At 41.9% G+C, this 144,179-nt stretch overlaps 2 protein-coding genes across 2 annotated transcripts in view; one reads left to right on the top strand and one right to left on the bottom strand.

Moving 5' to 3' along the window:
* Positions 1–1,640: 1,640 nt before the first annotated feature.
* On the top strand, positions 1,641–95,227 carry LOC307091399 (inactive dipeptidyl peptidase 10-like; the record flags this gene model as incomplete). The annotated part of the gene is made up of 26 exons (XM_079758365.1): positions 1,641–1,700; positions 37,561–37,669; positions 38,717–38,812; positions 47,828–47,922; positions 48,321–48,395; positions 58,787–58,839; positions 59,426–59,507; positions 67,790–67,910; positions 68,868–69,022; positions 69,825–69,922; positions 70,004–70,127; positions 72,444–72,482; positions 72,700–72,807; positions 72,990–73,081; positions 73,164–73,211; positions 73,424–73,545; positions 79,560–79,607; positions 81,900–81,998; positions 84,164–84,233; positions 84,698–84,892; positions 86,484–86,538; positions 86,626–86,725; positions 88,582–88,640; positions 92,088–92,160; positions 93,133–93,206; positions 95,099–95,227. 26 exons carry the CDS (start codon positions 1,641–1,643, stop codon positions 95,225–95,227), a joined length of 2,379 nt encoding a protein of 792 aa, XP_079614491.1.
* Positions 95,228–106,270: 11,043 nt separating this feature from the next.
* The window catches only part of dpp10 (dipeptidyl peptidase like 10), a gene marked incomplete at both ends in the record, with an annotated part of 109,383 nt that continues 71,474 nt past the window's right edge, over positions 106,271–144,179 (bottom strand). The window contains 21 exons of the mRNA XM_079758437.1: positions 106,271–106,408; positions 107,170–107,243; positions 107,828–107,900; positions 109,127–109,185; positions 109,964–110,063; positions 111,073–111,127; positions 111,498–111,692; positions 111,941–112,010; positions 112,137–112,235; positions 114,192–114,236; positions 116,738–116,859; positions 117,239–117,286; positions 117,708–117,799; positions 121,273–121,380; positions 122,852–122,890; positions 123,775–123,898; positions 124,578–124,675; positions 126,223–126,377; positions 135,630–135,750; positions 137,706–137,787; positions 139,142–139,194. Coding sequence (XP_079614563.1) covers positions 106,271–106,408; positions 107,170–107,243; positions 107,828–107,900; positions 109,127–109,185; positions 109,964–110,063; positions 111,073–111,127; positions 111,498–111,692; positions 111,941–112,010; positions 112,137–112,235; positions 114,192–114,236; positions 116,738–116,859; positions 117,239–117,286; positions 117,708–117,799; positions 121,273–121,380; positions 122,852–122,890; positions 123,775–123,898; positions 124,578–124,675; positions 126,223–126,377; positions 135,630–135,750; positions 137,706–137,787; positions 139,142–139,194 — 1,950 coding nt within the window. The remainder of the gene's footprint in view (positions 106,409–107,169; positions 107,244–107,827; positions 107,901–109,126; positions 109,186–109,963; positions 110,064–111,072; positions 111,128–111,497; positions 111,693–111,940; positions 112,011–112,136; positions 112,236–114,191; positions 114,237–116,737; positions 116,860–117,238; positions 117,287–117,707; positions 117,800–121,272; positions 121,381–122,851; positions 122,891–123,774; positions 123,899–124,577; positions 124,676–126,222; positions 126,378–135,629; positions 135,751–137,705; positions 137,788–139,141; positions 139,195–144,179) is intronic.

A 144,179-nucleotide genomic window follows, 5' to 3' on the forward strand; every position in this document is an offset into this window, starting at 1 on the left:
ATGTATTGATTAAGAATGGCTCAATTGATTCTTCTTCAGGGGAAAAAAGGGATCAAACTGCACATCCTCTGATAGACTGTTTTAATCACTCTACCGTTGTACTGTGCTACCGCGAAACCTTGCCATGTGGGTGTGTGCGTGTATTTGTGCTTGCGCGTCTGCGTGTTTGTGCATTTGTATCGCTGGTCTTGGGTTAGATGTTGTGTGCTGCAGCGAGGCCAGCCGGCTTACAGCACACAACGCTCTCCACAGCGACTCCCCCAGACATACTCACCTCTTCCGCCAGTGCCTCACACATTCTCAGCAGACGTTTGGTATTGAACTTTTCCTGGTGACATTTAGAAGTTTGATAAATGAACCGAGACATTGAGATCTCCAACTCCTCTCGAGATCAAAACATTTCTCACTCTCCGTCTCACTCTGTCTCTCTCCAGAACCGCGTGTGCAAGCGCTTTCATGTGGTGCAGGCGGCCAGCCACTGCTCTTCAAAGTGTGGTGTGATGGGAGCAACAGAAGGGAAGCGCTTCATTTATTGATGCCTGGGCTCCCATGGAGGATGGCTGGAGCTATAGCGAGATCCAACACAGATACTGCTCCAACACATCCAGCAATGCCCTTGCAGAGATGGTCTGGATCTCCTCACACACTTACTCCAGCAGAGTGTCCTCCCTGCCCTGAGAGTACAGGAGACGAGGCTGGGCTGGGATGTTGCCATATGTGTATGTTCTGTATCTCACATGCCGGTTGTGTGTTTTTCTTCCCATGGTGTTTTATGTCATGTGTGGTCCACCTGGACACCAACGCCCCTTTTGACAAATGTGTGTACTAGTTCCCGGCGCCACTGCTTTAGACCATGGGGTAACAGTGAGTGCAAATGTTATGAAAGGAAACAGGGATTTGGTCCCAATGACCAGAGGGTTCAATGGGGGGTTCATCTGGTGAGGAGGGAGCCTCTTTCTCCAGATCAACCAGTTAGCAACAGACTACAGCTAAGACGGTTTGTAGCACACACCAGTCTGTCTCTCTGTCTGTCTGTCTGAGTGTTTGTGTGTGTGTGTGTGTGTGTGTGTGTGTGTGTGTGTGTGTGTGTGTGTGTGTGTGTGTGTGTGTGTGTGAGAGAGAGAGAGTGAGAGAGAGAGAGAGAGAGAGAGAGAGAGAGAACATGTTTGATAAGAATTGCCTTGCTGAATAAGTAGTGAGAGGTTGTCTTAATTAACATTTCATTTTTGCATTTACATCGCCATTGAATCCTTAATTAAACTGCGTTGCTCTATATAGGCTAAGCAGCTGTGTTTCTGCATCTCGTGCAGACGATGCAGAATTCGTCTTCATACGACGTTTTCTCACGGATGAATGAATCACCCGCCTGCACTGAAAGAGCCAGCGCACCGGCAGAGCGCGTCTTTACGCATAGCGCGTCAGTGGCTGAGAAACCACGCATGCCATAGCGGTTAAGACGCACTATTGAACCGGTCTAAACGAGTCCCCCGCGACATATGAAGCTGATTCTCGTCTAAACAACTTTGATAGTTGCAGAACATATTCCTCGAGGGCGCGGACTCCAAAGGCACTCTGCGTTTGATCTGGTTTTCCCAGGGCTTCTGGATTCCGTTTGGAGGAGCTTTCCGAGGTGCTGAAAGATGAATCAAAGCGCAGGGGCAGGAGCGGGTCACACACGGCGGTTCTCCGCCGATGAGAAGGTAAGGGGTTGCCTATCATTGCGTCATGTAACACTGGCGTGTTTGTTCTTTGGTGCGCTAGAAAGCGAGATCACGGTTTGCGGTCTTTTCTTATCTGGGATCAAAGTTTTCGCTCTCCCCGGAACTTACACCAAAATAAGAAAAGAGTTCAAGATGTCTTTGAATCTGTAGTGAGAAAGCCACGTGGAAGCAGTCATTTGGATCAGTTTAGTGGCCATGTATGTGTATCATGTCTGATCAATAATTGAATTGCAGCACGTGCAAATGTGCTTCCAGTTTGAGGACTTTCTCTGTGAGTGTATTGGTATCAATGATTCATGGGAGACCGAGGAGAATGCGGCCGAAAATGCAGCCCTTGTGATTCAGTGATTCAGTCTCACTGTCAAACTCTCCCCTTCATTTACTCTATTGTTGCTTTGTTGTTATGGTGTGTTTGAGTGTGTGTGTGTGTGTGTGTGTGTGTGTGTGTGTGTGTGTGTGTGTGTGTACGCGCGCGTGTGTGTCTGTGCGCGTGTGGTCTGTGTGTACCATTTGCAAATGTCCCGAGGCTATTTGCAGGGGTACTGTATCTAAGTCATGCTTTCTCAACGGGGGCGTTCGCAAAACCTAGGGGGGCGCTGGGACCGTGCTTTTTGTTTTCCTTTTTTTGGGGGGGATTTTATACTTTCATGGTTTTCAATTGTTTTTGGTGCAAAATGGGCTCCCTGAAATCAATAGCCTATTTTCATTTATTGGTTTCTAACCCCTCTACCGTCTTAGCTACTTTTTACTGTCTATGCGCAGCGGAACAGTGGTCATACAGCGCGGTTCGGTCCTGCACACGCCAGGACTCCCGTTACATCAGCTATCGTCATGATCACTATCGCTGATAAACATAACCCAAGTTCACGGGTTAACAGCTCAATAGCCAACACAACACAATCAAACATGGGCGATAGCAAAAAAACAACAACTTACTTTGTTTCATAGCCCGTTTTCCTCCTTCTTCTTGCTGTTGTTAGGTTCCAGCTGCTCTGAGCGTAGTCTCCACGGAAAGACCGTTGCGTTTCAAATACAAAATAGGCCTCTCGGGCCGCGGTGCCCGCGTTGCCCGGGCTGCTGTCACGGTGCCCGCAGTTCCAGGGCCATTCATTCATTCATTCATTCATTTATTCATTCATTCACGGGGCACGCGGGAGACGCGGGAGTGCCGTGGCCGCGCTCGCGCTCACAGTGCCCGCGGTTCCCAGGCCGCGGTGCCCACGGTTCCCGGGCCATTCATCTATTCGTTCACGGGGCACAGCGGTAGTGCCCGCGGTGCCCAAGGTCACGGTGCCCGGGCACGACGGGAGACGTGGCGGCCGGGAGTGCCCGCGACGCGGTCACGGTGAATGTATGTTTAATCCAACCATTTCTTCCTCAACTCTTCTTTTTAGGCCAATAGATCTCTCTCTCTCTCTCTCTCTCTCTCTCTCTCTCTCTCTCTCTCTCTCTCTCTCTCTCTCTCTCTCTCTCTCTCTCTCTCTCTCTCTCTCTCTTAGTTTAATTGGGTTTAATTGGGTTTATTGCAGTGATCGACCGTGCTGTTAGCCAATCGGAGGTGATACATTTGCATGTCATGAATATTCATTAATATTTATCACCAAAACTGACTCAGAGGGCATTCATTGCTATTAGTGACCACTGCAAAATATTAGTGACCCCCCCCCCATTTTTATGGGGGGGGGGGGGGGTAAGGTCAGTATGGCGTTTGCTCAAAAAAGGTTGAGAACCACTGATCTAAGTAATAGGTCTCTATCTGCACACTTATAATATACATTTACATTGACCCTAGTCTTGTGATCTCCTAATGCAATTATCCTATGTGGCCTACAGAAATAGGCAGGTCATGACGTTGTCGTGGTCTCCCAACGGGTTTAAGGGACAAAAGAAAGTGCATACATACCTGGAGGCAACTGTGGTGCACCTTTCCATCCCCCCCACCCTCCCTCCAACCACCCCTAAGCTCCGTCACGTGCATCACTCTTTGGACTTCAGTCTATGTCCACAGAAAGCAAAGGTCAATGTTCAGCCATCACCTATTGCATGAATTGTCATCTACTGGGCTGCAGATATAATGGATGTACTATTAACACATCTACTATCAACCAATATGCTATTAACAAGGTACACTTGATCTGCAGGATTTATAATCCTGCCTCATTCCTGTTACTCTCGGGTTGAAGTATGTGAGTCTGTTTGTCCGAGGAAAGATTGACAGAAAATTGAGTTTAATCCCAAACCACCGAGCCTTTCCTGCTTATGTCATCAGCACAGGATTTAAGGCCAAACAAGAGTGTACTTTCATCTCGAATGCAGTGTCTGTCAAATTAATAGCAGCATCATGTCCGATTTACCTCAGTCTCGGTTTTCTTTGAAGCCTAAAATGGTTCTGCTGTTGATCGATAATGAGGAGAGAAAGGGGCTTTGAATGCGACAGTGTGTGTGACGTGATTGAACGAGATGAAACAGCTGCCTTCAGCTGCTCATGGCACCAGTGTGTCTTGTAGAGGTGACCTTTGACCTCTACTATGGTTCATCCCTCGACTCTCCTTCCCGACATACATTGACAGAAGGGTGAAAGTCAAATACGAGTGTGTGCATGCATGTGTGTGAGTGCGTGCTTGCGTGTCTGTGCGCCTAAATACAAATATACGTCACCTGCTGCTTCTCTAACTGTACTCAATTTCAAACTGCTCCTTTGCTCATTTATGTTATTACCTTTGTAAAATGTGTTAGAATATCAAAGGCTGTAGACTGAGCTCCATTCCCCATCATGCTTATCCACATGCACATTGCTTTCAACCATTTTTTATAAATTACCTCGCTTCTGGGAACCAGCTGCATAATGTTTATATAATATCCATAGTGGGTAAAGCACACATACAATTTGTCCACTGTAATACCTGAGCATCCAACAGGGAATGTTGTGGAAGAGGAAGGACAACGCACTAGTGAGGTATCGACTCATTTGGAAGGATGTGTAATATCAGCGCCATCGATTATGACATAACTTCATACAAGGCTACTAAACGACTCTCCACCTTGATAACCATCGATATCTAAAGCGTAACGATCGCTGTTCCAGACTGAATTCCCGGTCGCCAGCGCCGCTGCCTCTAGGAGGGTCTGCGGTGTGAGTAACAAGGGGTTTGATGGTTTGTTCTTGACAGGCCCTCTACTGAGCACCTCTCAGCACAGTGAAACCCTTTAACCAACATAACCACCTACAGATGCTGTCCTCGGGCCCTACGGGCAGAAGCTTCTTACACTGCCTTGCATTTTTTGTAATGAAATGAAAATAATTAAAACTCCCAACATTCAGACACAAAGCTAAACACGAATGGATTATGTTCCCACTGATGAGATGCTGACCTACTGCCTGTGTTTCCCGGCAGCAGCTCGGGTCAGGGTTCTGCATGGAGCTGTGGCTCTGGGGCAGGGGTGGAGTTTGAAATGTGGAGTAATTCTTCATTCCTCTTCATCTCTTGTGTAACAGAGAGGATTGGAAACAATCAGCATGGTTCTGGACCACTCCCAGTCCAAGTCCTCCCTAAACCAACAGGTCTCTCCGCTTCAGTTCAATCTATTCTGTGGTTTTTGCCCTCGTGCTCCGAGGCCCAAGCGTCCCCACATTTGGCGACATTATGTTAATGATTTAAAATTGCTTCATACAAGTTGAGTTCAAACAGCCATGGCAAACAGAAGAATGGGAGGAGATAATTGGGATTTCTGACAACTTGCTGTTACCTCTGCTGGGTGACGAGGCATAAGACCCAAGAGTATACACACACACACACACACACACCCACACACACACACACACACACACGCACACACACACACACACACACACACACACACACACACACACACACACACACACACACACACACACACACACACACACACACACACAGATACAGAAGTACACACAGATAAACACGTACATTGAAGACACTCAAGTATACACTGATGGACACACGCAGTAAAGACACACAAGTACACAATGATGGACACATGCAGTGTCAAGTCAAACCAAAGGAATGACCAAAATAAACCCACAAACCGGAAGGAACCATTGTCCAGTCCATGTTGCGCATGGACTATAAAAAGGGCAAGACACAATACCAAAACACGGAAGTAAATTGGACGGGAGCTTAAAAGAAGTGTAGTGCTCGTCCTTGCCGAAACATGGTAATCCCGTGCAACCAAGGCGTCTACAAACACCAGAGAGGCAGCCGGTAAGAAACCGAGCTCACAAACGAAGACTGTGGACAATTGAATTGAATGTTTGTGCAAGCGCTAGCCCGCTACCGTTAGCCACGGGGCCGGTCGGGAATGCCTGGAATACCCTATAACTACCAGCGCGGTCGATGTTTGGACTTTCATTGAATAATATGATGTTTGTTAAATGGATTGAGTTATGGTACATGATTGTCTAGTGAGCTCATATTTAAAAGGATTATGGTGGGATGTTATTATTTAAATAAGAAGTAAATATTATATATATTTATATTTAGAACTGTAATATTAAGGTTAAAAAATTACATTAAGAATGATTAAAAGTGGGATCATTTATTTTGATTAATTCAAGGGAAAAAGGCAGTCATTTAAAACAATGTTTATTTTTCTGTTTGCATTTAATTTCACATTGTAAAACAACCTTTTTCTGGTTTTATGATTCAAAGATTTTTCACCTGGCTAACAACTGATTAACTTACAACTTACCATCAATTGAGAATTCAATAAAAGAAGATAAAGAGAAAACAGTTTGTAGATTTAATGAAACCCAGTAGGAACTCTGAGTGGATGCACCAATCTCTTTTCAAGTGGAGAATGCACAAAAAAGACAGACACGTATGCATGCAGTAAAGACATACAAGTACACACTGATGGACACATGCAGTACAGATGCAATGACATTTTATCCAAAGCAGCAAACGCTTTTATCCAAAGCGACTATAAATATATTTGTTAGAAGAAAGAGAAACAACAATATATCGCTGTCGGTAAAGATATTCATAGAAACAAGTTTTTTTTATTTACAATTGCTCGGTTAACCCGTTCCCCGTATACAGCACATATAGCTAGGATAAGACGCTACGCAATGCTAAGTACTGTTTTTAAGTGCCAGGAAGTAAAACATACAACATGTGTGCACTTTAGGTGCCAGGACATACAACATGCAATAAGTGTGTAAGAGGGGTGTTTTTAGGAGAGTAAGGGAGGGTAATATGTCAAAAAAAGAAAATCTGAAAATAATATAAATAAAATAATAATTTTCCAAACTAGGATATGGGCATATATCAGTTTCAAATGAACTGAAATGGATGTATTATGACTCAACACATAGCCAGCTAGTGTAGAGAAATTGTTTCCAGATTATTCAAATTATGTAAGACCCATATCGGAGAAAGTTCTGCTTATCAGCAGACATAATTGCGCTGTCCAGAAATTCCTTTATGTTAGATCAAAAGTCCTTCTATCCCTCGTTGATTTAAAGACATTCATCTCAACAATGGTAGGTGTATCACTCTAACTTATTTAATATTAAGATATATTGCCCTGCTTGAGTCTGACTGTCTGGTAATCGCGTCGCTATGGACAGTTAATGAGGTGAGGTGAGCAGGGAAGTGAAAAAAGGATAGAACAAGATATTAAACTACTTTGAGAGAATTACGGAATTAGCGAGAGAAGACACGGATACAGATTCACTTGTCAAATTGAGAAATTTAGTTATTGCTGTTACTCCATTACAATAAATTGAAGCTGCACACAGCCATAGAAAAGCGTATAGCTTTGCTCCGCAACGCTACGCTAGGCTTAAATAGATAAACTGAGCCTCTAACCTCCCTGGTTATGCAGAGTATGTTCAGACTTTCAGAAAGCAAGATCACGGGTCTTGCTTTCTGTGTGTATGTCACGAGTAGACATACACACTTGGCTCCAGGCCTGGGATCAAGAGTTTAGCATGAGCCATGATGGAGAGGTCTGGATCTCTGGAGCTCAATCCGGAGTAGGGAGAGTCTTGTGTAAGTGTTGCCATCGGTCCTACTGTTTGACCAGGACTATAAGTCACACTACACTTTATATCGCCCAGAAACGTCAATTAAAAGAAAACATGAACCTGGAATCTGGGTCAACGGGATCTGCATTGCTAGCGAGCTTAGTGGTGGGGATGGGATGTCTGGGAGATTTTGTTAAAGGCATTGCTACTAGGGTTAGCCAGCCCTCTAGGTAATCACATCGAGGTCAATAAGGCAACCCTGCTCCGGGTTTCAAAACAGCAAGCCAAGATGTTTCTATTGGATGAGGCTGTAAGGAGTCACAGCTAGAGCCCAGCAGTTGGGTGTTCTAGTGAGATTAGAGAATAATACATACATATACAGTGTGTGTGTGTGTGTGTGTGTGTGTGTGTGTGTGTGTATATATATGTGTGTATATATATATGTGTGTGTGTATGTGTGTGTGTGTGTGTATATATATATATATATATATACACACACACACACACACACACACACACACACACACACACACACACACACACACACACACACACACACACACACACACACACACACACACAGTGGGGCAAAAAAGTATTTAGTCAGCCACCAATTGTGCAAGTTCTCCCACTTAAAAAGATGAGAGAGGCCTGTAATTTTCATCATACGTATACCTCAGCTATGAGAGACAAAATGAAAAAAAAAATCTAGAAAATCACTGTCTGATTTTTAAAGAATTTATTTGCAAATTATGGTGGAAAATAAGTATTTGGTCAATAACAAAAGGTCATCTCAATACTTTGTTACATGCCCTTTGTTGGCAATGACAGAGGTCAAACGTTTTCTGTAAGTCTTTAAAAGGTTTTCACACACTGCTGCTGGTATTTTGGCCCATTCCTCCATGCAGATCTCCTCTAGAGCAGTGATGTTTTTGGGCCTTCGCTGGGCAACACAGACTTTCAACTCCCTCCAAAGATTTTCTATGGGGTTGAGATCTGGAGACTGGCTAGGCCACTCCAGGACCTTGAAATGCTTCTTACGAAGCCACTCCTTCGTTGCCCGGGTGGTGTGTTTGGGGTCATTGTCATGCTGAAAGACCCAGCCACGTTTCATCTTCAGTGCCCTTGCTGATGGAAGGAGGTTTTCACTCAAAATCTCACGATACATGGCCCCATTCATTCTTTCCGTCACACGGATCAGACCTGGTCCCTTGGCAGAAAAACAGCCCCAAAGCATGATGTTTCCACCCCCATGCTTCACTGTAGGTATGGTGTTCTTTGGATGCAACTAAGCATTCTTTCTCCTCCAAACACGACGAGTTGAGTTTTTACCAAAAAGTTCTGTTTTGGTTTCATCTGACCATATGACATTCTCCCAATCCTGTTCTGGATCATCCAAATGCTCTCTAGCAAACTTCAAACGGGCCCGGACATGCACTGGCTTTAGCAGGGGGACACGTCTGGCACTGCAGGATTTGAGTCCCTGGCGGCGTAGTGTGTTAGTGATGGTAGCCTTTGTTACTTTGGTCCCAGCTCTCTGGAGGTCATTCACTAGGTCCCCCCGTGTGGTTCTGGGATTTTTGATCACCGTTCTTGTGATCATTTTGACCCCACAGGGTGAGATCTTGCGTGGAGCCCCAGATCGAAGGAGATTATCAGTGGTCTTGTATGTATTCCATTTCCTAATAATTGCTCCCACAGTTGATTTCCTCACACCAAGCTGCTTACCTATTGCAGATTCAGACTTCCCAGCCTGGTGCAGGTCTACAATTGTGTTTCTGGTGTCCTTTGACAGCTCTTTGGTCTTGGCCATAGTGGAGTTTGGAGTGTGACTGTTTGAGGTTGTGGACAGGTGTCTTTTATACTGATAAGGAGTTCAAACAGGTGCCATTAATACAGGAAACGAGTGGAGGACAGAGGAGCCTCTTAAAGAAGAAGTTACAGGTCTGTGACAGCCAGAAATCTTGCTGGTTTGTAGGTGACCAAATACTTATTTTCCACCATAATTTGCAAATAAGTTCTTTTAAAAATCAGACAATGTGATTTTCTAGATTTTTTTTTTTCATTTTGTCTCTCATAGCTGAGGTATACCTATGGTGAAAATTACAGGCCTCTCTCATCTTTTTAAGTGGGAGAACTTGCACAATTGGAGGCTGACTAAATACTTTTTTTCCCCCACTATATATATATATATATATATATATATATATATATATATATGCTGACAATGTACAGGTGCACATAGGTATGGTACACAATGAACTGTGAGTGCATCATTCTTTGTCATACTATTTCTGATTGGCAAACCCATTGGATAGTAGGAGCTCATGGCTTTACAGATTTTTTGGATTGTATACGCATTGCAATGTTTACAAAGGGAAACAACATATTTTCGTTGTGTGTCTAAACCAGTTTTCCTGACTATTGTGTCGAGGGATCCGATCAATGTCTCTGCATGCTGCATCACATCACACTAATAGAGTGCAGTTAGTTACTGGAATAAACGCCAAGGCCTTTCCCGGCATCTGCTAAAACATGGTTTACGTTAAACCAGGGTTTTTCATCTTTGGAGGTTTTTAAAAAATATTTTCTCAGGAAAATTTACCAAATGATTTTACTTCTTCTTACTAGAAAGGTGTTGACAAGGTATGGGAGTTTGACTGTAGCCGTGCAGCAAATATATATATGTGTGTGTGTGTGTGTGTGTGTGTGTGTGTGTGTGTATATGTATGTATATATATATATATATGTGTATGTATGTATGTATGTATGTATGTATGTATATATATATATATATATATATATGTGTGTATGTGTATGTATATATGTATATATGTATATATGTATATATGTATATATGGTGCGATTTGTGAAAAAACCAGGGGGGGGATAATTTTGAGAAACATTTTAAAATGTTTCAAAATGAAGACGGACCCTGTGTATTTTGGTTGTTAATTATTACGATGTAATGGTGAAAATACTTTGGGTGGGGGGGATAATTTTTATCTCCACCGAGGATAAAAATAATTCAGCCGAGGGTAGGACGTGTAAACCAGAGGGGGGGATAATCCCCACCATCCCCACCGGCAAATCGCACCCTGTATATATATATGCCCAATCTGCCCAGATCATGTCTTCTAAATTAAACTGAAAAAAGCTTTACATTTGACCGCCGTGTAACAATGAACATTGTCCCCAATCATCATTTTGTGTCTGCTTGACAGACGTGTCACTTTCAAAGGGTCTGTCACTGTTTCTATTTATATTATCCCATCACACGGCGTGCATTGGTAGCTGAAAATATACCATCGAACACAACACAAAGACACCCTGCATCTAAAAATACCCAAATGACAGGAATATGAGCTGATGTCAACAAGGTTTTGCACAGAAATTATCTTAAACCAATTCCCATTGATCAAGCCTGCCTATTTTAAACTGCTCAAACCTTTTGTGCCAGGCACTGCAGGTGCTTCCGCTGTAAACAACATGCTGGCTTGGTCCAGCCATCTCTCAGGTGTGCACTCAGCCAACCTATTGGCTGATGGAAGCAGTTTTTCAATGAAGGTCGAGAAGTATGAATCTTAAATGTGGAAGTGGACGTCTACCTACAATGAGGATCTAATCCTGGTTCTGGATATCAGCTTGATCCCTGGAATAACATGGCGTATCGGTGCCAGGCAATATCCTCTAGGTGTGGCAAAAAAGTGATAGCAGGACACCACAGATATTAAAGAAATGTAACCATTTATTTCCAGACAAACGCATGGCAGGGAGCTCTATGTCTATACTGTTCATCAGCTAGAGATCACAGCCGTATTGCAACAACAGAAGGTTGACCAAGGAAAATGTGTTATCAGTGGCTTCTTCTCCACTGAGATGCCAAGAGGCCACAGGTTTTTCAGGTTTATAGACTTATGTCTCACGTGAGTCTAGTAGAGGAGAGACCACCGTCTCCACCCTGATGTCAATTCCTTTTTGTTTCACACTTTGATTTCACCCATCAAAAATTGTGGACGTTTTCCAAGACACTCTCCAAATGTGCCTGCTAGTCTCACATCACTGTGTGGACGTGCAGAGTGTATTTTTCAGAACATTATAACACTTAATTGTGATATGAGCCAGACCTCTGCGGGGAGCCAAGTGCTCTTCGAATGCGAGATGAGAGGAACATTTTTGGTGTTTCAGCGGGCTGGACAGCACTTGATGTTGGTGAAGACGGTATGTACAGGAAATATTTGACGCGACAACTGTGTTTTAACATTTATTTGGCATCGTTTGCATACGGGCTGAATAATATCTAATCCCTGAACTACCAAAACTCGGAGAACAAGAGTCATCTCGCCAGTGCTAACAGGTTGTTCTCATCACACTGAACAACTCTCTTCACCGGGGTATAACTGTCTCTTTAAGGTCTCGTTCTCTCGTCTTATCTCCCTCCGAACACATGCCCACTCCTTCTCTCTCGCATTATTGATTAAGTTAAGCTCCGCGCTCGACCACCTCCACCTATGCAGTTTCAACAGACACCATCCAATCCGAGATCTTCAAACCATGGGCGCTACGTCATTTGTCCTTCCCAGCCCCTTCCTTGGAGACCAGCACCACCATCCCCTGGAACGCCATACCTCTTATCTCTCTCTGAGCCTAACCCCTGCTGTGTGTGGCCACTATGGGCATATTGTAATCCCAGTTCCTTGACATTGTCTCTCTGCGACTTATCATTAGAGGGGTCTATAGCTGAAGTCGATGGGGGGGGGGGGGGATAGGGTATCGACAGTTAAGCCCCAAATGACTTCTAAAGGTGGTGCTCTCTGCTTGTGACAAAGCTGCTTCTCATTATGACGTCATCTCCCCAAACGCTGAGCTTCACGCGGGCGTGTATGCATGTGTTAGTGTATGTGAGTTTGGGAATGTGTTTGTCGGAGTGGGGTAGGGTGGGGGGTTTTGAAACCCCCACTCACGCAGATGCCCCAATGGGGGTCCCGCGGGCTTGGTCATTTGAATGCCTTGACTACCTTGGCTCAGGGGCTGTGGTGAAGTGTCATTTCACATCCTGATTCCGTCCCTAGCTCCTCCCCCTGGGCTTTGTTCACCGTCTCCTCCTCAACCTCTACTGCTTCCCCTCGCCGTCCAAGAGCTGAAGAACATCTTGAGGATGTGTTCACTGACTCATGATTCATGGACCAAAGAAGGCCTGCTGTAGAGACACACAGGCACGCACATCCATCCACTCCACAAACAAACATATGCGCGCGCACACACACACACACACACACGTTCAGGTTCAGGTTCAGGTTCAGGAATGTACGCAGGCATGCATATACACACACACACTCATTCCCATGTGTACACAAACATATGTCTGCCCTCAAGAATGTATGTATATGAATGCCATCGTCTTCTTGGAACTATATGTTAAATGTGGGAATTGAAGGTACTATGTCCTCAGATGCACTCCTACACAGTCCGGGCCACTGAGAGGTAGCAGCAATGGAACAAGCTGATGGAGTAATGACTGCCGCTGTGTGACTCTTTCGTCTCAATGTAATTTGAATGAGTGACTCTGTTATTATATTCAAGGACAGGAGGGGTGCAGAGACAATGGGTTGGTCCTGGGAAATATCCAAACTGCAATCCAATGTGGAGGCGGCTGTATGCTATTAACCGTTAAGTAATTCAGCAGAGGCATTTATCCAAAGCAGATTTGTATTTAATCTTTATTTAACCAGATTAAAATACATTTTTCAAGGGTGCCCTAGCCAAGAAGCCAGCATAAAAAATGACATCAAGGTTACAGGGAGACAGAACAAATTACATCACAGAATTACAGTACATTATAAAATCTTGCTCAAGGGGGCCTACAGGTAGACATTGGGTGATTTAACCCAGCTGTTAAGCTCTTGTGGAATGCAAATGTCGTGGAAAGACTCTAAAGTTGGAACAGCCCAGTACATTCCAGTCGATACTGTGCATTTGCTGAATTGCTTACTTGCTTACTTGACTGGATATGCGTATGGCCAGCTCAAAAGATGTTCTTCCCCGTCACGACTCTTGGGTTGTCACCATCAGTGTGATGACACAGAGTGGCCACTAGAGGTCAACCTGGCATTGGACACAGGCTGCTTGTTCCATCATTGCCATAGATTTGTTGGTCATAGTCATGTCAACCGTGGCTTTTGTTTTTAGTTTTCTTTCTGCCATTAATTAGGAAATAATTTGTCATGCAGTCAACATCGAATTAACTAACATTGTTTTTGATAGGGTTAGGCAAAAGAGGAATAAACCAATTATTACTAAATAATACCTGTAAACGATATTAATGATTATATTGCAAATCCTAAAAAGCTGTCTGCTGATTTATTAAACATTATTTAATGATAAATTTTTCTACGTGCTGTTGGGATAGGACCAACATCCCCCACAGTGACCTACCACTGAAGCCAACATGTGATTATAGAATCTGGCATGTTTTGCATCCGACATGACAAGATGGAGCATGCCATTCCTCACAGTAACCCAATCAACTGCTTTCAACCGGAACCCGTCAAAGAAAGACCTGAAGAGAAACCTTTACAGAGCATCAGAAGGCCGTTCCTCTGCTCTTCTCTAGCAGAGGACAAAGCCATCGGAATCAGAAAACCTGGAAGTCTGAAAGGACACAGTTACTATTTGCTCTTCTGAATAAAGCCTTTTTGAAGCTTGCACGCATAAACACACACACACACACACACACACACTGTTATCAAGCAGTCCCATAGATCAGGCCCACATCTCCTGATTTCCCTATGGGAATGGTTAACGAACTGTGTGGCTACTTAAATAAAATGGGTTTCATGACAGTCTCTGAAACACACACACACACACACACACACAGAGACACACACACACACACTGTTGGTCAGCAGGAAGAGGTGAGGCACTTTGACACCTGAGCCAGGAGGATCAGAGCATCGATCCAGCAACTCTCCGGAGACATCAGAGAGTGAGTGGGAAGCAGGGAGAAAGAGACAGATAGACAAAGAGGGAGGGATAAATGAAGGTATAGGAAATGAGTAAGGGGGACATTTTTGGGGGGGAGACAGAGAAATGGAGGGAGAAGGTAGAGAGAGTCAAAGAGCGAGGATTGAGGGAGGAGAGCAGAGAGGTAGGGAGAGGAGCAGAGAGAGAGAGAGTGGAAGGGGGTGTAGAGATGAAGGAATAATTCTGTACATGGAGATAAAATGGATGCTGCCATGCTCCAGGGTCTTTTCCAAGGCTGTGCGTGTGGTTGCGTCTGAAGCCACGGTGCTTGCTTTAGAAACCACGGCGGGTTTAAGGTTTTCCTCAATAGAGCAGGACATGCCTGGACAAGCCAAGGTCCTCCTCGGGCCCCTAAGTAGGCTCTCAGAGGACCTGGGAACAGTAGCCTTCATTATTGTTGCTCCCTCCTCTTCTGTGTCGAGTCAGACGACGAATGGCCAGGGACAGAACAGGAGGGCACGAGGCTGTTCAATTATGCTAATCGTTTAGACCTTGACAATAAAGCTATCCTGATTATTATTCATTGCATGGTTTATGTGGCCGCTTTCAGCAAAACATCATCTTAAGACATGCTCTGGTATTTTAGAAGAAGTGTTATTCTTAATACCTGCTATAATACATAAAAGCAAACATCCCTAGAGCATAAACATTGTATAAGTAAGACACACTGTGTTTTACTCAGAAATAGTATGTTCATTTTGAACAGGACTAGCATTGATCATAAAGTATATATATATATATAGTTGTTGTGCTGGAACCTTTCAAACCTCAGCTCAACACTCCTGATTAAACATGCATGCACACCACCAACAGGTCCTCATCACATGCAGAGAAAGCAAACAGAAAAATATATAGAACATATTCGATTCGCATGCATTCATTTGAAATGAGTAAAAACATAAATTAGGCATACAGTACCCACACCACCGAAGGGCATTCCAGCGCTTTGCCAAAAGAGAAATATTGATATATGTCCGTCCACGACCACGGGCTCTTTCCAGCGGAACGACAAGAGTTTCCCCACCAGTAACTTTCCCCTCTGCTGGTGCTCGACAGTTGAAAAATAGTGTGTTCTTTTTTCTGTTTACTGGTCTCCTCAGACATGTCTGCTCATGCAGGTTTATACGTTAAGTCTTATATCGTAAGAACATGTGCCCTAACATGCAGGCGTCTCAATCTCAAACACATGGAACCGTTTCGATATTACACACAAACCACAGGAGAAATGTGAGAAGCTCAGCCAAGATATGCTAGCATGTATGCTACCAATCAAGGCCTCTTACCTGTGAGGGTTGGGGAAAATATAATTTTTGGCAGTAATTGCTCATCATAAAAGCCGATCGATTAGCAACCTTCTTCCCGAAATCAATGGCTCGTCTTGTGCCTGATCAACATTTGGCAAGAACATTATTTTACAGATGACACCCTCAGTGGTGTAAGAATAATGACGAAGATTGGCCCAACGTCAGATCTCAGAGTATGCTGTGCTGTGGCAGTTATCAAGCGCTCTGGCCTGCTGCCGGGTATTTGGTCCCTGGCTTGGTGCGATGAAAGACTAGTTTGCCACCGTACCCCTGGAGAAGCAAAATATTCTTTGAGCTGGTGATGGTCAAGCTGCCAAGCTTGGACCACCTTAGGCAGGGTCGTCTAGTGTTAGGTTGTTTGGCACCATGCCCTGAGGTTCTGGGTTTAAAGCCCAATATCCGCGATCTACCCTGCAGGCATCCTTGAGCAGGTGTCCCTAACATGACCTGACTGATCCTTAAACTCACCTATGTAATACATTTACCGTAGGGGAAATGGCTGTGGATTAAATGTAACGTAGAGAATGTATTCTGATTTCCAACTGTTCCTCATCCAAGTCTTCAGTCCTCGAGGTCAAGGGAACCTCAGCCCAGTGAAGCTAGATCTGAAGCGTCTAGAGTTCCCATCTGCTGCCACACCTCCCACCATGCTGAGACACCACACCGGGCAGAACCTCTATCTCTCTCTCTCTCTCTGCTCTGGGTGAATATAGTATCCCTCGCTAACTATATACATCTTCTCTTCTCCAGGAGCTGTCTCCATCATTTTCTGCTAGGTGTATTCTCTCTCTCTCTCTCTCTCTCTCCTTTGATGTCCTTCTACTGACTTGCATATGAGGCTGTATTTAATCTACTGGATCTCCCTCAGGTCACAGACCGTGGGTTTACCTTGGCCTGCCCCCCCCCCCCCCCCCCCCCCCCCCCCCCCATCCAATCAACCAGAGGGTTAGCAAGGCTCAGGCAGATATCTCTTGATCTAGCAGGACTATGTCTCATATCTATGGGAATAATGCAGGTCATAATAACGTGGGTCTTCAGCAGTGGCCCTGCTTTATGTTTCAGGGGGGACAGGGTTGACATGCATGTGGCAGACTGATTTGATCTGAGAGGACTCTCCTTCCCAATGAAGAGAGATTACATCAGAAATCCCATTGGCTCTTTGTCATCAGAGGAAATGGTGGGCTGCAACCAGAGTGAGGAGAATACGTCCAGTCTGGTGTCATTGTGCTACTACTACTACTACAGCCAGGTCAAAACATTTCAACTGCAGTATTATTTTATCCCTACATGAATATAGGCCGACACAATAATGGGATATAAAAAAATACTGTGAGTGTGTGTGGATGATGTCTGGTTGAAGCAGCCTCACCTGTTTGATTGGACTCTGGGGCTGGGGGAGACTGCACACCTGTTGCAAGTTGAGTAATCAGTGTGCACCGGTTAAACCAGCCATCTCAACACACACTCAGAGAGAAATCACCTACATGGAAGTGGATCACCTTGGCCATGTTCCTTACCTGAGAAACTTAACTAAAGAATAAAGTGGCTTTGACATCGCCACTCTGCATCCTTTTTGTTTGTCTGAATGGTTTTAAACACTGTGTCAACGTCCACACATTTCTTGGAGCAGGAATGACCACAGTTAGTTTAGCAGCATGGATCAACATAGGGTTCAATAGAAAATAATTATTTATGATTATGTATTTAGCTTTTGTAGTGGTTTTTGTTGGTGGATTTTAATGGTGTTTTCTTTGGTTAGTTAATTGCCATATTACACATCACAACAAAACACAGAGAAAAACATTCTCAATGCTTAATCTAGTAAGTAAATGAAGGGGTTGAATCCAACCAGCAAGATGCACTGAGCTATCGGAGATCGACCCTCACTATGTATAGAGGGGAGATAAGTGCTGATATCCATACTAAAGATAGTATAGTAGTATAATAGCAATATAAGTTCCATGTTGGATTTGGCATCCATGATGGCTCCATCTACCATGTTGGATTCATCTGTCACTCATGGCTCATTATTAAATAGAGGAGGAACGTTGCTGCCCGTGCCATTAGAGACCATTAACATTCAAGGCTCTCGCACAGACAGAGTTCATGTCATTAGAGTCTTACTATTCTGGCTTACCTGCGTTCCATAATGAGCTGTCAATCATATTCCCAGTGCCTTCATATTACAGAAATATATTTAACACTACGATTACTGTCTGTCTGCCTGCCTGCCTGTCTGTCTGTTCACATGTTTTTACATGTATCTAGCCTGTATGTCTGTCTGTCTCTCCGTCCACCCCCATTGCATACTGTCTGAGTAGCAGATGGCTCCAGTAGACCAGATGCTGAGTTGTTGTGTCTGCTCGGACGACTGACGGTGTTAGGACTGAAACTTCCTTCCATAATGATACCTGAGCTGCTCTGCCTCCCCATACGTGCCGGAAGAGAATCTTGCTGTATCAAAATTCCACTGAAACATATTTCCTCCTTCCCTGAGACAGGTGAATGCTTTTCAGCTCCTTGATAAAGGAACTAGCTAGAACTGGGCCCCGTTTCCCGAAAGCATCGTTAGCCTAAGTGGATCGTGAAGTGCGTCGTACGAGCATCGTACAGTTTTTACACCGTTTCCCGAAAGCATCGTTGGTAACGAACATTGTGAAAACGCTCGTAGCTAACAAGGACTCCAAGGACTCGTAGGATGCTAAGAGCAACGTTAGCCTACTATAGCCTCAGTGGCATCACCAGCGGACATTCCGTGTATTGGATGTGATTTATTAAAACACATCCAATACCACGGAATGCCCAGCTGGCGCAATTTCACAACCAAAAACAGTGGTTACCGCCGATATATTACTCATAGACTACTGTTAGATTTAAACAGCAAAGATAGAGACATGTTTGAAGTCAACAACAACATAATTTATTGCAGCAATTTAAAATTCCAAAAATACATGCGCAGCCGAAATGAACCGATCAAACGCCACGTCACAAGGCATATAATAAAATCAAATGATTCCATTGCTCTTGTGTGGAAGGTCGCTTTTGAGCTGCACTTGCTGTCTCTCTCTGATTTTAATTCAACCATCGTGCTTAAAATGTCCTCATATTGATCAATGACAGAAGACATAGGCTACTGTAGACATGAATCATGCTGAGACCAGCGGTTTTCGGATAATTTCTGCAGGCGTTTTTTGTTGCGATTGTTTGCATTAAGCACTGTAGGCGCTTCGGTGAGGTTGTGATGAAGTTCACTATTTATTGGACCCTGTCTAGACAGTAACGAACATCCCTGACCATAGTTAATCGCGTTTGTGGTCTACACTCAGACGTGAGCTCATTATTGCATGCGGGTGTCTTCATTCATAAAAAAATTAAAACATTCGGGAGTGCAATGCCTAGCCTCTGCGTTTGGATGATAATGAATGAATGGAACATTGCATTTTTAATGTCTACAAATATTCTCGACTAAATATGCACGCCAAACAATTGTTACACTTGTTCTTTGGCTCTCAGACCGTAGTCGGGGAGCACAGGGGAGACGTTCCCTCCAGGGCCGATGTCCTTTCGAGGGTAATATCCTTCACTATGACCGGCAGTGGGTCTGTTCATAGGTCGGAAGACACGGGCACTGATTCTTGGCGGCTTGGTACTTTATTCATCAACAGTACACGTCTGCTCCAAAACATAACCGGACTCGTTTTGTTCCTCCCTAGACTGAAACTCGCTCACTCGCTCGTTCACTCATTCGTTGACTCATCCACTAACGTCACTCTCTCACACACCCACACACACACACAGACATTGGGCCTGGGGGCTGACTCCGCCAATGTCGACTTATACCCAAGTACCCAGGCTTCCTGGCCCTCCACGGATTCCTTGCAGGGGCTTACTCCGGAACGTTTGGGAAAGCACGTCAGCCTCACCAGGCCCCAGTCCCTCGACGGGGCCTGGTGCTATGGAGCTCTCCACCTGACCCAGCCAGCCGCGGCTCTACTGCCTCCTGGCTACACGTCAAGCGGACTGCGAGGAAGGTCTGGAAGGAGCGGAGGAGGGTTACCAGGCCTGCTCTGGACCCACGGGCTGCTGCTGCCATCGGTGCAGTGACCCTGGCCCACCCGCCCTGGACCTGCTCTGCTTGAGCCCTACAGCGGAGTGCATCAAGTCACCAGTCCACCGTCTCCCTGCTGCATCCTGGTGTCCTCTCGGGGGCATGGACGATTACGATAAGAAAGAGTCACTTGTAATTCAAACAAGAAGAAAATAAAGGAGAAAATGGAAAACAAATTGGAGTGGAATTTATACATGAGTATATATGTATGTATATCTTTGTATTTATGTGTATATATAGGTGCATTTATGTAAATGTATGTATGTATGTTTGTATGTGGATGTGCATATCAGTCAACAGAACAATGTAGTGATGGAGAAATACCTGCTGACTAAAGTGCTTCAACATTCGAAACCACCGAAGCGCAGGCTTCATAGTCTTTTACATAATGTCTCTTCATTTAATCTGGAGTAACCCCTGAAAGCTTTCATCCCCAAAGAAGAAATCAACACGCTTGCTTTTATCTAATTTTACTGACAGAAGACAGAGAAAAGACAGACTCGTGTGGCAGGCGACGCCTCTTGGCTCTGCAGTAATCAGCGGATCTATTACAACAAAGGATTGGTTTAGGATTAGGAAACCAGCACAGGCATCTGGGTCTTCTCCAGCACGGCTGTTATCCTGGAAGAGAGCTTTCACATGTCAAATGTTGAGCAGAGAATGTTATTCACATGTTAAACCCATGGAAAAGCCTCTCCTGTAATGAGGAAGATCTTTATATAACTAAATGTTGTGATCCATGTAAAAGCAATCAGCCCTTATGAGTAGGAATGTTGTTTTGGAAATGTTGGAGAGGGATCATACAACACATTTTCCTACACAAAACACTGAAATAGAATTTTATTATTCCTTTTCAACATTGTTGTGTACCTGCAACACTGCAATAACGATTTAAGTTTATCTTCCTAAGGTAGCACTGTAAAAACAGCTAGCAGTATATGATCTAAAAAATCCTTTAATTCCACTCTTTCCATGAGTTGAGACTAATTGAAAACACAGAATTTTTTTAGCTATTCTCCAATGGCTCATTTCGAAGACATGAAGGCTGCGCTTTTCACTAATTCAGTAGAAACAGAGCAGTTGAAAGCATTAGGAGTATCAAAGCCATTTATTCTGTGGGGTAATAAACCACGTGATCACAGAGCTAGCGGGCTACACAGAGCGCTCCTCCATAAGGACATGAGTATAGCATTAGCTCTGCACCAGTGTTAACACCTACTCACACTATTGTGCAGTGCAGAGTTTAAAGTTGGAAAAACAACATAAGATGAAAATTGCTTTTTTTCCTCCACACCGTTAGCTTATTTATGCTCTTTACCTCTTTTGAGAAAGTATGTCAACATTATTCTACACGTTCTGTAAGTTTTTGCTATGTGACACATACATCTGCAAGCTGCTCACACACACCTAACCGGAAGCACTACATCGCTTACACCATCCAACCAAATGTTCTAGTATCAAAAAACATCCCTGCAACGTTTTGTGTCCAAGGCTAACATCATGTTTTACATCAAAATATTTTAGAAGTAATAAACACAAAATGAATGTATTCTGCACCGTCTCTTGGAGGTCCCTGCTGTTTGACCATACCCTGGAAGGATTCTTTAAGCTTCAATTGTTTTGTTTCCAATCAATACAGGCAGTACAGGTATGAAGACAGAATGAAAAGCAAACAACCAAAGGAACCCATGAAGGGGGTTTTGTTCAAAAGGTCGGCTACAGCACGCAAAGCCCCGTCTTCCTCTCAGTGTTTACCAGACTGCCAACAGCCTCTACATGCCTATGACCTCCCATCGACGTAGATTAAGATATACTAACATAATATAGACACACAAAGCGCTCTCTTGCATCACCTGAGGGCTGCCGGACCACTGTTTACACAAAGGCCTGTGTAGCAGGTTGATATGGTTCCATTTGCTACGCTTTCTTTTTTTTCTTTGTGGCCCTACACACATTTGGAATAAACCGCCTTCCAATCATTGTTCTTCGATTGGGTTTCCGTCCCAAATGGGCTACTTTTGATCACGGTAGGCTGGAAATATAAGCATTGGGCGGGTACATACAATTCTGGCTGGTTTTGATTATTTATTTATTTTTTACAATCATCAATCAATACCAATAGATGTGAGGTTGACATTTCGATTTGACCCAATAATGTTAGTAGCCTATTGAGGGGTGGGAGATGGGCACATGTCCGATAGTAATCAGGGGCGAGGGAGGGCCATTAGACCTGTCACTCAAACATCTGCGCCAGTTATAAGGAGATTTGGTTCCTCAGTGTATTATGTACATAGTTTTCCTGTGTGTGTGTGTGTGTGTGTGTGTGTGTGTGTGTGTGTGTGTGTGATTTAGAAAGAGAGAGAGCGAAGTTCCTTGTTCCTTATGTTAATTAGGGCCCATACTTTCTTATGCAAGTACATGCATGTGTACACACAAGATGCATGCATACATACATACATAAATACATGCATGCATGTATGCATGCATACATACATACATAAATACATGCATGCATGTATGCATGCATACATACATGCATACAGGCATGCAAACAGACACACACAGATTCATACATCAAAAGACAGACAATATAATTTGACATGTGAAATGCAACACTAACAGTTTTGGAATCCGTGACTGCACATCCTAATAAGGCCAGCAAACGAGTGTGCAACTGTGAACTGTGTAAACTAATTGTCTGTCTCACAAGGTCTCTCCTCTTTACGGGCCAATCTCACCGCTGAGGTTTACAGGGCGGCGCTGCGCCTCACGGCGGTACGATATCACCTGTGCGCTTGATTGCGTTTGGTCAGCGGTGACACAGGAGGCCGGTCGCTAGATTGCGTTCAGACGGCGGCGGCGGAAAAAGCAATCAGAGACACAGATTAACAAACAAGAGTTGGCAAACAAATGACGCAGGCGCCAGACCCTGCCGGAGTCACCTGGTGCGTTGAGGGGTGGGGGGCGGGTCGAAGAGGTGAGTGACAGTAGTTTAATGGAGAAGTCAATCACCCCTTCTCCCTCTTCTTTCTTTTCCCCAATTGATAATTAGGTCGCAGGAAGCTACTGGATTCAGACCCAACCGGTGAATGACATGTAACATAAACATATCCATATTTGTTTGTTTGATAAAACACTATGATGTCTAGTTTGAAACGTAGGTGGCGTAAAGGTACAGCCAAATTGCCGTGCATAATACGCCCAAGCTTTGGAGGTGGTTTGTGACGCTGCCCAAAATAGCAGAGGATTCATGTAGGTAAAGATCAGGATTTGATCCATTTCCACATCCCATATGCTCGGATGACCCTTTTCATCATACTCTCAGAGAGAGAGAGAGAGAGCTCTCATAAATATTAATCCTCTGAACCAGAATCCAGACAGCTGCTGACGTGGCAAATGCCCAGGTGGATTGTGGACGTTAACGAGATAGTGGAGCCCATCTGGTGGTGCAGATCTGCGAGGCATTAGCCTGATGGGCCGGTGCATCAGGTGTGTCTCTGGCCACTGTGGAAACCATTTAAGGCTAGCTAGGGTAAGACAGGCCGAGAATAGGCCTGTGAAGTATATGTGAAGAAGAAGAATAGTAGAGAGAATTCGGTGTGGGCGGAATTTAGTTTTAAGTTTAAGAGGAAGTGCTTGTCAGAAAGATCAGAGGGGGATATGGGTCAACTGGTGGGTACAAAATGAGGTAAGTAGGTAGACAGGATAGTGTAGCGGTGTTCCAAGCCAAGCTGAGAGGTCCTGGGTTCAATCTCCAATGTCCACAACCTACCTGTAGGCATCCTTGAGCAAGATGTTTCACCCTTTAGCTGCTCATTGATGACATGGATCTGAGTTCAGAGGTAGTTTGTTGGAAAGGGTTGACTAAGGCCCCTTTTACACGAGGACGCTTGTGGGTAAAAAACAACAAAATATTTTATCGGAAGTGCCTTTCGTTTAGACGGTGACAGCGTTTTTGGGGCTTAAAAACACAAAAATCTGAAATCACTGCCAAGACGCTGCCAAGACGCAAAACTCTGCTGAGATCTGCTCACGTCGCCTACGCATTTACGTCACATACAGCGCCAGCACAGGGAAATAAACAAACATGTTGGATTATTTCCATGCGTCGGACCGTCAAGCTGCTCTGGCAGCTCTAATAAACTTACAGGAGTCTTTCCACAAAGTGTACAGGATATGTACAGATATTATTAATGAACAGAGAAGGATCTGTAATTATGTTTTGGTTTTTGCAGCGCAGATAAGAGAAGAAGGAAGATTCTACGCATGCGCTCAGACATGGCGGTGTTGTGTGATAGTGTATCACAGCACCACCTAGCCGCCTGACATGCATACCCAATCGAATTCCACACACTTATGCGTCACCGTATGCACGCAGATTTCCTCCCGAAAACGCTTGTCTAAACGCGGAATAAAAAGTGAAGACGCGACGCCACTTTTGCGTCTTCTGTTCAGACGTCATCATGTAAACGTAGCCTAAATTACTAAAAAATATAGTACATGTGAAATCGAGTCTGGGCCCTTTATGTTAAACATAGACTCTGATTGTGGTTGTGGAGGGATTTGAAATCTAGGCCCCCAGAGTGACATTCAACAGATATTGGATATTGGCACTGGTGGTATTAAAAGGTTTTGTGAATGAGAAAGACAGTCTACTAGGTCCAACATTGTCTGCTGCACATCCGACACTGCTCCTCAGAAGGGAACCAATAAGATTTGTCTGGCTACCACAGCCTTTAGTTCACAGAGGTTTTATTTCCCGAAGGCAAAGAGTAAATATGCTGATTTCTATTCCATATGAAAAGATATTTAGCCCTTTTTCAATTTTTTGCTGTAGGTGTAGATAGAACCGTACAGACTCGTTTCAACGGAACACATTCACTCCCCATTCACAATAAGCTGTATAGTATTAGTCACACAATCACATCTAGAACAAACCCTAACCCTAACTACATCATCGTCATTGATGTAGAACTACATGAATTTCTAAATGGTTTTACTTCAACTTTGACATTAACTTCTACATTGATTTCTACATCAAGCTCCACATCAACTTCTTCATCAACTTCTACTTTCATTTCTAAATTGTCTTCTTCCTCAACTTCTACGTTCATTTCTAAATCAAATTCCACATCAAATTCTACATTAATTTATGCATCAATTTATACATCAATCTCTGCATCCAATTCCACATCAAGTTCTACATCCTGTTCTACATCTAGTTATACAAACATTTCTTCATCAACTTCGACAGACTTCTACATCAATCTCTCCATCAAGTTCAGCATCAAGTTTGAGGGATTCTTGACTCTAGTAGTAGTAGTAGTAGTAGAAATAAGAAAATATGCAAGTGGAGTAGCAATAGCAATCACAAAGACAAGGTTAGTAGAAGTTATATTAAAAGATGTAGAGTGCTTCATAGTGATGTCCCAGGAAACAAAGTGCAGCCTAAATTCTACATAAGTGCTAAGAATCAACACCATCACTGCCTGTCTCACGTCGTGTGACCTTCAGTGAGGACCGCTATGAGTGGCAAAAACCAGAGCGTAGATCAGGACTGAGAGCCTGAACAGCAGACAGGCAGAGCGGAGAGGTGGTGTAAATTGAAGTGGGGATAAAGACCATCTTTCCTATTGACCACAAAAATACTATCAATGAAAAGGCTAAATAAGAAATGATGAACTGGTGGAGGCACATGAAATAGAGGCACATGAAATGCAATGACACAAATAGCACTTCCTGTGACGGCCTAACAATGAAGGTGGTTGGCCCTAAGGGGCTGTGATATAAAGCAGCAATCGTAGTAAAATTGAATCAATGAAAAGTAGAAATGGCAGCCCTTGAAATGCACCTGCTACATCTGCCTCTTTTAAGATCAGCTTAAATATAGTCACTCTCAGTAGAGTTGTACAAGGCTCACCTTGGCAAGACGACTATGTTAAAGGTCCCATGGCATGCTTCTTTATGGATGCTTATATATAGGTGTTAGTGGGCCCTTAATACAGTATGTGAAGACGTTCAAGAATTTCAGCCTTGGTGCAGAAATACAGCCAATATTTTAGAGACAGTTCAAGGTGGAGTCTGAGCTTTCTGCTTGCAGAGCAGGATACCTAGTTCTCGTTTTACACCTAGAGCCGTTTCTAGCTACTGGGGAACCATAGGCAGGATAGGGGAACTCATTTTAATGTTAGAAAACCTCATAAAGTGAAAATTTTCCTTTAATGAATTTGTATATGACTAGAATTTGAAGAAGTGACATAACCAACACTTTTTCTAAATATATATATTATTCATACAGCTAAGTAAATCCTAGTCACAAACATAGGTGCTTCTATACACTGTGTTTTCTGTTAATTGTTTTTACTGCATTATCACTTCCAGTGATACTTCCAGTGATAATCACTTTACAGTCTGGATATACACATTTTTGAGTTTTGTCCGTGCCTTGCTCAGGTCACTGTGCAGTGATTAAGTGGAGAACATAAGCACTGATTATATGGCCATACAGTTGACTATTTCAGAGTAGCAGGCAACATGATTAACTAACTCTCAATTGAAGTAATTTTATAAACAGATCTTTAGCACAAAACATATATTAGATTAGATTCAGATTCAGTGGCAATTTGTTTAGATTTTATGATCCATGCATGGGACTATTTATATTTCCATTTGCAGCGGCCATGGGATTTAATTTATGAAGTAGGCGCTGGATGTTTTAATGGAACTGACTATAAGAACTAGTTGTTGTTGATTGTAACTTCAATGTGACAAGTGGATGTTTAAATGTTATCGGGCAACTCTGATGGTAGCAACAGAGTTGTACCTGCAGTGGTTGTATTGGTAAGTGGTAAACTCTCTCTGGGGGGAGGGCAGAATACACATTATATAGAATTTATATTGTAAGTTATTTTTTGACTATGTCAAACGGTTGGGAGTCCAAACCCCAGTTTCCACAGTCTGCCTCTAAGCATCATCGAGCAAGAAGTGGTAAACATTTGCAAAAATGTTAAATACAAGAGGTATGTTTGAATATTATATGCTCCATTCAAGTCACTTTCTCCCCTGAGTACTTTTTTCATATTTATGGTTATTGTGTTTTAATCACAACCTACTGGCCATAATAGGAGCAGTTGATTGGCTACCGACTGCACACAGAGTTGATGAGGGTTGGTTTTGGCCTCTTTGCCTGTTGACGTGCATGCTACAATTGAGCTACAGTCTGGGGTGTGTGTCCGACAATTTGGGCAGGAACAAACAACATTATTGTCCTACATTAACAAAAACAATTTCCTGTATCCTAAGATTTTCTTTGTGATAAAAATCGACTCACGCGCACACAAACACAAATATATTAGCAAACAATGGAAAAGCAATTGATAATACTTTTTCTGGGTTATTCTCTGTGTTAAGCTGTTGTTTGTACTTGCTTTCTGGTCCTTGACGCCACATATCGCTTTCACATTAGAAGCCTCACTGAGATGTGCTTTTATTTGTTGAGATGAAAACAAGATGTGTCGGGGATGTGTCAGGGCTGTGTGTGCAATACTGTTGCATTTTAGATAGTGGCACCCAAATAGAAATGTTTGACTTCTAATCAAAACAAGGAGCTAGCGGATAAAACGGCAGGGCAAATCTATTGACATTCCCCCAACCTCATCTTGGGTCGCTTTGATAGCTCTGCTGGAAGGCAGCTGCACGTAAATCGTGTTATACACATGCATGAATGCCATTATGCCGTAATAAACAGTTGGGGGTTTTCTTGTCTTCTCTGGGCTGCTTACAAACGCATTAAAACTGATGAGCTTAGTTAGCATCGATTTAGTGGATTGATTGCCCCGGAGCAACTGCCTCTGTGTCAACACATCCTCCTGGTCTGGAATCAGCAGTTACACAGTGTCATGAATCGAGTGGGGGAGTTTCAACTTTTTATAGCCTTTGTAGTTTAGTCATTTGCAGGCCTTCCCTCTGTATTTGTCCTGGTTCAGCCTCGTAGTATATCCCTTGTGTTTCTATTTCAAAGCGGGGGGGGGGGATATGTTTGGTAAATCTTGTAAATCTGAACTGAAGTTGAACCAAACTGGCAAAAAAAACAACACAGTTTGCTTGTTTATCCCTTCTTTTTTAATCAAATCGACTTTGTCCGTGACCTCTTGGCCCCTTTCAGCAGCTGGAACGCCGTGCATGAAGTGTTTTCAGTAAGGCAGCATCTCTGTGTATCTCGTCCTGCTGACCAAGGCTGTGCCCTTTTGCTTACCTTGTGTACATGTCGTAAATGTCACATTTCAAATCTGCACTCCCGTCCTGTGTGCTCATGCAGTCACTGACCTTTATATGTATTTCTCTTTCAACACGACTTCTGAGGATCACGTGAGCCCTCAAGGAAAAACTCAAATATGGCATTAAAGACATCCATGTCGGTCTACTTGGATATGACACACTTAAACCCCAATAGTCAAATCTATGTTCACTAAACACATCCTTTGCTGCTGCGGTATGACGCCCACAGAGAGGCAGTCCCTGTTCTCCCAGGCCTCTCTGTCTGAAGGTATGACAGGGTCTGAGTGTGTGTGTGTGTGTGTGTGTGTGTGTGTGTTTGTCTGCATGGATGTGTGTGTGTGTGCGTGTGTGTGTGCGTCTGTTTGTGTACGCGTTTGTGTTTGAATGTGTGTGTGTGTGTCTGTTTGTGCACGTGTCTGTGTGTGTATGTGCGTGTGTCTGCTTCCTTCTTGTCCTTCATCCAGTGAGGGCGAAGGGTGGCATGCTGAGTTCCCGTGCTGCCTCCATTAGGCTCCATTGAGTTCCAGTTTGACACGTGGAGGATGCCCCCCCCCTCCCTCCCTCCCTCCCCTCCCTGCGCAGTCTCCATCATTTAGCCTGTCAAGCCGACGAGCCTCGCGGCTCAATGAAGATTAATTATGATCCCCATGTCGCCACGGCGACCAGGGGTAATGAGATGAGCTGCATGGCGAGGCGGCACATCGCTTTTCTCTGCTGTCACATTTCCACCGTCAACATCTTCCAGACACTCGCAGGCTCCTGCCCGCCTGCTTCTAGCCTGCCGCCGCGCATGATGACGGCAGATGGTTGGAGAGGAGGGACGGGGGAGGAATGGCGGCAAACACACCGCAGCCGGGGGACAGTCTGGCGACGTTGACCTCGTGGGGACATGTCTTCACGGCCCGGTTTTGATGAAAAGCTAGGGAGATGTTGTGTGTGTGTTACTCACCGGGGTGAGGGATTTATGTTGTTGGATGCTTGTAATTTAGTGTGTGGTATCTTCAACCTTATGGAGGGACAAGCCAAGTCTTGCTTGGTCTGGTCTCCATTAATCTGTGACATAGGAGTCCTGCTATGCTGTCGTAGGACTCCCGGGGAGACGGCCCAGAGCCCAGGCACCAGGCATTGAAAGAGGCAGAGCTAGTCTTTGTATCTATTTGAGGGTATGAGGTTTCAGAAGGGCATTTAAATTAGTCTAATTCTACAGTGTCTACACAGAGTTGATTTGAAACCTTTACAGACATTTTTTATCTACTGCTGGTTGAGTTTGTGTTCACCAGTTTCACGCTTAAAGATCACATTTCGTCTGCCATAAGACTTTAGAAATAACTCTAAAGTCTGATTGTAAAACTAGGGGAGGACAATTGCTCAAGAATGCCTACATGTACACTGTAGAACTTTTTCAAGCCCTAAGAGACATGGGATTTGTTTGCAGACCACTCTGACTGATCACAGCTCAAGGTCAGAACGAAACAGTTGCTCAAATGCTGTCAACTTTGATTCATTATTGGCTGCCCGTGGTGACATTTGGAAATACGAGAGCAGATTGTTTGTTATGCTAATGAGTGGAATGTTGCGTTGCTCAAGAACATCTGCCACAGCGGCATCGAGACCACTGCCATTAGCTCTCCAAGGCATGGGGACATAAGTGGATAACTCTACAGTACTGCAGGACATACAATTAAAGGCTCTTGGCAGGCAAATAGCTGTGTAACCATTAAGATAAGATGACCGTAGAGTAGATTTGAAGTCCTTGAAGTTTAACCATTTGTTTCTAATCATGACCAAAGAAGCTTTGGAATGATTTGTTTGCAGCAGACATCTTTATTTATTAGTATTCATATATATATATATATATATATATATATATATATATATATATATATCCTATTTTATATGGAATACCTTTTTACCTGAAATAGATTACAGTGATTTCTGTGGATAACTATTTCCACTCAGCTGTAAAGAAATTCCTTTTTAAAACCTCCACATACATATTGACAGATTATCCATAATATATTTTCAATATTGCCATTTGGGTTTCTTGCATAAACCGTTAATTCAAATGGTGGTATGTTTTAATAAGCGGCCATGGCTGGATGCGTCCCTCAAACCGGCTTTTCTTCCCTCCCTTAATTACAATGGCCGTTGAAAGCAGAAGAATTGGCTGATATCTGTATCACTTTGCTTTTTTTCTACCTGACCTCAATTTTGCCGTGCTCACCTTCGCAGATGAGGCTGGAACTTTCCTTTGCTGGAAAACGGTTCTCTGCTGTAGCTGGACTGTTTCATCACTGGAGACTTTCTTTGCTAAATGTTTGAATGAGGATGTGATTAAGGATAATATGAATCTGGCAGCATTCTGTGAGTCTCGTCCCAATGTAAAGTTTTAATTGGTGAAAGAGGAAGTTCCATTTATGTTATTGGAAGGAAGGTGTGTGTATACAAATAAACAATATAAATAAACCAATAAACCTTATTTAGACATTGGTTTGAGTACGTGCTGTTGTTGGCATCAGTACATTTTAGTAATAGCTAAGTAGGCTACTAGTGTTGTTTTTTCTGCATGACACATCCAAACTATTTGAATGATAGTGATTTCTTATGGCGATGATTCTTGCACCATCCTTCCCATATAAAAACACACACACACACACAGTCACCTAAAGGCACACACACAGTCCCATGCACACACACACACACACACACACACACACACACACACACACACACACACACACACACACACACACACACACAGATTCACATTCACCCACACACACCCCAATACAGTTCACTAGACTCACTGAGGAATAGCCTATGTGGTTCTACTGCCCCCCATATTCAAAAGATCCCTTTGTCCTCTAGAATAATTGCCCTGAACCCCGTCAGAACCTGCAGGACCCAGGCAGAATCAACGGCCTATGCAGAGCCACCTCCCAGCAACCCTGTCCAGCCCCCCACCTCCCTCTTTTATCTCGGTGGGTCCCATGGCCTGCCTCCCCCTCACTGCCCGCCTCCTCCACGCCTCATTACCAGAGACCCGCTGCCTTTGAACAGTGAGGCTTGTGCAAAGGGTCCCTTGCTGGAAAATTTAGTTCCTCCACAAGTTAAAAGGATGGAGGCTGGGTCATTGCTCTGATCATTGCTGTAACAAGCTGGCCGACTATGAAAGACAATGTTGATGTCTGAGAGAGACAGGGGAGTCTGTTTGCATGTTTCTCTGGTAAATGTTTTTTAGAACAGGCTATAATTACGGGAAGGTTATTCCACCGTGACTCTTCATTGAGGGAGTTGTTTATATCCAGGTACATTTAACCTTTGCCATAGCGCCGTCAATAGGGTTCCTAAATGACTGCCTTTTACCACAGATTGCATTATAGTGAGAATAAAAATATTTCAGATTGTTTTGCCTGAATGACAACAATGTGCATATTTATTTTGTCTATGCAGGAACAACAACATTCACACAGAGCAATGTTATTCATGGGAGTACGACACAACTTAAAGTGCGAAATAAGTGTGGATCATCATAATCTTACTCAGACTTGCGTCCTCGAATCTTAAATCTCAAAAAATGCATTATGCTCTGCTGTTTTATACTGCTATTTCTGTTTACTTCTTTCAAAATCCACAAAACTTTAGAGATTAAAACTTTAAACTATCTTTCATAACATTGTACTTCATGAATGTTGTACTTTGCTCAAGGGAAATGTTTCAAATGATGAATTGGGGTCAAAGCAAGCACCATGTTATATAGGATGTTGTGTAAAATCGGTGTGCGTTATGGCAAAGGTAAAGTGTTTAGAGCACTGCTTACCGTCTTCTACTAGCAAATTTTCGCTCTTGCCTCGTTTTATATTTTCCTTCCTGTGATTATTTCTGAAAAGCCTGCAGCAAAGTGAACTTGTTTCCCTCACACCTTGAATCTCACTCCTCAATGTTTGAAAAGTGGGGAATGGAACCCTTACAAATGAAGCTGGATATTCTCATGGAAACACCTCACCGAACCCAAATCCTCCCTTTGAACATAGTATGCACTTTAGAGCGCAGAATGCAACAAACGGCCTAACATTCTCAAGGTTCACCAACTCTGTTACTCTATCCAAACGAGCGTGCCTCTGCGTGCGTTGTCTAATATGAATAACAGTGCTAGTCTGTGGCGTAGCCTCCTCCAGATACCGTACTACTGTACGGTATCTGCCCATGTCCCCAGACAGACCTTGGATGGCTCTTTATCCACCCAAAGGACATCTTCCACTTCGCTCTCTTCTTAATAATCAGTGCCCTGAATAGTCAGTGGACCAACACCATCCCCCTCCTTCTCCTCCTCTGCCCTCGCGCGCCCCTGGACTTCCTCCACATTGAAATGTCAAGTGCAGGTTACCTCTCGGAGCTGCCTGAGACATCATCCTCAAGCCCAAGGAATATGCGTGATACAATATCACCTTGTGCCAAATCAAAATTTAAATCGCCTTCCATGATACACCGGGCCCTCATACGATTACAAAAACCAGGACCTAAAGGGGAAAAAACATGGGAGCTTGTATATTAACACAGGAAACTGAACTGTGCTGAATAGGAATGTACGCGTTGTCATTGCCACCATTGGGCAGATTAGTGTGGTTTAATATCAGTGGGGGGACTAGGTAACACTCGCCATATCCAAGACTCCGGGAGATTACGTCGGGAGGAACGTGTTAAGCTTACATCAATACACATATCCCTCAAGCCAGTGAAGACTGCTGCAATAAATCACAGGCCAGCACCACACTAATGCGACGGCGGCTTTCAGCCTCGGAATGATCCAAAACCAAACCAAGAAGGAGTTTTTGAGTCACAGAACCAGATTGAAACACAAGGCCGGAGGCATACAGGCGGTTGACTATTTCTTATATATCTAACAACATTTATCTACAGCCCTCCCAGTGATCTGATTGGCTAGCCTTACCCCAAGGCCGTGGACAGTGGTAGGGCATAACTGTGTTTCTAAGAATGTTGTGTAAACACATTACGCTGCTAGAAACTTTGTTGTTTTATTCATATTACATTTCAGTTATGTTTTATTTGAGATTTTAAGAGAGAAGCCCTGCTCAGTTGTAAAGCAAAAACTATAAAAAATAGTGAAAACAGGCACATATAGAACAAAGCAATGTGCAATAACGCACTAAAGCCTACACTATAATAATATGAAATACAACTAAGAACAGTAGCTGTCTAACAAGAACACGCCTCAGCCTAATTTCTGTACACATATGATAACCACAGGGTCATACGCATCTCCCCTTCTCATCCTGAAAACCCACAGAAAATAAATCTAGTAACCGTCTTACATTGGTATTCAAATAAACCCTCTTCTCTGGTGTGTGTGTGAAGGAGGGGGTGGGGGAAGGGTTCTTAGGCGATGCCTGGTGACATTTATTAATGTGGTTCGGGGCGTACGGCCGCGAGCTGAGTCAAAAGATAAGATACAGCACAGCGTGGTATTATCATGTGTGGAGAAACAGTGCGGACATGGCTAATCAGATCAGAATACAGCTGCACTGCTGTTGCTGATGTATTGGAACACGTTCCAAAGATTTCTCCTATGCACCTCCTTCCTATTGCTCCTCCACTATACCCTCGAGGAGACGCGTGGTATTGATGTGAGTGGCCGGGAAGGAGGAGAGGTATCCCTGTGAGACCGTCCGGATATCAAGTTCCTGTTTCGCGATGGCCGGGCTGGCCAGCGTTTGATTCCCAAATATGAGCACAGCCCTTATGTTTTACAAACAACTCCAGCCAATCGGATAAAAGGACTACGAGACACTCTTGCTCTCTTTGCTCTTACCAAAGCCAGTTGGAAGTAAAGCCAAAACATATCTTTACATTCAGTCATTCAGTCTACTTTGTATGAAGCTGTTTTGATTGCTCTGTAGATTGCTACCAAGTTCTTGGGCGCCGGCGTTCTATTTTCTATTTTCTTTTCGTCCTTAACAAAGAGTTTCAGAGAGCCAGCGAGTTGCACCACAACAGAACTGCTGTAAAGTGTCCGGTCACTACTTTATATTGGTTTCATTCATTGTTTGTTCACGGGGAAATGTAGACAGTGTACCATATTTGGTATGTCAACATTCATCCACATAGAATCACCCACGCCATATATTTCAACATTAAATTCACCTATTCAAGTCATTAAAATAGCACCTGGAAATCCTGACCCATCTGAAATTCATTCCATCCTGCCTTTCATTTTCGGGCTGATACAATGTCAATTATATAAACCACCGCAAATTGAATAGTATGACCTATTTTCTTCTGCAATTATAGTATGTGGTCACTAAGTATGACATTTTATTCTTAATTAAATAGATGAAATAGTTTATATGTAAACAGTGAAACTGCAACATATCCCCGCCTTGATAGTTCTGTGTTGTTTACTGTGTTTTAAAGTGCCTTTACAAGTTTGTGCATTAATTGATGTGCATAGTTTGTTTAGACTGAACAAGGGATTTTTCTCCAAGATGTTCTTTATAAATAAATATTCACTTGAATAAACTTACTAGAATAAAGGACGGAATGTTGTTTTCGCTTTGGTTCTGAATCCTCTCTTAACCTGTTAAAAAAAAATATATATATATATAATAATCAATAGGCATTTGCCAAACATGCAAAAAGCGGTCGATGAATACATGCCTTTCCAAATATCAAACCGAGAACCAAGCAGACAACCTGGAGGAGTGCTGGGGTGGGTGTTGGACGAAGAGCGGTCCGTGGGGGAGTTCCAAAATGGCGGATGGACGTGTGGCGTTATAGGGCGGCTGCTCTGGTTAATGAGGCTGTAGGGAACAACAGAGAGGCAACAACAAACAACACTGATGAAATGATGTGGATTTTACACTGGAGGAGCCCATTTCTCTGCTGAATCACTTCTCTCTCTGTCGCTCAGTCATTTTAGTCACTCCCTCTTTCTCCATTTCTCTCTCGGCCCCTCTCTCTCTCTCTTATGACAGTTCAGAAATTGCAATAACTAGGTGCCAGAGGGACAAGCGGATGAGAGACAAGTGTTTGGGAACCAAGGGTGGGGGGTGGGGAGCAGAGGAGGCTTGCGGCCCCCCAAGGATGTTTGTCTTTATGTCTCAGTTCCATTTAAAAAGGCTTGGAAAGCAAAACGCTCCCCACATAACATTGTGAATTAAAACCGATGAATTGTTAAACGTTCCTTTGTCTCTATGGGGGGCCGCCTTCCATTCTGACATGCCCCCACCCCGGGATCTAATTATCGGAGTGGCGGCACATTATTTGTGGCACACATACATTGTTTTCAAACGTCCCACCACTCCGACAATTTCTGTTTCCATTGTCGGAGTGGCGGTACTCTACTTTTTTCAAATGTCCTGCCGTTCCGACATGAGATCATTAATATCAATTTCATTACTATTATCATTGTACTTCAATTAATTTATGTGATTACTATCACCAATGACACTCTTCATTGGTGATAGTCGTCGACTCTCATTCGCTGTGGATCTTTGGCCCAAAACATAAGGCCCTTCTCCAGTCTCATTAAAGTTAAATAAGTGCATGCCCCGCCGTTCGTAACACACTTGCAAAATGCAGTCGTCAATTGATGGAATGGGTTATTTCCTACATCATCAAAACCAAAATTTGAAATTCATCAAATAAATTGCACATAAATAATAATGAAATAATTCATTATTATTGAAGTTGGCGCCACTGGCGGTACTAAAAGGTGTCTGCGTGGGGGCATGTCGGAATGGGGGCATGTAACAGTCTCTATGTATGAAAGGAACCACATATCGGGGGAGGGTTTGGAGTCTGTGGTTCTTCTTTTACAGAGTATCAAGTGGATAAGACGAACAGCAGCCTTAACTGGATGATTTGCTTTTGTGTGGGTTCTGTCGGTTCCATCAGGTGGAGCTTGTCTTGTCAAGTTGTGTAAAAAATACATGTAGGCGCCCACTTCATCAGCCCTCCTGCCAACATTCACGGCTCGGTTCAGAGCCGCCATCCACGAGGCAAACACCTTTAGCCATGGTACATTAAAGCCCTCGGACCTCCCGAGCATCACAGCCACACAATACCGTCCACCTCACTGTTCAGCAAAGAGCTCTCATTCAGTGCTGGAGTCATCGCAATCTTTACAAATAGAAATGTTCCCCAATGCCTTTGAACCACCCACCAGGTCGGTAGAATCTTTTACCCTGCAAACACTTCAAAAACACAACTCAAAATAGGGTCTTTTGAGGAGTGAAAGCCCTTGTGAGTTTGTCTGGGAGACATGGTTACGAAGGTCAGAGGAGAGAGAGGTCAAGCGCTCAGCCAGCCCGCAAAGCCTCACTTCCAGCCATCTCCTCATCTCCTGTGAAAGGCCTTCATGGAGCTCAGACACCCAGTTTAGACTTTTACAGTCCTGGGGGTCTGACAGTGTGTCTGTGTGATTGTGTGTCTATGCATGTTTATGTATGAGATAGGAGGGACGGGGTCCTGGAGTTTTGCTGCTGGAGTGGAGAAGCAAGCAGGGTGCCGATAATCCATCTGCCAATGAATCCCTGAGTCTTTCCACCTCTCTTACCTGGCTCCACACAGAGGTCCTCTGCTCTCCTCGGCAACCAGATGCTGTCCGAGCCCCCCTCAGCGCTACTTTTTTTGTCTGCCCACTCTTTTTCTATTGGTCCTTCTTTTTCAGAGCACATTTTTCATCGACTAACATAAATCGTACTCTCTGTTTCTCCTACCCCATGTCTCGCGCTCTCTTTCTCCCATCCCACTCTCTCACCCCCTGTCTTGACTTCCCTCTGTCTCTCCATCTGTCTCTCCCCCTCTTTGTCTCTCTCCCCTTATCTTTCTCTCTACCTCTCCCCCTCCCTCTCTCCCTCTTTCTCACCCACTAACTCTATCTCTCTTGCCTGCCCTCCTTCCTGCCCTTTCTCTCTCTCTTTACCTCTCTCTGTCCCCGTCTCTTGCCCTCCCTCTCCCTCTCTTTCTCCTCTCTCTCCCTCACCCTCTCTCCCCTTCTCCCTCTTTCTCAACCTCTCCCTCCCCTCTCTCTGTCTCTTTGTCACTCTTTCACTCTCTCTCTCTCCCTCTCTATCCCTCCCCCCCTTGCTCTCTCTGTAGGATATAGACCTTGGACTGGATAGGAACTGGAAGGGAATTGGCATCTCCCTGCTTGTGATTGTGCTGGTGTTGTCTGTCATTGGGCTCTCCATTGTTCTCCTATCCAAAGGTAAGGTCTGGCATTAGCCTCTGTTAAACACAGCCAATACAGCGTTAGACACAGAGCCAGAACACGCCGTATGTGGGGGCTGTCTTTTTGCCCCCAGATTCGAAAAACTTGTTTTTTATTTTATTTGTAAGATAAGATAAAATAATACTATAATAATAATACACGAACGCATGCATGAGTGCACACACAGGCACACCTATCCTCTTATGGAAGTATGCAATGACCTTGTGACCAATGGGAATATACCAGTAACCACCATACCTTTGTACATCATTCTTGCTCTCCCCTGCATTCAGTCTTATAGCTACTACCTATCCAACTGGAAAAAAATAATCTATCATTTCATAAAGAAATCCATTTTAGAATTAACTTGAATTTCAGCACAACTACTACAGCTTTGACCATAAACATCTTTCATCGGAAAAAAATGTGACATGAAGGGGAATTCTCGAGTGGTTCAGTGTTTAACTTCTGCTCAAGTATCACAAACAATAAGTAGGCCCCACCGTTCCCAGCACAGACGAAGGGCCGTGACCATAGACTAGGTGGTGAGCCGGGGACATGTGTTTGGCCACTTCTGATCAGGAGCCGGGGGGTTGGCAGTGTACTTAAGCTAGTTAACACGGCCGGGGTCACCGTGTGTTCGCAACCTCACCTACCACCGTCACCACCACTGGCATGACAGCCCCTGTGAGGGAAGCTCTCTGGCCAAGCAGCCATCTGGTAGCGTCAGGCTGCATCAATGGCCTCCATGCAACTAAAGGAAAATGGCCGACCCCCCAACCCAAATGGATGTCGGGGCATCCGATGCCAGAGAAAAAACAGAGGTACAGCCGCTGGCCCCACGACCCGAACCCCGCACGCCCACTACCCAACAACCAGCAGACAGAGGGAGCCTGACACCGGCCAGGGGATAGCTATGGAGGACATTGAAGCCTTATCAGGAAAAATGGATTGCTTATTATTTACCGCAGCTGAGAAAGAATGCTTTCATGCGCTAAACTGAAGTTAGGTTTCCATAATGAAAGTTTTGTTTTGTGATTTCAGATGATGGCTCCAAATCAGTTGGCTCCCAGCTGACCCTTGATGACCTTTTCAACAGACACTTTCAGGTCCACAATCCGGATGCAAAGTGGATCAGCGGTATGTATAAATTTGAAGCATGCAGACTTATGACTTGTACATGACAAGCAACTATACTTAAGGTTTGTTCATTACAAGCATGCATATTCATGTTTTTTCAAGAAAAATACTAAGAATTAATAACTATTAATGAATATAATTGTAATTAACAAGCACAATCATCAATTTTACATGGATAGTATACCAATGTTTGGAACTACTAGCCAAACATTTCTCCCTTCTCCAAGCAAAAAATATTTCCTCCTAGGGAAGCTTTCCGTGCAGATTTCTGTTAAACTTCCAATGGGTGGCGTCATTTTCTTAAATTTCAGAACAGGCAGACTGCAGTGTTTCTTGTTTTCAACAAACTGAAACTCCATCCTCCAAGCCCTGATTCGGCATATCCTTTCTGCATTTTTGAAAGAGGCTTTTTAACGGGCTTGAGGCCAGACTGCTCTGAGAGGTTAAGAATGGAGAACTCCGGAGATCAGGATGGTCGCACAATGCTAGTGGAAAGCTGTTGTTTACAACGTGTGTAGTAAACGCAGAGCTCAGAAAACAAAGACTTGACAGCAGTCAGAGAAGTCTTTGCGTCTCTGAAGTCTCCAGCAAAAGCTGATAGAAAAAAAAGATATTTGTATCAGATGATCCTATTTAATCGCCTTTAAACCTCTCCCAGTAGCAACTGCTCTCTGTATTGCTTTTCATCAATACAGTTTCTGTACGGACAAATCGCTCCTTTCACATATCTAGAACAAAGGACAAATACAAAGTAATATTGACACAGGTGGATACCCATGTCTGTTTAATTTTCACAAAATAGATGAATGTTCAAGAGGCTGTTACTGATTGTTCTTTTTTTTTGTTGAACCCCCTTCTTCGCTGAATATGTGCTTTATTGATATTTTATGCTAAATAGCGAACCAGGGGGCACAAAGCAGTGGGGGTCATGTCAAACTTTGGCAAAACAAATCTAGCTGTAGAGAAGAGGCAAATGATGCATCATTAACACTTTCCTAAAACTTAAATAGAATGGAATTATTCATGAGCAAAGAGACATGTGAGCAATAACTACTTTAAAAATAGATATATTTAGGATCATAACATACTCAATCATATTTCTCTATAGAAATTACAAATAAGAGCCAATAAGACCACCTTTCAAAAAGCAAACCTTGCTAAAAAAAAACATGAAATGAGATATGACTACGCTGCTGCAGAGTCTGAGCATTTTATGACAGATACCTGCCAACAAAAAGTTATTGTATGCATGACTATAGGTTTTCCACATTTCATACACTTTTGCATAATGTACTTTCAAGAAAGAGATATTAAGAGATATTATGTAAGATAGTGGGAGTGGCCTTCCTGCTGTGTACTTTCAATGCTATCTAGGCCGTAGACATATACACCGCATTGAATGCCTCAACCCATTGCTGTGATGAGTCAACATTTATATTTAATTATGCTATATAGTATATCATTTCTTTTTAGTAAACACCCAGTTGAGAAATGTAAATGTTATAGTGCATGAAATCCAGAAAAAGCACAGATGCCCCTTGTGGTGTATATCAGGCCAATGTTGACGTTTGGTCGAAAGGCCAATGCATTGCTATGATCTAGGCCTCAGATAAGCTTACAGTGATGCAATAATATTTCATTGTGTCTCAAACCTGAATCACGTTTTCAAGTTTTTCAATGGGTGCATCTAAAATAGATTCAGTCCTATTACGAAGCGAGCAAAAGAATATTAAGATTTGCTGCGCTTTTTGTGCTTAGGGCTTAAGTCTAACTTTGTGTTCGAGCTTAATACCAGGACTAACCCCTGGCTCAAGACTGCCAGCCTTTAGAACCCCCCCTTCCTACAGTGCCTCTCTAATGGCCACCAAAGCATCCAGTGATATCAGAAAAGCTTTCTTGTATACTTCTCGGATACATGAACATCAGAAGAGAGTGTCCGGTGAACATTTCTTTGTGGAGGGAAGTTCACAAGGCGGTTGGAACTTGGTACTGCTGAGAATAAAGTTTGGTTTTAAAAAAACATGTAAAAGTAAAACTTCCACAAAAGCAGGTCAGAATAAAGCAATGACAGAATATAGAGTGGAAGAAAGAAAGACAGTATATACATTAAAAAATGTAACATCAACTCAGCAGTGTGGGAATACATTGCAACCTGGATGTCTGACACGCATAAAACCAGGTTTTTGACCTCAATATTATGTTCCCCTTTATTTCCTCTTCAGCCTATTGTGATTTGCATGGGATTACAATGATGTGAGCTTCTATAATTAAGACGCTTAAACCTTGACTCTCAAACAATGGAGACTGAGAGCCCCCAAGTAGCTGTAATGTAGCTATACTAAATGTACGATTAATCTCCCATGAATGTAATCTAATTTAAAGAGATCCGCCGAGATATCTGGAAATTAACGATTGACTATGTTACCAAGATTCAGTTGTTTAATTCAAAATTCCTTATTGTGTGTCGAATAGGGGAGCTTGCTTGGGAATTTGCTCTGCATTAACTACGTCCATGGACATGCCGAGCCACAGTAGCATAGCTCCTGTTCATGTGAGGATACAGTACACTGTATGTCACAAACAAACCGGTGCATCGTACTCAGTTTGTGTTCTAAACTGCATTAAGCATGCACTGATCTCAGAGAAGTACTCAAATGCAGATTTCTTTGCATTGCCCCCAAAATGTTGCAGTTAAGGCTTTCAGGGGTCTCAAAGGACAATCAGGGGGGCTCTGCCTCCCCAAGGCCCCTGTATTCCGCTCACTGACCGAGAAGTTCGATGTCCCACTGTTGGATGCAGACAGAATGATCCTGCCCAGAAGGATCTTCACACATCCAAACACACCGTTTTGTATAATTATAGGTTTCTGAGAAGCAAACCTTCTCTCAGACACTGCTGTGAACCGCTGAAAAGAATGTGTCTCTAGACACACTGCCATGAACCGCTCATAAATGTGTCACCACAATTACCTAGAACAACTCCAATCCCACTAAACGTTGGGACTTCGGATAGACGTGCAGATCATGTCTATATCTGGTCCGTCAGTCCCTGACCGACGGACCAGATATAGATTCTGCACATCTATTTGACATCCAAACTAGGTCAACTATTTGGATGTCAAACCATGACCCAATTGGACATCATATTGACGTTCAACATTTCATCTTTGAACTGGGTACATTTTCTGGACGTCATTTGGACGCCTATGACAGGTGCAGGAAACGTATCCATGATCCCACTTCGCAAAGTGACATCGGAGTGACGTCTTTTCTGTGTCATTATTGGACGTAAAATTTCGGTCCACTGAATGGGTTGTTTTGTAACGCCAGGCGACGTCTTTATTCCGACTTGTACCGAACGTCTATGTTGACGTCCATGGGAAATAGGAGTGACGTCTTTTCGACGTCAAATTTAGACTAATTTTAGACGTCTTTTTTATACTACTTCTTAATGTTTCAAGCTGTTTTCTGTACCATGAGTTGTCCTGTAGCTGTAGCATTTCACCTTTGAACTGGGTACATTTTTTGGACGTCATTTGGACGCCTATGGCAGGTGCAGGAAATGTAAACATGATGCAATATTTTTATATTATGTTTTTTTATTTATTTTAAGTAATCAAGTTATTTTTTTTATGCATATATTTATTTTTGCATTTATCTGTATATTTATTTGGAAATGCAGTTTGTGGGAGTAGTTCAGTAAATAATTTCATGGTAGCCTATCTACCTTAATACTAACTAGCCATGCGTGCCGTTGTGGTGGGCATCCGTGTCCGCCACAACGTTGGGCGGTTCGAATCCCATCCCGTACACAAGAAACTTAAACGTATCTTCATCCACGGATGAGGAAGGCACCTGAAGCTTCCCGGCCCACTGCGGCTGCCCACTGCTCCGGGTGTGCCGGTGTGATCTGATCACCGGCTCTCGGATGGGTCAAAAGCAGAGACTGAATTTCCCCAAAAAAGGGGCAATAAAGGATAACCTAAACTATTTCCCGGTCGATATGCTTGAGAGAGTGAGAGAGCGTGCGAGAGCAAGAAAGAGGGCGTGCGAGAGCCACTGATCTCAAATGAACCAGTCGACGACAGCTCTGTATCAAGGGCGTTTTTTAAAGTGAGCCAGTCAGTACATGCACAGATTAGTTTGACTATGCTCCTCAATTGGACAACTGCAATTGTCAGTTCACTTCGGGTCCATTTCATTTCTCTGACGCTCCATTTAAAGAAAAATCACTGTTTCTCATTTTCCAACAGCAACAACCATAAACATATAAATAAAATAAATTAATTATAGAAGTAGTATTAAAAAAGACGTCTAAAATTGGTCAAAATTTGATGTTGAAAAGACGTCCACAAACGACCACATTTTGACTATAAATAGCCCTTACACGGAGGTCCCATAGACGTCAACATAGACGTTCGGTAGATGTTGAAACAAAGACGTCACCTGGCGTTACAAAACAACCCCTTCAGTGGACCGAAATTTGACGACCAATAATGACTTGTGAAAGACGTCACTCCGACGACATATTGCGCAGTGGGATATTGTTTAGTAGTGTAGTATTGTGTACGAATAGTGTGGCACGAATTGTGTGGAGAATTAACAGTTTGGGCTTAAACTAAACTCTAAAAATGACTTTTATTCGCTGTGTGAACAATTGCATGAAACATATGTTACAGTCTTATACCATGGTGCCCGAATAAATTGGCGTAAAAATACCGTTTATAATAATACGTTGGTCACAAATGTGTCCAAAAAAATCATCAACACCATAACCTTCAACAAAGAAACAAAAGGTTAAGCGTAACACAGCTCGTGTCAGAACACGAGCTGTGTTCGAAATCGTTCCCTATCACGGATATAGTGCACTATATAGGGTGCTCGCTATTTTGTAATGGTGTTCAAATTCTCAGTGGTTAATTTCATGCACTATATAGTGCACCTAAAAAACCCAAAATTTTAGTGTACATACGATATACCCTACATGTTACTCCCGTATACCACAATGCAATGCGGTCGTAAACGAAAACGAATACATTTAATGATGGAGTCTCCGGTGTGGGTACCAGATTGTCTCCTGCGCTTACAGATGACGTATCGACACTTGACGTATCAACACATGCATACGGACCAGGAAGAATTGTTTATAAAAGGGGCTCAATCATGGACATAAAAAGAAGGCTCAATCCGTTTTGGTTTTGATTTCATTGAACGCAGCCCGTTCTTTCGCACAAACAAAGCCATTGGAAACACGTCTAAAAGCACTGATTAATGCATATGTAACCCAGTTCCTGTTAGGGACTCTTATTCTGAAGGAGGAGAACGGAAGTGTCTGCGTGTGGGTCGCTGTTTTGACTCTGTGTTGGGAGTTCTGGAAATAAAGTGGATTTAACATAGAAAATGTAACATTCAAAATTAATTTAAAAAAACTTGAACAAGGAAATTTAACGTTCAACATCAATACAACCTCCAGTTTTCCTCGTGGGTGCCCGGTTTGTTTACATGTTGTGGGCGCTTCTGTCAGGGTCACACAAATACCCGGCGCATTCACTGACGCAAATGTCGTTCGAAATGTTCAGCGTAGTGTCCGAATTCTCCTTTGTTCGTTCCCTATATAGTGCACTATATCATGAACACTATATAGGGAAGAGTGAGTGAGTGTATAGGGAATGATTTCAAACACAGCTACGGTGTGCCGGCTTCTGCCTGACACAAAACGGATGCCTTTTTCCCAACGACGTGGCACCTCCGGCGGCCACTTCCGGCGAGCCCCCGGGAGACACCCGACTTAATGAAAGCACGCGGGCGCCATTTGTTTGAACACCTGCTTGGCTGCCTCTGACAACAAACCCTCAACCTTTTCCCTTTCACGGCGCCAAAGTCCACGTGATGCGGGCCGACAGCTGCTCCGAGCCCCAGCGCTCCATCATCTGCGAGCGACATCGTGCTCTGCGGAACACAGCGGTTCTGATTTATGTACGACAGCGGGTGAGCTGGAGGGAAGAGAACACAATGACAGTATCTTCATCGTCTAAGGGCTCTGTTCAGTGGATTGAATGGTGTGGAACAATAAACATACATCATTGACACGAGATTTAGAATACAATAGATTAATAATATAATCATTTTATCATGTTCACATTATATTATAATGGGTAAAGTACAATCACATATGTTGTCAAGATAGACTTGAGGATCTATTCCACATTTGAGATGACGCAGATTGCAATATTTTTTCTTCTTTATCACAATTGATACAGATATATATGATATATATATGATAGAGATATATATATATATATAGATTATTTTTGTTACTCTTATATTGAAACTGTTCCAGCCTGGTGGCCTGACATTGATATGGTGACAATGTATTCATTGACATTTCCATAAAAAGGGGATCTAAAAACGATGCCTCACCTGTCAAACACATAAAAGAACTCCAGTTCCCCTTGGACTGTACCATGGCCCGGGATTAGATTATTAGTTATTGCCATTTCTGCTGTCAGTCTCCATTTCTGACATTTAAAATGTTACCTCATTGGCACAGAATCCCACTAAAATGATTTTTTCTTGTATTTATAAGGACGAAACCTGGCAGGCCTCTTTACATCTGAAAGCACTGCTGACACTAGGTCATTGGTCTTAGCATCTCGTCATCTGAAACCTTCCCTCTATTTTGCTGCTTCCTCACATCCATCTATTGCTTATGTATTTTCAGCAAAGGGACACATGATACCATCTGCCTTGCAAATAGTGATAAAGATGGTTTTGGTTCAGAGAACGAGTCTATCTATCCATGGTACATTCCTCATTTGCTATGCATTTGTTTAACTGGGTTATTCTTTTCTTTATATCATTGCCAAAAAGAAAGACACACTTTATGCCCTGGTTAGCCGCAAGAATGTCCAGGATTGCAATCTGCTGTGTTTTACGTAAACCAGACTGCTCGGACAAACTATCCGGATCCACGATGATGCAGGCAAACAGGGGTATTTGAAGGGGCGGAAGTGAGGAGGAGGTCTTGTCACCCCACCATCTACTTTGGCGGGGCAGTCTACCTGCTACGCAATTACAAATGCAGCAGCCCATCTCCCATGAATCGACGAATCGTACAGTGGTTACGGTCACGTACGCCTATATTAAACCCTGACAAGGGCGATCAAACAATCTTTAATTAATACAATTCTTTTATAGGATGAAGCTCGTTACCTCAGGGAGCTCGGGACACCATCTGGGCTCTGGTCGTCCTCCTCCATCACTACACACTTTGACACTGCGTCTGCTCTGTCCCTACAATAGCTCATATAGGAAGCTGCATCACAGCAGACATCCACGCAAGGCTGCGCACCGCGTCGAGCAATAAGGAAACGCTCCCTCTGTAATCGATGAAGGCTGCTACACTGAGCCCGTCAGACGCAGAGCAAAATGCTGGAATAGAAATGACGTCTATTTCTACCAATGTCAACGTGTCTGTTTGTATGCATAAACTGTGGCTTTTCGTAGAAAGTACGTATGTTAGTATGTCAATTCATTTAATAATGTATAGATTAGTAATTATGGTTGCAAATTGCAGTGAAAAAAATGCCCTAAGGTCAATTCTTTTTTAAAAGATCTTCACTAGGAGTCGCATTCCTGCATACAATCCGCTGTAGTCCGCCGTCACCCGAAGGTGTGGGCTAACGTGATCCCTGCGGTGGCATCATGATGCACCCCCGCCTACGCATATCATATACAAAATGCATCTCCTGCAGAAAAGGCATTGTGCTGTAGTGCAAAATGAGGTTGAAAATATGTGTTAGTAAAGCCACATAGTTTAAGACTTAAAGATATGTTAAATGGCTTAAATCAAGTGATGGGATTTGAGTCTAAATGGAGTGAATAATGTATTATAAAACATTTTATACATTTTAAATGATTGGAAACAAATAAAGTGAATAGTAAAACAAATAGCTAATGTGATCAGGTTTGAATACATTTGCAATAAAATATAGAATAGCTGAGCTGTTCTGTTGGCAATTTCCAGCTCAACTATAGACTAAAAACCAAAAACCCGCCTTGGCTACAGTTGTAGTTTCATTGCGACTTTTATCTTGCGAGCCCACCAGGACCCATTTACTCTCATGTCTGGACAGTCCAAATCTTTGCCAAAATACATATCAACATAATCAGGTATTTGTAAGATGTTGGAAAAATTACAAACATGTTTGTAATTGTCTATAACTTGCTTGATGAGTACTCGTTTACTCAAGTAGGCCTTTTCACCCCTTACTACTAAATACCTTTATTAGCAGGAGCATTTCTCTCTTATCTACAACCCCTGACAATGCCTCTCATCGTGTACATGTGTAAGTACTGTACTATGGAAATGTTTCCAAATGTTTGGTCTGTTTTCCTGTTTTCCTTTTGTCTTACGATTAACATTACCTGTTTTTGATTTGGTCTTTTGTTATTTTATTATTTATTTTTGTTAAGTGTATTTCTGTTCATCTTTTTTAGGGGGGGGGGGGGAATGTAATTGTAATAGAAATACAAAAATAGAGATTGGTAGATTGGTGTGATCTCAACCATCCCCATCTTAACATGGGAAAGACCCTGGAGTTGATGGTATGCTGCAGAAGAAGAGGTGGGAGCCCCGAATGCCTCATCGAGGGGCGCGAGAGTACCAGTCGCTCCTCTAACGAATGCCTTGGGGTGTAGCTCAACAACAGACTGAACTAGAAGGAAGACACTAAGGCCTCTTCAGGCAGCACACCTTTCTTGTGGTTGATATGCTGGGGGGGGAGGGGGGGGTAAGAGTCCCGACCACATGACCACCTTGTCCCTCTTACCCCTCATATATTGTTGTTGTCATTCAATCTACAATCTTTCCTTTCTTTTCTTTTAATTCATTGATTTATTTATTTCCTTCTCTAGTTAGTTCTCTAACTACGCTGATGACGCAAATTGATTTCAATGTTTTTAATTAATGAAGTATTTACTTAGTTATTACTTCTTATTTCATCCTTCCTTTCAGATGAGGAGTTCATCTTTCAGAGCTGGGACGGCAACGTATATAAAGCCAACGCCCAACACAACCAAACCCAACTCCTCCTGAAGAACACAACTTTTGTGAGTGCTTCAGTCATCCAAATAGTCTCTGGAGAATGGCGTGCAACTTTGAAATTGAAAGACTTTGCCCTAAAATTTGGTTCCCGGAAGGCTGAGTAAACACCCGTCAAAGGGCTGAGTGAGTTTGGAACGGCTTCAATTTAGAAATTGCAACGGAGGTTTCTTATCAACAAAACATGTCACCATTGCAGCTACGACAAATGTTATCATTTTATTGGAAGTATGGAAATCTGGGTCTTGTTTTTAGGCTAATTTATAACCTGTGCATGTCAATGTAAATTAGTTAGACATGATATAATGTAAAATCCATGTCGTCCAACATAAGTTGGACGACATGAGTTCCAAGCTTCAAATCTGATTTGCTTTTCTTTTTTTAATTTCCCCATCTCTCCCTCCAGGCTATGTTCAAGGCTTCCCAGTTTGCCCTTTCTCCGGACCTCAACTATGTTCTCCTCGGTTATGATGTACAACAGGTAAGAGAAAGCAGTGCCTGCCGCGACATCACACATGACATCACACCTGTTGTCATCACACATGACATCACACCTGACATCACACCTGTTGTAATCACAAATGAGGCCACACCTGTTGTCATCACACATGACATCACACCTGTTCATCTTTCTTAGAACATGGGTCATTATGATTTTATCAAAAGTAACTTTCAGTGAATTTTGGATAGATTTTGTCTTTAAGCAGCAGGTATGGCTTACGCATCTTGCTCAAGGATGCCCACAGGTGGGTGAACATCCATCAACCTTCAGTTGTATTGTGTGATCCCAATGTTTTCCAATTTTTTATTTCAGTTTATTCTATTTGTTGCAGAGTTTTATCGTCATGGTCACTGTTCTCCTTTCATCTATTTGTCGAAAGCATTGAAATTCATGGCCTTTCTTTTTGACATCTTGATTTCTTGACATCCAGTGCACTGTAGCTGAGAATCAGAAGGTCCTCCTGCTCTGGTATTTGTCAGGTAAACATCAGAAATCAACAGTCATCCTTGAAGGGCTCCTGGAGACTGGTGAATTAGACGGGCCTTTTGAGAGGGGGCTGTTAATTGCAGACCCCCTTGACGTAAGACCTGTCATGAATTCAACTCAAAATGAAATGTAATTGTAGAAACTGATTTTTTTTTTTGTTGCAATAAAAACACAACCAGTCAGTGACAGATAGCTTTTGAGAGGCACTTGAGAGATAAGTATTTAAATGGGTGAATGTCCGTGCAATCTGCTGCTGTCATCCAAAGTTGAAGGAAATCAACCAATTTGTCTGCTTTTAACATTCATATTTTAAGTGTTTCTCTATCTGTTGCTTAATACAGTGCTTTTAATCATGAAAGTTCAACTACTTATTTTAAAGGTCAAAACACTCTAGATAGGTATCATATAAAGGCCTATAGCTAGTCTTTATTGTCGGACCCCTGTAAAAAACACAAACTGCTTCTTTGACCTTTCTTTTTACAATTAACTATGATGTCAGAGGCCCAAGTGTTTTGAATCTCTCTTTATAGCTTGAATTGAACGGTTGTGAGATTGCGATTCAAGGACAGATGTTTCCTCTATCTGAACAGGCGGCAATTGTACGAGAAGCATCCTCCGAGATAGGTGTGCGCTACATTTAAGGCAATAAGCAGGGATCTCTGATAATTTCCCCCTACATCTGACCAGGGAGGTATGAGTCTGTGGTGCCTTTTGTTGAAAAAGATCAGATTGATCCTCAAGTCCACACTGGAGTTATTCTAGTCCAACCCCTACCTGCTCATTAATGAGATGAAATACTGTACAATATTATTCAAAGTTCTATGGAAGTAAATCTGTTTCATCGGATTTTGAAGATAAAAACCCATTGAATTTTAAGCACTGAATATTTATGCATTGAAATAACGTATCTGGATTTTTTGCCTCTGAATTTAACCCTTTAGATTGTCAACAAATCATTTTCACCTTTATTTTTCAATGCTAAAATTTCAAAATCATATATTCAACGATAAAAAAATATGTTTTTCTTATAATGCACGCCGTTTAGTTTTTTTTACTGCAGTATGAAATAAACGATGAACTAATGCCTGAAGGCTATGTGAAGTGTGTGTGATTTCAGTGACTTGGCTGGATTTCCATGCAGGGTAACTGTACGTTCACACCAATAGCTGTAAAAGATGCAAAATCGCAGAATAGCTCAAAACGCAACGCTGTCCAAAATATTTACAGCTCATATCGCTCTTGCGATTTTGCTTTGCCATTTAAAGGAGCCGCGCTTTTTGCCAGCACCCTCATAGTTGAGGCAAGTGCTGCTGCTGATGCCAAAAACACAAGATAGTCATAAGTTTGGTCAATTTAAAAAGAATAATAAGCATAAATACATGAAACACTGAATAACTAATTGATGGAGTAATTGCTTAGATGCTAGATTATAGCTTAGTTGATCGCTATCGTGTGTGTGTGTGTGTGTGTGTCTATGGTATTGTTTATTATGGAAAAGATCCGCTCAACGGGAGCATTTGTGCCAGGCAGACACACGGCAAACGGACAAATCAGAAGTATTTTTTTGTGCGCAATCTCCCTGCTTCTGAAATGCGCGCACATCTCCACCCACCGCTCGTCCGCTGGTTTCCATCAGCATTCCACTGTGCGACCATCCCTTTTGCCTAATGCGGATTGCGTATGTCCTCATACATCGTTGTAATCATATGCTGGATGCTTTATTCTTTCTGTGTTTTTTAGTTAATGATCGGGCTATAATTAGCCCACGCAATCGCGGACAAATACGATGCCCTGCAATAGCCGCAATTATTCTCTCACGCACCATGATGAAGGAACAAATGTGTGGTAGGAACTAGGAACTAAAGTTCTCGCGTATGTTTACTGGGACCCACGCTGGCGAGAGACATCTACATTCCGATTGGCTGGCGGTCATTTACAGCCGAAACGCTTCTAGCTCATTTGCATAGAGTTTAGCTTTTTTCAACTCTCATTTACAGCTTTACAGCTTTAAAGATGAACTGAACTGAAATTTGAAGTTTAGTTAATATAACAGATGTATTGTCTGCCTTCTCATTGGTACAATAACTAAAAGTGGCTGAACTTGCTAAAAGGGATTAATTTGTACGGTGAAAGTGTTAATTATGTCACCGGGCGCCGCCATGTTGGATTTCACCAATCAGCTACGTCACTGGCATGGTAACCTACTCCTACTCTGTGGCTCTAGAAGCCATAGCAGGTAATAAGTCAGGCTCTGAGGCTCGCTGAAATGGCTACGGAAAAGCAAACAACCAGGTATACAGGAGGATCATACTGCATTGCCCCTGGCTGCAGTATTGAATTATATAGGGCCAAGGCAGCTGGGGTAATCATACATTTCCTCAGGCTACCTTTGAATAGGAAACCAGCCCTTAATACATGGCTGACAGCCTTAAAACTGACTAACCCTCCGATAGCCCCTGTCATGTCAATCTCCACAAGCTAGCACTCCGGCCATAAAGTGTATAAACTATTACTCTCCGACTATATCACAGTTCTGTTTCCAAGCTGCTAATTAAACCACAGCGGGTCTGTAAACAGAAGTTCCACAGATGTCTCGAAGTAGTTTCATAGTAAGATGTATCTGTGCAATATCCATCTGTGCAATATCCATCAACATCCACCAGAAAGTAAACCTCCAACATCCACTTAAAGTAAACGTGACACTCGTGAATCCGCCTCGCATCCATGCTCATCCGCGGGTGTATCTCCCAAAGTGCATCCAACATCTCTTTCAGGTCCCGTCCACCCGGAGACGATTTTTTTGGTGAAACCACGTCTTTAATAACCATGTTATTAGGCAGATAATAAACCATGTTCTTTAATAGGTCCATGGTCCCAGGGTGGTTTCAAATAAAACCGGACCTATGCGGTTTCGTGTTAGGATTCTTGTGGACACCTGAAGCGACGTTAGAGTTGCGTTGGAAGTTAGTTATTTTTATTATTATTTTTGTAGCTTTGAATACAGCCCCTTGGTCAATTTAATTACCAGCTGTACGTTAAAAAGTATTTCTACTCAATCTAAAAGGTTAAACAACTGCTATCTCCTCCTCGAGTTGAATGTTTTTATACAGCGGCGCGCAGGCTGGATGCGCGCAGGCTGGATGCTCGAGAACCAGCGCCTTGAATATGTAGGTACTACAGCGTTTGTACAGCTCGATGTGTTTCCGCAATGAGTCTGTCTTTATGGAGATATTCCTGAAACATATCAAAAGGAAAACGGATGGGGAAAGATCGTTTTGTGGTTGCTATTTAGGCGACGCTCCGGCGTCTCCGCTCGGACGTCCCTTAGAGAGAGCATGGCCACTTCCAAAACCTCTCTCACTCCGCACAGCATCCGAAATGCCCTATGCATGGTTATGCAACCTAATCCTACCATTAGATGGTCAAGGTTGACCGGGACCTCTCGGCAGCAGACCGATTCAACGGCAGTGTCCACGCTCTGGCAGCACCCACACGCACAACAGTCACACCCACACGATCCGAAGGTGGAGCCTGAAATTGATCCCTCTCCACCGGGTGGTAGTCGGACACTACAGGCATGTCCCTCACAGGCTCAAACGCGTAACCAGCCGTATTAAAACCACTATTTTCCGCCGTAGACTGTAGAAGACGTTCGCGTGTCTGTATTAACGACCTAGTCCTACCATGCCAGTGACGTCATCGAAAATGTCGGCGCTCTAATGCTAACAGACGCATTTTCTTTTGTTGCTAAAAAAGCTATATTTTGATTTATTAAATATATTTTTTAGCGTCATTTTTTTTTCAAATGGTCATAACTAACACGTTATCGATGTTGATTATTTCAGCTCAGTTCATCTTTAAAGCTATCGCTCAAGCATTTTATCGCTCCTATCCCTTCATCGCTCATGTCTAATAGAAAGTGAATGGACGTTTATCGCTCAAAACGCTTAACAGCTTTTGGTGTGAACGCACAGTAAGGGTAATTGTAGTGGGTAAATGAGCCCAATTTATTAGGGCACCAATTTGGAGTGATCCGAGGTCCCTTTGCCTGCGTTTGGTGTGATGCTGGGGCGATCGGAAGCCCGCCTACCACTGTGGAACGAGAGTGCAGAGCAGCCGACAGTATTGCGCACAGGGTGGCACCATAAGCGGCAGCAGCCTGTAGTTCCGGTGGAAGTGCAGCGGTTGGGTACTCTCTCTCATTGGGTTGTGAATGAGACGATGAAACCATTGGCAGCCAGCCGTTTATTCTGGTTATATTTTCAACAAGGGAAAATCATGGTGAGAGCCCTTAAAATGGCAGCCTCTCCCAGCCGGGGTGCACGTTGACTGACCATTTGCATGAAAATAAACGCATCACAGAAAACACTAAACATTAAACGACCCACTAAATATATATCTGAATGAGCATGGTGGCATACCTGGTTATATTTTCAACAGGGGGAAATCATGGATGAGAACCATTCAAATGGCAGCCTCTCCCAGCCGGGGTACACGTCGTTGACTGAGGAGAGGAGACAGCAACGCAAAATACCAGCCCCGCATTCCGCTAGAGGGAGCTCTAGCACTCCCACCACCACAGCCAGCGCAAGGATCTCGCTGGAAATGGCAAGTGGGAAGCACCAACCCCGCTACAGAAGCACGGCGTGCCTCGGGAAGAAGCGTCCGCCAGCAACCTGCTTTTAATTTGTCACCCTCATATCCGTATCATGCCACTCGGTGTGCTATACTGTGTGCTCTGCACGGCACGCTCGTTGTGCTCTCGTTATGCCACCGCAGTGGTATATCAACCGTTTTGCTCCAGCCCCTTAACGTGCGCCCGGTGTCACAAAACGAATACCCCCAATCCGAGTAATCGATGACGATGCAAAGGTTACGTTTTAAACTCGTGCATGTTTCCGCACGTGAACGACTTCATGCCTGTCTACGCTTCAAACTCGTGCATGTTGCGGAAAATGTGTAACAGCGCGCCCTGGGGTCACACTTTTCGGTGGGTCACAGAATTCAGTGTAACATTCTGTATAACATTCTGTGTAACATTCTGTGTAACACCCGCTCGCTCTCCTAGCATTTAGGATTGATTGCTCTTCCTTGGGTCCCCGATGTTAACGCTGAATTTCGAATTTTGCAGCTAACTTTGTTGAATTTGGGGACGTTGAAAATATTTAAGTTGAATTTTTTAACGTTGAATGTTTGATTCAGAATTTTCAACATTGAAAAATAAAGGAGAAAATTATTATGAGTTAAATTCAGAGGCAAAAATTACAGATACATTATTTCAATGCATAAATATTCAGTGCTTAAAATTCAATGGCATTATATTATCAAAAACCGATGAGACAGATTTACTTCCACAAAGTTTCTTTAATAATGACGAAACAGGTCCCTCAACAAACACACAGACTCACGGGTAAATTAAATCTGTAAATTAACACTCTACAATTACAAATGGGCTTTCTGCGCAAGTCACGGATACTGATATATACATTTTTGGAACGTATGAAATATGCAGATGTTCTTGCGTGCGTGACAAACTGTTGTTTAAGTCACTCTGGTTATGCTCATCCATGCAAAGGCTTTCCCCAATGGTCTGAAACAGAGGCGAATAGAAATAAACTTTTATCTTTTTCATTAGGACCTATTAAGTCATTTTAGCCAGTAAAAGGCCTCAACCTTTTCAACACATGTCTACTACTCATTTAAATGTAAAAATATTACAGCAAAACACACACAGAATACGTAATTATTCAGAGCCTGAAGACAGAGGGTTGTTTCTCTATAAAGGACAGCAGTTCTATCGCACGGTTCCTCTGAGCCATCACACGTTGTGCCATGTGGGGATGATTAAGCAACGTAAGTAAGAAATAGGTCTAGACTGCTTCTTTTAAAACCATACCGTTAGCAGTGATTGGTGGTTCAGGTTGCCGTTCCCTTGCCGGTCCACATCGTCCTGACCTTGAATCAGTCATAGGTATAAGTCAGCTTGCAAAGTACTTGGTGTCATGACGCCATTCAGTGGCTGTCAGTCACTTAGTGTCTGGATGCTGCTGGTTTTAATGATGGATTGGCTAATTGGAAGACACAATGTACAGAGATCTACTGTGGACTCGTTCAGCTGTCCAAGCCGGCCTGTCTTCTACCGACTCTGCCTCATTTAACTCAACATTAATCATTAATGAAAAAGAATGTCAGATGTTGTTGTTGAGGCTCAGCTCTAAACTACTAATATTGCTACTAGCTTCAGACCTGAAGCAGAGAGTGCTTGCCTTGCTGCAGTGCAACCATCATTTGCAGGGGTCATCTCCGGAGACAGAGGGATCACACCGGCATCATTGAACATGGGGTGAGGGGTGGGCATCACAGGGCTGACAGCAGAGGAGACAGCCGGGAAATGGAGGAGGCCGGGGGGAGGTTAGAGGAGGGACTGGTGCTCGTGTCCTCCAGAGATGGTCGGAGCAGATGTGTTCATCATCTCCGTGACAACACTGGTCTATAGAGAGTAATGGCCTGGCCCGCCATCTCCGTCTCCACTTGTCTTATGAATTTATCATCATCGCGCAACCAAGCCAGCTGCGTGCCGTAATGTACTGCAGCCACCGCTGCTGTCGTCTTTCCCGCTCCATTGTGATGTTTCTTCTGCTCTGATCCCCTTCCGCAAAGTCTTGAAGGAATAAAAAAAGGAAAGGTACATTTGCATAATGCCACTGTCTGTGATTTACCGTGAGATTGCTCAATTAGCAAAATATGGTCTTTGCATAAGTTACTCTTCAGCTGTGCGTGATAATGCTCCATATTCTCAGCTCAGCCCATAAAGAAGGGTTTATAAATCAGTGTAATCACTCTTCACACAACCTTGGATACAGGCTGTTGCAACACACACTTCCAATGAAACAACAATTGAAAATGGCTCGCAAATAATCATTTACCTTCTACGGGGTAACCGCACCTTTGGTTGTCTAGAGGCATACTGCAAGTCATCCCTGTTTTGAACTATACATCTGCAACTTGGTATTCTGTCGTTGTTTCATGACCCACATTCAACCATGTATTCCTCTCTCTGCCGAGCTGACAAAACAGGCCTTTTGTACCCTGAAGACACATTAGTGTTCAGCGCTGCTCAGAGTGAAAAAATAACCATGGCACTTCAGCAAGGTAATTTGTCAATGCCAAGAATAAATATTTTCTCGTAAGGTTACCTCTTAAACCTTGACAAACCACACTTTGTTTTCTGCAGACTTTTTCACATGTAAAATCGTTCCGCTATTGCTTCCCTGAACGAGACGTATGATTCAAAAAATGTATTATGCTTTATTGTTGTGCGGTTGCGGCTATTGCTGTGGTTGTTGATGTCCCCACTCTTAACATGTCAACTATGGTAGGCGATTAGCCTCAGTGTAGGTGCTGTATGATCAGAGTACAGTAACACACAGGCCCTGCCTAGCTGCCTGACACATACACCACCAGTGAGAACAGCCCCTCTCTGACAGGCTTGTAAGGGACTCATCCGCAGGCCTCTGCCACCCATCATGGGGTAATTGTCATTGATATTCTTTGAAAGATCAAGTGACAATGCAATTTATTTCTTCTGCGGCGGAGTGGCTCTGTGCAGCGGAGGGGGAGCAGGTCTAAATCTGGATTGAGAGACGAGCAGTGGTCATGTCACGTCCAAAAGCGATTTCGTTGACTTCAGCCGCCAGCTTTGAGTTGGAAAGCGGGCAAAGCGAGGGTGAACCAAAGCTCATTCATCATATCTTTTGTTCATCATATTTCTGTGTTTCAAACGGCGGCGGGGGGAATTTAATGTGGTAGTGTTATGCAAATGCTATGGTTGAGTATTGTGCAGCAGGCTTTGGGTTATAAACCATTATCTCCACAGGCACCACAATAAGAGTTCCCAGAGTGGACACTCATTTGGCGGGATAATATAAACTGACCCTAGGCTTCAAATTCTTCTAGATAAGTAGTGCAACAGAGGATGTGGAGTTAAGGAATAACATAGGAAGAAAGGGAAAATCGTAATCATAACTCACATATTGAGTTTGAATTGACAGATCTTATAAAGATAGGGGACCAGGTCCACGGTTTTGGTGACCTGTCCCCAGAAAGGTTTGATAAAAGAATGTTGTTTTAAATCATAGATTAGGAAGGAAGGTTCTTGCTTGCTCATTCATGTCAATTACAGTTGTTCATTAGTCTCGTGTCTGATCAGCTGTGACGCATATAGCTACGTGGAGGTATATCTATCGAGGTTGTACCATATACCATAAGCAGGCATGGCCGATCATAAAAAACAGGCTATCAGTACAATATAGATTCCCTATTCAGTTAGCTACTTGACTTGTTTAAACACATAGTAATCATTTGGCTTTCACTACATTTGTGAATTTTGTCATCATCACATATTGTGGTGATGACAACATTTTAATAGATAGATAGAAGTTCAAACAAATGCCCTGATTTTAATTTCAGCAGACCTGTCCCCTTAAACTAAGAGCACTCAGTAACTGGTTCAATTTGCTTGCAAGAGTCAGATCTTTCCAAAGTAAAGTAATCTCTCCTGAAATCATAGTAAGCCCTTGTTTGGCTAACTATACCATACCTTGAGATTTGCAGTCTAGTTTACCTCTGGAGTGTGGTTGGACAGACCTTGACCTTGGACAAGGGGGATGAGAAGGTCAAAAAATGAATGCAAATAATTGGTTTATGAATGACCACACGGTGGTTGGCAGGCTAAAGCAGTTGAGCACCTGAGCAGATATTGTCTTCGTAGCTATGGCATGCACTACCTTGTTAGCTTGCGACCGGTGTCAACAGGCTGATGTTGTACGCTATCTGAAGGTCGTTAAGGAACATTTATGTCGCCCAGGGGTTCCTAAACGAACCTGCTATTTGCCCATTGGTCCACCACATCCTCACGTGCAGTTAATTAAGCATATCCCCTAACCATGTCCAGGATGTTGCAGGAATGCATATAGAGTTTGAATCCACTCAGTCTCCTGCTTTGACCTCCTGCTGTGACCTACTCACTGCACCATAAGGTGCAGTGTGTGTGTGTGTGTGTGTGTGTGTGTGTGTGTGTGTGTGTGTGTGTGTGTGTATGTGTGTTTGTGTGTGTGTGTGTGTGTGTGTGTGTCTGAGTGACTGTGTATGTGAGTGAGAGTGTCAGGAGTTCTGGCTTGGCTGTAGATGTTGTGTTGCCCAGGAATGTATTTTCTAACTTCATGGTCTAACTAACTTCATGGTCACCCCCCCCCCCCCCCCCCCCCCCCCGCCCCCCGACACACACACACACACACACACACACACACACACACACACACACACACACACACACACACACACAAATAAACTTTCACTGAACTGAGAACAACATTGCAGTACTTCCGGTTGTATTGTAAACAACACATCATCGACTTTAAGACATTAGACGTTGTCTCTTCTGCAAGTTTGGGAATTACTACTCAATGTTTGCTTCTCACTCTTAAGAGCTTTGGGCAATGGGTCACCATGTTCATTTGTGAAATAGAATAAAAAAAAAGATTTGAATTTAATCTTAAGCTTTTCAGGACATTAGGTTAATAGGGATATTTCTTCTGCAATATATCGAACAGTGATTGGTTGTATAGCCCATGCTCATAATTATTCATAATTATAGTTAATAAGGTCATTAGTTTTACACATTCTGAATCCCCAATGTGGTTGATTAGTATATTTCACCTAACCCATTTCTAAACTATATCTTGTCCTTTTATTAAAAGACTGATTATGGTACTTCTGACGGTTGAGTGTCTCTAGTCAGTAGTAGGCTGCCTACAGCTTTCATTTAATTTCCTCCACAGATGATTCCAGCAATAATTCTCCTGATTTGATTTGATGTCCTCCAGGTGTTCCAGCACTCCTTCCTTGCGTCGTATCTGATCTACAACCTCCACACCAGGTGAGCAACTCCAGTAAGGCCCATGGGCACTTCAGGGTGCAGAGGGCTTCAGAGTGAGACCTAGGGTGGATCACTATGAGTCACAGCCTCAGGAGTCACAGGGCTCAGCCCAAGGATATTACCATGTCTTACGATGGCTTGTGTTTCAAGTTTCTGATGAAAGATCTGATGGTAGGTTAGTAATGTCTTGTGTCAGATGGACATTGGGTCACTACGTTGATCAGAACAGATATGAGGTAGTGTCGTTTTTAGGTCAGAGAAAAGTCTAGTTATAGTTATTGATAATTCATTGACATTGCTTATGCTTTCTTTATATTGTGTGATCTTATGGGTATGGTCTTTTCAGTTAAGAGATTTCCTTGCTTTCCATTATTTAATATGCACCATAATACCTCCTGTCCATCATGAGGTGAGGTTTTGGAAGAGATAAAGTGGGTGTTACAGGTTGTGAAATATTTAAATGTTTTGGGTATGATGGTGGTGGGTTCTGTTAGATTAAAGCTGGCCAAATTGGTGCCTTTGACCTGGGCTGGAGTGAACATGTTATTAATAACAGCTGACAGCTCTCTTATGGTCCTCACCTCAGGGAGGTGCGGGAGTTGAACCCGCCAGAGGTGAGCGACTCCGTTCTGCAGTTTGCATCCTGGGGAGTGAGAGACCAACAGCTGGTGAGTTATAAACCACTACATTCAAATTGAGTGGGCGCTAAACACAAACTGTTTCTTAAAATAGGATGTTTATTGAGGAAGCATACTGTGGAATATTCTCCACAAAAGTTCACAAAACCCCCCCCGCGCAATAATCTAATTTAGCATGTGTGAATACCCACATATTAAATCAGAAATTTTGAATACAACCGAAAATAATCCATCCTGCTCCATTCTCCTGCTTTAGTCGACGCCTTCCTGCAACACCTCAGTATACTGTGTGGCTGACACTTATCACCCGCAACACATTGCGCTAATCTGAACGGCACACAAACAAGCAGCTCCACTTTGAACACAAGGGGATAAGTGCACGGCAGAGTGCGCGTTCTTGACTCTGCGTTGGTTTTTCTTCCACTCATCAGTTTCCTTCCCTCACAGTATGAGTGCAGCAGGAACATGATGTTTAAGTCCAGGCCTTGAATATTGACCTTAATGCCCCCTTTGAGCATCATAACATAGCCTAAAATAATGTATTGTGTGTAAAATATCTGCAGGGTATGTATTATTGTTTTCTTAGGCCAGCCCAAAAAACAAACGGAATATATATATATATATATATATATATGTATATATCCGTCACCAAAGCAGATTATGTGTGGGTGTTTGGTCAAGTTGTAGCCATTGCATTAAGTCAAATGGTCTGACAGCATGTGTTGTGATTTGAAAGTTGTTTATCATGACAAATGATGCATGCATAACAGGTTATTTTGCATATTGAACCTTACTCTACATGGTGGACTAGATTTTATGCAATGTGAGTGTCACTTCAAAATATTCTTGTAGCGTGTACTTAACGAAGCATTACACACAGCCCCCGAGGGATGCCATTGTAAGTGGATTGTTAAAGACAAGTGGCCTCTTTACGGAGCAAGGTTTGTGATGTGTTTTAAGATTACTTTGAGGAATGTTAATGATGGACTAGCACAAGATTAATTTATTAGGGGTCCTATGAATGACGTAGGAACCCAATTGTAATCGTTAGCATTATTAGGGGGTCCTAAAAATGACGTAGGAGCCCTATTGTAATCATTGGTATTATTATTTTTAACCTGACCTTTTGGCTCAAAAAGTAGAAAGAAAAAATAGAAAGTAGAACTCGTAAAATGAGTAAGGGAATCAAAAGATGGGCCAGAATAACACATAGGTGGCACTATAAAAAGGCCTGGAAGTTCAGCATTGCCAAGTACCATTACCACTAGGAAGGTTCAATATGCATGAAACTTGTTATATGCACCATTGGTCATCACAAACAACTTTCTAATCACAACCCATACTGTCAGACCATTTGGACTTAATGCAATGGCTACAAGTTGACAAAACACCCACACATAATCTGCTTTAGTGCCGGAGATGGTGTCAAAGTCATAGCAATAACGCTAAAGACCGCAGAGATATACATTTTAAAGTGAAATATATGAATATCTCCGATATTTAAATAGCTCTAACATTGTGTCAGAAACACTTTTTGTTTGTATTGTGATATAGCGAGTAAAAAGGCACCAAATACAAATAAGCATGTAGTATTCACATCTCCAGGAAAGATATATGGTACCTGTAATGATCTCGATCCTCATGATTACATCACGATAAAAAAAACAAAACATGCTGTAGTTTTACACAGATTAATATTCAAACGAAAGCGTTTAAAACCAGCCTTACCTGCTTGATCATGAATCTCTTCTTGAGTAATGCCTCAGCACTGAGACAATAAGACTCCACATAATCAGTCCATTACTCCACCGCTGTGGACAAGCTATGTGATTAAGCGTTTGATAGCATATTTATCTAATTTACTTGCAATTTATCCCGGGCCCCTGTGGATTGTGTTTACGAGGAGGCCCTACAGCAACCACGCAACACTCTAATGACAGAGTGGCCCTCCGTTATTCATGAGGACTTATTCCACCTTCTTTGCTACTATATCACAACAGATAAACACATTGTACTCGGGAAGCGCCCTGCTTTGAAGACCCGCCTTGGCTTTGTTTATCCATGGAGTGTGCCCAGCTCAGCGTTGGTATAATGTGTCGGCTTGATTTGTTGAATAAATATGTGCAAAAACTTCAAAGAAAATATCACAAATCGTCAAAGAGTGGGAGTTAATGACTCTGCAACTCCTCATGAAAATATAACGCAGGGTTTGGCGGGTTTCACTACCAGAGATAACTACTGGGTATCAGGGTAAGGGTTAGGGTTAGATAACTACTGAGTGTCACGCATGCAAATATTTGACAGGTGATTGGAGCGGTGGGGTGAAAACATTCCTATTGGCTGGGTCCATAGAGCTCCATATGCAGCCTGTCTGTCTGTGTTTCAAAAGCAGCTGGAAGACAAGCAGGAAGCAATCTCTTTAACACTACATAGAAGATTACATTAATTACAAATATATCCCCTAGTATCTCTCTCTCTTTGATTATCCCCCACAAATATTCACATGAATATATCCACATGTATATTCAGTGCATTTGGAGACAAGTCTTGAATTAAGTATTAAATTAGTTCATCATGAATGCAATATGACTTCTAAGATATCCTTGAGTTCAATAGCAATTCACAGCGTTCAAATTATTCCATTCAACTGTCGTTTAAGGTTGTTGCTGTAAGTAAGTCAGTAAGTAAGTCATTTCAGCTTTATTTAAGAGCACCTTTTAAACATGTTTACATGTCTCACATACATCGCAAAAATAATTAAGAAATTGAGGGTTGGGCTGAAGACAGCGAAGGCCTGATTACCTCTAGTGTTGTGGTTGGAGAGAGGGATGGATTTCAAGAAGAGATGTGAGGATGGGACAGGTGGAGAAATGGAATGAGACAGGAGATCAGAGCTGTAACTGGGGGCAAGGTCATGCAGTGCCTTATATGTCACCAACACGTTCTTGAAGTCTATACTGAACTTCACAAGAAGCCAATGGAGGGATGCAAGAACAGGTGGAATGTGGGACGAACAGCTAGTTCTAGTTAAAAGCCTGGTGGGTGTATTTTGAACCAACTGTAAGCGATTGAGAGCAGCTTGACTGAGGCCAATATGATCTCCAACCTAAACCACACACTGGGTTGTTTGTTTAGGTCGTCCAAAATGTCAAACATTTCTAGCAATGCATGCATTTTAATTTGAAGTCAAAGTCAGTGAAGCAATAGGATGTTTAGTTTTTTAGTTAAAGTGATGTTTTCTATCGTTGCCATGGTGATGCATATAAACTAGTGATGGATTCAATGATTATTTTCTTTGATTCAGTTTGCGTCGGTCAGTTTGCCAAGAAGAGTCGTTCAGAATCATTGTTCGTTCGTTCGTTCGTTCAGTCGAGTTTCCGGTAGCGGTGAATCGAGTCATGGAATGCACGGTTCTCATCTGAGTCAGTCAGACTCAGCGCCTCCCTCGTTCTCATTCTCAAACGATCGTGGATGTCGGTCATCGATCAACACAATATTACAACTTTAACCAAACGCAGCGGGATGGGGGGTGTAGTTGATTATTGGATGTTTAACATATCAGCAACATAATAAACTTGATTTAGCAATGATGGTGGGGGTCCCGGGTGGAGAACGAACCATGAAAGAACGAGACAGATAGACGAGACATTCAAATATTTGAATAATCTGGCATGACACAGAGTACACAAGTACAAAGATAGCATGCATTTTCCATTTAACTGATATTGAATCGTATTATCGTACGCTCGCTCACTAAGCCTCTTCACTCTTCACCACTCACAGTCAGTGAACGAACAGTGAGTCAGCGAGTCAGCGACTAGTGGGTCTGGGAGGAGTCGAGTCTGAGAACGAACGAGACGAACGAGACGGACGAGAGAGAGAAGAATCAGTTTGGTTCGTTCTTGTTAAAGACTTGGTCAATCGAACTGATTCAGTCGCGAACAACCAATCACTAATATAAATGCTGCTATCCCTGAAATCGAGCAGCTGGCTTGTTGTTTGAATCATTCTTTGTGTGTCAGGTTAATCATTTCAGCTGGTATGTTATGTGTTCTTTTAAGTAACTCATTTCGCCCTATTTTAGCGATCTGAAACGCAAGTATGAAACGCGAAACACAAGTAGCTTTGTGGGCGGATCTCTGGCGCTGTTGCTTTTATACAGGCGTATAAATGGCTCTTGCGCCCGACGCAAATCTAAAATGGGTTGGTCTGGAGTAGCTTAATTACCCGTAGGTGTGGTTTGGAAGTAACATGCAATAAACCAATGAGAGTTCCATCTCCCATCTCCTTTTGGACTTGACGAGTTGATTTTTTGACAGTGCGTTTGCAGTCGTGGCTGAGACAGATGCATGACCACATGAATTTCAAACTTCAAATGGCTTTGTTTATGGCCAAATAGAAGGCCTAATGCACACATTCAACTGTGGAATTGTGTTAATAATATGCATGTGTCCCCCCATTAATATACATTGCCATGGACTGTATTATGCATTACGTGTTCAGTTTGCATGTGTTTAAACAGATGGGTGCACACGTATTGTTGAACTGCGTGCCAAACATTTTCACCCGCATTCATTCAACTTTTAAACACTCACTCGCGGTAAAACCATGTTTTCTCACGATCAAATACTAAAAATCCCTAAAAAAAAGATGTCTGTGTCGAGAAAATATGTGTTTGCTATACGGTGTTTGCTGATGCATTGTTTTAAAAGTACAAATTATTTCCGCTGTATCAGCTGTTCTTTCCCAAATAATTTAACCAACGTTATAATTTACACTAAAACGAGATTTTGTTTTGGAAGGCTGGGATATACTTTGCTCGAGTTTATTATTGTTATTATTATTACTTTAACGCATGGCAATAGCCTACTACAGTGTTCATTCATGCAGCCCCCCCAGGAAAAATGTTTCTTCAATCCACATGCTATTTCTATGCAGTTTCACACATATGAACAATCTTTGACATCATAATATTTAAATTAGGCCATTCGTTTGCATGTTTGTTCTGTTTGTGCTACATTACACTTACGTGTGTAAGCTTATGTTGCAGTTCCGACCATGAATGGCACGTCAAAATGGCGCTATCCGCTAGTGCATTTAGACCAGGTATTTGCCGGTCAGTGGCGCGATTGCTTTTTGGATCACTAAATTAGCACCAAGTATCATTTGCGCCGGAAAACCCCTCTGCTTTTCCCCCGACACGCCTCTCCAGGGCACAAGTGTGGTGGCGTTTGCTGCGGGGGGAAATCAGCTTTAAGCTGCGTGCAAACTAGCAACGATACATGCGTCATTGTAGAAGGTAGATTGCGCTTGGTAAAAGATAGGGCCAACGATGTTCTTTCAACAGAAACGTAGATGTTTTGCACCACAAAAAACGTAGTGACCCAGGGATGACATTTGTTCTTCTTCTTTAGGACAGATCAGGACGATGTGTATTTGCATCAATAAAGTAAAAGGAGACGAAAAGTATTTTAAGAGACAATTCTAATGGAAACTTATGGTAGACCTACAGGAAGTGAGGCAAATACACCATTCATGGAGCACAGAAGTACTTGGGAGTGAGCGAGAGAGACGTCTTTTCTGTTTTATATGAATCAGGGCGTTACGGCCGGAGGTTATGTAATTAGTATGTGACTGAGGGGTCAGGAACACTATGGAGTGAGCTAGAGACCTGGGGTCTCTTTTATATCAAAGAGGGCTTCAAGGAAAAGTATGATTGAACGTTTTGGGGCTCATGCCCTCTAGGAAGTATCTCAAAGAGCCTCAGAAAAGGCTCCATCTCGGAACCTCTCACCCCACTGCTGAGATTTTAAGGTAAATTCTTCCCAGACGATTCCCCACCACACCGATCCGACACGCAAATACACACCTTCATCTCATTAAAAAAAAGTAATGAGCGAAAGGCACAGGGACATTTTTATATCTCATCAGTGGCATGGCGCGGGCCGCATTAGCGTTGGGGTCAAGGTTGGGGTTACACCGTCCACTTTTTGCAGACTCAGGATTTCCAGAGCGATCCCACAGCGCCCCGGGGTTAACAGGTCTAATAGCCATGTTCTGATCTCTTCAAATTAATTTAGATTCCGTCCTTTTAATGTTTTTCAATGGCGCATTTGATGATGATTTTTGAAACACTTCATGTAGGGCAAGAGCCCCCAAAAGAATATCGTATTCCCTTGAGGCCCTCTTTCATATATAAGAGACCAAATGTCTCTATCTTACTCCCAAGTCATTCTGTGTCCCAACATACAGTAAGTGTTTGTTTCACCTATTGTATTTCTGCAACCCCCGTGTAGATCATTTTAGTAGCCTATTACAATGTCTACCTTTTACTTTATGAATTGCATTCATGTTTCGAAAACACTGAAACTGGCGTTTCTTGCTCATGCTGTCCCTAACCGTGGCTGGTACCACCACAACTTGATCACTTGACATTTCTGTTACTTATTTTTTCATATTATTTTTCAATAATTTTTTACCTATTTTTATTTATTTTTAAATATCTATTTACTTTATATTTTATTGTTGCTGCTATGTGTGTGTTGAGGTACCAAGAATAATACTCTTTACTCTTGCGTACTTGTACAATTAGAATGTAGTAAAAGCAATTCTGATTCTGATCCTGACTCTGATCTGCTTTGGTAAGGGTTTTCAGCGGAGGCAAAGCAAACATAGAATTCGAGGTTGCCCCATGAAAACACGTCGGCCTAGTCCGTCTCAAAGAAGAAGAAGAAATAACTATAATAATAAATGTAAATGAATCCCTGGGTCCCTCGAAAATCTAAAATGATATTATTGAAACAACATCCAACAGCAGTATTAATGTGTAATGATTATCTTGTTAAACTAAATTTATTTATAATACAATACTTTTTTTCAGTGTGTGCAAACATACGCTTCCGTTGGGCCTCACGAAAACATGTCTTCTTAATCTGTCCCAAAGAAGAATATCTAAGTATATAAATCACAGGATCTCTTGAAATGTTTTATTTGAAAGAACATCATCACATGCATGAAATAGCACAGAACACAACAGAGGATTCAGATGATTACATAACGCAAAAACTTTGGATCAACCAACATGCAAGCTGAGTGGGATAGCAGCGTCCATATGAATCACCATGGCAACGGTAGAAACCGTTGCATCCACTTACATTCTCTTCTGATTAATTATTGATTGAAGATTATGGATTAAAATGCGCATATATCGCTAGAAATCTTATCAAAACACATTTTTCACTGAGAATAAAATAAATGTCCTCCATTTTGTTTTGGCAGACAGAACCTTGACATACATACATACGTGACACATTGCTGTTTCTTTGGAACAGTCGATATGGGACGATCCATACGATTAACCCTATTCTGTAGTTCAGGTTGGAGAAGGCTGCTGAGGCACTTGAAGAGCGAATAACAAGAATCTAAATGGGAGTAAATTAATTCATACGAGACAGGATTATCCAGATTTTAGCAAGATTACGAATTTGAAGTAAACTGGACTGGATAAACTTAGTTGTGATTGTGTGTGTGTGTGTGTGTGTGTGTGTGTGTGTGTGTGTGTGTGTGTGTGTGTGTGTGTTTGCATGTGCATATGTGCGACCCGGCTTGTGTTCACTGGGGGAGGCCACACACAGAGCCGATTGTTTGAGTTCTCTGTTGTTGCTGAGGTCCTTTGGAAGCTGCAGTGCAGGAATGATCTATATGTATCAGTCGTTGTCTTGGCAAAGCTTCACAAGATTTTGCTTCAAGGACAGATAAAACCTCTAAATGCAAAAAAAAACACCATAGTTGGAGAAAATGAACCCATTTAATAGCTGCATTCACCGGTCTCCACTCTATCAGAGTGACGCCAGAACACAGTTTCAGTCTTAACAAAGTGTCCCCCCCTCTACATAATGTAATTGTATTCAGAAAGATGTTGACCTAAATGCCAGTTCTCTGGATCATTTCCAAAATGTTCAAACTCTTTGTGTTTGTGTTGGTCAACAGTGAGGACCGTTACTGAGTTACTGAGTCCGCCCCACTTTTGAGTAGTTCCAGGCCATATGCGAAAACATAGTGGGGCTAAATGATACAACAGAGCACAAAATAGTTAAAAACCTACAACAGACTTCCCATAACAGGGCAGAAACACAGCTACACATTACCACAATCACCACCAGCCCACAATACAATGTTTTTGAAATGACTGACAAGTGCTGGTTGAGGTGCTTCAAATCACAATTCTACCAGCACTTTTACAGTGGTTTTAAACTGGGAACATCGTGCTGACAACCCTAATACCTGTTGACACATTCTTGGTTCATCCTCAGGTTTACATATTTGAAAACAACATTTACTACCAAGCGGACGTCCAGAGCAGCTCTTGGAGACTGACATCCTCTGGACAGGAAGGGGCTGTCTTCAACGGCATCTCTGATTGGCTGTATGAAGGTAAGGACTGATTGCATCATCAAAGGAATTGAGTTGGAATGCACTCAGAAGACACCTCCAACTATTGAGGCCAAAATCAAAACCTTACTCATGTTTACTTGATTTCCTATCCCACATTATTATTGAACAATTTTAAAATGTGTTTTGACAAAAAAGAATAATCTATCGTAGCATATTCTTTCAGGTCAGAAATGGTGGAAGATTCGATAATGTCCCTTCTGGTCTAAAGAGTAGGCAGAGTAGGCAACTTCAAATAAACCACATTTAGATATTCCGGGAAATATTCAAATAGCAGAGAGGAAAAGTGCTTTCTTGTAATACGCTGAATTTTACACTGCATGAGTCCATAAACCACAACCGAACTACTGAAGAAAAAACTGTTGGCCTCAACAATGAACAAACATTCGAGAACTGATGAGGTTAATTGTGTTTAATTTCTACTTTAAAAAAAATAACCAACCAATGCGCATTAAGTGCCATTGTGTGAGGTTTTAAAATTCAATCAGCCAGAAGCAAACAAGACGCAAGTCATAAAACAAACCATCAGATTCAGTTTAATGTTCCGAACAACCATTGCAGTAAACACCAATGGTTGTTAATGATCAGTGATTTTTAATGAATTGAAGAGATAAAACACAACTTAAAAGTTAGCAACCTTTTCAACTCCATTAACGTAATTAAACCAAACCATATACAATAATTTACGACAGAAAATATTGAACTGTTTTCAACAGTGTTTATCCCGACACCAGCTCAGATTGTTTTCCCTACAATGACTTCCCATTAAACTGAAAGACAAATCTGAAAACAAAACGTAGGCAGCAAAAAACTCCAGAACAATTTAACTGCTTGAAAGTGAACATTTCTCTTTTCACCCCCCCCCCCCCCCCCCCCGCATTCCCTTTGTTCCAACTGACTACTCCTCTAACCCGCGTGCCGCCATTTTGTCCTCACTAGAGCAAGTTATCCACACCCAGGTGGCTCACTGGTGGTCCCCTGATGGCTCTTGGCTGGCCTACCTCTCCATCAACGACAGCCTGGTGCCTACCATGCTGTTGCCCCACTTCACTGAAGGCCGTTACCCCAGGGGGAAGAAGTACCCCTATCCCAAGGTCCCAGCTCCTCCACCCTGTGAACTATTAGTTAACACTAATGTAGTCTGCTATGGCTGTAACTAGTTCTTCTACTCAAAGAACTGCTTACTGTTCATGTCTTTTGGATCTCCTCCATTATTGTAAAGGTGCATAAACCAAAGTGTTTACCCATGTGGCCACTGTAGACCGGAACAATCTCAATATAACTTGTTAGTTGCTGTCAATCCATTAGAAGTGCCTGCAATAACATTAAATAACCCACACTGTGGGATAAAAATTTATAATTTATCCTTTGCTGTTGTTATTTAGAGAGTGATCTCTTATCAATGGTAGAAGTCCAAATAATTTATAGCTAACCAAGCATTTATTTATCTTTAACCAATCAGGTGACTTGTTCCGGTCTATTAGCATATATAAGCATAGCAACAGTAGAAATGCTATGAGAGACAAAGTACGTGAAGTAAACACACACACACACAGAAAAAAGCGTGTGTCAGACTGTTGTTTTTAAGTGATGCTTGCCGATGTGTCGTATCATCTCTGGACTAATGAGCAGAGTGTTTGGGGGAGGCTTAACAAGAGAAGCACAATGACTGGCCCGCGGGGCTTCCACCACTTCACACACTGTCACTGTGTTCTTGGCTTGAATTATAATGTCATTACAGAGCCTTGATTTATCTCCTGGCCTAGCCTACCACCGCAGCTTACCAAAAACGAACAAAACCTTACATTGTGGAATATTTCTCATAACCACTGCATGGATATCTGGGGGCAGATGGGAGTGGAGTTACTAAAAGGGTCTTGGTTTGGAACGCTTCAGATGGGGCAGATCAACCCAACTGTCAAACTCTACGTCATCGCTCTGGACGGAGGGGCTCAGACCGCCCAGCTGCGACCGCCCCACAGTTTTGAGGAAAGGTATTTCAAGACATTTCCGGGAGAGGGGTGACCTTTACTCACTTATTCATACCAACTTTGTGTTTGTTTTTTTTACGCTAGAGAACACTATATCACCATGGTGACCTGGCTCACGCGACAGCGAGTGGCTGTGCGCTGGGTAAACCGAGCGCAGAACACGTCCATCCTGACCCTGTGTGATGTCATCACAGCACACTGCGTCAAGGTGAGGAGATGCAACTGGAAACTTTACTTTGGAAATGTAACCCAACATCTCCTAACATTGGAGATGGAAGCTTTTTTTGCTTTAAAGGTGCTAACCTCTGGTCAGTTTCTGCAGTTATAACTTCCCTCCCGACCTGACTCCCCAGATGGTTCGTCACACAGAAACATCTGGCAAGTCGTCCTCGGAAAATGTTTGGACAGGGGAAGGCAAAATTACTTGGCGGTTGATTGGATGAACCATCTGGCTACCCCTGTACATCAAGTAGATCACAGAGTTCCTCATAGAATGCAGATTGGTCCAACCACTGGTGGTTTGGACACAAACGCATAACCTGAAGCCTGGCAAGATGGCTCTTCGTTAGATTGCAAAACCTGCCTCTCAAGGTCACTCACCTAACTCCTTTGCACGACGACATAAAGGGAGTTCTTCATGGCTTTTATCCTGGCAGCCTTTTTTCTTATTTTTTCTCTTCAGCAGTTAGTTTTTTCATTATTTTGGTGTGTTTTGATGTGTAAGCCATTCCTGAGAACACTGGTTGCTTTGCCTGTTCCCCCAGTGTCAATCAATACATCAATCCTGCTGCCTGCCACTAAATTTGCAGAGGACTGCCTCTTTGTTGAAATCCCTCTCCTGATTGGATAAAGTGTAAACGGGATACCAGAAAATGTGTTTTCTGTTTACTGCAGAGCAGAGGGACTGGGAGACACATGTTTCTGATCAAACACTCTATGGGCCCTATCTTGCACCCTACACTGACGCATGTATCGTTGATAGTTTGCACCCGGCGTAAAGCTGATTTTCCCCCGCAGCAAACTCACGCCATTCCACTTGCGCCTGGCGTGTCGGCGAAAAGCAGAGGCGTGTTCCGACTATGATACTTATGCTATATTTGTGATCCAAAAAGCAATTGCGCCACTGACCGGCAAATACCTGGTCTAAATGCACTAGCGGATAGCGCAGTCGGTGTTGCTATTTTGACGTGCCATGGCAGGTCAGAACTGCAACATAAGCTTACACACACTTAGGCTATAAACGGCACAAACATGAAAATGATTAGCCTAATTGAAATATTATGATGATGATGGAGTGGATTGTGGAAAAAAAAATCCATAGGGGCTGCATGATTGAACACTGTAGTAATATGCCATGCATTCAAATAATAATAATAACAATTATAAACTCGAGCAAAGTATATCCCAGCCTTCCAAAACAATATGTTGTTTTAGGTTATTTGAAAACGTTGGTTCAATTATTTGGGGTAGAACAGCTGATACAGCGGTAAGAAGTTGTACTTTTGAAACAATGCATCTGCAAACACAGTACAGCAAACATATATTTTCTTGAAACAGACATCGTGTCCAAGCCCATAACTTTTAGGATTGATGAGTATTTGATCATGAAAGAATGAATTAATTAATGCCGGTGATATTTGGCGCGCAGTTCAACTATATGTGTGCACCCATCTGTTCAAACACACGCAAACTAAACACGTAACGCATAATACAGTTTGTGGAAATGCATATTAACGGGGGGACACATGCATATTATGAACACAAGTCGATAACAATAATGTATACAATACTGGTAACAAACAATGTTTGTTAATGTATTGCCACATATCATTAAATAGATGGGATTTTGCCACAGGACCACATATCATATATGTGTTAAGTTCTCTTTGCCAAAATTTGCATGACAACTCAGTGTTTCTTAAGTTGTAGAATAAAACGCTATTCCATGTTTTAATTAGGCCTATAATTTGACCATAAACTGAGACATTTTAAGTTTGAAATGTGCTCATGCATCTGTCTCAGAGACTGCAAAAGTGCTGTCAAAATATCAAATCATCAAGTTCAAATGCCCTCATGGCTCTTAAAGGGGATGGGAGATGGAACTCTGATTGGCTTATTGCATGTTACACCCAAAACACACCTACCGGTATTCAGACCAACCCATTGTAGATTTGCGTCGGGCGCAAGAGTCATTTATCCACCGTTATAATAGCAACAGCGGCAGAGATCCGCCCACAAAGCTACTTGAGTTTCACGTTTCATACTTGTGTTTAAGACCGTTAAAATAGGGCCCAGAATCAGTGATGGCCGGCATAATATAGAGCCATATAACGCTTATTTAATGAATAAATATTGCTTCGAGCACCTTTAATTTACTTAACTTAAAGATGGAATTTCAGGTTGCAGATGTAGCTTTAAGAAAGCAAAGAGAAATCTCCAAATCTGCAAAGATAAATCTCCAAGTGAGTTACATCTCCTAACCTCACTTCTATTGGTCCCTTCTTTATCATCCTTTATTTGGTAGAAACACGCGATGACATCTGAGAAGTGGCTTGATCGCCAGGTAAGTAGCTAGAGAGATGAGTTTCCTAATCATAGATAATCAAACGTAATAAATTGAGTAACCACTTAAATCTTAATTTAATTCATCTTAATTTCAGTATTTTGCATTTAAAAAAAAAAAAAAAATCAAAAAAATAACATTTACCAAAAGATGTGGATATGGAAATGTTGAAAAGTACTCTATTAGCTTCACATGTTGATGTTTGATCCTCCTGTAGAACGAAGAGCCGGTTTTCTCCCAGGATGGTACGGTGTTCTTCATCACCCTCCCTCTAAAAAATAGTGGAGGGGAAGCCTTCAACCACATCACCATGATAACAAACCAGGTGAAGCCCCCTGAGAGGATTGCCATTTCACGAGGAAATGTCAAAGCAATATTTTTCTAATCAACCTGCATTTAGAAAAAGGTACTTCGAGGGATTTTGTGTTCCAAAAAGTCTTATATGGCCTACTAACATGCACAATGTCTCCGTTGAAACCTGTTCGAATCCATGCCTCCCCCCCTCAGTCCGAGGATCAAGAGGTCAATGTTCGTCACCTGACCTCGGGAGGCTGGGAAGTCTCTCAGGTCTTAGCCTTCGACGAGAGCACAGACTCACTGTGAGTTTGGCTGACGAGACAGTGACTGCAGTATTTCATAAGATGAATGAATACCTTAGTTCACACTCTCGTATTTGTGCAGGTATTTCCTGAGCACAGAGGATGGGTCTGCACAAAGACAGCTCTACAGGTACGTCAAAGTATCTAGGCTGTGGTTAGGGTGATGGACTCCGGTAATTCGCTTCAGTGTGTTTGATTAGAAAAATTGGTAAAGAGTGAGACAGAAGTATTGCTACAATTGTATTTAACCTATCCCTGTTGGGATAGGTTATAGCAGCTTTCCAGCAATATAAAAAGAAAAATTGTTGACTTGATTCATATTGAGTTTTTTCCTGCTTTCAGGGTTTCCACTGTGAGTCCGTTTCAGAGGTCCTGCCTAAGCTGCTCTCTCTCCAAAGTCCGGTGCACCCACTTCCATGCTCGCCTCAGCCCTCGCTGCCAACATGTCCTGCTGGACTGCCGAGGTAGAGAGCGACCACTCTGTCAATATCACACTGTCACCATTAAGGTAACTGGGTTACAGAAGCAAGTTGAAATGATGTGGGCAATAAATCCATATGCTAAATCCAACAATAACATTACATAAAAACCAGTGACCAAAATAATGGATAGACTATAGAAATTTTCGAGCCCTGCAGTATAGCTATCTAAAAGCGAAAGACCCACAAAAGATAATCCCATTAGTCTCCTACTTATGATCGCTTTATCACGGAGCGTGAATATCTGATATCTTTCCAACTCTAACCCGGTTTGACAAGATCAATAGGTTAAAGCTAATAATCCATAGCTCTTGATTTATAGTTGTGTTGATTTACTTCCAAGTGTTGCATAGAATTGCGCAAATCAAGACTGAGGTAAGGTAACATGCTCAGCTCGAGCGGATCTTTTAACAATATCGGTAGAGATGTTTTTTTTACCGTTGAGCCTTGTCTGTCAGGTTTTTCTAGAACATGTTGGTTTGTCTTTAGATTTAAGACGAAATATCCCCAGGTATCTGCGTGAAGCAGTTCTCCTTTCAAGACATATCAAATCCACGACAAACCTCAATCCAACCTGGTGTCACGCGATTTCGTGCTCATGCGCACAAACATTAATCTATTGAATCATGTCCCAGAGCACAGACTGTCCGACTTTTTTCGTGCTACACAGAACAAAATGTTAACCAATGCATTCTGAATGGGAGCGTTTCTCCGATGTTTCCGTACTACACAGAACAAAATGTAAACCAATGCATTTTGAATGGGAGCATTTTTCAGACGAGAGAGAGAGAGTGTGCGCAGACAGTACAGTGCACCCTCTGCGCCATAGATTCAGCAACCCATCCAATCTGTGCCATCCACCGACCCTTGCCTACACTGACCTTGAAGTGATGGGAGGATTCTGGAACTGCCAATCAGCGGCCAAGAAGGCAGAGTCCATTTCGGCCTGCTCGTCCCTCATGATCCTCCACTTCCTGGCCCTGACAGAACTCTGCCACTCCTGCTGCCCTCTCCACCGTCTACTCATTCTCACACACCCCAAGACCATCAGGGCGAGGAGGAGGGACCGGACTCCCCATCCCACCTGACGAATCGCACTCATCAGGTAACATATAATGGCTCCTTGTCCAAACCTTGCACGCTTGAAACTGGTGTCCCTCACCAGGCTCTGTACTGGGGCCTCGTCTGTTCTCCCGCTATACCAGATCTCTGGGCTCTGTAATTACATCACACGGTTTTTCCTATCATTGCTATGCTGACGACACTCAGCTATTTCTCTCTTTACCCTCATCTGACAAAGCGCTGATAGCAACACGCATATCTGAATGTCTGGCAGATGTCAGCAATTGGACAACTGCCCATCACCTGAGGCTTAACCTCAACAAGACTGAGCCCCTCCTAATGCCAGGGAAAGATTGCCCATACATGGGCTTACTGGTCACTGTTGAGAACATCACTGTATCTCCTTTTCCAACTGCCAGAACCATCGAGTACCACACTGAGTGCCACCTTGGTGTAGTGTTGGACAATCAGTTATGCTGCACCGCAAACATCACTGCAGTGGCCCGATCCTGCAGATTTGCGCTTTACAACATCCGCAGGATCCTTTCCTGACAAGGGAAGCAGCTCAGCTTCTAGTCCAATCACTGGTCATCTCCTGTCTCGACTACTGCAACACGCTCCTTGCTGGACTCCCTGCCTCTGCGATTAAACCTTTGCAGAGAATGTGGCAGTGCGCCTCCTGTACAACCTACCGAAGTTCTCCCATATGTGACCCCCTCTTCCGGGACCTCCACTGACCCCTTGTAGTAGCTCGCATCAGATTCAAGATGATGGTACTGGCATACAAGGCAGTCGATGGAACTGCCCCTGCCTACCTCCAAGCATTGGTAAAGCCACACACCCCAGCTCGATCCCTCCGCTCAACTACCTCAGCTGGACGTCTGGTAGCGCCATCGCTAAGAGCAAGCAAAGGTCGATCAACAATGTCACAACTTTTCTCTGTTTTGGGACCTCAGTGGTAGAACGAGCTCCCTGCCAATGTCAGGATCGCAGAGTCGCTCACCAGCTTCCGCAAAAGACTCAAAGTTCACCTGTTCAGAGTTCACCTCGACTCTGCATAGCTACCCAGCCCCTTCCGGCCACCAATGTATGCTGCACGTCCTGGCACTTATGTACTAATGTACACACTTATTGCACGCACTTAATCTACTGTACTGACATCTTTACTGTACTGACAGCGATATATTGTTTCACTCCTTATGACAAATGTACTTATTGTAAGTCGCTTTGGATAAAAGTGTCTGCTAAATGCCCTAAATGTAAATGTATATATGTCAATATTTCAGATTTTTTAAGCAGACCTCCTCAAAAACTGAAACAAACGTGCTCCAAAGAACGCGCGTTTCTCAGACAATTAATGTGCTCCACAAAATTAAACGAGAGAGAGTGAGAGAGAGAGAGAAAGGGAGAGACAGGCTTCAGAAGGGGTGTGCGCAGATAGTACAGTGCACCCTCTAGTTATATATATTTCAATATTTCAGATTTTTTAAGCAGACTTCCTCAAAAACTGAAACGAACGTGCTCCACAGAACATGCGTTTCTCAGACAATTAAAGTGCTCCACAAAAACAAAATGATAGAGAGAGAGAGAGAGAGAGAGAGAGAGAGAGAGAGAGAGAGAGAGAGAGAGAGAGAGAGAGAGAGAGAGAGAGAGAGGCTTCAGAAGGGGTATGGGCAGATAGTACAGTGCACCCTCTAGTTATATATATGTCAGTATTTGCATTTTTGAAGCAGACCTCCTCAAAAACTGAAAATAAATAAATAAATAAAAATTACCGTGCTCCACAGAATGAAATGTAAACCAATGCATTCTGAATGGGAGCGTTTCTCCGATGTTAACCTTATATACATATATATATTCATTACTTGGCTCCGCAGTGCATCAGTGTCCCTCTCTATGGCTCCCTCTCTCTCTTTTCCCCTGTGTTTCGAGAATTCATAAAGATATAACGAGAAAGGATGTAATGATAACGGCAAGAAAATAAAGGCTCCATGGTCATAATAATTTAAATATAATTAAATTAAAGTGTGTAACAAGGAAATGAGACGATCTAGTTGTGGGCCAGCAGGGGCTGAATTTTAAACGAATTCAGCCCATAACCTTATTTTTTACATTGTTTTTATATTATGAATATTTTAATATTGTCTGGTATACCTGAACCACACTTAGGCCTACACATTGGTGGAAGTGCAGATAGGCTACAGATCTTGTTATAACGATAATTGTATTAAAGCTGCATGTCTACTTATTATATTATAACTAAGTAATTGTATATTTATACATATAGAATCTATATTTTAATATTTAATTTATTCAATATTAAACCAATGCATTTCAATCGGGTGATTCTTTTTAACTTCAGAGGGGGGGGTCTGGCTACACAGGGCACATTCTAACAGATCTTGCTATTATATAAAACTACATGGTCTACTTATAATATTATAACTAAATAATTTTATATTTATATTTAAATATAATATATTAGGGTTTTATATTAGGGTTTATATTGGGGTCTCTTTTATATCAACGGGGGTCTCAAAGGACGCATACGCATCAACTTGTGGATCCAGCCCTACAGGAAATGACTCAGCAAGTGCTCCGTCTCGTTGCACCTCACCCAGCGGCTCGCTTGCAAGATTTTGTCTTGGAGTTCTTCCCAGACCTACACCCTAGCCATCCAACATGCATATCTGAGAATCAGGCCTCTCTTCAAAAATTTGGCCACAGGCCAGCTGTGTCTAAGCACCTTAAGCCACAAATGTACACCTCCATCCCACAAAAAATGGGGACTTGAAACTAACCTCTGTCTAATGTACATTTACTCTACTGTTGGAGGTCACGCCCCTTTTCCCGCCTTTTCGAAATAGCTAGAGATGCCAAAATGTATACCGACATTTCCCGGGGTACCGAAAACAACATATCCGAGATTTGGAGTTCTAGCCCTTAGAGAAATGCACTGTTATTTGGACAAAGCCTCTCAGAAGTGTTGCCTGCAAGACCAGTTCAGAATGTGGTGGAAAGACAGTTTTTGAGATAGGAAGGTCCTACCGCCCTGTAACTTGGCCCGGTCAGACCCCGAGGGCAGGGAGGGGGTGATGTTTCGGGTTAGGGTTAGGATTAGGGTTAGGGCTGTCTTTTTCCCAGAGACCCACCATTTTCACAGAGTAATCCCAAGATGCACCCTGGTTGAAGGTCTAATGGACAAGTTTCTTTCACTTCTCAACTAATTTAGATTAATTTCTAGCAATGGCTTGTTGCCAATTCGTTTCAATGGAGCATTTGATGATGCTGTGTGAGCCTTAATATTGAATTAATTTAATATTAAAATATATATTATATATATAAATACACAATTATTTAGTTAGCCTGTAATATTTAGACCATGTAGCTTTTATTTAATTATCGTTATAAAAAGATCTGTAGCCTAACTGACCGTTGAAAATTCACTTCCACCAATGTGTAAGTGTGGTTCAGGTATACGAGACAATATTAAAATATTCATAATGTAAAAACGATGTAAAAAATAAGGTTATGGGCCGAATTTGGTTAAAATTCAGCCTCTGCTGGCCCACAACTAGATCGTCTCATTTCCTTGTTACACACTTTAATTTAATTATATTTAAATTATTATGAACATGGAGCCTTTATTTTGTTGCCGTTATCATTACATCCTTTCTCGTTATATCTTTATGAATTCTCGAAACACAGTGGAAAAGAGAGAGAGGGAGCCATGGACACTGATGCACTGCGGAGCCAAGTAACTGATGGGCTTAAGAGGGCCTCCTATATAATGAATATATATATATATATATATATATATATATATATATATATATATAGGGTTAACATCGGAGAAACGCTCCCATTCAGAAGGCATTGGTTTACATTTCGTTCTATGGAGCACGGTTATTTCTATTTATTTATTTATTTTCAGTTTTTGAGAAGGTCTGCTTCAAAAATGCAAATATTGACATATATATAACTAGAGGGTGCACTGTACTATCTGCCCACACCCTTTCCGAAGCCTCTCTCTCTCTCTCTCTCTCTCTCTCTCTCTCTCTCTCTCTCTCCATCTCTCTCTCTCTGTCTCTCTCGTTTCGTTTTGTGGAGCACTTTAATTGTCTGAGAAGCGCAGGTTCTGTAGAGCACGTTCGTTTCAGTTTTTGAGGAGGTCTGCTTAAAAAATCTGAAATATTGACGTATATATAACTAGAGGGTGCACTGTACTATCTGCGCACACTCGCTCTCTCTCTTGTCTGAAAAACGCTCCTATTCAAAATGCATTGGTTTACATTTCGTTCTGTGTAGCACGGAAAAATCGGAGAAACGCTCCCATTCAGAATGCATTGGTTTACATTTCGTTCTGTTTAGCACGAAAAATGTCGGACAATCGTGCCCTGCGACACATTCAATAGATTTACGCTCATGCGCATGAGCACGAAATCACGTGATACCAAGTTGCTCAATCAGGACATACCTCGTTCAAGACAGAGCACATCCAAGAAAATATCCATCAAAGATACATCACATCCAAGATATGCGACATCCAAAAAAAAATCACATCCAAGACATGTCACATTCAAGAGGTAACACATTCAATAAGGTAACAAAGAAATAGCCAGGTACGATAAGGTAATTGTGTCTCTGTTATGTATTTGTAGACTGGGGCTTGTGTGAGGCCTTTAGACACATGGCCAGCCATCTTTCTAATGCTGGTTTGTTGTAATTTGTGATTGAAAGATAGATAACCTTCCCCTTGGACGTGGATATATACTATTCTAATGTGTAAAACTGTAAAAGTTGTTCTTTGGGACTGAGCAGACTGCCCTCAAGCAGAGTGATGTTCAGTGAAACGTTCGCACCTATTAAAAACAGATCTATTGTATTCGCCAAAACCTCTTTGTGGCTCTATGATGAATATGTGTATCCTATCCCAGGTCCTGGTATCCCAAGCACCACTGTTCACCAGCTCTCTGATATGACTGGTAGGTTACTGTCTGGACTCACGTCGGCCAATTACATGAGCCTCTTTCAGCGAGTTTCATCACACCCTGCATTTCACCAACCTTGCTAAAAGGTTAATATATATGATATATATATTTAATTAGTAAAGTGTGTGTGTGTGTGTGTGTGTGGGGGGGGTGCAGTGTGTTAGTGTGCCATATTCAATTGAACTATAATACAACAACATTCATATCTCTACTATTGAACCATTAATAATGATCATTCCATCTTGACTAAAGCAAGAGTTGAGAAGCAGTTGTCCGCCACTGAATTGTAAGAGACTAAAGGGACTTCATTTATGCTGCGTGTTAATCTGCAATCATTCCTTAAGGGCTTTAGCGTGTGTTTCCAGTATTTTTCCGTTAATGGAGGACTTCCTCTTCTTAGGTGTGTGTGTCTGTGTCTGTGTGTGTGTCTGTGTGTGTGTGTGGGGGGTGCTTGCCTGAGCGTGTTTTTGTTTGTTTCTGTATGTCTGTGTGCGCGCCACTGTGAGAGAGCGTGAGGGCCCTATCTTGCACCCAGCGCAATTTACTTTCTACACCGACGCATGTATCGTTGCTAGTTTGCACCCGGTGTAAAGCTGATTTTCCCCCGCAATGAACACGTGCCACTACACTTGCGCCCTCGAAAGCAATTGCATCATTGACCGGCAAATACCTGGTCTGCATACACTAGCGGATAGCGCATTTGGTGTTGCTATTTTGACGCGCCATGGCAGGTCGGAACTGCAACATAATCTTGCACACACGTAGGCTATACACAGCACAAACATGCAAATTATTAGCCTAATGCAAATATTATGATGTCAAAGATCGTTCATATATGTGAAACTGCATAGAAATAGCATGTAGCATACATAGGGGCTGCATGAATGAACATTGCTAATGCCATCCATTAAAATAAAAATAATAACAATAATAAATTTGAGCAAATTATATCCAAGCCTTCCAAAGCAAAATCTTGTTTAAGGGTAAATGATTGCTTAAATTATTTGGGAAGGAACAGCTGACACGGTGGTAAAAAGTTGTACTTTTAAATCAATGCATCTGGAAACACCGTACAGCAAACACATACTTTTTTGACTCAGACATCGTATACAAGCCCATAACTTTTAGGATTGATGAGTATTTGATTGTGAGAAAACATAGTTTTACACCTAGTGAGTGTTGGATGAATGAAAAGAATGAATGAATGCGGGTGATGTTTGGCGGGCAGGTCAACAATATGTGTGCAGTTCCCATCTGTTTAAACACATGCAAACTAAACACGTAACGCATAATAAAGTCCATGGCAATGTATATTAACAGGGGAACATAATTAACGATAATGAATACAATACTGGTAATAAACGATGTTTGCTGCATATAATTAAATAGACCCACAGTTGCGGCCACAGGACCGCATATCATATATGGGTTAAGTTATCTTCGCCAAAATGTACATGACGACTCAGTGTTTCTGAATTTGTCGAGGAAAATGCTATTCCAGGTGTGAATTAGGCCTATTATTAGGCCATAAACTGATCCACGTGAAGTTTGAAATTCATGTGGTCATGCATTTGTCTCAGCGGACACTGCAAACGCACTGTCAAAATATCAACTCGTCAAGTTCAAATGCGCTGGCTCCTAAAGGAAATGGGAGATGGCACTCTCATTGGAATAGCGTTTTGCGTTTCATACTTGCGTTACAGAACGTTAAAATAGGGCCCTGAGGGTGATTCTCCTTAATCGCCTAATCAAAGTCAAATTTGCATCCCTGAATAGGAATATAAAGAGCTGTGCTTACAATATATGCACAGCTCACAGATGCATACAATAGATCATAATATTCTTAAACTGTGTTATCATTTTGATGACAGTGTGGATATCTTATTACGATATCCATTTGATGAATCCATGAATGCAGCGATATATTTGAAAAGATAAGATATTGATAACCCCTCCCCTCCCTTGATGCTGGTGGTTGTGGTGGTGGTACTGGACTAATGGTGCTAATGACTGACCTCTCTGAACGGTGGAGTTGGGGGCAGATGGTTGGAGGTGGCTTTGCATGAATGTAGCATCTGAAATACGAGAAGCCAAAAGCCAAGCTGGGCATTGTGATTAGTGAAAATGAGTCCTTCCTGAATACTTTAAGATGGTGATGGAGAGTTTTGCTGTGTGCGGCCCGAACATTTTCTCAACCAAACAATTAATTAATGACATTTATTTTTATTTGTACCTATCTATATATACTTTTATTGATACTTTACTCTCTGTCTGTTGGACACGCAGGGAACATCAGTGTGGAGAGCAACGTGGTTTTAGCAGAGGCACTGCAGTACCGGACTCTGCCCAGGAGGAACAGGGGAACCGTGCATATCAACCACTTTGGTACATAATGTGTGGACGTGACACGTGTGTTTCAACTCACAAACTATGAAATTACTTTTAAATTGTTTCGTTCTTTATGATTACTTTTGTGTAGTTGTTGCGCTCTTTGTCTACATCCTCGCCATCATCATCATCATCATCATCATCATCATCATGGTAATGATCAGGGATCAGATACAGTTGACAGCCGCCCACATTAGAGTTGTGTTCAAGTATTCAATGAGAACGGCGCTGGTGGCATTCAGGCAACAAATCAAGGATAAACCCAATTAAAAGAACCGGTGTGGAGCTTTGTGAGGGGATTATGAACTGGCTCTATATCGAAAAACATGGTGTTTTACTGTGACAACTAGACAGTGAGAGACACCATATGGCTTCCCCTCTCTCTCTCTCTCTCTCTCTCTCTCTCTCTCTCTCTCTCTCTCTCTCTCTCTCTCTCTCTCTCTCTCTCTCTCTCTCTCTCTCTCTCTCTCTGTGCTATCACAAGTGTGTCTGATTCAGGTTTTGAGGATTTGAGGAGCTCAGCCCTCAAGGTCTCACCAAAATATTAACAAAATAAAGAATAATGTAATATGTCTAATTTATAAAATAACTAATTTGTGAAGCTTCAAAGGCATGAAACAAATAGCAAACCCAATCTCAGACCAAAATGTGTAATATCTTTGTTGCTCCACAAAATATGAGTTTCACAATAGCGTCTCTAATATAGTTAGATGCCTATGTTTTTTGGCCTATTCTTTTCTACAGGCCTGCAACCATGTCATGTGACAGAAAACAAGATGGATGACATTTTTGTTAGTCTCAGTGGAAAATTCTATACTTTCTAAATTGTTTTGGCATTAAAGTGGGTTTTGATAAAATTTTCTTGCGAGAATTCGTGAATATTGTTTCAGGTCTTGACAGAATTCTTTTGAATACAACATTTTCTGTCGTTGCTATGATGGTTGACCATATGTGCTTGTTTACGACCTATGGCAATCCGCAACATGCTCACACATTTCCTTTATTTAATGCATGAAATAATATGAAAACATAATTCTGAAACACATTTAACCAGAATCCTCATTCATATAAAAGTGGTCAATAGGAGTTGACCGGCTCCCCCTATAACGAGTGCACGATGGATGCTGTGTGAGAAGACAGCATGCATTTCATAACCTCAATAGTGTGGTTGACAATTTAGATAATTTAAATAGATTCCATCTTTCCATCTTTAGAAATTCTACCACATTAATCCGGTTCTCTATTCCTTATTCCTATAAATAGGCAGCTTGCCAGGGTCATTGCATTCAAAATAAATAGTCAAAACACACAGAGCATGAATAATATCCTCTCACACATGAGGGTGTCATTGCCGTGGCGCAGTTGGGGAGGCGCTGTATTGTCTGGCGCACCTTGGAATATCTGTCCATTTCATAGCCAGCATTACGTTGTTTATAACAAAAACAAAACATTGTACAGCAGCTCATCTGCGACACATATTGTCATTATGGCAATGAGTGCGCTATGGTTTGGAGTCAAAGACGGCTAAATCATTTATCTATGAATAAGTAAATGACTGAAGTGCCCTAGTAAAGTGATAAATCCTCATCTGAGTTTCTGTAAATTACACTTCACATAGAACTGGTAACGTAAGAACGTGACCTGTGCTTAATTTGTATGCATTAATGAACCTCAACATAGCACCTATCACAGGAAACAAGAATTATCATTTTGGGGTTTCAGATATTGTGTTGATATGTTCATGTATTAAATACATGTATATGTATATATGCGTGTATGTCACAGAAAGTGAAACGATGGCCATAGGTTGTGTTGTTTTGCCAGACAGAATTTTTCGCAGACAGAAGAAGGCCTATGGAAAAGATAAAAGCCACATAAACGTAGGCATCTCACAATTTTAAAGCCGTTAATGTGAAAAAAATACGTTCTCTGCTGTGGACCAACGTAGCTATTACACAATTTGGTATGAGATAGGGTTGAAATAATACCCATCTCAAAATAGAGTTCTTGTTGAAAATGTGCCTCTTTTTTTAATTAATTGGCAAACACGTGTTGTTCATTTGTCTTCAGTTGTTACATAAACTGCATATGGAGCTTTTATTTGTACAGACGGTGAGGACTTCAGTGAAAAAACGACTAATATTTGTCCTTTGTTTTTGCAGCACTCCACATGGAAATATCGCTCCCAGCAGCTTTGGATGAAACAATACCACACCCACTCTTATTGATTCTGTACGAACACCCTGTTTCACTAAGACTCTATAAATAGTACTTTCTTTTTATGAATACGTTGGCTGTTATGTCTTGGTCGTGTAGTAGTAGTAGTAAATATTGTAAGCACTTAACAAAGGCTTTTTAAATGATCTTATGAACTATTATCAAATGATATTTTTAATAATTTATAACTGATCCCATCATTTATAATTTATGTGATTATGTTTAGCTTACTAAGCTTGCGTTCTTCCATGTTGCATGAATGGACGCTCACTGGACGCTTCTGTCTTGCTAGTCGTTATTCACACATTTGGTGGAATCTGTTAAATTGAGTTCAATTTGATCTCATTATTTCTTTAAGACTTAATTTAAAATATTTGACACAAGCACAACCGGACTGGTTGTGAATCCAGTGATTAAATCATTGCACTTTGTTGTGTATCTTAGCACTGAGTGAGTCAGTGCTTCCTGCTGCTTCACAGTAACAGCGCACCTGTCGAGCAGTCGGTGAGCGACCGCTTCTTTCTGGACTGGGACTCAGTGCTGGTGAGCTCGGACAACGTTGTTGTGGCCCGTCTGGACGGGCGGGGCAGTGGCTTCCAGGGCCAGAGGGTCCTCCATGAGTTGCACCAGCACCTGGGGACCGTGGACGTCCAGGACCAGATCGCAGCAGTAGAGTACGTAGAGTGCACAGCAGTAGAGTACGTAGAGTACGCAGCAGTAGAGTACTTAGAGTAGGCAGCAGTAGAGTACGTAGAGTGCGCAGCAGTAGAATACGTAGAGTACGCAGCAGTAGAGTACGTAGAGTACGAAGCAGTAGAGTACGTAGAGTGTGCAGCAGTAGAGTACGTAGAGTACGCAGCAGTAGAGTACGCAGCAGTAGAGTACGTAGAGTGCGCAGCAGTAGAGTACATAGAGTACGCAGCAGTAGAGTCCGTAGAGTGTGAAGCAGTAGAGTACGTAGAGTGTGCAGCAGTAGAGTACGTAGAGTGTGCAGCAGTAGAGTACGCAGCAGTAGAGTACGTAGAGTACGCAGCAGTAGAATACGTAGAGTACGCAGCAGTAGAGTACGTAGAGTACGAAACAGTAGAGTACGTAGATTGTGCAGCAGTAGAGTACGTAGAGTACGCAGCAGTAGAGTACGTAGAGTGTGCAGCAGTAGAGTACATAGAGTACGCAGCGGTAGAGTCCGTAGAGTGTGAAGCAGTAGAGTACGTAGAGTGTGCAGCAGTAGAGTACGTAGAGTGCGCAGCAGTAGAGTATGTAGAGTACGCAGCAGTAGAGTCCGTAGAGTGTGCAGCACTAGAGTACGTAGAGTACGCAGCAGTAGAGTACGTAGAGTACGCAGCAGTAGAGTACGTAGAGTACGCAGCAGTAGAGTACATAGAGTGTGCAGCAGTAGAGTACGTAGAGTGTGCAGCAGTAGAGTACGTAGAGTGTGCAGCAGTAGAGTACGCAGCAGTAGAGTACGTAGAGTACGCAGCAGTAGAATACGTAGAGTACGCAGCAGTAGAGTACGTAGAGTACGAAACAGTAGAGTACGTAGATTGTGCAGCAGTAGAGTACGTAGAGTACGCAGCAGTAGAGTACGTAGAGTGTGCAGCAGTAGAGTACATAGAGTACGCAGCGGTAGAGTCCGTAGAGTGTGAAGCAGTAGAGTACGTAGAGTGTGCAGCAGTAGAGTACGTAGAGTGCGCAGCAGTAGAGTATGTAGAGTACGCAGCAGTAGAGTCCGTAGAGTGTGCAGCACTAGAGTACGTAGAGTACGCAGCAGTAGAGTACGTAGAGTACGCAGCAGTAGAGTATGTAAAGTACGCAGCAGTAGAGTACGCAGCAGTAGAGTACGTAGAGTGCGCAGCAGTAGAGTACGTAGAGTGCGCAGCAGTAGAGTACGTAGAGTACGCAGCAGTAGAGTACGTAGAGTGCGCAGCAGTGGAGTACGTAGAGTGCGCAGCAGTAGAGTATGTAGAGTACGCAGCAGTAGAGTACGTAAAGTATGCAGCAGTAGAGTACATAGAGAGTGCAGCAGTAGAGTACGTAGAGTACGCAGCAGTAGAGTACATAGAGTACACAGCAGTAGAGTACGCAGCAGTAGATTACATAGAGTACGCAGCAGTAGAGTACGTAGAGTGTGCAGCAGTAGAGTACGTAGAGTGCGCAGCAGTAGAGTACGTAGAGTACGCAGCAGTAGAGTACATAGAGTGCGCAGCAGTAGAGTACGTAGAGTACGCAGCAGTCGTCTTTAATCCTCTTTAATTCATTCCCCAGGTACCTCTTTCAACTGCCCTACATCGACCGGAACAGAGTAGGAGTCTACGGCAAGGTAGGTGCATTATGACCCTTTCTGAATGACATGGGGTCTCTCTGTAAAGCCCTCACCTTACCAGGCGGGGTGGGGTGGTCTCTGCAGGCCTACGGGGGGTTCCTGAGCACGGCACTGCTCCTCTCCCACCAATCTCCCTTCAGATGTGCGGCCTCCGTCTCGCCGGTCATCAACTGGAGACTTTACGGTAGGAAGGTCTCCGTTTATCCTCTCATTCATACCCTGGTGAATTCCTCAATTGAAGTCATGGATTCACGGTCGCCATACAGAGAACACGAACATGTCATATCAGCTGACCCTCTGCCCGCCCTCTGGCCCCCTGCTGCAGAGAGAGACCTACCTACTTTGACTTGTATACCTCTACTCTTGTGGACTTACCCTTAATTGATATTGATCGTAGGGGCCTTGAACTGAACGCATCGTGTCATTATAACCCATTAGTGACCATATTCACCAATCCATATATAACTATTAAACACACAGTGTTTGGTGATATGTATATTTATATAAGGAGTGGCGGTCGTGGCGTAAAAACCAACATACACACTGATTTCTAACTTTTTTTAAGGAAAATGGAAAGCAAAATTCACGGTTAAGAAATATACACAATAGGCACCAAATTAACCGACATTATGGCTTAATGTGAGTAAAATATCTAAAAAGAAGACAGATTGTGCTAGAATTCATAGCATTATCAATTCAGTGTAAGGAAATCGCACAGTTTAAAGCACTTTGGGAATTTTGTTTTTTATAAGTCAAAAAAGATTAAATTAAGGCTTAAACGAGAGCTTAATGTGGGCTAATGACCTAATGATCAATAAATGAACGAAAACACAAATGTCTACCTGAATATTCGACTTGAATAAATATTTCAAATTGAACTCTACACATTATGTAAATGAAATGTACACATTATTGTAGCACATTAAAGGTGAGTGGAACCATGTGAGTTTAGTGTAGCTGAATGGCCTTTAACCAAAAACATCTAGTATAATAATATCAGGGATACTAATATACCAATATACTATAAACATACATTTTGAAAAAACTGAAACTGTAGATCACTTTTAATAAATATTAGCTAATCTAGGGACATACTGTAGTATAAAAAAAACAGAAGGTTCACTATAACTTAAAATGTAAGTGTGGCTACTTAAAGTATAATGGCTATTTGTAATGTAATTATTATTAAACATTTAAGACACTGAAAATGCCCTAAAAAATAAACATGTGTTTGCCAAGAGAAGGAGTGATAATCTAAAAACAAGAGACGGGCAGAGATGGCTCATTGGCCTACGATTGTCTGTTCAACATGACAGTGGTCAGTAGTAGTGGTGCAAGGACAGTAAAACGTTTTTTGAATTTTATTATATTATTATTAGGTATTAAATAGGAGTAGCAAGGTAAGATCCCATGGACCCTTGTAACAGAGGGGCCATCTATGGAACAGCACAGCTGTCACTTTATACAATCTAAAGGTCTGCACTTGTCATGTATTAGGGCATGGGAGCGGGACACCTCTGTGGAAAGGGTCTTTTGTCGATGGTGTAGTGGCTGGTGTGTTTGACTCCCAGCAAAAAGGCACTTAACACAGTGTGTCCCTATACTGGAGGCCAAACTCTCATGTCTGCCAGTTGGAAGGCAATTAACTATATCTTATAGGCCTATGTATAGATGGTTATTGAATAAAAGTTTCTTCTTTTGCAGAGTGTATGTTTATATCATGACGATTGAGATTTTGAGATTATTTTCTGATGCTTTTGAGTTTGTTAAAGGCCTTTCAGCTTCATTGGGCTAAACGGGTTCCATTTGAGGTAAATAACATGTGGTTGAACAATACAGATGATAACATAAAATGGTAGAGACCTGGCTATTAAAGAGCCAAATTAATGTTATCTGTCTTAAAAGCCCTAATAAATTTAGGGAGGATGCTTAGATAAATGAAGGTTAAACTTATTTATTTTGCAAAAGGTTGCGCCTTTTCTTAATACATAATGTGTTTCTGGTATGTGCATTCATTCTTTTCTTCTCATTTCTGTGAAGGTTCGTTCTTCACGGAGCGGTACTTTGGCTTCCCAGCTAAAGAGGAAAGCCAACACCAGGTACAGCCGTCGAGGTCCTTATGAAGAGTTTTAGACAAACGTCTCATCTGCAGTTCTTAGGATTTTTGATATTTTATATTAGTGCTATCAGTTTAACCCGCTATTAACGGCATGGCAAACATTGTAGTTTTTTCACCTGCTGTCTAGCAACAACTAGTCACGTTAGAAAAACTACAACACCATACCGGATCTACACCGGAAACAAAACAACAAGCACGCCGCACAAACTTGTCTGGGCAAGCATGGATACAGAGCGGGTGAAAAACTCCTTAAAAGTGTGTGTGTGTGTTTGTGTGTCACTCTGTTCGAGCCTGGGCCCCGTTTCCCGATAACGATGGATCCATGCTCGTACGATCATTCTCAAGATGGATATTGCGATCCATCGTAAATTTCTTTGGAGCGTTTCCCGAAACTCCTCTTAACATGAACGCGCGTTCACTGCACTCACGACGTTCGTAGGATTGTAACTGTCTACTGACACGGTGCTGAAATGGGCTCCGTAGGAGGGGAAGACGCAGGAATGTCGCAGGAAAATGGGGTTAAAAAGCGTTAAAATATCTCCTCATCAAGGCCAACAGCAGAGTAGCCTACGGAAAGAATAGACTGCAATAATATGAATGCTAAAGATATTAAAACACAATTGATTAGGCCTAGGCTGATATCCTAATCCTGAATGCCCTGTGCGTAGGCCTACATTTTTTCACGGCATTTTCCCCCCTGAAATAATTCCATATTACAAAAATCAAGTGTGACAACTACATTTATCTTAATGTGCTGATTTCTGAAACATGCTTTGCGCAGCAAAGAGAGCTGACTTTATCTTATTCTGGTTTTATTGATTGGCGCGCACTCTCTAGTCTAGAATATTTGTAGACATTAAAAATGCAACGTTCCATTCATTCATTATCATTCAAACGCAGAGGGTGGGCATTGACACACGGCTATTGCTGACCCGATTAGGAGAGCTTGGTCTAGAACCTGCCCATATTGTTGGGCAGGATGATGTAGGCTATAGCCTAGGTCTTCTGCCAAGCCGGTTCGGTCGCAGCTTGGCACGCCCGGCGATTTCACCTCCTTATCTCAAGTTTCCTGTGTAAAACCAAGGGGGTCAAATCCCCCGTTCGTCAAGGCGCGGGCTTTCTTGGTTCACTGCGCACGGAGTCTAGACCTCTTTAGAATAATTTGCATTATTGCATACTCCCAAATGTTTTAATTTTTTTATGAATGAAGACACCCGCATGCAATAATGAGTTGACGTCTGAGTGTAGACAAACGCGATTAACTATGGTCTGGGATGTTCGTTACTGTGTAGACACGGTCCTATAAATAGTGAACTTCATCACAGCCTCACCGAAGCGCCTACAGTGCTTAATGCAAACAATCGCAACAAAAAACACCTGCAGAAATTCTCAGACACCCGCTGGTCTCAGCGTGATTCATGTCTACAGCAGCCTATGTCTTCTTTCATTGATCAATATGAGGAAATTTTAACCACGATGGTTGAATTAAAATCAGAGGGAGACAGCAAGTGCAGCTAGAAAGCGACCTCCCACACAAGAGCAATGGAATCATTAGATTTTATTATATGCCTTGTGATGTGGCGTTTGAGTGGTACATTTTGGCTGCGCATGTATTTTTGGAATTTTTAATTGCTACAATAAATTATGTTGTTGTTGACTTCTAACATGTCACTATCTTTGCTGTTTAAATCTAACAGTAGTCTATATTAGATAGTAATATATCGATAGTAACCACTGTTTTTGGTTGCGAAATTGCGCCAGCGGGGATGTTCTGTGGTATTGGATGTGTTTTAATAAATCACATCCAATACACAGAATGTCCACTGGTGACGCCACTGAGGCTATAGTAGGCTAATGATGCTCTTAGCAACCTACGTGTACCCCTGGAGTCCTCGTTAGCTACAAGCGTTTTCACAACGTTCGTTACCAACGATGTCTCGGGAAACGGTGTGAAAACTGTACGATGCTCGTACGACGCACTTCACAATCCACTTAGGCTAACAATGCTTTCGGGAAGCGGGACCCTGCACGACAGTTCAACGTTGTCATTAGCTGTTATGTCTTTCTGACCAATCGCTGTTCAAGGCCCACCTGGGCTATACCACTTTGGGAGGGCCGCTCAGTTACTCCCCTCTAGAAAAAAATCGACTTGGTTGCGATGTTGACAGTTTGTGAGTGTTGCGTCTGTTGAGTGAGTGAGAGTTTGCGGGCGCACAGCTCAGGATGCCGGACGGTGCTGCAAGGAACTTTTATAAACGCAATATTGTTATCCCGCAGTAATCAGCCCGACAACCCCGAAACGTTAACAGCCCACTGGGAATTCTCCCGACTCTCCCGATTACCACTCCGCCACTGCGTGTGTGTGTGTATGTGTGTGTGTGTGTGTGTGTGTGTGTGTGTGTGTGTGTGTGTGTGTGTGTGTGTGTGTGTGTGTGTGTGTGTAGGCGTTTTTCGATAGCCTGGTAATGTGTATAGGCCTACGTATGGTAGGAATGTTCATACTGGTTTAAATAATAAATGTTACAGTATTTCCCATCTTTGCTGAGCAAGAGTTTTGCTCGAAAGTTCAGTGATTGAAACAAATAAAAGCCCGGGCTATTGAAGTTTTACGGTAGGCCTACCACTATCATGCACCTACCCGATGTCAAGTGGACCAGGTTGAATTCACGGTCTCTCTTCATACTGTCCTTCTCAGCACTCTCTGATCTCACTAAAAGGCTAGCAGCACGAAATCAAAGGATATTTAGAATATAAAAAAAAGTGAATAATCGCGAGTTAACTATGACATTAATGCGATTAAATATTTTAATCGCTTGACAGCAGTATTTTATACATTTGCAATATTTTCTATTAAATAAAAGTCATGAAGTTGTTGAACAATTCTACTTCAGGATTCAGAAACTTCTACGATGAATGTCTGTTGGGGCTGTTGGGGTTTCATGGTTTTGGATTGGACTATTTTAATTCACGCAGCAGTTAGGCATAGCAGACAGAGCAGATCTTCAGCCTTGCCATGGCCCTCAAAGCTCAAACAATTTCCGCTTGGACCCTGGTTAACACTGACCGAAGAGCGACCAATCAGATTGCATCTTTGTTGACGTTCTAAAACCAACAACATCCTAACAGCAGCCTTTTCGTTCTCAATGCTAAACACAACTTCCAGTGCTGATGAAAAAAATATACATATTTTAAAATGTAAAGTGTCGTGAAAGGTCCATGTTCAAAAGGTTCTTATACATACATTTTATGATTCATACATATTTTATCACGTAGTTTACCTTAGACATGTGACGAGAATTTGAATGTCCTTATTACAATGACCCTGTGTTACACTGAGCATTTGGTAAACAAAACCCTTGAAATGAATCACTTGATGAGGTGAAGGGGTTTCAGAGTAAATGTGGGGTCCTCCCTCTGTCACTAACAGATCTCCAGTCTGCTCTCCAATACCACAACATCAAACCACAACATGCTGCTTATCCTCCACCCCACCGCAGATGGTGAGTGGACCTTTCAGAATCACTCATGTATCCCTGAGTCAGAGACGCGGCTGGCCAACAAGCCCTCTCCAACAAGCCCTCTCTCGTTCAGAAAGAGCATTAAGAGGCTATTAGATAGAAGGAAAGATAGATGGGCCACACCGTTATATGGACTTGCTCAGGTGGACGCAAAAAGGTCAATAAACATGCTTCAAGAATTTCACTTTTCAGTAATCTGGTCAACAATTGACTCATTTAGTAGGCTTTCATCCAAAGTGAACAAAAGTTGAATCAGATATCATTATGGAGTAGGGAGGACCAATCCAATATTAACCATAACCCTAATTCATTGTTAATTCAATGTTTTGTTTTTGTTTCCAAAATTGTTTTGGAGAAGCAGAGGACCCAGCTTATTTGTTTAATGAACAATTGAACAGAAAATGTTGTTGCCTGCCTATCTGTTTGAATAACCCTCTTATAACCCTAACCCGGACCCTTATCACTGAGAAGTTAAAAAATATAACAAATAAACAATGTGTCCATGTAGTAAACTGCTTTTGATATGTTGCTGTAGCTTAGCTTGTTACATACTGTTGGGGGGTGGCCTTAGGGTAGAAGATAGTAGGTTTAATTTCCTAAAGTAATTGGTACCTTGGTTCACTACACGTCTCCAACTCTGAAACCCAGTAGCGTTTAACTGGGAGTGGAACACATCCTTTAATTACACATCTGTTACTGTGATCTAGTCCCATCATGCGGTCTCTCTTCTTATAGGCTGATTATTCTGTATTTAGTATATTCTTTTGGATTGATTTATTTGATTGTCAGAAAAAACAATTAATGAATGATTCTTTTAAATTATTTTGTTAATTCATCTTGTAAAAAGTGTTTTCATCTTTCGATTTGGGTTATCCTGTATTTACATACTGTAGATTATATATATATATATATATTTTTTTTTTTTATAATTATTTGTAATTTATTTCATTTCAGCGACTGTTCACTTTCAGCATTCTGCAGAGCTGGTGAAGCTGATGTCTTCTGCCAACCTGAACTACACTCTGCAGGTTACAACCTCTCTCTTCTGACAATCTCTCCCCCCAACTCTCTCTCTCTCTCTCTCTCTCTCTCTCTCTCTCTCTCTCTCTCTCTCTCTCTCTCTCTCTCTCTCCCCTGCCTTTCTATCATTCTTAAATCATAAATTATTTTCAGATTTTCAGAACGGTGGAAATACAACCATGTCTTGTTCAATAGGTTGGGAACATGTCTTGTTCAATAGGTTCATGGTTAGGAACCAGGGTATGTTAGGAACCAGGGTAAGTTAGGAACCAGGGTATGTTAGGAACCAGGGTACGTCAGGAACCAGGGTATGTTAGGAACCAGGGTATGTCAGGAACCAGGGTATGTCAGGAACCAGGGTACCTAAGGAACCAGGGTATGTTAGGAACCAGGGTACGTCAGGAACCAGGGTATGTTAGGAACCAGGGTACGTCAGGAACCAGGGTATATTAGGAACCAGGGTACCTAAGGAACCAGGGTATGTTAGGAACCAGGGTATGTTAGGAACCAGGGTACGTTAGGAACCAGGGTATATTAGGAACCAGGGTACAAGAGGAACTAGGATACGTTAGGAACCAGGGTACGTTAGGAACCAGGGTATATTAGGAACCAGGGTACAAGAGGAACTAGGATACGTTAGGAACCAGGGTACGTTAGGAACCAGGGTACTTATACGTATACAGCAGCATTGGAAGTATATCACTTCTAGACACAATTAAAGGTATAACGAAGGGAAAAAGTAGGTAGCTAAGTTACTAATTCCACCGCAGTTCCAGCTCAACTCGCCTCGGCCGGCCTTTTTTTGCGTTTCGATCGCCAAAATGAGGTACCTGGTACTTTCTTTCAGTCTCACCACTGTAAAGTTTCCAAGAGAGCTGAGCTGATACTTTTGTGTGACATAAACAGGCTGCTGGCCACTGATTGGCCAGAGTGACGGCACTGACGAATAATGATGAGTGCGACTTCCGAACCTGACCCGAAGCCCGCCACCTGGCATCTTTAGATACTATCATCAGCGTTCAGTCAACAATGGTGATTGATTGTTGAACATGGCAGGATCAGCCCGCAAGAACATGCTGTGGACCTTGACAGAGGTGGCAACGCTCCTGTGTGTAACCCTGTATGTTTATGTGTTGCATGGTCGCGTATTTGTCACAGTTTCAAGCATGCGTGCTATAAAAACGACCCGCACACATTGAAGAGGTACTTTCTAGATGGAAACACGACGTGCCTGGAACCAAACCAAGTCATGCCCCGCTAACTCGTGGCGAGTTGAGCGGGTACTGTCGGTGGAAAAGGGGCATAAGAGGTCAAGGTGTCACATTTTTTTGTCTACTTCATTAAGTCATCTGATATGACCTAATGAACATTTGATATGAGCACCTGCAGTGGCAGTGTAAAACAGCACATTATCTTTCACTCTGTAAAGAAATCTCTGAAATAATGCCAAATACACAACAATTGAATTAATCACAGAAAAAGCGGTTAGTATAGATAACTGACGAGGATGCAACATGTCTGTCTGCTTTGATGCCTGCTGCTGCTGTTGTTGTTGTCATGGGGATAGTGTTTGGCCCACGCTTTTCCTCTCAGTGGGCTGAGGAATAGAGCAGTGGAGGGCTGCTCTTGTTAGCATTAGTCTCCAGTCCTTCCTACTATTTCCTTCTCCTCATGCTACGCCGCGTGACAGGCGGACAAGCTACTGGGAGCACATCCTCTTTCTGTGGGTAGCTTTTGCTAGGCCTGTCACTTCTCTGGGTAAACCGTGTGGAAACACGGTCCCCCTGCTTTTTCCTTTTGTTTCTCATGTTCTGTGTGACACACCTTGTTTTGACTTCATCTACTCTGTTCTTAGGGGAGGGCGGAAAATAACTTTAAGTTGTTTCCTGTTCTACTCTAGATCTTTCCGGATGAAGGCCATGTGATCGCATCAGCTGCGGGCCGGCGCTACATGCTCAGCTCGCTGATGAGCTTCTTCAGGAAGTGCTTCGAGGAGGGGGAGGGATTTCCCGCCCAGCTGACAAACTAGGGGGAAGGCTGATTGTAATATTGAGATCCTCCTTGTGGTGGTAAAGTTCTGGCTTGCTGGAGTCAGCCAATAAAATATGAGTAAAAAAACACAGGCTGGATAGGAGAGGAAAAAAAATATGGTTGCGTCATTAGGTTTGAGGTCAAAGGATGTGTTGATATCATGATTTCTCTGTGTAGGAATTAGTGAATCAGGAATTAGCGACACAGAGTTGACGCATGTACACGGTCGTGTTGGTTTGCAGAAGACAATGAAATAATAATTATAGTTAATTTATTGTAGTATAACTTATTTAAGCAATATCACATGAGAGGGAGCAATGTTGTCGCTCTATATAGCTAGTTCAACTAGTTATACTAGAAAAATGTACTGTTAACAATAATAATTGACAATATATTGTGATTTGTTTGTTTATTTAATCATATGAACGAATTAAATTGCTTCCCCCAACAAAAATAGATCCCCACTGAGCGGACTGTTGCCAAGCAACATATAAACAAAACACCAAGCAGTTTAAAGCCAACACCGTTTGCCTTACGGTGGTGGCTTCATTTTTGCTCCTCTCCAACCAGTCAAGCTCAGACGCTTACATCGGGGCTGGTTCAGGTTCGGTCCAAGGTAACAGTTTATGTCAGTTAAAGTTAAAGTTGGTTACAGCTGGAATGCGGAGTGATTTTGACAGTTGGTTTACAGTTTGGTGAACAGTCCGGTGATGTTGGACGCTCATATCAGCGCTCCTGCAGAGCTCATGGAATGTCTCTTGTCCAATCAAATTACTCGCTCAGAACCACAGTTGTATAATATATTATTATAACTTAGATTAGTCTTCTAGGTTAGGGAGTTTCAACCTGGTCTCACAGAGACTCATATTCCGTGGCACACACACACAGATCCCCGTCTCAACGACCGAGTCGACCTGGTCTCACAGGGATCCGTGAAATGACCATAGCCTACACACATATATATATATATATATATATATGAATGAAATTCATATTGACGGTATGGCACTATATCCCTGTTCTCGCCCATGCACCCATCTTGAATTTAATAGACCATTTTCGTTGCTTCGAGGAGGTCTGGTGGTCTCTGTATATAATAAATAAATAAATAAACATCTATATATAACGAAATAAATAAATATCTATAAATATATATGTGTATTTATATATATATATATATATATATATATATATATATATAAACACATACATATTTATACATAGGCCTATATATTTATTTATTCTGTTGCTTCGGGGAGGTCTGGTGGTCTCCGTAAATAAATAAATAAATATATATAAATAAATAGGTATGTATATACCTTTTACATACATACATATTTATAGATATTTATTTATTATATACGGAGACCACCAGACCTCCTCGAAGCAACAAAATAAATTAATATATAGGCCTATGTATAAATATGTATGTGCATATATATCAAGAAGGGCCGGCGAGAATAGGGATATAGTGCTACACCGTCAATATGAATTTCATTCATTTCCGATAGGATGGTCAATGGTCAGATACAGATCTCGATGTAACAATAATTTAAACCGATGTAACGACAAAGGATGTAATGATAACGCCAAGAAAATAAAGGCTACATGGTTATAGTAATTTAAATATAATTAACTTATAAAGCGTATAACGAGACAACGAGACGGCCTAGTTGTGGGCCATCTGCTGCATCTTAACCCAATTCGGCCTATAATCTTATACATATAAAAGTCTAACTCAATATGTCAAATGTATGATATGCTGTAGGCCTACGTAAAGGCTAGTTTTCACCCCCCCCCCCCTCCCCTTTCCCACAGTTATCTTATACATCCATGTGCACTTCTTTACGACCTATGGCCATTATTTCATTTTCGGTAACATCCACGCATATGTCCTACATTTAATACATGTTCATGTTATATGCAGAATATTCTGTACAAAGCCCCCAACATATTGATTCTAGATTCCTGTGATTAGAGCGGGATGCTTTGATGAGGAACATTAATGTACACAATGTATGCACCGTTCACTTTGAGTGAACGGTGATGAGTTCAAACATCTCTGCTCCAAACCACGTTAACGACGTCAAGGGCGGCAACTGAGTTGTCGTCAATTGTGTTGTTTTTGTCGTAAACTAGGGTCCGCTGGCTAGGAAATAGAGGGACACCTTGGAATATCTTTCCATTTCACGCAGTTTAGACTAGTAAGTTTAAACTGCGTTATTTGAAACAAGATGCGCATTGACAGATTTTGTAGTGACACAGCCTAGGCCTATAACCTATTAGTGAAAGCAAAACACCAAGCTCATTGATTTAACGAGGCAGGGTTATTTGAAACAATTAATTAAGTTATCATGTGTGAGAGGTCAGAACCCCCCCCATATGGATATGGATAATTGTTGCCATGTCCCGGTGGTGGTGGTGTCATATCTATGAAAGAGGGCATTCAAATATACTACAATGATCAATTAGGAGGCTGAAGCCCTAAAGGAAGTGATGCAATAGGTGACTGAGGCGAGGACATTAACAAGTTAGCTATAGACCTGGGATCTCTTTAGAGGGTCTCAAAGAACACACACAATTATCAACTGGGGGCTCCAGCCCTACAGGGAAGGCTCACACAGCATCATCAAATGCTCCATTGAAACGCATTGGCAACAAGCCATTGCTAGAAATTAATATAAATTAGTTGACAAGAGATAGAATCTTGTCCATGAGACCTTCAACCAGGGTGTATCTTGGATCACTCTGTGAGAAAATTGTGGGTCTCTGGAAAAAAGCCAGCCCTAACCGTAACCCAAAACCTCAGCCCCCTGCCCTCGGGGTCAGAGAGGGCCAAGTTTCGGTGTGGGGGTCCCAGTTACGCCCTAGAATAAAGTAGTCAAGTTTCAGGGCAGTAGGACCTTCCTATCTCAAAAACTGTCTTTCAACATTCACATTCTGATCCAATAGGTCTTGCAGGCAACACTTCTGAGAGGCTTTGTACAAAAAACTTTGGAAAACTTTTTTTCTCTAAGGGCCAGAAATCCAAATCTCAGAGATGTCGTTCTAGGGACCCCGGGAAATGTGCGTATACATTTTGGCATCTCTAGCTATCTTGAAAAGTGGGAAAAGGGGCGTGACCTCCAACAGTAAGGTAAATGTGCATAAGACAGGTAAGTTTCTGGTCCCCATTTTTGGTGGGATGGAGGTGTAAATTTGTGCCTTAAGGTGTGCAGATACAGCTGACCTGTGGACAAGATTTTGAAGTCTGGGGTCATTATTAAAGAGAGGCCTGATTCTCAGATATGAATATTGGATGGCTAGGGTGTAGCTCTGGGAAGAACTTCAGGCCAAAATCTTGCAAGTGAGCCGCTGGGTGAGGTGCAACTGGATGAAGCACTTGCTGAGTAATTTCTTGTAGGGCTTGAATCCCTAAGTTGATGAACGTATGCATTCTTTGAGACCCCCGTTGATTTAAAAGAGACCCCAGGTCTATAGCTTACATGTTAATGTCCTTAACTCAGAAGTTACCCATTGCATCACTTCCTTTAGGGCTTCGGCCTCCTAATTGATCATTGTAGTGTATTTGAATGCCCTCTTTCATATATATGACACCACCACCACTGGGACATGGCAACAATTCTCCATATCCATATGGGGGGGGGCTTGTGGACAGTAGGGGTACACTGGACAGAAATAGGAAGTTTGCAATGAGCATTTCAATCACCAGAAATAGCCAATACACACTCAGGGGGAGGAATGACCTCTCACACATGATATCTTAATGAATTATTGAAAATAACCCTGCCTCGTTAAATCAATGAGCTTGATGTTTTGCTTTCACGAATATGTTATAGGCTGTGTCACTACCAAATATGTCTGTGCGCATCTCTCAGAGTAACTAGCCACCAGACTGTGATTAAAAAAATGAGTCGAGTTGATTTCAAAAGTAACTTCCTAATTACGAGTCTAAACTGTGGAAAATTGAAAGATGGCAACCACCATAGCAACCATGACAGTCACGTGACGCGGACGCAGGCCCATTGAAAAGAATAGGCCAAAAAACGTCATTAGAGCCGTTATTGTAATGTGTTTTCCGCTGTGGGCAGTTTTACTACAATCTGGTGTGAGACTGGGTTTAAGGGACGTGGTTAGTTTCAGTTTTTGAGGGTTCTGCTCAAAAATCTGATTAATCGGATTGTTGTTTTGACGAATCTTGCACAACCGTCGAAAATAATTTCCGATTGAAATGCATTGGTTTAATATTGAATAAATATATATTATACATAAATAAATATACAATTATTTAGTTATAATGTTATAAGTAGACCATGTAGCTATTGCCGTTATAACAAGATCTGTAATCTGACCATTGACAATCCACTTCCAAGTAACATGGCGTGCTTTTGTATGGGGAATGTGGGACAATATTTAAATATTTATAATATGAAAAACTATCCTATACGTAGGCCTACAGCATATCATACATTTGACATATAGAGTTAGACTATTATATGTATAAGATTATAGGCCGATTTTGGTCTCTGCTGGCCCACAACTAGATTGCCTCGTTGTCTTGTTAAACGCTTTATAAGTTAATTATATTTAATTATATTTAATACGAGATCTGTATCTGACCATTCATTTCCTCTTGGAAATGAATGAAATTCATATTGACGGTATGGGACTATATCCCTATTCTCGCCGGCCCTTCTTGAATTGAATAGACCAATTTCGTTGCTTCGAGGAGGTCTGGTGGTCTCCGTATATAATAAATATATATATATATAAATATGTATGTAAATAGGTATATACATACCTATTTATTTTTATTTATTTATTATAGACGGAGACCACCAGACCTCCTCGAAGCAACAAAATAAATAAATATATAGGCTTATGTATAAATATGTATGTGTATATATATATATATATATATATATATATATATAAATACACATACATATTTATAGATATTTATTTATTTCGTTATATATAGATGTTTATTTATTTATTTATTATATACAGAGACCACCAGACCTCCTTGAAGCAACGAAAATGGTCTATTAAATTCAAGATGGGTGCATGGGCGAGAACAGGGATATAGTGCCCGTCAATATGAATTTCATTCATATATTTATATATATATATATGTTGGCTATGGTCATTTCACGGATCCCTGTGAGACCAGGTTGACTCGGTCGTTGAGACGGGGATCTGTGTGTGTGTGCCACGGAATATGAGTGTCATTAACTTGCAAATTCCGTTGGTATATCAGGGACAATTTAAGTGATTCCGTGAGGCCACCACGGATTTTGAGTTAAGCGCCTGTGGTCGACTCGTTCATTGAAACGGGGATCTGTGTGTGTGCCACGGAATATGAGTGTCATCAACTTGCATTGGAGCAAAATCCGTGGCCATATCACGGAAATTGGCGTGTTTCCGTGAGGATTCCACAGATTTTTAGTTAAGCGTCCGTGGTCATTTCACAGAGATTCCTGTGAGACCAGGTTGGGAGTTGACAGTTTAACAGTTACATAATTATTTTTAATTTCAGATGATAGTTATTTTTGGACTACTTTAATTGGCTAATTGTAAACATTATTAGTGATAACACATGGTTAGGGTCAATGTCTGCATCCATATATCCAAACACACTTTCCAGGTGCCTTTATATCATTTGACATGTCACTTTTGTTCTCCTTCAGGCCCTTGTAGTTCATTGCCTGATATACAAGTCCATACTGAGACAGGTCAGGAGCCGGTAGGGGTTAGACAGTGACTACAGAGACAGGTCATTATGGAGCAGGTAGGGGTTAGACAGTACAGAGACAGGTCATTAAGGAGCAGGTAGGGGTTAGACAGTACAGAGACAGGTCATTAAGGAGCAGGTAGGGTTAGACAGTGACTACAGAGACAGGTCATTAAGGAGCAGGTAGGGGTTAGACAGTGACTAAAGAGACAGGTCATTGAGGAGCAGGTAGGGGTTAGACAGTGACTACAGAGACAGGTCATTGAGGAGCAGGTAGGGGTTAGACAGTGACTACAGAGACAGGTCATTAAGGAGCAGGTAGGGGTTAGACAGTGAATACAGAGACAGGTCATTAAGGAGCAGGTAGAGGAAGGGGTGGGGGAACTCGCCCAGGTGCACAGAGATTTTTCCAAGACTTTAAAGCATTATTTTTTTCAAAGCATAATTTGTCTTATTTTGAAACTAAATACTATAAGTATTTTTGTGTTACTATTATCAGCTGTCACCTGAGGATAGCATGTCACGTTCTCATCCAGCACACTGTTTTAACCTCTGACATCACATGAACCTGACATAATCGATATGCTGGAGTCAATACTGTGAAATGCTGACTTATAATAGCTCCTATTCCCCACAAGTGTAATGATCAGGGAACTAAGTGAATATAGTTTTATATATGTATGGTTGTATTATACACACCTTTAAGCTATGGCATTGCATGGTATTCTGAAGTCATGATGGTAACTACTTTGAGCCACTTTTATCTCTGCACTGTACATATTAAAATGTGTATTTTTTACCCTTTCATGAGAATAAGCTTCTGGAAATAGTTTCATTGTTGATGTTTGTGATCAGTGCCAACAAGGATTATTAATGTATGGTTTCTCATGCTATGCTCCTCTATTTAGTCCATTAAAGGGACAATGTTTAAAGTTTTAAGTAATGTATTTGCTAAAATCAATGTCTTCATTCCTACATTCACTGCCAATAATCTGACTTATCCTCCTGAGCGAAGAATTTTTTATCTGTATTAACATTGAACTGGTAAGTCCTAAGGAGGCTTCCATGTCGCTCAGGGTCTATGTAAAACGTCCGAGAGGGACATAAAGCAATATGTGGTACTAGCAGGCTACACGCGATTTCGCTCCGAGCCAGTGTGACTGAAACATAGAAGGAGCTCAGAAAGACGCGCTTTTCACTGCCCCGGCAAATTTGAAAGGCTGCATTGCACTTTTGTTCATAATGTAAAATCATATTTAAGCCACGCCACAGGAGGAGGAATCCTTGTCAGCGAAAAATCAAAAAAGGGAATTAAAAAGGCAACGTGATCGGCAAATTAAAAAAACAAGGGTAAACATCGGGAAGCTGTCCTCTCCTCCTCTACCTACCGTTGAATCACCTGATAAAGATGATCTCTGACATGTACATAGAAAAATAAAAGAATAAAGCATGTATCACTACCAATTAACAAATAGTTCATGCGTTGTAGAGCAATATAAGCACTAGTAAAAATGTTTGTGTTTGTTGTGTTCGTTCGTTGATCCTATAGGCTAGACTATGACATAGTAATATGAGCAATAAAAAAACGATATAAACATGGCAACATAATTTACTATCCTGCTCGAGGAGTAATGACTCATACATGGTCACACTAATGATTCAATGCAGTTTGAAGTTTGTATGAAATAACATACCCAATCACCCAAAAGAAAACTCAATGGGCCGTATTTTAACGGTCTGAAATGCAAGTGAGAAGCGCCAAGCGCAAGTAGCTTTGTGGGCGGTTCTATGGCGATGTTGCTAGTTTACCGGCGCAAAAAAAATGACTCTTGTGCCTGGCGCAAATCTAAAAAGGGTTGGTCTGAAGTAGCCTAATTACCCGTAGGTGTGGTTTGGGCATAATGTGCAATAAACCAATGAGAGTGCCAGCTCCCATCCCCTTTAAGAACCATGAGCGCATTTGAATCTGACGAGTTGATATTTTGACAGCGCGTTTGCAGTCTCAGATGACACAGATGCACATGAATTTCAAACTTCAAATGGTTCAGTTTATGGCCAAATAATACGGCCTAATTCACACATGGAATAAGGTTTTCTTCCACAACTGATACTGAGGACTCAGTATCAGAAATACTGAGTCCTCAAATAAATTTCGGCAAAGAAAACTTATATGATATAACATATGATATGCGGTAACTGTGGTTCTATTTAATGATATACGCAATACATTATAAACATCGTTTCTTATCAGTATTGTATGCATTATCGTTATCGACTTGTGTTCCTAATATGCATGTGTCCCCCCGTTCATATACATTGCCATGGACTGTATTATGCGTTACGTGTTTAGTTTGCGTGTGTTTAAACAGATGGACGCACACACGCACGTCCGCATTCATTAATTCTTTTACACATACACACACGCGCGCCCGCATTCATTCATTCTTTTTAACACTCACTCGCGGTAAAACAATGTTTTCTCACGATGAAATACTCAATCCTAAAAGTTATGGGCATGTACACGATGTCTGTGTCAAGAAAATATGTGTTTGCTGTACGGTGTTTGCAGATGCATTGATTTAAAAGTACAACTTATTACCGCTGTATCAGCTGTTCTTTCCCAAATAATTTACAAAGAATATGTGGCTAGGTAGATGACAGAAGCAAAGTGTATGCGCGAGGTGCACAAGCAACATTATGCATGCGCCCTTAAAATAGCATCTGAACAACGCGCCACTGACTTTAAACCAGGTATTTCCTGGTTTGTGGCGCAAGTGGTTTCTGAAACTGCAAAATAGCACCAGGGAACGTTTGCGCCACAACACGCCTCCTCCTTTCGCCGAACCGCCCCTTGGGGCGCAAGATCATTCCCTAATTTACCGACGCGTTGCGGTGGAGGGAAAAGAACGCCCTGCGCCAGTTGCAAACCAGCAACGACACATGCGCCAGTGATTAAGTCAATTGCGCCGGATGCAAGATAGGGCCTAATGAGGTAGTATTGGATGACATGTTATCATAGCTTCTTGGCACATACCGCCTAACGTAGTTGCAACCAGGTAGCAACGCACATTTTGAAAAGCGAGGGCGCTAGAGAGCATTTGTTTGAATGCAAAATAAAAGATTTCCACTAGATGCTCTTTAATGCACTCACGCATAGAGAGATGAAAATGTTCTCAGCTGGCATCCTGTGTACACCCAGGACCAAACACTCTAAAATCAAAGGTCCTTCTCATGCCAAAGACAAAATGGATAAAAAAAAAGTATAGTAGGGTCATTGAACCCCTTTCGGCCCAATGATTAATGAAAGGAAGTCAATGATTTGTCCCTGTGCCCCTTTGCAAAAAAATCACACAATGGCATTTGCTTCAAAATTTTTGGCGTTTTATTTTATTCATAATCATCACTAGAGGACAATCACAATACCCCCCCCCCCCCCCACCCTTTTTTTAAAAACAACGAAAATCTAACGAGAACAAGCATTACAAAATCCATCCTAAGATAAACAGGACGGGGAAAAAGAACACGTACTGTACAAGACTTCCGCCTGGACCAACCCGCTCCGCCTAGAGTTCACAGCGGTCTCAAAAATAGATGTATGTACACACTCTTGCATTGTACTGTACAAAACGTGGCAACACCTTTTCACGTTCTTCTGCGTAGACATGCACACACCTTTAGGTTACACACCGGGAAAAAACAGAACCACCTGAACAAAACAAAGCTTTTTCTATTGATCACCATTTATCATCAAGGGGCAAACACCATCGGGTTGGGAGTCGGGCTATTTCACTTGAGACTACAAAACTAGTTAAATTTAGTTTTTTGATAAAGGTATTTATACCTATTTTTCATTTTGAAGTTTTTTTTGCAATAAAAAAAATGGGATCTCACTTCATTGTCAGATATGTCACTTTAACTAGAGCGCTAATATTGGGAAATGACACAGTATATCAAGATGGACATATTTTTCTGCTTAAATCAATACCAAACCAAGGCAACCGTCTTCTAAAATAATCCATCACGTTGCGCTCCACGTCTCTACCGCTTGTCGTAGTCAGCCATTTCTGAGAACAAAATCAGTGCGGTGCGATGGTGTTAGTGCAGGACCTGAGTTTCCACAGACAGGCATTAACCAACCGTCGAAGTCCAAGCACATAATCGTAGAGTTTATCGAACCTTATAAGGCATTGTACATGTCCACAGAAGATCCTTTTTTTCACTAAAGTGTTACCTGAAAGAAATAAATGAAGCGTAGATATGGAGTTATGGTGGAGGACGCCGGCAGGAATTGCACTTTGTCGCGGAGAGGCTTGGTGGTCAACTCACCAGTGTATCACGTGTTTTAAATTCAGTAGCAGAGCTCAGTCTCAGACTCGGTGGTGAACTCACCGGTATCACTTGTGTTAAATTCAGTAGCAGAGCTCAGTCTCAGGATCGGTGGTGAACTCACCAGTGTATCACTTGTGTTAAACTCAGTAGCAAAGCTCAGTCTCAGGATCGGTGGTGAACTCACCAGTGTATCACTTGTGTTAAATTCAGTAGCAAAGCTCAGTCTCAGGATCGGAGGTGAACTCACCGGTGTATCACTTGTGTTAAATTCAGTAGCAGAGCTCAGTGGAGAGGTTATGAAGAAGGAGCTGGCGTCCTCTGTGTGTGGATATTTAGACATCCACCTACTTACAATTTTTCGCTGCTGCAAAGACAACCAGCAGGTGAAAAAATAAATATAAATGCGTGCTGTACAGATGGGAATGAGGACAGCCCCCCGTGCTTTGCCCAGAGATGATCGCAGGATTCCAGGGTTTCTAGTGAGAAGACGCTAGCTGTAAGTGTGTTTGGAGGAGCCGGGGTGGTGTTGTGTTGAGGTGGGGGTGGTGTTGGGGGTGGTGTTAGGGGAGGTGGGGGAAGTGGAGGTGGTGTTGGAGGAGGTGGAGGTGGAGTTTTGGGGCCCTCGGCAGCTAGGGATTGAGTTACTTTGTCCTGGCTGTTCGTTGTAGTCAACAGGTGTCCTTCTAGTGATCTATTCGAAACGATAATACACGACCGTACGCACTCACACAAGCCGCGTTCCTCACGCCAGAACAGTGGTCACAGACACACTCACACAGATGTGCACAAACGTGCATACACACACACTCTCTCACGCACCATACACACATTTCCGAGCCGAGACTGCTCTTGGTGTCCACTTCTAGATAAACACTTTTTCCAAACGCCAAACAGCTCCTCGTCAGCGGGTTCTTTAGCCAGATTCTCCATGGCAGATGGCGCCATGTCAAAAAGGTCTGACCCCAATATGACACTCGCCTACTCCTCCTCCTCCTCCTCTTCCTCGCTGAGCGGTAGAATCTGTTCCTGTAGGCATTCCCTGTAGAAACTTGTCAGGGTGGCGGAGAGGTGCTGGCGGCTCTGTCGAGACAGGAAGTGACCCTCATCCGGGTAGATCTGGCAGGAAAAAATAAATTAAGATGATTGGTTGAATTTTGTGGAAATGTTTGTTTGATATAGCAATCCACAAAGGATTGAGTTAAAGTGTGTGACATCTTGAAAATCAGACACCTAGGACATGTATAAGTACACCAGAAACCTAGGTCCTAAAATGAACAGTATACTAGAAACCTAGGTCCACACATGAATAGTACATCAGTATACTAGAAACCTAGGTCCTCACAAGTATTTTGGTATCATTATGTGTATATTGTAACAGTAAACCATATGCCTCGGTCCTCATGTGTAAAGTGTTTCAGTAAACCATATGCCTAGGTCCTTACTATAAATTGTTTCAGTAAACCATATGCCCCGGTCCTCATGTGTAAAGTGTTTCAGTAAACCATATGCCTAGGTCCTTACTATAAATTGTTTCAGTAAACCATATGCCTCGGTCCTCATGTGTAATGTGTTTCAGTAAACCATATGCCTAGGTCCTTACTATAAATTGTTACAGTAAACCATATGCCTAGGCCCTAAGGTGCATTGTGTTACAGTAAACCATAACACATGCCTCATGCCTATAGTACATATTCCTACCATACAGCTTAGTCTTAACATGAACAGTATCTCAATATCCCACTCAGCGAGGTCCTGGCATGTGTACTTTGTTGTAAGGTACATGCACGTGTGTATAGTATGTAGGTATGCATGTGTACAGCGGGACGGTACACCATAAAACGAGCTCCCCAGGTGTACAGGGTGTTTTTGGTACGTGCCTGCATTGTGTAATTCGCTCCAACTTTCACCAGGTTCTTGATTAGCTCAGCAGTGTGCTGGAAGTGAACATTGGCTGCCGTCAAAGATAAGGAGAAGAAGGATAAAAAACAAGTGTCAGCATGGTCGGGCCTGAGTTCCAGCAGCAGGAGTAAGGAGCAATCACAGGGAACAGAGCAGAGACAGGAAAACACCTTGCGTCCAGCTGAACCTGATTCTCTGCTGATTTGCCTCTTTGTCCTCGTGAATACCAGGGGTGAGAAACTCAGGGATCCACTTTCTCTTTCATGTTTTAATTAAAGGAGTTTGCCTCATTGCTTACTCAGGATACCTTCCTAGTTATTCTCTGATGGGCTGCTTACACGCTATTTTGACTTCCTTATTTCTTTCTCTCTTTCTTTCCATTCTACTACTTATTTTCATCTGCCGTCGTTCTCCTCACTTTCTGGTGCCTATCTCCTCCTTCCCTCTCTCTGTCTGTATCACCCCTTCCCTATATATATATCTCTGACCATTTGTATTTCCTTCTTCCTTATTTTCTCCTTGCCTCTTTGTTTCTTCCTGACATTATACTTCTCTGTCCCTCCCTCATTGTCTCTCTCTCTCTCTCTCTCTCTCTCTCTCTCTCTCTCTCTCCCTCATTGTCTCTCTCTCTCTTACCATCCGCCGTGCCATGCACCAGCATCAGTGTCTGCTCCCGGAAGGCCTGAGCGTTTTGGAGCGCGCTGGAGAACTGGAATCAGACATAACAAGGTGATAGATGATTAATCCACCATGTGGAATCAGACATAACAAGGCGATAGACATTTAATCCACCAGGTGGAATCAGAGATAACAAGGTGATACCAGTTTAATCCACCAGGTGGAATCAGACATAACAAGGTGATCGACGATTAATCCACCATGTGGAATCAGACATAACAAGGCGATAGACAATTAATCCACCAGGTGGAATCAGACATAACAAGGTGATAGACGATTAATCCACCATGTGGAATCAGACATAACAAGGCGATAGACGATTAATCCATCACATGAAATCAGACATAGCAAGGTGATACCAGTTTAATCCACCAGGCGGAATCAGACATAACAAGTCGATAGACGATTAATCCACCATGTGGAATCAGACATAACAAGGCGATAGACAATTAATCCACCAGGTGGAATCAGACATAACAAGGTGATACCAGTTTAATCCACCAGGAAAATATACAACAAACAAACCATACAATAAAAGATTAATCATTAAAAACCTCGCTACCTCACACATTTTTACTGCAATTCATATAAAGACCTGCAGTCACATTTTCACACATAAAAAAATCTGTTGCACATGCAGGCATTAACGAACACAGAGAGTTATGTATTTTATTAATATAAAGGGCGTATGGATGAAACAAAAATAAAGTTAAATAACAATCAAATAGCATGCAGGTTTATAAAGGTATCAAAATATAAGTGCAGCAGCTGAACTCGCTGTGTGAAGCCAATTTACTCCTATTAAAAGCTGTGAACCAACAAACTAAATCACCCTTCACTCAAGTCTCTTTGTGTGACTGTGGAAAGTGGTCTTGCACCTCCCTCTATCTGGTGTAGGGGTAAAATAACAAGGTGTGGTCGCTGAGCATCATCTCCTCGTCTGTGGGTGAGCTTCTCGACAGCCCGTGACAGGACACCAGCCCGCCGCCACCGTCCTACCACCACCGCGCATAGCAGGCGCCAGCGTGTTAAGTGAAAAGACTGCTTTTATATTTAAAAAAAAACAACCTGACATGACATCTTTGCTGACTTCTTTACTGACTTCCACTTTGATAGCGACAGTGCTGTTACGCTACGGCACAGGGAAGCTTTCACGCGGTGATGCCACTGGTATCTATGGAGCTTTCAGAGACGCTAAGCAAGATTGACGGCAAACAAGTGAGCGGGGCCGGGAAAAAAAAGAACACAAACATGTACCTGATATCTGCTGTCGTCCCATAGTGGTGTGCCCAGATATCGCTCCGAGAAGGCTGATGCTGTACAAATGAGAAGTGATACATTAGGAGCACACACTCCCTCTAAACAGCTGACTGCCACAACCATGGGGGATCCCTTTCACCTCCTAATTAAAACCATTTCACCAGCGCCCCTTCCTGTTGATAAATGTTGATGTATTTCTTTCCCATCAAATATGAATTTGATTTTTAATTTTTTTTTATTTTATTTTATGGCCAGCAGACAGCAGGCCATATTAAGATTTTATGTTTGTGTGACATTAGTTAGTGTTTACCTCAGCTTTCACACCCAACATAAAGGGTTAAGAGACGGAATAAACCTCAATGTCAAATCATGTCTACACAGCACAATAAGAGTGTCTGGTGTTAGGCTCTTTTGCTTTTTTGATATGACCAATCTGTTCCAAAGCTAAAATAAATGTAATTTGTGCTGTGCTGCCCTAAAGATCTCCTAAAGAAATATAATGCTTTAAATGTAATACAAAGGACCTAAGCATGTATTTATTGTCCCAGTCAATCCTCCAAGTGGCCCGTATCCTAACAGATCATGTATTTGAAAGATTACTTTCTTTATGGTTCCTACAGTGTGTCTGCAATGACTGCATCCCACAAGACTTATTTCAGTGATACAGGCTTTTAATGTTTAATGCAAGGACACATTTAATAATTTCCCCCCGGTGCCAACAGCAGATGAAATGCAATGTTGTCTCTCCAGGTTATTTCTTTATTTTCAGTTTGTACAATGAAGTTTAACTGAAGAATCAACATGTTGGTTTAAAGTGTAAGACATTATACCCACCGTATAATGTCCAGTCTGTGACCGGGGAGATGGCACAGACGCACTTAAACAGACCGTCAGTAGACTTCAGCATCATTAAGGCCAGGTAGGCCCCGTAACCCTAGCAACCATAAACAATCAACCTGGTCATCGTTCCACACCAAAGGTCAACCAAAGATCCTTCAATGAATGAATCAATCAACTTAATGAATCGACTGAAATATGCTTTATCCAAGATTATGAAAAAAATGCATTAATCAGTCAGAAAATGTATTAATTAATCAAGCGACCATTCAGACCTGTTAATGTCCCAAAGGTGGTCAAATGCACCTCAAATTTAAATGAACTCTAACAATTTCTTTGGAGCCAAATATAATAAACTGAGTAAAACAATTACAGAAAGTATACCAATTTTTATTATTGATATTGTTTTGATTGATACGTACGGAAGAGGATTAGGGCCACTCATAAAAAAAAAAAAATTCTGACTTTATTCTCAGAATTCTGAGATAAAATCAGAATTCTGACTTTAATCTCAGAATTCTGACATTAATCTGAGAATTCTGAGAAAAAAGTCAGACCAAAAGGTGAGTGAAACTGGCACAAAAACAACACATGTTCCAGTTTCACTCACCTTTTGGTCTTCCATTAACGAAATGGCTTCTTCTGGAACCCCTCGAACCCGCAAGAAGTCGCTAAGGGAAGACATCTTAGCACAAGTAGGCTAGGGCTACTGGCTACGCTGCGTGTGGTTTCCTCCTACTGCATAAAGCAAAGTGTCTCTCCCACGGAGGTTGGTCCTTAGAGGTACCCAGAGTTCTGACTTCAGTCAGAATTCTGACTTTTTTCTCAGAATTCTGAGTTTAAAGTCAGAATTCTGAGATTAAAATCAGAATTCTGAGAAAAAATTCAGAATTCTTAGATTAAAGTCAGAATTCTGACTTTAAACTCTGAATTCTGAGAAAAAAGTCAGAGCTTAATTTCTTTTTTTTATGTGTCGCCCTAATCCTCTTCCGTAGATACGAGATGGAAAGAGTTGATACATAATATAGCATATCTTATCTAAAAATATAATCAGTATATCTTGATCAAGTTAAAATGCTCACGACAAAGACAATGCATACTCTTACCCTTCCATATACTGCTATCCTCGTTCGATCAATATATTGGAGTTTCATCATATACCTGCAAATAGTAAAAATGAATGCTGATTAAAAGTAGACCAAGAACAAAACACAGGAACAAATTTCAAATCACATTAAATGATTCAGTTATTTAGTATTTCATATTTTTCACTTTCCAAAACCACTAAATGAATATGAATTGCCATATTTATCATAATTTGATTCTCTTAATTTGATCTTTTCAAAATAAAGTTAATAATTGTGCCACGCTCAATCAAATTTGTGTTTTCAAGTACAAAGTCTTGTGAGGTATACACCATTGGTAACATTTGAATGATGGAATTAGAATAATAATAAAAAAGTGAAATAAAAAAAGTAATACTATAAAAATATTTAAATATAAACGCGACAGTAGAGACAGCAGCACGTACTCTACTGCTGCGATCTGGTCCTGGACGTCCACGGTCCCCAGGCGCTGGTGCAGCTCATGGAGGACCCTCTGGCCCTGGAAGCCACTGCCCCGCCCGTCCAGACGGGCCACGATGATGTTTTCCGAGCTCACCAGCGCTGAGTCCCAGTCCAGAAGGAAGCGGTCATTCACCGACTGGCCACCGGGGGAGCCGTCGCTAAACAGTGAGACGTGAAACAAAAATATAGATTTATTTAAGAAAATATAGAAAGCCAAGAAAATAGAGATTTGATATCTTGGAAAGATTTGCAGATTAGCATTCAGCAAGGAGAAGTTTTGTTAATTTTATCCTGATTTGTTTTTTTGGAAGCAATACTGAAACACCCCACACTAACCCCCATTAATAGAATAGAACAAAATAATATAAATAACAGCTTAAAAATGTATTTCTTATACGATGCATACATCAGTAAAAGTAGACCGTAGTGACGGGATTCAGAGAAGTCTGGGGGGTAGGAGATCTTCAGAGGTAAATCTGGAGTAAATAACATAGAAAACAAACAAATATTTAGTAGGATTTCCTTCAGAATAATCTCATTTTCTAGAGATTTCTCTAATTCAATATTAGATCAAACATAGCATAGAGAAAGTTGATTCTTACCAAATTGTTCAATCTGTACTGTCCGGAAGTCTGTCAGTAGGATCCTCTTGGACTTCAACGCTGCCTTTAGCTGGGAGTTGTTCTCTAGGATGTAGTAATCTATGGGGACAAGGAGAGGGAGAGAGAGGCCTTCATCAAGGCTGGAGGGGCCAGAATACTTGAGAAAGACATGTTTTCTTGTTGGCAAAGTTTAAAGGAACAATTTAATGAATAACTTGAATCTATGGATTGAAGGCTAACATTGTTAATAATATGGATTTCATGGTTTCTCGACTGATCCAATTTGACAAAAACATTTGGATTACCAAATACTGTTCACCAAACAATATTTTCTTCTGCTTCTAAATCCGAACGACCAAATCTCTCAAGCCTAAAACCTTGAATTGGCATAAAAACCCTTGTCCAATTGTACTGAGTGGCTGTAGCACGCAACCAAAAACAACAACAACAAACATGAAATTCTTAAATTACATGCTCATGTTCTTCCCACATCACAATAAATTGACGATTTGGCCCATCACTTCTATTCCTGCCATGGGAACAACATGGATGTCATCCAGTACTTGTACTGGAAAAGCCCCAGAAATCAATGGCTGGCTCATTACGAGGCGACACACACTGCATGGACCACGGCTGTGGAGGCAGGGGTCCATCTACCCAAGCACCCCTAGGGCACAAACCCTCTCTGGGATCTCCACCCTGGCACCCAGCTGGGGGCTTCCTGCAGCAGATTATTGACAGACGTACAGGAGTTCTGTGCGAGGAGGTCTGGGGGTGACCGTGGGGGAGAAGGTGGGCGGAAGAGAGGGAGAGGGAAGAAGAGAGAAAGAAGAAGAGAGAGAATGGGAGAGGGAAGGAGAGGAAGGGAGATGGAGAGGTAAAGAGACTGAGGGAGAGTTGAATTGATGGGGAAGTGTGCATGTGCATGTGTCTGGGAGTGTGGTTGTAAGTGAGGGATTAAGGTAAATTGAGGGAAAGGTATGTGCGGGCGTGTGCAATTATCCCTAGGAGAAAGCGCTAAATTGAAAGAGTGTGTGTGAACTTAGGTGCAAAATAAAAATGTGTGTTAAAAGTTCGCTGTCGCTGTCATTTAGAACCTGCTGAGGCGGATGGATGGAGATGGATGCTCCCACATCTAGGCGTTCAACCCCCACCCCCCAGCCGAACCCACGGGAACACTGTGCATTACTCTGCCTCTCCGGTTCAGTTAAACAAAGGTATGCCGCCACGCTACAACCTCAGGTGGGTTGAAGAGCCGGTCGGTTGGGGTAGCTCCGCCACAACCTCTCTGGTTGAACAATCACTGCTGGGGGATGGGATATGCACCGCTGACAGTGTGCTGCTTCTAACTGCAAGGCCGGGGAAGTTGCCTTAGGTTATTTATACTCTTAATAGTTATAGTGCAAGATTTGAACGGCGCGCCATAGGCTTATCACCAGTGTGTCACCTCAGTCTGCGACAGAAAGCGATACAATGGCATTTATTTAATGAAAAGCTTTTGAGAACGAGGTTAGAGTGAGGTTAGAAAAAAGGTCATTGAGGATTTGGTAGGGGTAAGACAGTAACTACAGAGACAGCTCATTAAGGAGCAGGTAGGAGTTAGACATTGTATAGAGAGAAGCATCTTTATGAAGCAGGTAGGGGTTAGACAGTAACTACAGAGACAGGTCACAAAGAGCAGGTAGGGGTTAGACACTATTTACAGAGACAGGTCATTAAGTAGCAGGTAAGGTTAGACAGTGACTACTGACACAGGTCATTAAAGAAGCAGGTAGAGGTGTTGAAGTGACCACAGAGACAGGCCATTAAGGAGCAGGTAGGGGTGTTCAAGTGACCAGCTAGACAGGCCATTAAAGAGCAGGTAGGGTTGTTCAAGTGAGCACTTAGACAGGCCATTAAGGAGCAGGTGGGGGTTTGGTTCGGGAGACTACACCTGGTGTATGTAAAAAAACTACTCACAGAAAGTTCCTCTGATAAGTCAGCTAATTGTTATGCTTCAAGAAGTTAGCATTGCTATTATAATATATTCCATGAATAGAATATTGAGGTCCTTACTGGCATTATGGAGGTTGTGTAGGATCACAGTAGGAACTCCTGGACCTGTGGGTGGAGAAAACAAGATACATGTCAATCAAGTCATTCATCATTATTCATCACTTATCGTCAAAGAATCCAGTCCAAATGCAACTGTAGTCGCGTGTGTATCCCGAAGACCAAACTCACAGAATGAACACATGGTCGCCCTATAAGGACACGTTTGTTTGTGGGGAGGATGCTTATGCAAGACCCCGGGGTCTAGTCAACTCCGATGATGCGGACACACAGAGCATGTCATGGCGGCCTGCTTCTTCTCTGTCTCTGTCACTGCTTGTCACACTTACCTATGCTAGCCAGGGGGGGTGAAAGGTTAGCCGTGCTGCCTGTGAAATAGCCCTGTGCTGTCAAATTAAGTCAATTCCATTCAGCAGAGCCAGTCAGGTACCCAGGGAGAGGTTAATATGATGTGGGGGGGGGGGGGGGGGGGGAGAATAGCATGGCTCCATGGCATTCACATGGTCACACCCACACCCTACCACCCATTTTCACAATCTCACACACACACACGCACCTAAACCCACACACAAACACACACATAGGGACTGAGACAAATGCACAATGCACATAAACATTCTACAACAATATCGCACACATGCACAGATGCATGCACCCACACAGACACACTGTCTCGCTAACACACGTACAAATCCCACATACATAAGAGAAAACAGATGTAGACTAGAACCCTCTCACACACACACACACAGCTCTCAGCTGGCGCTTGTGAGGACACACAGCCCGAAGCCCTGGGCTCTCTCTGCTCGTCCTCTGCAATCACTAGCGTCAGGAGAGGGTCAGTCAAGCCCCTCTGCTTCGGGCGTCAGACGTCTTATCCAGACTCTGGCGAACCCCTCCCATCCTTGGCCCTCAACCTTTATCTACGTGTTTATGAAGTCGAACAAGCCATCGTTAAATTAAATAAAACCAAACGTTTCATCGTGATTGTAATGCAATCCCATTTTAAATAACCTCTTCACACAGTGACATTTTCTGACCACTCAAAGAGCTTTAAATGTGTGTAGTGTGTGTGTGTGTGTGTGTGTGTGTGTGTGTGTGTGTGTGTGTGTGTGTGTGTGTGTGTTTCTGTGGTGGGGGGGGATACCAAACGTCATCCACTATCCCATTTCCATTAAGTAGCAACATTCGAAACAACAAAGAGCAAAGTTCACAATGTTATAATTTTATTTCAGACGATGACTTGCAGACTATTGTGTGCCATGCTCTGCACCTCACCACAAAAAAACAGTAAACACAGAATGTTCTGATGAACTTTAACTGATGGTTTCACTCGTTTAAAGACTGCATTCTCTCCTTAGATTAGTCCGCCCTTATAGCCGTTATAAATATCAGCTTGGATACGTTCCGCATGGCAATTCATTTACCACATTAAAAGCCTGATTTGGACTTGATGAAGAGAACTGGCTGGTTGATGAAACATTGATGTACACTTTTTGAGCGGCTCTTTCTAGATTGATTTTTATCGCTCGCACGCGTCGCCACCGCCGCCAGCGTGTTGGTCTAATAAATCACAGCTCCAAAGTCCTCACGCACCCGAGCGTGGGGCGTTTTCATGGCAGGAGTAAATTGAAATAATAAACAACAGTGTCCTCGCTTTGTTTTTAATAAGGCGCTCACGGAACAATCGGGCTAACGTGAAGCGTTTATACACACTCCACTGGCTAATTGCTCTAATTCTGTGCTCCTCGTTTGGAGTGAATGAGAGCTTGGGGTTTGAACGCAGTGTGGGTGACGGATTAGACCAGTCAACCCTCTGGCAACTCTAACATTGTTCTGTCTGCGGTGGGGAAATTAAACTAAACGGTTCACTGAGTTACAAAGAGTAAAAATAAAAAGAAACAACATTATCCTAATTTGATGGGTTATGCCATCCATATAAAGTGTTTGTTGATCATTAGTATGATCATGGTGTGGGTCATGGGGAATGGTTTGTCAAGGCTCCTTCCCTTTAGTTGTTTTGTTGTTGGCCTTCAAAGGGCTTGGGGTCAGGGGCTGTGGTATAACCGGGGCCTGGGGGCCCAACGAGACTGTAATGTGATTAAGGGCTGCACAAAGGACATTGACTCAATGACTTAAACTCCTCAATAATTGAGTTTAGGTAATGGGCAGAATGAAAATGCGGTTTCGATTATTAGTTAATCATTAAAACAACAAATAATATCACGTTTTTTTGTCTCTCTCTAAAGCATTCGCGAATGCAGAGGGACTTAACCTCTGCCACACATGTAGATAACATTTCTATAATGAACTGCCACAGGTTTCTACTATCACCACACACAGCAATTACTCAAAGTGATTTTAATGTGCTGTTAATGAACACACACACTGTATTTAAATGAAGTCCTTTCATCAACTGTTACTAATTGGTTCCCACGTTAATGAGCAATTATACTGCGGTTATGACCTTAAACGAGGGGTCCTTTACTGCCGCACCCCATTAGAGAACGCAGCGTACATACAGAACATGCAGAGTGGAGGTAGCTGACCTTTACAGTGCAGGATGATGTGCTGGTTGGTGGGGCTGATGTCCGCCTCGAAGTACAGGCAGTGGGCTTTGTTGAGCTCGCACGTGAGGCAGTGTCTCGGGAACAAGCCCACGGTTTTCACACTGCGACAGACAGAGAAAATAAGAGCAGCAAGTCAGAAAACACTTGAGAAAGTTCCTTACATAATATATTAATAGCATTTAGTCATTGAAGGGCAAAATAATATTCAAATTATATAATACAATATAGTGTAATATCCTCTAATGTTTAAATGTTATTTGCTCACACATTTTGGTTAAACTGTAATATCCATTCTTGCGCTTAGCAAAAGATAAATTCATGAAATCGACCAAAGCCGTGTGAGAACACGGTGCAATTAAAACAATAATATATGGCAGTGGTAATAGGATGACATTTAAAGTACTGCTAATGCTGTTTTGACAACCGACAGAATTATCTGAAACGCACGCCAAAACTACAAAAGAATATACATCAACGTACCTGAACAGCTGACGTCGTCGTGGCGATCCTTCTGTACTGAGAAAGTAACTGAACAATACAAAAACAACCATGTCAACTAATACCATTACTGCTTTTGAGCTGAATATTTTATCCAAGTTATACTTATAGCAAGTTCAGATAATTATCAGTTAGGGGTTAGGAATCTTGCTCGAGGACACCTGCAGGTTTAGGACATTAGCAGGTTCAATTCCAGTACCTTCACCTGCAACCCTCAACCCTAACCCTCAACCCTAACCCTCAACACTCAACCCTAACCCTCAACCCTAACCCTCTAACCCTCTAACCCTCAACCCACACGCACACCCCTAACCCTCCACCCTAACCCTCAACCCACACGCACACCCCTAACCCTCAACCCTCACCCCTAACACCCTCCGACATGGCTAGGGATGTGACCATAATGGTTGAGCAGTAACGTCCCTGTGACTCCTCGGTGGGCAGCACTTACAGGTTGTCATTGTCTTCGTCATACGCCACAATCTTGGTCACCTCCCAGTTGCCCGAGGTCAGGTGACGAACCTCGTTCTGGTCTGTTCTGAACTGGGAGGAATGGGAAGCAAGATAAGCAAGGTAAGATGAATACAGATCTGACTGTGTGACCTATATACAGTGCTGGGGAGTAACGGAATACATGTACCGGCGTTACGTATTCAGAATACAAATTATAGCTAACTGTATTCCGTTACAGTTACAATTTAAATAGTTGGTATTTAGAATACAGTTACATTGTTGAAATCAATGGATTACATGGCGATACTTCTGTTTCAGCAGTTTATTCGTGCTTCCACACCAACAGCATTAAGTGCGCACTAAACAAGTGTTCGGTACGTTTGGGTTGGTGTGAATGCAACCACCTCACTTCGACCGAGACCTCCCTGAACAGCTGGTCTCGGTTCGCTTCCAAACGAACCCTGGTACGGTTCGCTTGAGATGTGAAAGCGAACGCACCTCGGTCCGATCCAGTTCTACAAAGCATACGCCTCTTTGGACGGAACAGGCACCCGCTCAACTGCACACATTATGGGAATTATTGTTTGATTAAAGGTAACTCCAAGACTAGCAGCACGTTGTCGGACCGTCTGGGAATTTGGACAAACACCCACATAAAACGTATGATGGAAAACACACATAAAAATGCCAATGCATTTAACACATTCAGCACCAGGATGAGGGAGAAGGAGTTCGACCGGTCCACTACCGCCCCAGACCTTTTTGTCCAATGATTAAACGATCTTTTTTTTCTCTCTCTCTCTCTCTCTCTCTCTCTCTCTCTCTCTCTCTCTCTCTCTCTCTCTCTCTCTCTCTATTTTAAGCGATTTTATAGGCAACACCTATGCACTTAACTCAGTGAAAAAAATGTTAGATGTAATAGCAAATATCTTTCGCATGAACATACCCATATAGTCTTTGTTCCACTACAACAAATTATATAAAATAGTGCACTTTCAGGGAGACTTGGGCCTAACACATTCAGCCAGTTTGAACAGAAGAACACACCAGAATAGGCCTGTTTAGTAAGCAGGATTTGATGCCACATTCCTACACTTATAAAATGCAATTCAATGTGGAAGTAATCCAAGCATTCAGAATACAATACTCAGATTGAGTGATGAAATGAAATGTGTTACATATTACATTTTTGGGCATGTATTCTGTATTCTGTAACTGGATACATTTCAAAAGTATCCTTCCCAACACTGTCTATATACAGACCTTACTGTAGGGCTGACTGTTTGTTACTCTGTGACCTACAGCCTTGACTGGAAGTCTGACTGTTATTGTGTGACCTAATCTCCTGACTGTAGGTCTGACTGTTTGTTACTGTGTGACCGGCCGACCTGACTGGAGTTCTGACTGATTGTTACTGTTTGATCTATAGACCTGACTGTAGGTCTGACCGTTTGTTACTGTGTGACCGGCCGACCTGACTGTAGGGATAAATGTTTGTTACTGTGTGACCTAACGACCTGACTGGAGGTCTGACTGTTTGTTACTGTGTGGCCTGTAGACAGTTCTGACTGTAGGGCTGACAGTTTGACACAGGTACTGCTCTGTCGTTGCTTCTGTCATGGTGTTTTTCCACTGACATTGATCACTGACCTTCTTCTTTATAGGTGGCATCTCAAAGATTTCTCTTTCATTCTCCAAAGTCACCCAGTTTGGAGCATTTATAATACTTCAAATACAAGGGCTTAGGCTCAATCAGCATTTACTTAACTCCCGTATTATATGTTTTTTTGGCTATTTAATACTAATACTATTTAATAATTTAATAATCATCCATTTTATTAGTATTCATTCCCTCGTTACAGGTTCATAGCATACAGATGCTTGGCCTAGTGGTCTAGGCGATGGGCTTCCTAGGGTCAAGGTGCTGCGGATAAGTCGCGAGTTCCCGAATAAGGCGCGAGTTTGACTGAAGCAGGATTTGGAGTTAACTCTAATGTATATATATTAAAATGTCACTACCTAAATTTTTCATATGTTGTTCTGTTTAAATTGTTGTAATTCCGCTGAAAAATGATATTCTTCCCGGCGCTGCGTATACATGGTGCTCACTGCCTCTTTATTGAAACAGGAAACTAAAGCAGCAAATACATCCTCCTTTGCTGGTCTTTCGTAAAGAATTCCTCCATGTTTAAGCTTCAACATAGAGGTCAATCCGGCTGGGATCTGGTCCTCCTTAAGGAAGAAACTCGACCTGAAGTTTTTATCAGACAAATACAAAAATTAGCTAGCTGTAGCCAGGACCTAGCCTTTAAAAACAATGTTAAAAAAAGGTGTCCGGGAAGCCTAACCCTCACCTGGACACGGGCATTAAATAAATTGCTGCTCAGACGGAGCTTCACCATCTACACACAAAGTGGTGTTGTACAATAACTTTCTCTCAACCGCTGCCCAGACAGAGCTCCACACTTCCTCCAACAGAACAGAAGTCATGGATAACATGTTACAAGGGCCAGGACTAAGCCATTTTCTATGATACGATTTTGAAAATGACTTTACACATTATTTAACATAATTAGAATGAGCCGATCAATAACTGTGTATAGTGCTCAGTGAGTGTCCGAACACATTATGTTACTGTATTTCATTAACCAAACCATGTGTGCAAATCATGAGAAACGAAATGAGGATTTGATAACTTTGCGTGCCCCGTGGGAACATTTTGGTTGACACAATCTACGGTTAAACAGATCGGTAGATTGCTTTTTTTGATTATTCATTGTAAATTTCCATTTCCAATTTAATAAAGTAAATAATCTCTGAGAAGTCTAATAAGCAAGAGAAACAGCAGTGATACTATTTTACAAAAGTTGTACTGAATAAATCGTGTTCATTTGGGTTCAGTTGGTAATAAATTCCAGGGGCGCTATGTTTGTGGCTGTTCGACCTCCTTTCCTTGGAAATGGTTAGTTGTAGGGCCGTGGTTTGAGCTTAATATCTTTTGTTTGTGGGTTTGTTTGTTGTTTTTCCTCTGGTTTCTTACAAAGCGGGAGTTTTGTCATGATGATGCGCTCATGGTTTCCACTGCTTTCAGGAGCTGAAAGATTACACACTGCCAGAGCTGTGCTGTTACCGTGGTGATCAGAACTGTTCAATAGATCAGGGAGCAGCCGACTATAATGGGCTGGGACAGACTCTGGAGTAGTGTTCAAAAGTTGAAGAGGATGGCTGGATGGAGCTCAAAACGAAGCGGATTCAATTCTATGATTGGTTATTTCATTCATTGATTTAGGTGTATTCGATAATGATTTCATAATTTACCCAATTATTTGCGGCATCAATATGACTTGAATATTTACCTGAGGCAAGGCAATAACATCTGAATATTCACTTGTGCTATTTTAATAAAGTAAGGGATTATTGCTGGTGTAACCTGTATTATTACCTGTATACAAATAAAGCCAGTATAGTTACCTGTGCTGTATTAACACAGGCAGTATAGTTACCGGTGCTAAATTAACACAGGCAGTATAGTTACCTGTGCTATATAAGTACAGAATAGTTACCTGTGTGGTGAACATGGCGATGTGGTGGAACTCTCCGCGCCCTCCCTGCTTCACAGGAACGGTGAGAAAGAAGCGGCTGGCATCTCTGGAGAAGACCGGCTCCTGATTCTACAGGACAGGAGAACATCCATCACCACCTTCCTCTCTAGGCCTGGGAACCCCATGAATCAGCAAGCTCATGTTTAATTTACTCTTTCATATTCACTGGACCCCCACCCTTTCAGACAGATTTCTAGCAACACCAGGCCCAGGTCGAGCCGATCATAGCCGTTAATTTAAAGGAGTCTGCTGATGTGTCACCGTTTTATTGCACTTATTGGTTGTAGGTCTATACAACTGCGTCCAGAGGTGTTTATGTATTCTCCTTTTGATAACTATCCCCTAAAGTTTAATACTCATTTGAGGTCGGGCAGGTTCTGAGACAGGTGCCAATATGGAGGAGGGCAATGCTGTAGGAGAGGAGGTCAATGACACTTGACCGTGGTCCTATGTAATTTAAACTATGTGGTTCAATGCTGGTTGATAGTTGGTCAAAGCTGGTCAATGCTGGTCTTGAATATTCTGGAAGACCTCAAGAAATTGTTCAGAAAACCTTCCAAAATATGTTAAGGAAACCCTCTGAATAATTTCCATGTGTGTTTCCATTATATCATTCCAAATGAATTCCAAATATCAGTATTATATATCAGTACACATCATCAGTATTAACTTGTGTCAGTAGTGACATATACTGTAGTTAGATAAACTTCAACATTTGGAAAACCGGCAGAATGTATGATTTCATGATGATCTCATGCTAGATAGAGCTTACATCCAGATGAAGCCATTTTGCTTTATTCTGCTGTGTCTACAGTACACAGTACACAGTGAACAGCCTGTATACTGTTTGGATATGAGTGGTTTCATGTGATACATCTTGTTCTGATTCTGGTTGGCCTATTAAACTCCCTCTACAAGCAGAGTGATGCGGGAGTCGTATATCTGGGTCAGCGGTACAGCAGTCGCTTCATCTAAATTCTACCGGCGGAACGATTTACAGCAACCGGCAAACCCAACAGAGAACAGTGTATTCAGGTGAGCCTTCAACTTTAAACAAGAATGTCTTATTAATTATTATTTTTTCAAGTGAAAGAGGATGAAAGACATCCAGCCGCACAAGGAGAAATAAATGCACTTTTTCTCTAATGAAGGATTCCTTGGGTGTTTTATAAAATTATATTATTCTTATGGATAGGTCAACTATTATCGAATAAGCATTTAATTAAAACGGGGATGAATCTTCGGCTTGGGCATGTAGTCGAGACTTGTGTAATTCGCATAAACAAAACATGATAAAAAAATACCTTGAGCAAATTCTTCAGTGTTGTAATTTACTGGTTATTCTATAAGCCTATAATCCACAGTCATGGTTTTATCTTGAGTACTTTATCTTTAGTTAGATATACATTCATATATATACATATGCTTTGTTACATGACAACGGTTAAGATGTGTCTTTATTGACAAGTATTTGAGAGATTTGGAGAAGAGAATGAAGAGAAGGGAGATGAACATTGGATGAGAAGATCAGTTATCTTACCTGCTTGGAAAGCCAGAGCTCAGAACTCTCCTCATGTCTCTGATAAGTAAAGACAAAATAAGAAAGAATAGTTTTATTTAGTAACAGGTTTCCTCAAAATACAACAAAAAACATTAACTCAAGCAAACCAAAACCCTGGAGATTTGCGTTTATATTGTGGACCACAAATCCTTTTCAAATTGCATCCATTCCCTGTGTTTTTTCATATTAACAGAAAGGACAGACGGTCTAGGTTTGAGAGGAGTCTTGGCATTGGAGTCCAGACCAATGATAAGCTGCCTTTGGCTTTAGAGCCAAAGGTGAACCTTGGAGCCAATGGTTAACCTTGGAGCCAAAGGTTTGATATGGGCTCACACAGCCACATTTAGCATCGGCAACTGTGCACCAAGGATAAAAGCTCTTGAATTTTTTGTCATTGATTCTTGTGATTTGAGAACCCTGGTAACTTTCTGATGTACCTTATTCTGCTATTGCAGGCGTACAGCCCACAATAGCAGAATAAGGTACGTCAGAATGATTTAAAGGGTTGCTGTGCGTACAACACAGCAACCCTTTAAATCATCTGACAGTTGTTAGATGTGAACAGCTCTTCTTGGACGGGATTTTGTTTAGATTGAAAAGCCCTGCAGTGTGAGCTTGCCACTGCCAAGTCCTTCTCATCTACAATACGTACATGAGATGAGGAGAGATTCATCAAAGACTACTAAGTGTGTGTATGCAGTGTGTATGAATTATTAAACACTTTTCAAACAGACATTTATAAACATCACCAATGTAACCACACACACAAAAAATTCCATGGATTCCAATCCATTCCATAGCATAGAAAAAACACACATGAAAAACGCAGACATACAAGCCCAGACACACACACACACACACAATATGCACACACAGGGAGCAGGAGGTGGGAGCAGGCTGACCTTGACGCAGGCGCCTGTCGTGGTATCACACACGGTGAGGATGGATATGTTCTGGGCTCGGTTCAACCACCGCACACACGTCTTGGTCTTGCTGATCCATTTCACCATGGTAACGTAGTGCTCCCTTTACCAACACATAAACAACAACAAATTGCCATGGTAAAATAGTGCTCCCTTGTAACGGCGAATAAACAATCCCAACACATTGCAATGGTAACGTAGCGCTCCCTTCAACGAAGCATAAACAACCACAACACATTGCCAAGGTAACGTAGTGCCCCCTTTAATGACACACAAACAACCACAACACATTGTCAAGGTAATGTAGTACTCCATTTTACAAAATAAAGATCCATGACACGTTTAATATCATTTTGATGCAGTTTTGCTAACAAAAGGCGGGCAAGACACCTCAATAAACAAAAAGCGGGAATAATCCTAAATTCCTCTTGCGTGATAATAATAATCTGATCATAATAATTATAATAATTATTATAATGCAGGATTTATACATTCAGCCTTACCCTCATGTCCTTCTCTTCCTTTGCTTTTATTTTCTTTGTATTTAATGGTACATAGTGATACCAGGAACAGGATGTTGTGTTAAATTTACCCTATTGTGATCCTCAGCTTAAGCGTAGGATATGGTCACTACAGTGCGGGCAACCCAGCCGCAACAACACAGACAAAAACAACCACATGCACCCAAACAAACCGGCAAACCAACTGAAACTCAACGACCACCTTCAACAAACACACTCAGTACGGGTGTTTAGCCGGCCTCGGCGGCCTCCTTCGCTCACCGGAGTTTGAGGCTGTCTGGGGGGTTGAGCTCCTGGGTGTGCGTAGGGCCGTACAGGTTGACCACGTACAGCTTCACCTGGGGGTTGGCCTGGCCCGCCTGAACACATAGACACACGACACACACACACTTGGAGAACAGCCCAATCTCCATCACACTGAGACACTGAGAGGGTTCATGCAGCCAAGGGAAAGAGAACATTTAAATGCGTCCTGTCATCCGTAAAACTGGAGGGTAAAAGTTGATACAGAAGCTATTAGTCAGCAGGATAGTCCCTACTGGTTCGGCTGTTTGACTCCCATTGAAATGGTTCTGGGTTCGATCCCAAATGTCTTTAGTCTACCTGTAGGCCTCTCTGAGAAGGATGTTTAGCCTTAGCTCCTCCTAAACGAATGACATCTATTACAGCATCTGACTAAACAGATAATCTGTCAAACTGTACAAAGGAAGTAGTTACGAATGAATGAGCTATTAGCAAGAATACACAAAAAGAGTTTACCTTCTGAGAAAGGTTCTAATTATTCATATATGCTTATCAGCGAATCTGAATTGATCAAGCTGCCCTTAAAAAAATAAAAACCTGAAAAGTGTGTCAAATATATCACTTCTAAAACCCCATGATGGTGTTTCTTCCTTAGTGTGTCAGTGGTGATACACGGACACCATATGTTGTTCTGTTGTTAGCGGTGCGGAGGCGCATTAGGGCAGAGGGCCTGAGTGAGAGGGCAGGAAGATAAATGACCACGCGGTGCTAATGGGACAGGTGTTTTTTAATGACCATAGTGTACTGGGAGAGCCTGGGCAAAATCGGTCCAAAGTGTGTGTGTGTGTGTGTGTGAGTTAAAATTAGGCTACAAAATATTGTGTAAGGGGGTAAAAGGGTCTAAGCTAAGGTAAAGTATTCCACTTTAGAAATAAACAAGATTTATTATGACTATTTTGTTTATTAATATGCACAGGGTATAGGCAAAATGTATTAAGTTAATTGTGTACAAGTATTATGGTCTCTGATTGACCTCTTCTTGTTCTGTTGTTCTCCCACACAAACTGTTAGACCGTTATTTTTGTTTTGTTACAGAGGTGTTATTCTGACTCTTCTGTTAAACTCTTTTGGTAAAGCTCAAGAAGATAAATGTTAAGCTGCCATTGTTTGTGTTGACAAACGATATGTTCAATTTCACAAAACCAACCTGGTGAATAGAAGCTTCATTCAAGTAAGGGCATTTGACTCATCAATGATCAAAGGTACATCTAGCTATAAACACCGGATTAATGGAGTCTAGGCTTGGTCATGCCAGTGCTACCGGTAGTAATAATACTGGTTAATACTGGTTAATCGTTGTTTACGGTAGTGGAGGGTGTTTATTTTGGGTATGGGTACTGCTTGCATCTAGGCTAGGCCAGTTCTATCGGTAGTAATGATAAGGGGGTTGGGGTGGGGGTACTGCTTGCCTCTAGGGTAGGTCAGTGCTATCGGTAGTGATGATAAGGGGGTGTTTACCTTGGGGTAGGGGTACTGCTTGTCTCTAGGGTAGGTCAGTGCTATCGGTAGTAATGATAAGGGGGGTGTTTACCTTGGGGTAGGGGTACTGCTTGTCTCTAGGGTAGGTCAGTGCTATCGGTAGTGATGATAAGGGGGTGTTTACCTTGGGGTAGGGGTACTGCTTGCCTCTAGGGTAGGTCATGCCGGTGAAGCGTGGCAGCACCATGTTGGGCACCAGGCTGTCGTTGAGGACCAGGAAGGCAAGGCGCTCCCCGTCTGGAGACCACCAGTGGGCCACGTGGGTCTGGAGGACCTCCTCTGCAGACACAGAGCAGTGGGTGTTCATTTCAGGTGGGAAGGGGATAATTAAGATAAGATCGATCAAATTCATCCAAGACGGAAATATTCATTTTCAATGAGAGACGAGCAGTATATTCCTCTTTAAATCACCCAACTCTCAATAAAGGTAGGCTACACTTAACCATAAACATACAGCCCGCTTCATTGATCTCGGTTACAAGAATAACCAGCATGCATCTCACTGGAGAGAGGGCTTCACACTTCATGTCTGTGAGTTTATTTTTTAGGTTTGCATACATAAGAGCAGTCCTATACTAGTCATTCTTCCAACATTCCAATTGTAGTTGAGACTATTGAAGTCTATTTAGCCTCATAGGACAAGGCTCCTACCTGCTAATTCCTTCTGCTTTATGTGAAACAAACTGCTTGCTTCGCCGCTTTAATGGAAGATGAGTGATTTCCAAAGAAATTATGTCAAGCCATAACCCAAGTTACATAGCCATATGATTGCAGCCATAGTATTACATGTCAATATAGTCCAATGGGAAGCAAAACAAGACTTTCTTAAAGACTTTATAACAGCGCTGTCCGTTGTAGCTGTTCCTCCAGGCTGAGCTCTGAGGGAAGACTTGAAACTGTATATGCTCCCTCCTTTGCAAACTGGTGATTTATGTTGTCATTTTTAATTGTTGTTTTCTCTCAATTTCTTTGTCCCAGTTATGCATTCATCAACTTGTTTCCACGTGTGCAAAACTCCTTAAATTTATCCCAATCAATAATGAATGAAAAGTATATCCTGCCGTTAATTGACAGTCGTATGGGCTGGAGTTGTCAAGCTGAAGGATATCTGTGAGCTTTCTTCTGGTTAACAACGAGTCTTTAAGTCAAGCGTGGGATTGTTTCAGTCCGTTTTTTGGCCTAATGCTGTAAATAAGGTTGGACACAGTACATTGTGTTTTTGATGTTACTTGATTTGACGGTAAATAATATACACACATTTGCATAAATAATCTGTGTACCTTCGGTTCAATCTTTCTCAAACAGGTAAACAGAAATGTGACTTCAATGCGTTTTTTTGTATGGCATATGAGCGAATGCTAAAATTAACTGGGGAAGGGCGAGGGAAGGGGTTGAACTCTCAGAAGTTACCGTCACGAAAATGTATCTATTTAATCGTGTCCCGGAGCATGATTCCGACTTTATTGAACCCATGCAAGCAAGAATAAGGACATATTGTCATACCCTGAGTATGACTTTCCTTCATAGATACAATTTTAGATGTGGATGGTTATTGGTCAAAGAAAGATCTAGTTATAAGATATAGTTATAATTTGATTATATAGCATGTAATGAGACAATCTATAGGAACAAAATCTGCACATTCATTCCATAACCACGCCTTCCTTCTACATATTTGATTAGAATAATTATAGATGCTTCTCGAACTATCGAACAATCTAAAAATATATTTTGCGTGAATCAAGCGAATGAGACAAATTTGCATAATTTGTGCGAGGATAATTCGAGTCGTTTGAGCCACACCATTCGAACAATTTGCGGCGGGATTGTTTGGGGAACAATTTGTAACTATTGCATTGACTTTGTATGTATCCATGCTTTAACTTTTGGTGTGAACGCAAGGTAACATTGTGTTGCACATCCTTATAATTTTACCACTACTGTCCTTGGAGAGTGCATTTCACAACAAGGGATTTTTAGCATTATTCATTACAACAACAAAAATAACAACTGAAGACATTTTGTCAATGTGACAATTACAATAGTATGTAGACCTTAATGGCCTAATATGGAAACATTGAATCTAGAATATAAAAATACAAACAGAAAAAATTGCCCGGAGAGAACTCCCTCAGAAACAGTACAATAATGTAATATTAAACATGAACAGACAGATGTGTTTTTTTGTACTACGTCTATCTGCAATACAAACATGCAATTAGGAAAATAATAAACAGTAACGCTTTATATTAAGGTCCTCGTAATAAGCCTTTGTTAATTGGTAATAAGACACTTATTATATGCTTATTAACATTAATTGGTGTTAATAAGAAGATCTATAAGTGTTAATAATAACACAATAAACATGTTTATTGTGATATTATACAATTTTTAATAAGCACTTATAAGAAACGTGTTAACTATTTATTGATTGCTTAATAATATTAATTAAAGTCTTGTGAGTTTCTTATAGTTAATAAAAACATTACAAACCCATTTATTGAGTCTTACTAACTTGCCTATTATGTCATTGTAAAACCTTTACTAAGCATTTTTTAGGCTTATTAAGGTTAATGAATCCGCATATGTTGAGCGAGTGTGATCTGTTTTGTGCATCATATAGAGCGGCGAAGCCACGCCCCTTCCGGTAGAGCCGATGGGACCTATGAGATCGAAAAATATGAATGGGTTTCCATGGAAAGAAAGTAATTATCTTCTGGTCCCAGTCTTTATATTCCTCGGATTACACATGTTGTTGTGGATTTAAATGATAATTTTTCATGTCAAGAGTTTGACCGTTTATTGTGCAATTGTTCAGTTTAAGGCTGTAGAGAAAACACAATGAGAAAGACTACGTGTCTCGTATGTGATGTCACGCTCCCTGCGACTGGCGTGGACATCGACAATCTCCCCATTGGCATAACTGAAACTCTCCACATGCCCCGACTTATAATGGTTTTCACCTCTTTCAATGCTTTTTTTTTTTTTTTTTTTTATCATGGCGTCGGAGAGAGCGGAAGCGGAAGTTGCAGCAAATTGCATAATTAATGACAAAACTATGTAAAAACATTTTTCTATATTAAAATAAAGTTGGGACTATTTTAAATGTGTAACTTTATTGTCAAAGTTCAATGACATTAACACAAGCCATATAACGTTAAACTAATTAACGTTATATTCTATATAATTATTATATAACGGCTCTTTATTTCACCTCCGCCGCCTGGTTTGAACCGCAGCTATCATGGTTGCTAGGTGACAGGAGCGGGGCGTCGTCACGCGAGGTAAAGGGTGTTAACGGCTTGTTACGCAAACCTTTGTTCTGCCTTCGGTCCGGCCTTCACGGTCTACGAAGGCCACACCTTTGTAGACCGCGTCCTTCGAAGGATGCTTCCCCTGAATTGAGACACAGCCGTAGTTCACAAAGCGAGAAGTAGGTTCTCCACTTCTCGACTGACCAAACACAGCCTAAGGCCTCTTTTTCAACTGTTATATATTATATTGCATATTTTTTTTGTTAGGGTGTATCTGCATGAAGAGGGCGCCTACGCCATAGTCAGAGGCGTCCTTCCTGTAGAAACGATGCTTGGCAGGGCAGGGTCATACAAGGCCAATGCTGAGCCGTCCACCAACAGCTGTTTCAACTCCCTGAAACACTTGTCAGCCGCATCAGTCCATTTGAAGTCTGAGTCACTGCGAAGGACGGCACGCAGTGGCTCAACCACAGTGGCATAGTTGGGTATGAATTTGTTGTACCATGAAAGCATGCCCAGAAATGAACGCAAGGTGCCAGCATCGTGTGGTGAAGATGCTTGTGCAATTACTTTAACATGTTCTGTATCCGGCTTGATGCCTTGTGCGGACACTAAGTGACCCAGACAGTGCAGACTGGACTGTCTGAACTGGCACTTTTTATCATTGAGACACAGACCTGCATTAGTGAGCCGCTGTAACACTTCTTGAAGTGCAGTGTCGTGCAGCACTTAGGTGCGTCCAAAGCATATGATGTCATCTAGGTAGTTGTTGACGTTTGGAACACCTTGCAGGACGACTGACATCATCTTCTGAAAAGCAGCTGGAGCTGCTTGCGGGGCATTCTGGTGCATTAGCCAAATGCTTGTCGGATCCACAACAAAAACATGAGCGGGAATTTGTAGCAGGAGTGTAACTGGCAGTAGAATGGCTTGCAGATGAGCCCGAACGTGCATTCCTGTATGGCTGTCTACTCTTCCCTTTTCCTTGAACTTGGACTGCATATACAGGCAAGCTACTTTTGACACTAGTCATGCACTTCGCTTGTTCTCCAGCTGACTCCATCTGACTAGCAATAGTGGTAGCCTGCTCTAGTGTTAACTTTTCTTTTAGCAACAGTCTTTCTCGGATATGTGGATTTGCAACATGTTCCACTAGCTGGTCATGTATCATGTCATCACAGCTAGCAAATTCACAAGTAGCAACTAACCTTCGCAAAGCAGTCACGTACTGAATGATCAATTCATCAGCTAGCTCGACTCGTTTTCTAAATGTGTGTCGTTCGACGACAACGTTGACCTTTGGCATGAAGTAGCCATGCAGGGCAGCTATCGCAGTTGCCAATGTAGCACCAGTCTTCGGCAATGTGTAAAATATTCTTTGTCCCTCTGTTCCTAATCAGTGAAGCAAAAGGGCACGTTCTCTTGCCTCAGTCCATTTTAGTCCATCCACGTCGATGGCGAAGCAGACCAGCAGAATATTTGTTCCCAAACCTTGAATGGAACGGCGGGCTCCCCCGACGCCGGCAGAAAAAAATCCGGGAAAGGCGCCGTAGCAGTCATGTTGAAAAAATAAAATGTAGAACGAAATCCGTAGTGCAAAAGGAACGTGAGTAAGTTCCTCGTCGCCAATTTGTTATGTTGCAAGTTGTATAATAAAGCACAGGAGACCAACATACGTTCAAGTGTAAGTATATTGAGTAAGTCAAAGGTTGTAAGCAGACAGCACAGTACTGTAGGTCTAGCTTCCTAGACTATCTCTACACGTGTCGTTCGACATCTTCTCTAGTACCACAACACACTACATAACAGTAGAGCGCACCTAGTGGTGTAATCAGGTAGTGGACACAACAGTCGGCACGAGCACCCAAGACCAACAACTGACAGGAGCAAGCACAGAAAACATGGATAAGAGGAAGAGGTCCGAACTGGAGGATGAGTCTCTGGTAAGTTTAAGAATGTGATGCTACAGTAACGGTAGCTGATTCTAGCTAGCTAGCTGTTTGCTAGCGAACTTTTTTGGCTTACATTACTTTCTTTCAGAGGCTTTGGACTTTCTTTCAGAGGCTTTTGCTACATTTGAACTAACGTTTAGCTTATGGTATCATATGAAACTAGAAAATGCATTTCCTGCAGAAAATGCGGTGAGTGATGTAGTGCAAAGTGAGGTTGCAAGTGAAGGGATTTGAACAAAAGTTCAAAAGTCTAAATGGAGTAAACAATGTTAACATGCACACCATTTAAGAAAAAGTAAATGGTTGGAAACAAATAAAGTGACCGCTGAATGAAAAGCGCAAAGCATTGCTAAAAATAAAGAAATATAAAATTAATTGAACTGAAGAATCTGTGTGTCTGTGTGTCTGTGTGTGTGTGTGTCTTTAAGAGAATAGAGAGCCGGTGCGTGATTAAAAGTAGCTCAATAGAGTGGGGAAAGACCGCCCAATCTAGCAACACTGCCTGAACGTCCTCCAAAAGTAGCCCAATCCGGCGAGAAAAAACGCCCAATCTGGTGAACGTCCTCATGCTCCAGCGTCAACGTAAATCAATGAGACCAACTGAAAACGAAGCCGGTATGAAAAAAATGATATCGAAATGCCGTTTGGATATTATTGAAGATACAAGTATGTTGATTTGTTAACTGGTTTGAACGAAGATAAACGGTTGAAAATTGATTTAGTTACGTCTTAGGGAGGACATCCTCCCATTGACTCCCATGTTAAAAAAAAGATAATATTGCACTTTTGAATATCTTAAAAAGTATAAATATTTAAAAAATCTGAAAAGAAGCGCGCGATTCCAAGCTGTTCTGAAGATTGTAAAATTTGAATGGAGTCTCTAGGTAAAAAATTGAGGAAGGAGATAGGTCCCAAAGTTTGTAGAGAAAATGTTCAGAATAGCTTGTAATCGCAGGCTTTTCAGATTTTTTAAATATTTTATACTTTTTAAGATATTCTACTTTTAAAATAATCCATTATTTTTAACATGGGAGTCAATAGGAGGACGGCAGAGCCGTCCTCTGGTACTTCAAACTGTTTAAGACGTAACCATAGGCGTAAATTCCGCTGGGGACGCGTCCCCACCAGTTTTCCACATTTGCCACATAAATAAAGGTAACACGCAATATTTATTGCTTAAGATTTACTGGTGCTGTGGCGAGGTCTTTTGTGTTTTTTGCACTCAAGTAGTTGGCTGTTTTAACTTGCAATTGATAGTCGGTGGAGTCAGTCTCTTGATGACACAAAGTGACTTTTGGTCATTCTTGCTTTGCTTGAATTATGGAGTAATTGTGGGGGGGAGTGGATGAGTTTTGTTCAGAATGCCTGATGTAGGCTATTGGATGGAATGTGTGTTGTGAATTGAGAACAGCCAGCTCATGATGTGATACAGCGTTCAGCTGTGCAACAAATATATTTTTCTTTTTCAATCTTGATGACTTTTGTAGTGCTATGTGTGGCCACACGTTTACGCCTTCTGAACTTAAACACGCAGTTAATTTCCCTTCCTAGCTCCTCTTGTTTATGTCGGTAGCTTAGCCATATCATGTCACGTTGTCAACATTGGATGCATGGAGCAGAACATAGTGGGTCATATGTCCGCTGCTTTTTGGAAAAGTTTTCTTTATAAAACGTGCCAGATAGATTTTGTATACATTTTATTCCTTAGTAATTAGCTACATGTGTATGCCGTCTTTCAGAACCTTTCATTACCGGCACTAAAGAGAGAAAAAAGAATGCATCCTCATTGTACCCAGCACTTCTGAAAATGCACTTCTGAATGCGTCTCTTCGTTCAATCCATCTAACAAATCTACACACTTGTATCTTCAATAATATCCAAACGGAATTTCGATATAATTTATACTTTATTCAGAATCACAGTTTTAGTTTCATACCGGCTTCGTTTTCAGTTGGTCTCATTGATTCACGTTGACGCTGGAGCGTGAGGACGTTCAGCAGTGTTGCCAGATTGGGCGTTTTTTCCCTCCAGATTGGGCTACTTTTGGAGGACTTTCAGGCAGTGTTGCCAGATTGGGCGGTTTTCCCCGCTTTATTGGACTATTTTTAATCACGCACCGGCTCGCTATTCTCTTAAACACACACACACACACACACACACACACACACACACACACACACAAACACACACACACACACACCAGCAGTGCAGGGAAATACATTTGACTTTTCAGATTCTTCAGTTCAATTAATTTTACATTTTTGCATTTTTAGCAATGCCTTGCGCTTTTCATTCAGCTGTCACTTTATTTGTTTCCAACCATTTACTTTTTCTTAAATGGTGTGCATGTTTACATTGTTTACTCCATTTAGACTTTTGGACTTTTGTTCAAATCCCTTCACTTGATTTAAGCCATTTAACGTTTCTTTATGTCTTAATCTATGTGGCTTTGTTAAAAAATATTTTCAACCTCACTTTGCACTACAGCACTCACCGCATTTTCTGCAGGAAATTCATTTTCTAGTTCTAACAGTTGTGTCATGAATCCATGTCTAAACGGCTTAATACTTATTGTAACCTGTCTGTTAACTGTCTATTTTGGGCAATTTTCTTTGTGTTTCTTTATACACTAACAAAAAAGACCCGCCAGAAGAATTCCCAACCATCCCCAGAGGCCGTGGAGAAGCCGGACTTGGATTTGTCTAGTCCGTTTTTTTAAATGTTGATGTTCAAGAATACGTTCTGAAGTTTTTAAATGTTAAAAATTAATATTTTTCAAAAGATGTGCTTCACCGCCATTGTATTTACGGTATGTGTATTTTTTATTTGACCTTTTATCAATCTTGATAATATATAGTACTCATTAACTGGTATTAAGTGTATATTAAAGGACTTATTAACCTTAATAAGCATGGTTCCCGCTTTAGATCCTGTACCTGCAAAATGCATAATTAGCAGTTTAATAAAGGACTTATTAACCTTAATAGGCATGGTTCTCGCTTTAGATCCCGTACCTGCAAAATGCATAATTAACAGTTTGATAAAGGATTTATTAACCTTAATAAGCAGAAAAAATGCTTAGTTAAAGTTTGAACAATGACATAAAAGGTAAGTTAGTAAGACTTAATAAATGGGTTTGTAATGCTTTTAACAACTATAAGAATCTCATTATATATAAGACCATTATTAATGTTATCAAGCAATCAATAGTTAACAAGTGTCTTATAAGTGCTTATAAAGGTCTAATCTCACAATAAACATGTTTTTTATCTTATTATTAACACTTATTGATAGTCTTATTAACACAAATTAATGTTAATAAGCATATAATAAGGTCTTATTACATATTAACTAAGGCTTATTACAAGGACCTTAATATAAAGCGTTCGCAAATAAACCACAAAATCAGGTCAGTGATGCGGTTCAGCAACATGCAAAGTTCAACCTAATGTAAATAAGACAAACTTAAAGGAGGCAGAGAGTGTGGTTAGGAGGAGTTCAGGTTATTAGATTATCATATTCATCTGCTGTCTAAAAGACAAAAATATAATAACTGGTTGAAAAATGTCTGGGAAGAGCTAGGCGTTGTGTTGTCCTGTGATGCTGTCATATTAATACTCAGGGTCTAAAAAATTTTAAAATACATATATCTATATAATGCAACTAAAGCAACTTTAATTGTCTTTCCTTTACAGATATATTTTGAGAGAATGTTTCATGAGGACATCTGATAAATAACCATCCAGAGCAAGGGAGATTTTGAAAGTATACACTTAAAGACATACTGGCCTCCCTCCCTTGGGATGGGCTAAGAACAGCCCCCTGACAGCCTCATATACCCTTTTGTTTAGTCTTCTTTGGTCAGCGCCCTTGATTTTTACTTGCTGTCACAATCAATATATCATTCATAAGTCGTTAACAAAATGAATTGCCCGACCCAGCCTTAACCGGTTCCCTCTTTAAGTGAGCCACAGGGAGATGTGCACCACAACCATGCTCTTAAACCTTCTGCTTAGCTAGACACCTCAGAGCAGTGTTTAACTCTTTGAAGTCGCTTAATGTGTTCCCGCTTGCAGTGAGCCTGAATCCAATTCAAGCTTTCCAAAAATACACGATTCTTTGAGATTGCTGAAATTAAAAGCTTATGACATTCTTGTTTGATTAAGTAAAGACTTTGGAAAGCAGGGCTTGTGATAGTCCTAGCACATGCCCTGCATGAAATAGCTTGTAACTAACTAGCTGTTGTGTCGCAAAGCCTTGCCTTTCAAATTGAATTGCACAGACAGGAGGGTATGACTGAGTTAGCGGCAACCGACTTCGCCTACCTTCGTACAGCCAATCAGCAATCCCGTTGAAGATGACCCCCTCCTTCCCAGAGGAGGTGAGCCGGAGCGAGTTGCTCTGGACGTCGGACTGGTAGTAGATGTTGTTTTCAAAAATATAGATCTGCATGGGGAGGCAATCAGTTACAATGTGATGCATATCTAATATTGTAATGCAATAACTAACTAATAGCAGGGGCTGTATTCTGCTGAAATTGGTTCAGATACTTAGCAAAACTTTGGTATTTTTCTTTCCTTTTTATGAAGCCTGATATGTAATTAGGCATTACAGTTTATTTGCGGTACAGTTGAGAGTGTAAGAATTAGTCATTAGTGTCATCGAGTGGGCTCCTCTCATTGAAAGTGCTGTAATTGCCTCCCCCCACCTTTAGATGAATTAGTCAAAGAGCTCAACACTGCAAAACACTTTCACATAAAGACGCTGTTTCATTCCAGATAAGAGTGCTTTTAAGGGGTGTGTCCTCTGGCAGACCTGCATGAAGAGTAATACCAGGCGGTTGAATTAACCAGCACCATAGCATCAGCACTTCCTTCCAGCAGAGGTATCAAGTTCATCTTGTGAAGCCACCACCCAATTTAGCTTTTGTGCCAAATTGCGTATTTCTTATACTTTTTCGCCATGTCTAGAAAGCCAGATGTCTTAGGCACTGTGAGTAGTATTATATTACAACAAAAGTCCCCATAGACAGACTGCTAAAGTCAGATAGTTCCTGCCCTGAGCCTACGACGGCCTTCCAGTCGACTGAGAACTGGGTCGATTGTCCAGAATAAACACAGCAGGAGGCACTTATTTACGGAATGAATCTTGTTTCATTCTTTTGATCCGATTTTCATGGCACCCACTGTGAATGTTCAGGACTTTAAATATATGCCATTTTGAGGAAGTTACCTACTAAGGTGGATGAGGATTCAAAAAAAGGGGGGGGGGGGGGGGTTCAGGGAATTGGCAGTTATTGAGTAAGATGACAAGAACCCGCCAAGCAGGGCTCTACATAGAAGAGCCTTGAAGCTCAGTGTGTTACAATGTACAGGGAGAAACCCGGCACAGTCCAAAATAAAGGTTTATTTTAGATTCACAAAATGAATCATAGCATTGGCAAATTTGCTGCATCCAAAGAAAATGATCAACGCATAGGTAGGCATCACTAATGCATCTCCAACACCTTTCCTGTCTGATATGGAGTCCAAGCTCGTGGCATGTGACATGATTTTATTTTCTATTGCAAACCATAACCACTTGGGAACCTCCCTGAAAGGGAAGTCTAAAATACTTCCAACAGAAAAGGAAATAGGTCCCCCATTTGTAACTAAGTAGTAAGGAACTAACTGCTGCCCCCCTACTATCTTCCCAAAGCACCTCGATAAAACACTAAGATGAAACGATGTTAGAATCTCATTCTGTTCCCCTGCACATTTTTAGCTAATAGCATGCAAGAATCTACGGTGCAAAGAAACACACACACACACCAAAACCTTACTTGCATGAACAAACAGACACACACATGTGAGCACAGGCACAAACTCGCACAGGCACACACACACACACACACACACACACACACACGCACACACAGGAATCCCAAAAAATAATGACAAGTCCTCCAAGGTTAGCATATATATATATATTCATATATATAACACCAAAGAAGGAAACACATTTTGAAAATACACTCCATTCTAATACATTCCAAAGAAGAAAAAAATTAAAAAAACGGAAATAAATCCTTGAAACAGAACTAGCTTAAAGCAGGAGCAGAGCGGAGCCCTGGGTGCTGGAGCCAGATGAGTGAGGTAGAGGTGGAGGAGGAGAGTGCACTAGAGAGAGATAGTGTGTGTGTGCCTATGTGTGTGTGAATGCATATGGATGAGTTTGTGCTTGTGTGTGTCTGTGTGCGTTTGCGCGTGTCTGTTTGGGCATTTTCTCTGTGGGTCCATCTGTGTGTGGATGCATATGCATGTGTGTGTGTTTGTGTGTGTGTGTGTATGTCTGTGCATGTGTGTGTCTATGTGTGTGTGTGTGTGTGTGTATGTGTGTGTGTGTGTGTGTGTACCACTCACCAGCTGTTGACCCTGAGTTCCCCAGGCAGCGTATTGCAGCACAGAGTTGACGACCTCTGGAGGGTCTAGTTCCCATACCTCACTGGAGGAGCCCCGAGAGAGAGAGAGAGAGAGAGAGAGAGAGAGAGAGAGAGAGAGAGAGAGAGAGAGAGAGAGTGAGAGGGAGAGAGAGAAAGAGAGAGAAAGAGAGAGAGAGAGAGAGAGAGAGAGAGAGAGAGAGAGAGAGAGAGAGAGAGAGAGAGAGAGAGAGAGAGAGAGAGAGAGAGAGAGAGAGAGAGAGAGAGAGAGAGAGACACACACACACGCACACACAGAGAGAATTAAAATCTAAACCATTAGCCTAGTTAACAACATGGCAGCGTAAGTGAAAATTCTTCATTAGCTTGAGAGTCAATGAGTTAAATTATTGTTTACAATATGTTAAATGTTTATTGTTTTACTCATTAAGTCAATTAGGGGACAATTATATACGCGATGCACAGCTTATACAGATAGAGCTTGTTATGGGCAGATAGGTTTTAGACTTGTTGTCTGAGCGAGATGAGTTCTTAGTTATTCAGTCGTTCAATTGGTTAGTTAGCTGGTCCAACAACTTGATGAAAACTCTGATGAGAAACCACACTAAACTCTGACTTTAGAAGAGTTAAGGGACATGCTGGCCCAAGACAAGGTGGTATGCAGGGACTACAAGACTCTACAGCGCTGTCGCCAAAATGCTGCCACAGGAGATGGTATCAAAGGTCAAACACAAACTAATCTTCTTGCTGAGCTAGTGACAAGATAAGCTAAATACGTCCTGTCCGGAGACCAACATCTATGAGTATCTGGAAATGTTTCCAATTAAACACGTGTAATCAGTCTGGCCAGCCTATTAAATCTGAAGTCAGTGAGTCTGTTAAATGAGGACATATAGCATGGTGCCAGCATCAAAACGTCAAAGAAGTTAGTGATAACTGCCTTTAATGAAAAAGGTAATTTACTCCTGCCAAATGAAGTCCCTTTCTGGCTCCAGACTTTCAGCAAATCTTACCAACATCAAATAATCCTGTTCATCATGTTCATCCTCTTCATTACCACCATCCACATCCGCACTTTCCACCATTTCCTTCTTTGAGTCATAGCTGGGAAACGATTGTTATTTTCTTTTGAAATATTTTCTTTCCTATAGCAGGCCTACATCATTGTGAATAGATCTAAATGTGAGCCATTTTGAATCCAATTGGCTAAAAGTCAAGGCTTGAATGATCAGCTACCTTTACAACATCAGACGTTAGCGTTGTAATCAAAACATACTATTGCCATATGGTCCAATGAGATAGACCTTGATCTTTACATATTTTTTCCATCTGAGTATTTCATGTAATGGGTCCATCCACATCCTTATCAGGTCAGAGAGAGAGAGAGAGAGAGAGAGAGAGAGAGAGAGAGAAACTAACCGCGTGTGGATGTTGTAGACGCTGTAGGACGCCACGTAGGAATGCCGGTACACCTAAAGAAATCAGAGAGAGAGAGAGAAAGAGAGAGAGAGAGAGAGGAAGCTTTTAACCAGAACACAGGGGATCACTGAGTGAGTGAGTCAGAGAGAGGGAGAGAGAGAGAGGGACAACATAATGTACATTTTCCACTTATAATTTCTTTAATTGTTTTACTATAGAATAGAATAGATTATAATGGTCTTGATTGTCATTATACTTAATACAACAACCTTTCACACGGCCTCTCCAACTGTAGTTAAATTAACACAAGACAAAATAGATAAATACAAAGTTGCACACAAATCTGCAGCACAATGTTAATAGATGGTACGCGTGTGCTACTACAACTTTAAGGCACTACTTAAAATTTGAAAGTTTGAATGTTAATAAATAGATGCTAAATCTTTGTGTCTCTGAGGGTATGCTTGTCAAAGTCCTTGATGTGTCTTTACGTTTAGAAAGCACTGTCTGTCGTTTTATAGTTTTAGTTGAGTACTTCTCATTGTGTAACAATCTTTTGATGTTATTGTCTTGCATTTCTGAAGTGTTAAGTTATCTTTTTTTACTGGTTATGTGCTTTGGCAATGAAAATCTAAGATTCCATGGCAAGAAAATGCCAATAAATCTCTTTGGATTCAGTTTAATTAGAAACAAGAGAAACAGAGAGAGAGCGAGTCAGAGATATAGCAAGAGAAAGAGTGATATAACATCAAACCAAAAAATGAAAGAATGGGGGGGTGGGGTCTCCAGAATCTGTAGACAATACAATCTGCATGGATGACAGCTGGGTGATGAGATATGTTAATTCCTTGCGAGGAACTCATCATGGCAGAACTCATCATGGAGGATCCCTTCTGTGTTGAAAGCCCACGAGAGATGAGAGAGTGCGGAGGAGAAATGGCCTTGACAGCGGCACACAGAAAAGGATTGAGAGATAAAGACAGAAGGGGTAATAGTCAGCGAGAGTCAGCGAGGGAATGAAAGGAAGAGAGAGGACGAGAGAGTTAGGGAGGGACAGAAAAGCAGTGAGAGATAGAGAAGAATAAACTATGGTGGTGACAAAAAGAGACAAAAAAAAGAAATGGGGGGATTGATACAGAAAGAGATAAAGATAGATGTGGCATCTGGAACTGTAAAGACATGCAGAACTGTGCAATTTCTGATAGTAAAACTAGTTTGCACACGATTAGTGCATCTTATTTCGTAGAAAGCACATGGTTATTACATAGTTAGCAAACACGGTTACCAAGTGTTTAGTGCCTAGTAGGCATATGGTTGGTTGATTGCCCACTCTTAGCATGTTTAACACACAATTAGCACATGGTAAGCACATGGTTAGCTCACGGTTAGCATATGTCTAAGCATTAATGAATGGTTAGCACATGTTTAGCATATTGTTACTAGATAATGAGCACAGGTGTTTTATTTGAGATATTGAAAGTGAAATGCTGTTGAACTCTTAATCCATACACTGATGAGGTTATTACCGGAGCTGGAGAAATATCAGGCTGAACAATATCTCAGATGGACAGCTACACTGATTAGCAGTGTCTCGGGATGGACGTGAGAAGGTCTGTTACTCAGCTTGCATGGCTGAAACAGCTGGACCCTTGGCCGTGAATGCTCTAAGAGCAAATCGCATGATTATTGGTCAAATACATCAAACTATGGAAACTGTTTCTTATTGCCCAAAATAATTGTACAATGGTCTGGAATTATTTTGTATATATATATATATATATATATATATATATATATATATATATATATATATAATTAATATATAATATAGTATAAATAAAATAAACTGCACTCACTCTGAACACTAGCTACTGTGACAACTTCAATCGCTCAGTGCACAGAAATAGCATGTAAAATAACAACATCAGAGGGCGAGTGGCAAGAAAAGAGAATGAAAAAGAAATAAATAAACTTCCTAAGAGACTAATGTCTTTCTCATAGAGCCATTTGAATAAATCGAACACAATGATGACAGGGTTTCAAAACCACTGCTGCTGGAACAAGGATTGTAAAGTAGGAATTAAATAAGGCCTTCTGGAATTGAGAAGGAGGGCCCCGTTCCATGTCTTGATTTATGCGTAGCGGTTAAGAACGGCGGCAGGGCTTAGTCGAGTAAGCGGTGCAAATGTTCACTGGATCCGAGATTAATGTGTGATTGGAGCTCTCATAAAAATAGCTCTGGAGAGCTGATATGAGTCATAGCCCGGTTTGGGATGGTGGTTGGTTGGTCTCTGATGGTTGTTAAAAAAGCCTATACATAACACCTGATGTCCTGAGAAATAAAACTGCTTTTAATAAAAATAAAATGGCTGTTTTGCTTGATATCCTACCATCATTTTATTGTATTTGACGAGTATTTGACGTCCAATATATGTATTTTTATAGTATTTTTCAGTGTACAACAACTGTATCAACCATGTATGCATTTGTTGATTATCTATGAATTAATGAATATCCTCACTGAAAGCGAGAGAAACAGTTAATGAGAAAAGACTACAGTACCAAAGGGAAATTGGCCTTCCGTTTGGTCCCATACAGCTTCTACACATACATATACTGTGCAATGAAACGACATTATGTTGCTATCCCATTACTTTTTAATGATCCCTGGCTAACAACTGTATCAACCATGTATGATACAGTTATGTTAATTATTTTTATGGCAATAAGATAATAAGCTATCCAACACTAAGTGGAATGAAAGTCAGCTATCCTATAATTAGAAACACAGTTGTTGTTTTTTTATGCCTCCGACTTGAACCCCAAAGATACAGCAATTTTATATTATACTATATTACATATATTTATTAAAGTATGCTTCAAATTGGTTTCCAACGTCTCTCTTCTCTTCCCAAACAGTGAGCTACTCTACTACAAATGGAGTATTGCTCACGGAGGACCGCTGTACAGACAGGGATTGTTTACAGGCATTCTGTCAGCTACTTGCGGCTCAAGTTTGCTTCCTTCAGACAGAGCTGTGCAACGTATTAAAGGCAGGGTAGGTTGCCTGAGGCCTTAGTAAACTATACGCAATGGTGAAATTCTTTCTACTTTCCTTCTCTTATATTCTATACCTCCTGATGTGGGTCCCTGATGTGGGCTGTACACATCTTCTAATAAGACCTATCCAACTCCGGCAGAACCTACTACAAGCTCTCCGCTGTTGCCAAATGAGGAGTAGAGGTAGATGTAGAATAAAGTCATTTTCAAAGTGTCTCTTTTCTCTGGTAAATGAAGTGAACAAAGCACTGACCTTTGTAGTCTGCTCACCAATGACATGAAATAAAGCTGTGTCATTTTCTTCTTCCTTTACCCTAGCGCTTTCATCGCTGCAGAGAAGAGTCAAGTCACCAGAAGAATAACTATGCCAAACCATGATTCATGGCACTGCGGATTTGATTATAAAAAAAAATATTGAGAAAGAAACATCTGTCTATAAAGACATTTTTAGCTGGTTTAATTCGATTTGATTTGAATGAGGATATTTGATTCTACACCAGCTATGGAATTAATTTTCTTTGTCTTCCCTAAACATTTGCTTTGTTATTGTGATCTACTTTGAAGCGTTTTGTAATGCGTTACTGCAATTATTATTATGGTTATCCTTCTATATTGCTGGTGCTATTTGTTCCTTGTGATGTTTCACTTGTTTTCAAGTGTTTTTAGATGTAAAACACTTTGAAGAGAGGCCTGAGCCTCAAATGACAAAGTCAACTATGGAAGTGAACTGGTTTGAACTGCAAACACAATGTAGAAATGATAGCAAAGAGTTGTGCACTACAGCATGCTTTGGTTCCTTGTGACTGTTAATGTTGATCAATATTTGCATCTAAATTATGTTAAACTACCAGGTTTTTTTTATTCCCCTTTTAAAGAGGAAGAAATCCAGTGAATTACACCCTGAAGAAACTGCAGTTGGCTCTCAATACCATCCCTATTGAGTCACGTGTAAACAAAGTGGTGGGAATCAATAGTTTCCAACGAGGAGCTGTGAGAACTGACTGACCTGCGGAGGAGGTTCAGGGTGAAGGTCAGCCAGAGATCTCCTCCAGGGAGCTAGTTAACTCTCTTTTAGTCACAGCCAGCAGCTCTCTGCTTATTTACCACCTGGTGCAAGCGTTGGGCTTCTTAGGACTATGACCAACTGTCTAACTGGCATTAAAAACGTGAGGGTGAATCGATAAGCTGGTTGGTTCATTCTGGATCATCAATAAGGAAGTCATGAAGATGAGCCAGTAATGTATTGGTTTTCTTAACAGGTAGGATAAAGACAGTTCCACATATTACCTACAGCATTAGATGCATTTCGATAACCTGTCAATGTGTAGGTTCCCGAATACATTAGGAGTAAATGTATTCTAATTAATTTAAAATGTAATAAAAATAAATCAACAATGTGTAATGTTACACATTCTGTTCCAACATATTCCATAGATTTTTATACTTTTGAACTTTCAAGACGTTTTAATTTATTGAATAACCTACTGCCGCTCCTTGAACACTCCTGATTGTTAAAAGCCAAATATACTTAATAAATGTGTTCTCTTATCCACTGTTGGTGTGATCAAGATGGAAAGTGGTTAACTGAAAGATAGTACCACCAATACCAAAGCCAAAATATAAATGTACTTCCAGAATACTTTGGGGCAAGAGGTGGAGTTGACCGGTTTTGTGTTTTTTTTCCATGATAAAGGATTGTCTGCGAAGACACTGATAGACGCAATCTCTCCCTACTCCCCCTTAATTATATTGGTGCTCTCTCATAAGGCTGTTTGGTCCTTAATTTCGTGGTGGAGGTAAACAAGGTTGGAATTGGAATCTGAGTTTGGGGTTAAGGGTAATTTCTCTGAGATGATTCAACTTTGATAGCAGATGGAAGATTGTAGAACTCCTCATGCAGATATATGAAAAAAACGTATTACACTATGTTTTATGGTTAATACATACAGTAAATATATATATATATAGTTATGATATG

This window comes from Pollachius pollachius, assembly GCF_949987615.1.
Source record: "Pollachius pollachius genome assembly, chromosome: 20".
Classification (NCBI taxonomy): Eukaryota; Metazoa; Chordata; class Actinopteri; order Gadiformes; family Gadidae; genus Pollachius; species Pollachius pollachius.